The sequence below is a fragment of the Mobula hypostoma genome, chromosome 3 (assembly GCF_963921235.1).
Source record: "Mobula hypostoma chromosome 3, sMobHyp1.1, whole genome shotgun sequence".
In the NCBI taxonomy this organism is placed as follows: Eukaryota; Metazoa; Chordata; class Chondrichthyes; order Myliobatiformes; family Myliobatidae; genus Mobula; species Mobula hypostoma.
This window is the reverse complement of record NC_086099.1, coordinates 104,039,195-104,181,260: the sequence shown is the minus strand read 5'-3', so window position 1 is coordinate 104,181,260 and position 142,066 is coordinate 104,039,195. Positions and strand designations below refer to the sequence as shown.

Genomic DNA, 142,066 nt, shown 5'->3' with positions numbered 1-142,066 from the left:
CCCCATGACTGCTTGGGTTTTCTCCAAGTGCTCCTGTTTCCTTTCACAGTCCAAAGACCTACTGGTTCATAGGTTAATTGATGTAGTAAATTGTCCTGTGATTAGGGCAGGATTAAATCATGGGATTGCTGAATGGCATAGAATGAAGAGCCAGAAGTTCCTATTCTGCACTGTGCCTCAATAAGTAAATCCCTCACCCTAACCCCACTCTAATATATTTGAATAGACAGCTAGAGATGAAAAGGTGATCCAGTGGGCCATTCCCTGAGTCTGCTCCCTCCTGTTATGCTTTCCTGATGATGATACCAACCTCCATTCAGACCAATGAAACCAGCATAGAGCTCGGACGGATGGGTTCTGGGACGGTAACCAGATCTGTTTGTTCAGACGGCCTGGAGAGGGTGTTCAGATTCAGATTCTTCTAACCTGGACAGTAGGTAATGATAAAACCAAAGCAGTGAAAAAAGAGAAAAAATACTGACTATGGTGTGTATTTAACCACTTTACCTCTTGAATATAGGCCATGTTCTTGTGGATGGTCCAGACCACAAGTGGATGCTTGGCTCCCCCAGCCAACGTCTCCCCTACTCCAGGGCTAATTTGACCACCAACTCTCTATTCCTCATGTTGTAATTCCTCTCCTCAGGAGAGAGCCAGCAGGAGAAGAAAGCACAAGGATACTGGTCAGACAGGAGTCATTGTGAGAGAACAGCATCTACCCCAGTCTCAATCTGTGGGTTGTGGAAGGCAAACCAGGGGTGTCCTAAGATCATCTGGAACTCAGGAGAATAAATAAGATGAAACTTGATAGCAAACAACAGGAATTCTGCAGATGCTGGAAATTCAAGCAACATACATCAAAGTTGCTGGTGAACGCAGCAGGCCAAGCAGCATCTATAGGAAGAGGCGCAGTCGACGTTTCAGGCCGAGACCCTTCGTCAGGACTGACGAAGGGTCTCGGCCTGAAACGTCAACTGCGCCTCTTCCTATAGATGCTGCTTGAAACTTGATAGTCTTGGTTTGCTATGTATGTAGACTGATGAGATCAGCAAGGTGGCAAATCCTCCCAGGGCCCAGAGGTCTTCTGATCAGAACCATTCCCGTGACTGTTTGTTTGAGACAAGCCAGAGGGAAATCAGAGATGTCTTGCTAACCCTAGGTGCATGAAATTGCCTGCTGTGCCAAAATCCACAAGGGCTCCAAGGGCATGTTGTTGTTCGCTCCAGGAGATGGAGGTGGACAGCACAACACCAGGTGTAGAAGACGTGGGAGAAATGGAGGAACCTGTTGCAGACCTCCCTTCCTTGTCTGAGTCTGGATGTTCTTCCAACAACTCAGAACAGGCAGAGCAGAAATGGCCCAGCTCACCACAGTAGGAGTAATACTTTCCTTCATTCTCTGGTCCTGTTCAATTAGAAAGAGTCAGATTAATCAGGCTCTGCCCAGCTGCAATGACTCCTGTGGAGGAGGTTCAGGGGAGCTGGGGCTGTGCATGACTGCACCACAGGCAGTGAGGCTGGAGGAGCTTGGAGACTGGCAATCCTAGAGGGCTCACTGCAGTGCTCTCTTCTCCTTTGCTGGAGACGATTGTCAACCCAGATGGAGGTATTAGTCAGAGTCTCAAGATCTTCAGCTATGTCACTAGTTGCCAATTCATCTTTAACTTCACTTGATAGCACATGGTGGAACATAGCTATAAGGGCTTCAGTGTTCCAACCTCTCTCTACCAGCAGTGTGCGGAACTCGATCATGTAGTCAGCCACACTATCAGCACCCTCACGAAGCTAGAGGAGTCGGTTGGCTGCCTCTTGTCCAATGACTGGGCAATTGAACATCTTCTGCATCACCCTGGTGAAAAGCCATACATCTACACACCAAAAAGTTCTTTTTCCACTGTCATAGTTCAGACACTCATAAAATTGCTCAAAAGTGCATCTATTGTTCCTAAGGTGTGGGTCTTAAGTACTCCAGCAGTGTTTAACCAAGATTAGATACATGGATTTCAATTTGTCAGCATTTGAGATATTGCATCCAAACATTGTTAATGAAGTCATAAACTCAAGAGATTCTGCAGATGCTGGAAATTCCAAGTAACGTATCCAAAATCCTTGAGGAACTCAGTAGGTCAGACATCGTCTATGGAAAGTAATAAAGAGTCTACGTTTCAGGCCAAGACCTTTCATTAGGACTCCTCATTGTTAAAGAGGTAAGCCTATGGTCATCCATCCATAATAACATTGTAGATTTTGTTTTTTAGATAATTATTTTGGTTTTGTATTTCTCTTTTCATTCCCCTCACCCCTGGCTGTGCTTGTCCATGCCAATAAATCTTGGAGTTGACAGGGAATTTTAAATCTGAACATGAACCCACAGTTTTCTTTCGAGCATAAATAATCTAGTTCTGGGCCTTACTCCTACCTGCTAAGAAACTACACAGCCAGGAGAGCATGCTGACCGCAGGATAGAACTTCAAGCTGTGATTTCCAGCAAACAGCCTTCTTTTTCACAGTCTACACATTACAGCAAGTCTCTGTGGACTTGAGTGCTGCAGGTCTGTAAAAAGTGCACAAGTCCAATGCTGGATGAAATCCTTACTTTCTGTGAAGAATCAACAGATCAGGAATCATTCTTCATTTGCATCCTTCTCAGTATTTATATCTTAATTGTCTACTCTGGTGGCTCTCTAAAGAGTGTGTTCCTGCAATGTGAACATGCACTGCCTCACCCCTTCTCACTGCAACCCCAGAGGAAGCTCCTCACTACAGAATTGCTGTTACTGTTGTCGCCACCTTCCATAATCCTATTGCCACCAAGTTCTGGCTGAAGCCTCCAAACAATGTTTCCATTTCAAAGTAACTCATGATGATTCACAATGTGATGAAGTTGTGCTGATATCAGTTTCCTTATCTTTCAACAAATGCCAGTCTATAACACCATCCCTGAGCACCTCAATGCTGAGATTAAAGGATTGTGGGTTCCTGAACCACAGCCAGTTCCCAGATGTGCCAAATCCTTTGGCTACATTTGCAGTGGCTCCTCCATTTGGTAAATCAGGGGTTATAGGAATTTGGCAAGAAATTGGATCTGAGGCCAAATATCTGACTGGCATTTCTCTTATTGACAAACAGACCAGGTATGAGAGGCCATATGCTGTACTCCTGCTGTTTTCCCCCATGCCTTCATGAAATAGAGCTCTGAACTTCATCATGCACACTGACTTTCAAACAATGATGCAACAGCTCCAACTCAAAGATGAACACATCTTCAGCAATGTTACACCTTCAGAGATCCCTCCTGGTAAATATGCTGCACTCCACTGCTCTTCTCTCCTATTTCCAAACAGGTTATCTTTCAACACTAGCACAATCGGCAGCTGGCTACATTGGACTTACTATCTTCACTATCAATGTTTTTTATAGTTGTTTCATGGTGTGGCATTGACTTACATTCGTCTGATATTGCTTTGTCCTTCACTGAGTTGAATTGGGACAGCAGGTCATCCAGGGCTCATACTGTTCTATATGAAGCTCTTCCATTCTCATCTAATTTCATATCTTGTTCATGCCCCAATTGAATGGTTCCCTCAGTGAAATAATTATTATCAATTTAAAGAATAAATTACCTTAATGATAGACAAAATGTCTCCAAATAAAAGAAAAAGGATAAAAGCACAGTGACAAGGAATCACCAAATGAAAAAGCATTTGGATCAAAGTTATACATTTATATTTTGCTATTATGTCATTGAAAGAATCAGATACTTTGAAATAAAATAGCATGAAAACTAAAGACACTTTAATAGACAGGAAGATTAAAAGAGTAGAAAATTCCCAGTATGCATTTCTAGCTTTCAAGACCTACCCCTTCCCTATCTTACATCCTATCTTGTTAATCATGTGACAAGAAATTAAAACAGGTACATACGTGTTGTCCTATGCTTTTGTGATAGGGAAGTGGAGTAATCTTATGCTTCAAAACTAATTTATTGATAGCAGAATGCATTGGGACATTCTGAAATCATAAAGGATGCTGTGTAAATAGATGACCTCTTTTCCCCACATATTCCATCAAAAGATTCAATATCAAGAATCAGGTTTAATATCACTGGCATATATCATGAAATCTGCTGTTGTGTGGCAGCAGTACATTACAATACATAATAATAAAAACTGTGAATTACAGTAAATATATATATATTCAATATAGTTAAATTAAATAAGTAGTGCAAAAAAATAATGAGGTAATGTTCATGGGTTCAATATCCATCCAGAAATCCAATGGTAAAGGGGAAGAAGCTGTTCCTGAATCATTAAGTGTGTGCCTTCAGGCTCCTGTATCTCCTCCCTGATGGTAGCAATGAGAAGAGGGCATGTCCTGGATGATGGAGGTCCTTAATGATGGATGCTGCCTTTTTGAGGCATCACTCCTTGAAGATGTCCTGGACGTTACAAAGGCTAGTGCCCATGTTGGAGTTGATTGAGTTCACAACTTTCTGCAGCTTCTTTCGGTCCTGTGAAGTCATCCCCCCCAAAACCAGATGGTGATGCAGCCAGTTAGAATGTTCTGCATGGTACATCTGTAGTAATTTGCCAGTGTCTTTGGTGACATACCAAATCTTCTCAATCCCCTGATAAGGTATAGCCGCCACCATGCCTTCTTTGTAACTGTATTGATATGTTGGGACCAGGATAGATCCAGGAAAGATGTTGCAAATGCACAATAATGGCATACAGACATTGGAAAATTTGGATGTTTTTCACTGTTATAAATACACATTTGAAAGGCAATAATATATCAAAATTTTAAATTCGCTCTAAGGCAATCCTTTCCAAGTTTCTCCAATGCTTGTTGAACAACAGAAGACTCTTTGGAACGTGTATTTCCCATGATACTTTTAATACCAATATCAGTAGGTTTCTGTAGAAATCAATAGGTATCAGTAGATTAAAACACTCTTATACATAATTCCAGAACAGAGGCCCCTCACTTTATTACTGTGAGAGCTGTTAGAGATCTTTACAATAATCAATGTCATGAATAGGGTAAACTCACAGCTCAGAGCATGAGCAAGCAGAGCCCTCTTAGGAAGCCTCCATCTCAGAATGCTTCACCATCTCGGTCATTGAATATGCTCCAGGTTGAGGTCAAAATATTGTTGCACAACCTGCAAAAAGAGGGCATCAGCCGGGAGAGTGTGTAGGTGAGAAAGGATTACTCATTGTGAGAGAAGGCTCAAAGGCTTTTATCACAGGCGGCTTCTCCAGCATCATGAGCAAAATAGACCTTATTCATCCCTGTTTGCACTTTGACCACTTAGTGCTAAAGGCTCTTTATTGAGAATCGCACATTACAAGGTTGGCTAAAATGTATATTGGATCTTATTTCCCCATTTGAACAGTTTTGGATTGCCTACACAATAACCCATTTCCACATTTTGTAGTGGGCCCACAGGTCACGCATATCTTACAGACTCGGAACTGATTCTGAGGATTATAATAAATAGGAACTAAACCTTGGACTCAAACACGTGAGTTACAAGAAATGTGACATTTCATAACTTGACGCAACATTGGGTATCATTCATAAATCCTTTTCCCTTAGAAGATCTAATGTTCTGACTGTAAAAGTGTGCAGCTGTGGAAGTGCACATATAGATGTTTAATGTGAAAGTTGTCTGATGTTCTTATTCAGCAATGGTCAAAATATGTTGAAATACACTAAATTATTGACGATTCCAATTTAACCCCAGGGAGCTCAATGACAATGAGCATGGGGTTCGATCTGCCAACACGGGTTTTCCAGCTCAGAGAATCTACATCAGTGAGCCTTCCCCAGCAGAGCAGATCTCCTACCCAACACTGAGTGAGTACACTCAACCCAGCTCTGGCAGATTCTAGTAAATGTTTCAGCTGGCCTGACCCTTCATAAGCGTCCCTACCAAGGTACCATTGGAGTTACAGATCTACAAGATTCTGCAGATCCTGGAACAAACTGCTGGAGAAACTCTGTAGGTTAGGCAGCATCTATGGAGGGGAAACCATAGTTGATGTTTTGGATTGAGACCCTGCATTAGCAGAAAGAGTGTAGAGGAGAGGTAACAAGTTTATCCCTGAGGTCCAATTTCCTGGTTTTATGGTGATAATCTTTAAAGCTCAATTATATTATGCCGCTATATGCTCATTTTTACCCTATTTCTACATTTTCCTCATTCTTTCCTTCCAATGAGGCACAATCCTACCTGTGCCAATTCCCTCAGAGCCCTGATCCTCCTCAGCCCTGCTTTTCACCTCCCACCTTCATGAGCTAGCCCTGATTAAAGCTTCAGCATCTGTACATCCAAGGTGCCTGTAACCATCTGTTCCTAGAAGGTAACAATCTTGAGCAATCACATTTCAGTTCAGTGTAAAACTTATTCCATTTCACTGCGTTACCCTCACTCACCAAATCATTCCATCTGCTTGATTTACCAACTATCTCCTACCTGATTCATTCCTGAAATCTTCACTCATCGGACACCAGAATTTCCCTCAGTATCATTGAGTACAAACACCAGGGATCACCAAATAAGCCAACACCTCAGCACTCAATGCCAAGTATACTCAACCCAAATAAATTTTTGAAGCAAATATATTGAACTCAATTATTCTCTAGATCTCATTTAACAGATCCCCAATGTCTCCACCAGCCCCACATGAGAGTGATAGGATATACAGTGTATAGATCGTGGGTTTATCTATGAGATAAAAGCATTTGATGCACTGTGTGGAACACAGGTGTGGGACAAATTTAACAACCTTGCAATGACTGGCAAATTCTCACCAGATTAATATGTGCTGTAAAAAAAAATCACTGGCGATGGTTGAAGACCTCTGCTGGAATATTTGCTGCAGCAAAGAATGCTCTTTATGTTGACTGTCAGTGAGTGCTGGAATATCAGCTGCAGGGCTTTCTGGAGCTGCTTCAAATTTCAGTTTCCAGATTTGTAAAGTGCAGAGCCTGGAGTCATGTTTTTCCCTCCCCTTGGGGAAGTACAAACATGAGGGAAGTTCACGACTGTCAGACTGCAGCCTATGTGTGCGATACTACATGATTTCTAAGAAGTCAGCTTCTTTTAGGCTTCATGTGGTTCTGTATCTCAAAGTTACATTTGCCTCTGGCTACAGATCATTGGAAATATACTACAACAAACAAAAAGACTTGTAATCCTCAGGCTTGGCCAGCACGTGTTCTTCTATGGGAAAACAACTCTTACCACCAACTGAGAAATCTCATTTGAGTGGATGCTGCGTGATGTGTTGCCTGGTTACAAATCCGCACTGCAAAATATCAGACAGTACACCATATGAAACTGAATGATTGAACTTTATAAATCCTAATCTGAATAGAGGGTTTGTAAGGAAAATAAAAAGAAAAGGGGCCCATTTTAAGGAAAAAAGTTTATTGCACATCGATGGAGCTCACTGATACGGCAGTTCATCAACCTCCTCCGAGCGTCGCCGACCTCCAAGCGTAGCCGGCCCTCGGACCCTCGCTCCTCTGTCCACTCTGTCTGGTGGTCTTCCGACTCCCTCCATTCGTGTCCTCTCCCTCCATCGCTCCCCGACAAAATACCGCGAGAAACCTGGCCTCCAGACACAAAAGAAAGAACAACATTTCCTCATTGGCTAACCCCTGCATTCCAAAGCCCCGTTATCTCTAGCCATAACCCAAACATTGCTGCTACAGAGAAACCATTTCCTTAGCAGTGGAACATTACATAGAAGCCATTACATTACCCTTAACAGTAAAACATTACAGCATGTTACAGACTATTCCCAGATCAGCCATGTTCCAAGTTACAAGCACGTTGGAGTAAACAGAAGCAATCTGTTCTGAGTGTGTATAATAATTTTTATTGTTCTCTGTCAACAAAGATAATGAGTTCCACGGGAGGTACAAGGCATGGAGCCAACTTCTACTGCAGTGGTAAAATGAACTCTTAATATATGAAATTCACCCATATCAGTAGTTTATGAAAATCAACAAATTAATCAACACATCTGGAATTCATCACAGAGACACATTTTTTTTTTAGAAAACCAGCACCTCACAACCTCGAGATTCCTATACAACACTAGCAGTACATTCAATGTCAGAAACTGCTTCCCTTTCTTTGGCTGTTGCATCCAATAATTTCCAAAGTTATGTTTTGATGCAGCTCTTTCAATACCACATAGCTACTTTGCCCAGGTTGCAGAGGTGGACCCAGTGTAATCAGTCTCCAAGTAGATTTAAATTGAACTATGTGAGGAATACAAAAGTGAATTGTTTTTCTCAGCATTGGTGGACAAAGCAGATTAAATTCTAATCCTGACATTGCTTAATCGCACATAAAAAAGAGACAGTACATATCCATCCTCAGTCCGTCAGATTTCACTGACACACTGAAGTCCATTCCAGCGTCAGATGTGATAGGATTTGCTATGTTAAAGTTTCCAAGTTCTCGACTTTATTCAGAAAATTATTCTTTTAGGTTCCCACTCCGGATACCAGGTACACACTCAGTTTGGGGTTACCGGCTACTGGCAGTCGTTTAGGTAGGTAAGAACCTCACATGTACAGTTGAGCCAGAATGAAGAGCCACTTTTGTATCTAGACCATATCAATACATCAATATTCCAGATGCTTGTGCCCAGAAACAATCCTCTGGGAAAAGGAAAAGATATTCCTGATAAAATATATTCCTCGAACGGAGAATCTGATGTGGTCAGCAAGCAGAGAGGTTATCAGGATTGAATTTAGACATCTGGACGATAGTACCTATGACACGGTTAAATCATCACTGAAGCATCTAGGGATCTCAATTCCTTTAATTAAGTAAATTCTGAATTGAACATGTATTACCAATGTCCATGAAACAGTCTCATCAGATTTCAAACACAGTTCATTTACCAGTGCTCCACAGGGAAGGAAATCTGTCTCTTTATCCAGCCTTGTCTTCACCATTTTGAATCAGGACACGGTCTGTCCTAACTGATGGAGACACAGGTTTTAGTGAGGTCGAGAAAGTCCATGTGTCATGCCTGGTGCAGATCCCTGCATTTTGTTTGGATTTTTATTTGCAGTGACTACCATGTCCATCCAGTCCCAAGGTTGATGGTAGTATCTGTGGGTTCATGGACACATTCAGAAATATAACAGCAGGGGGGAAGAAGCTGTTCTAAAACACTGAGTGTGTATCTTCAGGTTCCTGTGCCACCTCCCTGACTGTAGTAAGAAGAAGAGGTCACGCCCCTGACGTTGGACATCCTGGATGATCGATTCTGTCTCCTGGGCAAAACATATTTAGAAGCTGTTCTCGACGGTGGGTCAGCAGGTGCCCGTGATGAAGCTGGCTGAGTTAGCAACCTCTGCAGACTCTTACAATCCTGTCCACTGGTGTACACAGTCTAATTAACATCAATTAACAGTTGAACCTCAGCTAGCTCATGGGCTTCTCACAGCAAGTTCTGTTCTAGTGCGAAGGGGGACAACTGGAAACTCGGTTCTATGACACTGGAATTAATGTTCACACAAAAGAGGGGAGAAATTCTGACGTCATATAGTACACAGGTTTAATTCCCACTCATGTTATCCACCCTCCTGTTCATGGGCCATTGAGTTTAAGGGATTAGTAAATGATTAACTCACATCCTGTGAATTAGCATTAAGAAATATAACATTTCACAGGTCCATATCGACAGCTGAGCTATTCTTGATCCAAGCTTTAGCCTTCTGTTATGGAACATAAAACATAGTACAACATAGTACACAGGCCATTTGGTTCATGGTGTGCCATCATCTTAATCTAGTCCAAAATTGCTATTAACGCTTTCCGCCCACATAGCCCCCTATTTTTCTTCCATCGATTTGCCTATCTAACATGTCGTTAATATATCTGCCCTTTACACTCCTCCCCCCAACCCAGTATCATGTTACATGCAACCACCACGCTCTGTGTAAAAAACCTATCTATGACCTTCACCCTATAATTTCCTCTCATCATCTTAGAATGATGCCCTCTCATATTAGCCAGTTCCTTCCTGGGAAAAGAGCACTGGTTGTTGTTACATACCTCAAGGAGATCTTGTGAGAATGATGTAATGGTCTTTTGGAGGTCACCTGATGTAGTTTTCCTGCCAATGTGAGGTCACGTGATGACATGTTCACCACAGGTATATAAGGGAAGACCTCAGATGACGCAGTTAGGTTTTTAGTTTTTAGTTTTCCAGCTAGAACGTTAGTGTGTCTCCGTTTCTGTTGCGTATTTGTTTTTATGACGCAGTCTCATTTTTAAAACGGAGTGTTACATTCTGTTGCAAGGTACAATTGTGCTGGACTGGCAATTTTTGCCAGATGTGTTGATGTACCTTTTCCCACCAGTATTGGAGAGTGAAGACTTCATCGAAGTACAGGATATGAAGGATTAAAATAAGGCAGGAATGTTCAGCAGTTTAATAAAGGATTGACCTTATTGAGTCTTCATTGAAGAAGTAGCGACCTGCAACGAAGGTAACTTTTGCCAAAAGAGAAAGGAAGTTCATGCGGGATTTGCTCTCTAGAAACTAAGGTCAGTTGTTTTAAGCCGTTTATTTCCTGCATCGTGAATCCTTTGGACAAAACCAACAGGAAAGTCACGTCTATAAAGAAATCCTGCTCCAGAGAAGTCTCTCCCAATTGAGCGTATAATTCTGTTGGACTTTCGAATTTACCATTTTGCGGACTGTATCTGACTTTACCGCTTTAAGAACTGTTTTCACATTTAACACTTTAGGAATCAGTACCGATTGACAATTTGTTGAACAGCCGCATAGCAGTTAACAGCCGCTTAAGGTTTTCGTTTTTTTTTATTGTTTATCCGTGTTTAATAAATGTTTTAGTTGTTCTTATATAACCTGTCTCAATTGATAATCATTGTTGCTGGTTACGTAACATAATTTGTGGGGGCTCATGGGATATGTTCCGATTTTGAGTTTAAGTGTTGGTAATTGCCATTCTGATTTGGGAAAAGGGAAATACCCGATTTTTTGAGTTTGATTGGTGCGTGAGTGGTATTCGGCAGCAATGAATGTTGACAAGTTTATGGATACGCCAAACCCGGTGTTTTTAGAGAGCGTGAGAAAACCTGTTGTATTGGAGATTGCTAGGAAGTTGGATATTAAGGGAATTACGAAGAATACCACAAAGGCTTTAATACAAAGAAAAATTGCTGAACATTATATCAGTTTGAAAACATTTGATGATGAGGTGTTACACACATCAAAGTTGCTGGTGAACGCAGCAGGCCAGGCAGCTACTCTAGGAAGAGGTACAGTCGACGTTTCAGGCCGAGACCCTTCATCAGGACTAACTGAAGGAAGAGTTAGTAAGAGATTTGAAAGTGGGAGGGGGAGGGGGAGATCCAAAATGATAGGAGAAGACAGGAGGGGGAGGGATGGAGCCAAGAGCTGGACAGATGAGTGGCAAAGGGGATATGAGAGGATCATGGGACAGGAGGTCCGGGGAGAAAGACAAGCGGGGGGGAACCAAAGGATGGGCAAGGGGTATAGTCAGAGGGACAGAGGGAGAAAAAGGAGAGGAAGAGAAAGAATGTGTGTATAAAAATAAATAATGGATGGGGTATGAGGGGGAGGTGGGGCATTAGCGGAAGTTGGAGAAGTCGATGTTCATGCCATCAGATTGGAGGCTATCCAGTCAACATATAAGGTGTTGTTCCTCCAACCTGAGTGTGGCTTCATCTTTACAGTAGAGGGGGCCGTGGATAGACACGTCAGAATGGGAATGGGATGTGGAATTGAAATGTGTGGCCACTGGGAGATCCTGCTTTCTCTGGCGGCCAAAGCGTTGGTGTTCAGCAAAGCGGTCTCCCAGTCTACGTCGGGTCTCACCGATATATAGAAGGCCACATCGGGAGCACCGGACGCAGTATATCACCCCAGCCGACTCACAGGTGAAGTGTCGCCTCACCTGGAAGGACTGTCTGGGGCCCTGAATGGTGGTAAGGGAGGAAGTGTAAGGGCATGTGTAGCACTTGTTCCGCTTACAAGGATAAGTGCCAGGAGGGAGATCAGTGGGGAGGGATGGGGGGGACGAATGGACAAGGGAATCGCATAGGCAGCGATCCTTGCGGAAAGCTGGGGGGGGGGGAGGATGCGCTTAGTGGTGGGATCCCGTTGGAGGTGGCGGAAGTTACGAAGAATAATATGTTGGACCCGGAGGCTGGTGGGGTGGTAGGTGAGGACCAGGGGAACCCTATTCCTAGTGGGGTGGCGGAAGGATGGAGTGAGAGCAGATGTGCGTGAAATGGGGGAGATGCATTTGAGAGCAGAGTTGATAGTGGAGGAAGGGAAGCCCCTTTCTTTAAAAAAGGAGGACATCTCCCTCATCCTGGAATGAAAAGCCTCATCCTGAGAGCAGATGCGATGGAGACAGAGGAATTGCGAGAAGGGGATGGCATTTTTGCAAGAGACAGGGTGAGAAGAGGAATAGTCCAGATGGCTGTGAGAGTCAGTAGGCTTATAGTAGGCATCAGTGGATAAGCTGTCTCCAGAGACAGAGACAGAAAGATCTAGAAAGGGGAGGGCCATGTCGGAAATGGACCAGGTAAACTTGAGGGCAGGGTGAAAGTTGGAGGCAAAGTTAATAAAGTCAACGAGCTCAGCATGCGTGCAGGAAGCAGCGCCAATGCAGTCATCGATGTAGCGAAGGAAAAGTGGGGGACAGATACCAGAATAGGCATGGAACATAGATTGTTCCACAAAGCCAACAAAAAGGCAGGCATAGCTAGGACCCATACGGGTGCCCATAGCTACACCTTTAGTTTGGAGGAAGTGGGAGGAACCAAAGGAGAAATTATTAGGAGTAAGGACTAATTCCGCTAGACGGAGCAGAGTGGTGGTAGAGGGGAACTGATTGGGTCTGGAATCCAAAAAGAAGCAGAGAGCTTTGAGACCTTCCTGATGGGGGATGGAAGTATATAGGGACTGGACATCCATGGTGAAAATAAAGCGGTGGGGGCCAGGGAACTTAAAGTCATCAAAAAGTTTAAGAGCGTGAGAAGTGTCACGAACATAGGTAGGAACGGATTGAACAAGGGGGGATAAAACCGTGTCAAGGTATGCAGAAATGAGTTCAGTGGGGCAGGAGCAAGCTGAGACAATAGGTCTGCCAGGACAGGCAGGTTTGTGGATCTTGGGTAGGAGGTAGAAACGGGAAGTGCAGGGTGTGGGAACTATAAGGTTGGTAGCAGTGGATGGGAGATCCCCAGAGCGGATGAAGTCGGTGATGGTGTGGGAGACAATGGCCTGGTGCTCCTTAGTAGGGTCACGATCGAGGGGTAAATAAGAGGAGGTATCCGCGAGTTGTCGCTGTGCCTCCGGCAAAGTAGAGGTCAGTACGCCAGACTACAACAGCACCCCCCTTATCGGCTGGTTTAATAATAAGGTTAGGATTAGTGTGGAGGGAGTGCAGAGCAGAGCGTTCCGAAGGAGTGAGGTTGGAATGGGAACAAGGTGCGGTGAAGTCGAGACGGTTGATGTCCCGTCGGCAGTTAGCGATAAAGAGATCCAGAGCAGGCAGAAGACCAGAGCGGGGTGTCCATGAAGAAGAGGAGGGTTGAAGACAGGAGAAGGGGTCATCAGTGGGGGTGGAAGAGTCCTTGCCGAAGAAGTAGGCTCGGAGATGGAGACGGCAGAAGAAGAGTTCCGCATCATGGCGAACACGGAACTCGCTGAGGTGTGGGCGAAGGGGGACAAAGGTGAGGGCCTTACTGAGAACAGAGCGTTCTGCCTCCGACAGTTGAAGGTCGGAGGGGATGGTAAAGACTCGGCACGGATGAGAGCTGGGATCAGAGGGGGGAGGGGGGAGGCTGGGGGTGTCAGTGGATAGGGGAGGGTTGGGATGAGAGGAAGATGGAGCCTCTGAGGGCCCAGGAGCTGATGGTGGAATCTGAGGGAGATGGGGTTGTAGAGTATTGGTGGGGGAAGGGGAGACAGGAGTCACAATAGCAGCACATAGAGACCCGGCCTGGAGTTCAAGGCTGGAGTCGCAGTTGGTGGTTGCGCAATCGCTGTGAAGGTGGCCATGGTCATTGCTGGAGTCCGGGTTTTGAATATGCCCTGAGGTGTTGGAGCCGGCGAGATCAATGGCAGGAGCCGCAATCTGAAGTTCATGCCTGCTAGTTTCATGGCCAGCAGGCTCTGGAGTCCGTAGATGTAGGATCTTGCGATCTTTGCCCAACATGACAAAGTCAAAAAAATGACGATTGCAGGCGTGAATCCGTCGGAGGATGAATTTCCAGCATCTGCAGAATTCCTGTTGTTTGATGAGGTGTTGGATAGGTTTCCAATGAGTAATCTGGAAATGCAGTTACATCTTGAACAGATAAAGTTTGAAAGATTTAAAGCGGAAATGGTGCAAAGAGAGGCTAGTAAAAAATGGGAATTTAATGAGAGAGAAGAAAATAAATTAAGGGAATTTAAAGAAAGAAGCTGAAAATCAGAGAAAATTTGAGTTAGAGATGGAGAAATTAAGGATGGGGAATCAGTCTTCTGGTTCTAAGAAACAGTTTATTGCTAGTTGTGAGGTTATTTTGGCTCCTCCATTTAATGAAACTGAAGTGGACAAATATTTCCAGCACTTCGAAATTGTTGCTCTGAGTTTAGGGTGGCCTAAAGAGCAAGGGCCAGTGATGTTACAAAGTGTAATTAAAGGCAAGGCACAACAAGTTTATACAGCTTTAAATGCTGAACAAGCACTGGATTATGATATTGTTAAACAGCACATATTAAAGGCATATGAGTTGGTTCCGGAAGCCTACAGAGAAAGATTCAGAAATTTGAAGAAATCTGTGGAAAAACATTATGTGGAATTTGCCTATGAGAAATCTGTGTGTTTTGAGAGATGGGTTTCCTCTAAAAATGTGAATGGGGAGTATAATAAATTGAAAAGGCTGATTTTGAAAGAGGAATTTAAAAGAAGCATTCCTGTTGAAGTGAAAACATACTTAAATGAAAGGGACACTGCTACATTGCAGGAGACTGCTAAATTAGCTGATGAGTATGCTTTAATTCATAAGAATAAATTTTCTCCAGGTAGAATTTTTAAAGGAAAAATAGCAAAGAGAGTCAAAGTAAACCAGAAATTAAATGTGAAGTTCATGAGAAAAGTAAGGATGAAGGGAGACATGTGAAGGAAAGACATTTTGGTATTATTTGTAATTATTGTAAGAAACCTGGACATGTAGTAGCTAATTGCTTTTGATTGAAAAAGAAAGAGAAAGAAGCCATTCCAGATGCTTGTGTGCAGCATATTGAAACACCTATAAATTTACAGGGTTTAGAAAATACTAATGAAGATGTGTCAGAGTCTGACCAAGTTAAGAAGGGATATGAACATTTTATAACAGAAGGATTTGTATCCTTGAAAGAAGGATCCAATTCAGTACCAATAAGAATACTTAGAGATACTGGAGCTTCTCAATCACTAATATTAGACAGTGTGCTAAAGTTTAGTGATGAGTCTGACATTGATGATGTAAATTATATGAGGAGTTGGGAGTGCCCTTATGCCAGTACATGTACATAGAGTAAATTTAAGGTCAGGATTAGTTACAGGGGTTGTTAAAGTAGGACTACAATCCAGTTTACCTGTGAATGATGTTTCTCTTTTGTTAGGGAATGATTTAGCAGGTGGACAAGTTTTTCCTGAAGTGCATTTAACAATAAATCTTAATTCTGAGGAACCACAGAGGGATTCTAACACAGATTCTTCCTGTGTTGTAACAAGAGCTATGGCTAAAAAGATTGATGTACAGAATGAGATTGTTACCCATGACAGTTCAAATCAAGATTCGAATTTTGAGGATGTATCAGAAACTTTCTTACCTACATTATTTGATCAGGATTTTGATGGTAAGTCTGACCAGGAAGATTTGTCTTTATCTCGGAAGAGGGTGATAGAAGAGTAGGGTAGAGATCCTGAGATATTTAAATTAAAAGAACAAGCTCTTCCAGATAATGAAATTGAAAAAGTGCCAGTAGGATATTATTTTGAAAAGGGAGTATTAATGAGAAAGTGGAGATTGCCTACAATTCCTGCTAGTGAAGAATGGGAAGTTAATCATCAGGTAGTAGTTCCTAAAATTTATCGAAATGAGATTTTAACAATGGCTCATAGTATTCCTTTGGGTGGTCATTTAGGTGTGAAAAAAACTATGAACAAGGTTTCTAAACATTTTTATTTGCCTTGTTTAAGAAAAGATGTGGTGACATTTTGTAGAACGTGTCATACATGTCAAATTGTGGGTAAACCTAATCAAGTTACTCCAGTGGCCCTACTGCAACCAATTCCAGCATTTGGTGAGTCGTTCTCAAAAATCATTGTAGACTCTGTAGGTCCTCTGCCAAAAACTAAAACTGGACATCAATATTTGTTAACTATTATGTGCACAGTGTCTAGGTTTCCAGAGGCAGTACCTCTTAGGAATATAACAGCCAAAACTGTGACAAAGGTTCTTATAAAATTTTTTACTTAATTTGGGTTGCCTAAGGAAATACAATCGGATCAAGGTAGTATTTTATGTCTGGATTGTTTCAGCAGATAGTTTATAAATTGGGAGCAAACAGGTTATTTCATCAGCCTATCATCCAGAACCACAAGGAGCCATGGAGAGATTTCATTCTACATTAAAAACTATGATTAGGACATATTGTGTGGAAAATGAAAAAGACTGGGACGAGGGTATACATTTACTACTTTTTTGCAGTAAGGGAGGCAGTACAGGAATCATTAGGTTTTAGTCTTTTTTTTAGTATAACTTTAATTGAGTTTTCAAAGTGAATACATGAGAAGATCATTTCTACCCTCCCCCCTCCCCTTAACCCTTCCCTCGATATATACTCCTACCTAAAAGAAAAGAAAGAAAGAAAGAAGAAAAAGAAGAAGAACGGCCTGGATATTGGCAGGTTTCCACATGCTCCATGGGATTCAAAATAAATTTAGTGTATTTATTTGTTACTTTCCCCAAGAGAACAAGATCTTTATCATTGGAGCAACTAAATATGCCATCCTATCTTTTGTAAATAAGGGCACCAAATATTCAAAAATGTTTCATATTTATCTCTTAAATTATAAGTAATTTTTTCGAGTGGAATAGAACTAGCCATTTCATTGTTCCAATGATTCATACTTAAATGCGAATCAGATTTACAAGTAACTGCTATAGCCTTCTTAGCTACTGCCAATGCAATTTTTATGAATTCTTTCTGATATTTATTCAATTTAAGTTTTGGTTTTATCCCTTCAATATCACCTAATAGAAATAATACAGGGTTATGTGGAAGTTGAGTTCCAGTAAATTATTCCAATAAGACTATTAAATTTATCCAAAAAGGTTGAATTTTGGAACAAGACCAAATAGAATGTAAGAAAGTACCAATTTCTTGATTACACCGAAAGCATTTATCAGATAAATTTGAATTTAATCTATTTATTTTTTGTGGTGTAATATATAATTGGTGTAAAAAATTATATCGTACTAATCTAAGTCGAACGTTTATTGTATTTGTCATACTGTCAAGACACAGTCTTGACCAATTTGTTTCATCAATATTAATATTCAGATCCATTTTCCATTTTTGTTTTGACTTGTGGATTCCTTGTTTAATTGTCTGTTTTTGAATCAAATTATACATACAAGAAATAAATTTTTTAATTTTTCCTTTTTGAATTAAAATTTCAATTTCATTGGGTTTTGGCAAAAGCATTCTTTGACCCAGTTTGCCTTTTAAGTAAGCCCTTAATTGAAGGTAACAAAAGAAAGTGTTATTTGATATTTTATATTTATTCTTTAGTTGTTCAAATGACATCAATATACCTCATTCATAACAATCTCCTATCGATCTAATCCCTTTTTGGTACCAATTATATAAAAGTTGATTATCCATTGTAAAAGGAATAAGTCTGTTTTGGAACAAAGGTCTCCTTGCTAATAAAGATTTCTTTATTTCATTATCAACATTTATCTTATTCCATAGATCAATCAAATGTTTTAATATAGGAGATTCTTTCTTTTCCCGTATCCATTTAGATTCCTATTTATATATAAAATCTTCGGATGTATTTTCTCCTGTCTTATCTAATTCTATTTTAATCCATGCCAGTTTTCGATCATCAAAGAAAGATTCAATAAATCTAAGTTGATTTGCTTTATAATAATTCTTAAAGTTTGGAAGTTGTAACCCTCCTAACTCAAATTTCCATGTCAATTTTGCAATGATATTCTTGTCATCTTACATTTCCAAAGAAATTTTCTCACACATTTATTTAACTCTTGAAAAAATTTCTGTGGCAATTGTATTGGTAATGTTTGAAACAAATACTGTAATCTAGGAAATATATTCATTTTTACAACATTGACTCTACCCACTAATGTTATTGGTAATATCATCCATTTGTCAAGACCTTCTTGAATTTTTTTCAATAATGGTAAATAATTAAATTTATATAAATTCTTTACATCATTATCAAGTCTTATTCCTAAATACTTTATACCATTTACCAGCCATCTAAATTGGGCTGCTAATCGACACTGGCTATAGTCTCCTTTAGTAAGAGGTAAAATTTCACTTTTATCCCAATTTATTTTATACCCTGATACTTTCCCATTTTCATCCAATCTAGAAGATAATTTATGTAACGAATGCTGTGGGTTTGTTAAGTAAATCAAAACATCATCAGCAAATAGATTAATTTTATATTCCTCCTGATTAACTCTAAAACCCATAATATCTGGATCAATTCTAATTAGTTCTGCTAATGGTTCTATCGCCAATACAAATAAAGCAGGTGATAATGGACAACCTTGTCTAGTTGACCTTTTTAACTGGAATGGTGTTGGAATTTGAGTATTTGTCACTACTTTAGCATTAGGGTTAGTATTTGAAGTTTTAATCCAGTTTATAAAAGGTGTTCCTAAGACATACTTTTCTAATACTTTAAATAAAAAATCCCATTCCAATCTATCAAATGCTTTTTCTGCATCCAAGGCTACTATTATACTCATCTCCGCTCTTTTTTGTGCCAAATGAATTATACTGAGTAGTCGAGTTACATTATCTGCCAATTGTCTATTTTTAATAAATCCTGTTTGATCCATATGTATTAATTTTTAAATATTTGGTAAATATTTAGATAATCTATTCGATAAAATTTTTGCTATTATTTTATAATCCGTGTTCAATAAAGAAATAGGCCTATATGATGTTGGTTTTAAAGGATCTCTGTCTTTTTTTGGCAATACTATTACAATCGCTGTTGAAAAAGATTCTGGGAGTGTATGTATTTTTTCTGCTTGACGTATTAACTCCATAAAGGGTGGAAATAATAAATCTTTAAACTTTTTGTAAAATTCAGGTGGAAAACCATCCTCTCCAGGAGATTTATTACTTTGAAGTGATCCTAAAGCTTCTTCAACCTCTTTTAATGTAAAAGGCATATCTAATCCCTTCTGTTCTTCTGAATTCAATTTTGGAAGAGTTACTTGTGATAAAAACCTTTCTATCTCATTAACATCATTTTGTGATTCTGATTGATATAATTCAGAATAGAAACTTTTGAAGGTTTCATTAATTTCTAGAGGTTTATCAGTAATTTTATTTGCACTTGTTCTAATTACATTTATCGTTTTGGAAGCTTGTTCTGTTTTCAACTGCCAGGCAAGAATTTTATGTGCTCTCTCACCTAACTCATAATACCTTTGCTTAGTTCTTATGATGGCTTTTTCTGAAGTGTATTATATTGTAACTTCTTATTGACAAGTTTCCTTCGTTTTTCTCCTGACATATGTCTTTGAGATTCTTTTTCCAATTGATCTAGTTCTGCCATACATTCTTTCTTAATTTTAGACGTATAACTTATTATCTGACCCCTCAAATATGCTTTCATCGCATCCCATAGTATAAATTTATCATCCACTGAATGAGAGTTTGTATCCAAAAAAAATTGGATCTGCTTTTTCATAAAATCACAAAAATCTTGACATTTTAATAAAGTTGAATTAAATCTCCACCTATAAGCCACTTCTTCCTTATCAGTCATTATTATTGTCATTAATAGAGGAGAATGATCTGACAATATTCTTGCTTTATATTCCGTATTTTTCACTCTGTGTTGAATATGCATTGATAATAGGAAAAGGTCTATCCTTGGTTTTGGTCTTAAAGCTCTATGTGCCCGCTCAATTTCAATTGATTGAACCTCCTCTTCCATTTGCAAAACATCCTGGATCCATCTTTGAAAAAATTCTATTGGTTTATCTCCCTCCATACCTTCTATAAGACCAACAATTTTAATATTATTACGTCTACTAAAATTTTCCAACATGTCCACTTTCTCCAAGAGTCGGTTTCTTTCCGAATTCCAGACAAGCAAATCTGTTTTTTCCACTCTATCATTCATATGCCCCATTGTTCTTTCCATCTTCTGAAGCTTCTTATCCATTTTGTCCTGTCTTGCCATAACTTTATCATAGCACATCTTCGTATCTCTAAGTTCTTCTCTTACATTTCTTAATTCAGCCGTTAATTGCAATATAGCTTCTCTCATGTCTCTATCATCTCCTTTACTTCCGATCGCTTCCAATTCTTCCTCCTCTTCTTCATCTATGTTCTCTGCAGAATCCGATTCTGACTCTGAGTCATTTTCAATTGCAGTGGCTGTCGGTTCTTGTAGTTTGTGTTGTGTCGGTTTGCGCATGCGCTCTTCTTTGCGCATGCGCATTACCGGTGTCTTCTTCAAAGAAGCCATTGCCACCGCCATTGCTCCCTGTTCTACCGAAGGAGATCCAACCTGAGTCCGAGGCTCCATCATTGCAGTAGGCCCTTTTTCCTTCCCGTCTCACGGCTGCTTCGCAACAGCAGACTTCTTTTGTTGCGGTTTAGGAGGCATACCGTAAAGTAGTCTTACAAAGTTTATAAATAGTTTTAGAAAATATTTACTAACTTTGCTTTGTTTAAACGGTACTTTACTGACTTGTTGCGGGAGAGCTGGATTTACATGTCTCAATCCCACGTCATCACGTGACGCCCCCCGGAAAAGGTCTATCCTTGAATAAGTTTTGTGTCTATTAGAATAGAACGAATAGTCTCTTTCTTTAGGATTGATTCTTCTCCATTTATCAATCAAATTTAAATCTTTCATCAATGATAAAGTTAGTTTTACTACCTTTGATTTTGTGACAGCCTTCGTTGATCTATCTAAGACTGGGTCTAGGCAAAAATTAAAATCTCCTCCTATTAATATTTTTTCATGTACATCAGCCAAATTCAGAAAAGCTTCTTGTATGAATTTTGCATCATTTTCATTTGGTGCATAAATATTCATGAAAGTCCATAATTCAGAAAAAAAAATTGATATTGTATAATCACATATCTCCCCGCAGAATCAGTTATTACATTTTGTATTCTAATTGGTAACGTTTTATTGATCAAAATTGCTATTCCCCTCACTTTTGAATTAAATGAAGCTGCAACAACACTACCCACCCAATCTCTCTTTAATTTCTGATGTTCAGTTTCTGTTAAATGCGTTTCCTTTAAGAAGGCTAAATCTACCTTCATTTTCTTAATACGCGTTGAGATTCTTTTTCTTTTCACCGGTCCATTAAGCCCATTAACATTAAAACTCAAAAAATTCAATAAATTAGTCATTATTCTTAACAAAGTTACTCTAATCTAAAACATTACTTAGTTTCTCAACTCTCATAGTTCTTTGAGGAATCTCTTTGAACTTCACCATGTTGCTATGTGTTTCCCTCTCAATCATCCAGGCAAAAAGCAAAAAATAAAAGATAGATATGATACAAAAAAAGAAAAAAGAAAATATCCCCCCACAAATGTTGTGAATGAAAAGATACCCCCCTCCATTTTGCGGGTCGTGGCTATTGCCACGCTTGCACACATGAATAGCATAGCAATTGGTCAGTATTTCTTCCAGCTCCCCCGTAACAAAAAAATTATATATATAAAAAAATGAATATCACTATTCCCAGCTAGTATTCCTCAAATTTTAACCTTACTTGCCCTCCCTCATATAATTAATAATATATTTATATATTCATCCGCCTTTAAAAATCCAACAGGTCTATTCCTGGACGTAGTCTTCATCTTCAATCCATCTCTCTCCCCTGGGTTTGTTCTTGTATCTGGTGAATATTCAAAGAATCTCGCACAAACTCCTCCGCTTTCCGGTAATCGTCAAAAAATCTTTTTTCTCCGCCAGCCAAAAAAATCTTCAAGGTTGCAGGATAACGCAGTAAAAATTGATAACCATGATCCCATATGACTTTTTTCACTGGATCAAATTTCTTCCTTCTCTTCAAAAGCTTATAACTTATGTCAGGGTAGAAAAAAATTTTCTTCCCTTCTATCATCAATGGCCCTTTTCTATTCTTGGCAGCTTGGGCAGCTGCCTGTAGAATCCTTTCTTTGTCTTGAAATCTTAAGAGTTTTATTAAAACTGATAATGGATATTGGTCATCTTGTGGTCTTGGTCTTAGAGCTCTATGTACCCGCTCAATTTCAATTGATCAGTCTTCCTCTTTCATTTGCAAGGTTTTCGGGATTCATCTTTGAAAAGATTTTGTTGGATTATCTCCCTCTGTACCTTTTTTAAGACCAACAATTAATCGTCTACTAAAATTTTCCAACACGTCCACTTTCTCCAAGAGTCAATTTCTTTCCGTGTTCCAGACAAGCACATAATTTTCTGTTTTTTCCACTCTATCATTAATATGCTCCATTGTTCTTTTCGTCTTCTGAAGTTTCTTATCCATTTTATCCTGTCTTTTCATAGCTTTATCATAGCACATCTTCATGTCTCTAAGCTCTGTTCTTAATTTTCTTAGTTCAGCCGTTACTTGTAATAAAGCCTCTCTTATGTCTCCGTCATCTCCTTTACTTCCAGTCTCTTCCAGTTCTTCCTCCTCTTTTTCATCTGTATTCTCTGCGGAATCCAATTCTGACTCTGAGTCACTTTCAGTTGCAGTGGCCGTCGGTTCTTGTAGTTTGAGTTGTGTCGATTTGCGTATGCGTACTTCTTTGCGCATGCGCATTTCCGGCATCTTCTTCCAAGAGACTGCTACCGCCGCCATTGCTCCCGTTCTTCTACGCCAGAGATAAAATGCGTCTCCTCCGAAGGAGATCCAACCTAAATCCGAGGCTCCATCGCTGCAGTAGGCCCTTTTTTCTTCCCATCTCGCGGCGACTTCACAACAACAGACTTCTTCTGTTGCGGTTTACAAGGCATATCGTAAAGTAGTCTTACGAAGTTTATAAGTAGTTTTCGGAAAGTTTTATTAACTTTGCTTTGTTTAAACAGTACTTTGCTGATTTTTTACGGGAGAGCTGGATTTACACGTCTTAATCCCACGTCATCACGTGACGTCCCCGGTTTTAGTCCTTTTGAACTTGTGTTTGGGCATAGAGTTCGAGGACCTTTGGCCTTGTTGAAGGAACAGTGGATTAATAAACAGGTACACACTAATTTGCTAGATTATGTTTTAATATTTAAAGAAAGATTATATAAAGCTTGTAGCTTGGCAAAAGAAAATTTAAAATTGGCTCAAGAGAAGATGAAGACTTGGTATGATAAGGAAGCTAGAATGAGGTTCTTTAAGCCTGGAGGTAAACTGTTTGTTCTTTTCCTGGTGCAAACGAACCCATTACAAGCTAAATTTCATGGTCCTTATGAGATTAAATCTAAAGTTGTCATGGTCCGGTCCGTGAAGTCCACATTCCGGTTCATGGTCCAGTCCGTGGACTCAGGACTCCGAGTTTTCCAGCTGTCCTTTTTTTGAATTAATCATAGGCACCTGATTCCCATCTTTGGACTTGCAATATAAGTAGCCTTGGGATTGAGTGTGGGTTGCTGGTTTGTCTTGTCAGTCCCCTTTGGAGCAACCTGCTGATGGAAGGCTAGTGAAACCATTTGTGATCTCTAGGCTCTGGTTGGAGGACCACTGCTTCATGGAGCCTTGTTGGAGTAGTCTTTGCAGTATGGATTCAGCTGTTTCCTGGGCCAGCTGAGTGGCTGCAGCCACTCCGAGCTTGGTAGGGATCCGGCTGTTTCTGTAGCCAGCTGAGGTTGCTGGCCGAACTGAGACTTGGAGCCACCCCAGTGCTGAGATGGAACTGTCTGTTGTTCTTTGGTGTTTGTCTCTTCTTGTCCTTGCCTCTGTGGGGTAAGTCAGGCTGTCTTGCTGTTGCCCTGCGGGGGAACATGTCTTGTCTTTGCCTCTGTTGGATAAGTCTGGCTGTCCTGCTGTTACCCAACAGGTGGACCTGCCCCATCTTGGTGTGAAGATGAAGTTGAGTCCCGGCTTGTCGTAGGATAAGTCCTGGCTCTATGTCTATGTTCTGTCCTGTCTCATGTTAGTGTTGTGTTAAAGATGAGTCCTGGCTTGTCGAAGGATAAGTCCTGGCTCTGTGTTGATATTCAGTTCCCAGTCTGTCTCTCAGCTCCAGCCTCCGAGTTATCAGCCTCTGTATTTCAAGATGAGGATCCCACAGCCAAGCTCCAAGAACCCAGCCTCGAGGATCCCAAGCCAAGCTCAAGACCCAAGAACCCAAGCCTCGAGGATCCCAAGCCAAGCTCAAGACCCAAGACCCCAGCCTGCAGCCAAGCTCAAGACCCAAGACCTCAGCCTCAAGCCATGTCATGTCCTTGCCTGGTGCTGGGGTCTGAGCCCGAGGCAAGACCCAGGTTCTGGGTCCTTGTCCAGTCTCGGGCTCGGAGTCTGAGCCTTGTCTTGTCTCCAAGCTCAGGCCTCTAGACCCCAGCCCCGTCCTGTCCTGAAGCCATGTCATGTCCTTGCCTGGTTCTGGGGTCCGAGCCTGAGGCAAGACCCAGGTTCTGGGTCCTTGTCCAGTCTCGGGCTCGGAGTCCAAGCCTTGTCTCCTAATCCATGGTTCCTAGTCCTGGTCCCACTTTCCCTAGCCCAACTCTGTGTTCTTGTCCCTGCTCTTTGCCTGAATCCTGTCACGACCTTACTCTAGTCAAGTCCTGCTCCTTGTACTTCAGTGTCTGTGTCTTGCATTTGGGTCCCTTCCCAGCACCCAATGTGACAAAGGTAAATGATGTGGATTATGTGATAAAAACTCCAGATTGAAGAAAGACAACACAGCTGTATCATATAAATATGATAAAACTGCATTATGAGAGAGAAGCTGCTGCTATGACTGTTGTGATCAATAATGAGACTGATCTTGAAAAAACCTTAATGGATGATTCATCTGAAACTCATTTTAAACCCAACATTATTTCAGCCAGGATACCAAATCCAAAAATTCTAGAAAATATTGATGAAAAATTAGTTCATTTACAGCCAGAGCACGGAGAGCAGATGAAACAGTTAATTTTTAAATAGAGATTTATTTCCAGACATTCCTAAAAGAACCACCGTAGCTACACATGATGTAGATGTGGGAGATGCAAAACCGATAAAACAACATCTGTATCAAATGAACAGGGAAAAATGTGAACTTGCTGAGCAAGAAATTAAGTATATGTTAGAGAATGATATTATTAGACATTCTAATTCGAATTGGAGTTCACCGTGTGTTATGCTGCCTAAGCCAGACAATAGTACAGGTGTCCCCTGCTTTTTGAACGTTCGCTTTACGAAACCTCACTGTTATGAAAGACCTACATTAGTACCCTGTTTTTGCTTTCAGAAGGTGTTTTCACTGTTACAAAAAAAAAGCAGCGCGCGAAAAAAATCAGCGCGTGATAAAAGGCAGCATGCGCCCTGAGCGGCCGCTCTCCCCTGATTCGGAACGGCATTCTCGCCGGCATTGCTTAAACACGTGTCTGTGAGCAGCTGTTTTCAAGATGAGTTCTATGGTGTCGGAAAAGCCTAAAAGAGCTCGTAAGGGTGTTACACTTGGCCTAAAACTAGACATAATTAAGCATTTCAATCGTGGTAAACGAAGTAAGGAAGTAAGGACTAAGTGAGTTTGGCTTGTTGAAGCTGATGAAGATGATGATGAAGAGGTTTTGGCATCCCATGACCAAGAACTGATAGATGAAGAGCTGATGCAATTGAAAGAGGAAAGGACAACAATCAAAACTGAATGCAGTAGCGAAAGTGAAACAACTACATGAGATTTTTGCTGCAATGATAAAGTACGACTTTAATTTTGAAAGGGTAGGTAGGCTTAGGGGATATTTGCAAGATGGTTTGAATCCTTGCAAAGAGCTGTATGATAGAAAAATGTGTGAGGCTCAGCAGTCAAGCAAGCCTTCCACATCAGCCACAGCAGACGACGAACCTCGACCTTCGACATCAAGGCAGGCAGTCATAGGAGAAGGTGAGCTGCCTGCTCTAATGGAAACAGATGATGATGATATGACACCCCAGTGTCCCACCACCCCAACCCCCAGGCCACAGACAGATACCGATTTGCGAAGAATGTAGCGGTAGCCGGGAGGCACACAGCACATCTTTAAGAGAAAAGCCGAAATAAACATGCTAATTAATTAGGTGCTGCCCGACACGTAATTGTCGGCCCAGATCAGAGACGATGCAATCGGAAATTGTCACTGATCTGGGCTGACAATTACGTGCCGGACGGCACCTATTTATTTTGTTTTTTTTCTTAAAGATGTGCTGTGTGCCTCCCAGCTACTGCTGGACTCCTGCATGCTTCACGGATCGGTATCAGTCGGTGCCTGGAGGGTGGGGGCCACTGCACCACCCAACCTGTGACGACTCAGTCTAACACACCATCATCAGTGTGCTCGGCGCTGTTTTCCCAATTCCGGTAAGTGATATTACACTGTACATACATTATTTCTACTTTATATAGGCTGTGTATTTTTACGTGTTGTTTGGTATGATTTGGCAGCTTCATAGCTTAAAGGTTACTGGAGAGCGCTTGCACCGTGTTTTTGCCAACAGCGCATGCGTGAGTTTTTCTGCCGACAGCGCTTGCGTGAGATTTTCGCTACGGAGAACAGTGCAGTAATGAATGAGGAAAAGTATTTCTACTTTATATAGGCTGTGTATTTATCATATCATTCCTGCTCTTACTATATGTTACTGTTATTTTAGGTTTTATGTGTTATTTGGCATGATTTGGTAGGTTATTTTTGGGTCTACGAATCCTCAAAATTTTCCCATATAAATAAATGGTAATTGCTTCTTCGCTTTACGACATTTAGGCTTACGAACCATTTCATGGGAACGCTCTACCTTCGGATGGCGGGGGAAACCTATATTAGGTTTTGTACAGATTGCAGGAAGGTGAATGCTGTGACAAAAACTGATGCATATCCAATCCCTAGGGTAGATGATGGTGTGGATAAAGTTGGACAAGCCAACTTCCTTACAAAAATTGATTTGTTAAAAGGTTATTGGGGTGTTCCATTGACAGATAGAGGTCAAGAGATTTCAGCATTTGTAACCCCATCTGGGTTATATGAATATAATGTTCTTCCCTTTGGGATGAAGAATGCACCAGGTACTTTTCAGAGGATGATTAATAGTGTGATTCAGGGACTAAAAGATACAGATGCCTATATTGATGATCTGGTTACAGGAAATAATACATGGAAAGCACATATTACTGCGGTGGAGAAACTATTTGAGAGACTTTCAAAAGCTAACTTAACTATTAACTTAGCTGAAAGTGAATTTGGTCATGCCACTGTGACTTAAGGAAAAGGGTTAAGAAAATCAAACTCCAATTTAGTAACAGAGTTTAATGTTACAGGAGTACAATATTTTGATCACACATATTAAGGGTAAAGATAATGTGATCGCTGACTGTCTATCTAGATGTTAAATGTACAATGAAAAATTTTTTTTATGGAGTGGTATTTTAACATTTGTAGCATTCCTACTGTATATTAGTTTGTAAGGTGCTGAAAGATAAGACTGTATATATTGTGTATGTTGCAAATTTTATACTTTTGTATTTTTTTGTGTAAATTGTTAATTGTTAAAATTTTGTTCTTTAAGCGACCAAAATTTTTTTGGAGGGAGGTGTTACATACCTCAAGGAGATCTTGTGAGAATGATATAATGGTCTTTTGGAGGTCACCTGATGTAGTTTTCCTGCCGATGTGAGGTCACGTGATAGTTTTCCAGCTAGAACGTTAGTGTATCTCCGTTTCTGTTGTGTATTTGTTTTTATGACGCAGTTTCATTTTTAAAACGGAGTGTTACGTTCTGTTGCAAGGTACAATAGTGCTGGACTGGCAATTTTTGCCAGATGTGTTGATGTACCTTTTCCCAGCAGTATTGGAGAATGAAGACTTCATCGAAGTACAGGATATGAAGGATTAAAATAAGGCAGGAATGTTCAGCAGTTTAATAAATGATCGACCTTATTGAGTCTTCATTGAAGAAGTAGCGACCTGCATCGAAGGTAACTTTTGCCAAAAGAGAAAGGAAGTTCATGTGGGATTTGCTCTCTAGAAACTAAGGTCAGTTGTTTTAAGCCGTTTATTTCCTGCATCGTGATTCCTTTGGACAGAACCAACAGGAAAGTCGCGTCTATGAAGAAATCCTTCTCCAGAGAAGTCTCTCCCAATTGAACATATAAATCTGTTGGACTTTCGAATTTACCATTTTGTGGACTGTATCTGACTTTACCGCTTTAAGAACTGTTTTCACATTTAACGCTTTAGGAATCAGTACCGATTGACGATTTGTTGAACAGCCGCATAGCGGTTAACTTCCGGTTAAGGTTTTTGTTTTTTTTATTGTTTATCCGTGTTTAATAAATGTTTGGTTGTTTTTATATAACTTGTCTCGATTGATATTCATTGTTGCCAGTTATGTAACACTGTTCACTATATCAATGGTTCTTATCCTCTTGTACACTGCTATCAAGTCATCTCTCATCCTTCTTCTCCAAAGAGAAAAATCCTAGCTCGCTCCACCCTTCCTCATCAAACATGATCTCTGATCCAGTCATCATCCCCTCTGCAGCCTCTAAAGTTTCCGCACCCTCAGTATAATGAGGAAATCAGAAATGAACACAATACTCTGACTTCATCAATTTGTTTAGTCATTTCCTTGAAGAATTCAGTCAAGCTTGTGAGACATTACCTGTCCTTCACAAACCCATGCTGGCATTTCCTAATGAAGTCTATGCTGATCCCAAATGTAAATCCTGTCTCTAAGACTCCTCTCCAGTTATTTTCCCACCACTGATCTAAGATTCACTGGTCTAAAATTCCAACAGTTATGCTTTAACAAAGGAAAAAACATTTATCGCCCTCCAATCTTCTGGTACTACTCTTGTGACCAGTGAGGATGCAAAGATCATCACTAAAGGTGCAGCAACCTCTTCTCTTGCTCTTTTAGTAACCAGGGGTAAACCTCGTTCTGTCCCAGGGCCTCATCTATCCTAATGTTTCTCAAGAGTTCTAAACATCCTCTTTCTTAATGTCAACATGTCGCAGCATATTGGCCTGTTCTGTGATAACCTCACATCTGTGAAGGTCCCTCCCACTGGTGAATAGTGAAACAAAGTATTCATTGAGGTCTTCCCTTGCCTCCTTCAGGTTCATGTTTCCGCTTTTATCCCTGATCGGTCCTACATCAAGCTAGTCATCCTCCTGTTTTTCATTATAGTAAGCGTAGAATGCCTTGGATTTTTTTTTTTAATTAATCTTACTCAATAAGTCCTCATGTTCTTTTCTAGCTCTCCTAAATCCGTTCTTAATCTCCTCTTGGCTACCCTATAACTCTCAAGGTCCAATATTTCAGTTTCTGCTTTGATGTTAATTCCACAGTACAACCAGTGTGCCTATGTTAAGTTACAATGATAAGTGTGTCAATTGCCTTGACAAATTATTTTTGCTTTTCTCAACCATTCCAGAATTCAGTAACATTCTTACCGTGCAGTAGACTAATTGTCACTTTCTAATTGTGGGAGAGATTTCCAAACATCCACCTCTTGTGGCCCACCCTCCAGACCCAGACTCTGCAAAGAAATCATCCCTTAATCAAGACAATCTCTTAAACCCTGAAAGACCAATATCCTGTTTCCAAGGCAGGAGTCACAACTAGCCCAGTGTGATTTCACCAAAGATGGGCTCAGCAATTTAAACTTGGCAGCATTTAAGGTAAATATACAGAGAGTCATGAGGCAAACTTGAGCACAACCATATGGACACATAGTACATGGTGTTTATGATAATTATCCCTTAAAATTATGCCTGTTATGACATGGATCCAACCACGTCAATCTCTGAGGTGTATATGTTCTAACTCTCCAGAAATTCAGCAGCTGGCATGGTCTCTAAATATTCAGACCCACTCCACTAATTGGCAGCCACATTTTGGTGACAGGATTTTAATATTTAAAGTGCACTTGAACCAAGGTTCAGAGCTCAATCGTCAGCTGTACTTTGGATTCTTGTTGAGCATCCAGTTTAGAATCCCGTCTGCAGCTCAGTCTCGAATCATGTCTCGATTCCAGTCTCGGATATTCCAACATCGGGTCCTAATCATTCTCACTTAGGTCTATGGTCACACCCCATTTTCTTAATTCTACGTATCCCGTAACGGGTTAGAGAACCAGCAGAAATGGAAAAACACCTGGGGTCTGGTATTGCTATTTACTAAAGCTCGTTTATTAGTAACTATACAATACAGTAATAAAAATTCAGGTATATCAGACAGGTTAGCAATGATTATATATAAGTGTGGAAATAGTAGACCCAAGCTGCTTTGAGCTTAGGAGGCAATTGGATACAAACTTAAGATAATAGGTAGAGTTCAGTTCGTATTATTGAGTTGAGTAGTGTTGGAGAAAGAGGTGTTTAGTTCTCCAGGTAAGCTGATGCCATCAATCTTCTGCTGTCCTCCGAAATCCTTTAGATGTCACCAAAAGTGACCACAACAAGGGGACCGTCTTCTGTTATCAACCCAGTTGAGGGTTGGACACACTAATAACTTCCCACCACACTAATAACTTCCCACCAGTCACTCCCTTTTCGACACTGTGAGAGCCACTGATTGATTCTCCTGATCAATCGTCCAAAAACCCCACCTTTCTGTGGGCACAACAAAGCTCATCCAGTGTCCAAAACCATGTGTGTGTCTAACAACCAGCTGACCTTATGTTTATCTCTGCATGCTGAACACCAACTGTCCATCACAGAATGCCGCCCTCGGTTACCATGACGACTCACGAGCTGTTTGTTGCTCTCTCTCTCTCTCTCTCTAAGTCAGTCACACACTCTCTCTCTCTCTTTAAAGGTACAGTGCATACGGGATAATTCAGGATCCCGTCACAAGTCATACAAGACATTGGATTTAAACAGACTCTCTAAAATCCCACTGACATTGTGTAGATTTGGCCCTGAACCCATTGCTCTTTAGTTAGTTCATTTATTAAATGGAGACACTCAGGACTATATACTGAAGATTCAAAAGCACTGACAGCAAATTCTTCATGAAAATATAATTTATTTTAACTTCTCAAATACATCTGTGGAATGCTCAAAAATTCATTCACATATATCATATGTCCAGATTACATGGATGACAAACAGAATCCAATCCAATAAAAGTTCCCTCAAGGGAAAATATTTCTATCACCATATAGACCATAGACCATGAGACCATAAGGTCTATACGGTGATAGAAATATTTCACCCTAAGGACTTATACTGACTCTATAGACTTTATGCTCATTTAAAAGTCTCATTTCTTGCAGTGATTATCAGTCTATTAGCAGCAATACCTTCTAAAATGTAGGTATTTCACATAAAAATTACATCTGCGGAGCATTTACTTCAACACATTTTGGATGGATCCTAAAATCTGACACTGTGACCAGTGTTGCAGTAAAATGGCATCAAGTGATTTTCAAGCATTTGTTCTAGTATTTCAACATAAGAATGTTTTGCTCAAATTAGAACAAACACATTTGATCAAAAGTATTTCCATCTAGTATATCACTGATTCTGAACAGCATTTAAGCAGGAAAGGGGAAGGTGAAACATTGAAATAAGAAAGGGGAAGGTAGGAGTGGGAGTTTTTGTGAACAATCCCATGGGTCCTCCTGCTTTAATTTCAGGTATGAGAGAGAGCACAGTCCACCACCCCATTGCTGGCTTCCCTTGTGGCCTGAGATCATTTTAACACTGTTGTCTTGGAAATTAATCAACAGAGTTATTTTTTCTTCACCATCATCTCCCAACCTCACAGCTAAAATTAAGTCTTAGCAAATGACTTCAGACTCATTTACACTTTTCCACAGGTTTACAGATCACAGAATTTACTTTAATTACCATAAATGGCACAAGAAACATTGGATTTGCACAAAGCTTAACACAAACATCAGATGGAATCATCAAATGTTAACAGATAGCATGGCAGGGTATAAGCATGTCCCGTGACAGGGAGGAACAGCAAGATCAATCTCAGAAGACAATGAAGAGGAGACACTGGATGGTGATATCACAGAGTCAACACCCAGGGCTGAGCTTCCATCATTCCCCATCGGATAATCCAGAGATGGAATTGATTCCCTCATTTTGCAGCTTCAGTTTTTTGATTAGTATCATTTCCCACCTGTAAAATAATTGAATAAATTGTATCATTACCCACAGTAATTCTATCATTACCCACATATAGCGGCTAAAGCAACAAAATTAAAAGAATTTTCAAACTGACTTTCCACAAAAAAGATGCCTTGGAAACTTGTTCACACCTCATTGATATCGCAAAAGGCATTAACCAAAATGCATCATACTCTGTTTAAGTTCATTTCTAAATTCGCCCAGAGGTACACTATGCAAGCATATACCAAGGCGTTAGCTTTTGTACCAAGGTAATGGCACTAATAACTATCTTGGGATTAACATTACTATTGTACCTGGCATCAACAGTTCATTATCTACTATATTGATCTGAGTTGAGTCACCTGTAAACACACATTTTTCATCCTAGCAAGGCAAAAATCTAGAGCAGGGATTTGCAACCTATCTTATACCATGGACCAATATCATTAAGCCAGGGATCCGTGGACCCCATATTGGGAACCCCTGTACTAGAGAGTAAACACTATCTGTAGCTCCAACAGCAAGATGCTGGAGACCACCAGAACAAAGCATTATCTGTAACTGGCACCACAATGGCTTATCCCCTCAACCATTCCTAATCTATGGCTGCAACCTATGGAAGAATCAGTATTTAATATTTTATACCAAACATCTCTGGTTAAAATAAAAATCATTCTTCATTCATTGATTTCACCTGGGATGTAAAAGGTATGATAATTGGTACCAGCCATCACTTCTTCAATTGATAGCTTTATAGTGACGCAATCTCTACTTCCTTGTCCCTACCACAATTGTGAGAGGCTCAGCTCTCTCAGCAAACATGGTGAAAGGGTTTGCTGTCATTCCAGGTTACGGAATGTCCTCCACTATGAAGGGCCAGACTCAAACAGCAAAAATAATTCACTACATCTACGTTCCTCGACAGGTAAAGTCTGAATCTTGGCAAATGCCACACACTGACCTTTCATGGTTATTATAAGAGCCTGCCACCACTTGGCATCAGGATCCACACACACCTTCTTCTCATTTTTCAGGGTGACTCTGTGAAAACAAAGTGTCATTCAAATTTAATTCGCAGAAATAGTATGTCTCCTCCTAAAGTGCACAATTTATTAAATAAACATCATCGAAAGAATAAAGTTAAAGGTGATAGTCTGACTCATTTACTCACATTATCTCTGCACTCGGGCAGTGGGATCCTTTGGGAATGTATTTCAAGCTCCTGATGGACGTCGGATGAATAATATCAAAGCTGGTCTGAATGCAATGGCACCGTCCTTGTGCTCCTGGGATCGGAACACCTGAGGAAAGATTATATTCACTCAGATTTCATTGTTGCTTCAAGGAGAACAAAGCCTGTAAAACTTGCTGATACTCCTCTAGTGTTTTTGTTTCATCAAAGCATCACCAGAGATGAGCTTGCACATTCCACTCGCAAATATTGCAAAAACTTTCATTAGTATGAAATTTTTCTCCTGAAACTTAATTAGAAGCTTAAATAAAAAGACTAAAGAACAGCTTTGGCACAAAAGCAATACAACTACTGGTTGACCATAGTTCACTAATGAATTTCTTTCCAACTCTGCAGTCTAGCTGCGTGAATTATTCTGATATAAATCTAATGCAGATAGGATTTACAGTTTAAATATTCTTCACTTAAATTACTTTCTACATTGTTGACAGAACATGAACCACAAAATATGAGCTTCACTTGTACAACAGTTTAATTAAGAAAATAACATAAATTTAGACATTTCAACGTACCCTGTGCAGCAATGGCACACAGAAGGAGGATGAGGATGGTTACAGTGGCTGTTCTGTCCATCTTCCACTTGGTACTGCAGAAGGATCTTCTGTTCAATACAGCTGTTCTCTGCTGAATCGCCTTACACTCAGACATCCAGTGAGCTCCTATTTATGGGAATTCTCTTCTCTCATTTGCATAATCTCTTGCAGGGAATTCTGCCAAACACTGACGTCCTGAAGTAGGGAATTTCCTTGGTCCAAATTCAGATCTACTTTCACTTCTGTACCTTACATTTCAGCATATGTGTGGTTTAGAACTGCAGTTAGATTATCTATCGATATAGATGTTGATTCTGTTATGCACAATATGAAAAATGTATAATTCACTTTTTGCACAGTAAGTGGTGTAAAATGAACCAACCGTTTCCTTCCATGCTCCAAAAATCCGGCTTTACTTCTCACAGGCTTGGAAATTCTGCAGATCAGGAGAACATACTGACCGCAAAATGGAATTTATACCTGTGATTTCCAGGAAATTGCTCCCCCATTCATAATCTGCACATTACAGCATGTATCTGTGCATCTTAATGCTGCAGATTTGGAAATGCACAGGTATTTCCAATATTGGATACAATCCACACTTTCTGCGAAGAATCAGCATGTTGCTGCATTGGTCCTAGATGTAGAATCATTCTTACTTCTTATCCATCCTCAGTGTTCACATTTTGAATGTTTGCTCTGCCTGCTTCACTCAGTTGCCACAGAGCAAACAGTCATTTCCTCACCCCACCCCCAAGTCTGCAAATCCCAGAGCATGCTCCACACTACAGAACTCATTGTACCTACAGTATGCCCTCTTCTTCCAGAATCTCTTTGCCACCAAGCTCTGCCTGAAGCCTTTTATACAATGTTTTCAGCCAAGTTTCATTTCAGAATCACCCAGGATAATTCAGATTGTGATGCAAGAAAAATGTGCTGAAGGTTATGGCCTGCGACTTCTTATGGCTGGTAAAAATAAAACAAAGGAGACCTCCGTATACCTTATTAATACCACTTTATGAACAACCATCAACGTTGACAATTAATGGTCACTAACTGGCTGGCAAAAGTACATTGAAATCAAATCCTGTAAATCCAAATAAAACCTGCAGATGCTGGAAATCTAAAATAAAACTGTGTGTAATTCTCAGTAGGTTAGCAAAACATTACATTGTTTAAAGGAACAGGTGCAGGTTCTGAGATATCTTTTTTCCTGTCAAGGAGCAGTTAAGGTGAGGCAAGCAGGATATCACCATCACAGATCACGGATCACATCTCTCAGCATGGCCCAAACAAAACCATCCCACAGGAATACTTAGTTAGTTGCATAACCCACAGCTCTGACTGAACCAGGTGTTGAAGAGCTTGAGAATGTGAAACTAACAACATGCAACAGATCATGTAAAATTAAACAGCAGCTAAAATTTATAATAATCAATTATTTTAATTAATTGTTAAAACAAGAACAGCAAAAATAATGAAAACAATTCAATCCATTATAGTTAACGCCATTAAGTCAAAAGAATGGGGAAAGGTTACAGAGGTGAATGCGGATAGCTCTGATGTTTATATCAAACTATTAATCGTCAATATAATCTAAATCCACCTAACCTTATTTAACCATGAGTATAAACGCAGAAAATCATAACAAGAGTATTTCAATATACAAAGTATTTTTCACGGTGAAATGTGCCATTATTATGAAAATACAAAGATTAATTTTTCTGGAAATAGCCTTTACTTTTCACATGTTACTCTCTATGTTGTGACTTTTTGCACTCGAACTGTACAAAGGATTACAATAATCTGCTGCAAATCTAGAAAGAACTTAATGATGGTTTTCTAAGTTGTTTTAATGTCATTATAATTGTTTTCTTTTTGCTCTACTTACCTATTTTGTTTAAATAAATATTAAGTGTGTGTGTGTCTGTGCATGTGTGTCTGTATGTCTGTGTGTGTGTCTGTATGTGTGCGTGCGTGTGTGTGTGTGTGTGTGTGTGTCTGTGTGTCTGTGCATGTGTGTCTGTATGTCTGTGTGTGTGTGTGTGTGTGTCTGTGTCTGTCTGTGCATGTGTGTCTGTATGTCTGTGTGTGTGTGTGTGTGTGTGTGTGTGTATTTGCTTTTTGTAATCCACAATTTTTTATGTATTGCACTATACTGCTGCCATGTACAGTTACAACAAATTTCACAACGTACTAAAGGTCAGTGATATTAAACCTGATTTTGATTCTGATTAATTTCATGGTTATAATACCACAACGTTTAGAAAGAAGAATGAGACTTGATTTCATTGAAACTATCAGATTCTGAGTGGACTTGATAGAGCAGATGCTGGGAAGGGTTTGGCCCCAGTAGCGGATAGTATGTGATATTTGAACAATCATGTATATATATTGAATGATTAAGCATTTAAGCATTCTTCTTTGTTTAAATAACTACTTATGGATCATATGCAAAAATATATTAACAGCATTCATCATAATGCTACCACATGATACATGAGCATCTCACTTAAAGTAAATTCGAAGTAGACCTGTATTTGTGGACTCCTGTGTTTTTATTTGAAGTAATTTAGTGTTTTGAAGTTACAAAACTTAATAAGGGAGTTATCCACCATGCGTATAAATATCAGATCAGCATTGATCTCATTGATGAACGGAGCAGGTATGAAGAACTGCATGCATTTCTCCCATTGCCATCTATTGTGTCTTCATGGATTTTGCCAAGCCAAGGCAGAGCTCGACATGTTAGACAAATGACTACACAGGATATGATAATTCCAGTGCTCATCAATTCTTTCATGGTGTGAGATTGACCTGCATCCATCTGATATTGCTTGTCCTTCATTAACTTGAATCTGGACACTTTTGGTCAAACATGGATGATCCTTAAAAGGTGAATTCATGTTTACTTTGTTGGTCACAAATCTGGAAAATTGACTCTCCTCCAGCACAATCTGGTATTCATCAAAATGTTTCCCAATAAGAGAAAAGGACAACAATAATCTGACGAGAAATGAGCTAATGAAAATATACATTGTATCAGAGTGAGACATTTATATTTTGTTATTTTATCATTGATAGAATTGGCATCAGATGTCAGGAAATAAAAGAACGTGATAACTAAGGTTATTTTTACTACTCTCCATCTTTGAAGTCTTGTTATCCATGTGAGAAGAAATGGAGACAGGCATTTATATGTTGTTCTGTGCTGATGGGAATATATAATAACATAATGTTTCAAAATTCATCAAGGCTCCACACTTCAAGGGGCAGCACTGACTAAAGTTTCAACGTCTATAGATTCAAGATGCATGCAACCTTCTTTTCCTAGAAGGTAACAATAATAACTGTATTGATTGAACAAGTACAGTTCAGTTCCAGTTAAAACTTACTGCCTTTTCACGACGTTGTCTTCACTCACCAGATCATTCCATTTGCCTGACTTACCAATCTAACTCTTACCTGACTGGTGACTGAAATCTTCACTCATTAGACACCAGCACCTCCATCAATACCATTGAGTACAGGCACGAGGATTCACCAGATAAACCAACACCTCAGCATTCAATGCCAAATATTCTCAAACTCAATTAAACTTCGAAACCAAAAGTTTTAGATTAGATTATGAGGACACTCAGTCCTCATTTATTGTCATTTAGAAATGCATGCATTAAAAAATGATACAATGTTCCTCCAGAAAGATATCACAGAAACACAGGACAAACCAAGACTAAAACTGACAAAACCTCATATTTATAACATATAGTTACAACAGTGCAAAGCAATTCCGTAATTTGATAAAGAGCAGACCATGGGCACGGTAAAAAAAAGTCTCAAGTCCCAATAGCCCCATCATCTCACACAGACGGTAGAAGGGAGAAACTCTCTCTGCCATGAACCTCCAAAGCGCTGCAAACTTTCTGATGCATTGGAAGCACCCAACTGCAGCCAACTCTGAGTCCAGCCGAAAACTTCGAGCCTCCGACACCGAGCACCGAGCACCATCCTCTGCCGAGCGCTTTGACCCCGTCCGGGCCGCCGAGCAACAAGCAAAGCCGAGGACTTGGGGCCTTCCCCTCCGGAGATTCTGCATCACACAGTAACAGCGGCAGCGAAACAGGCATTTCAGAAGTTTCTCCAGATGTTCCTCTGTGCTCTCACGTCTGTCTCCATCAAATCAGGATTGTGCACAGCATCCTACTTGACAAATAACAGATATTCATCACTGGAGTGGCCGCTGCGAGCTGTGTCGCGCTGTCATCTTCTCCTCAATTTTATACTCAATTATTGCCTGGAATGTATTTAACACTTCCCCAATATCTCCACCAATCGCACACGCAAGTGATAGGATATATTGTGTATAGATAGTGGGTTTATATGTGAGCAAAAACATTTGTATGGAACTGGCGTGGGACAAATTGGACAATATTGCAAGATCTGACCAGATTATTATGTGCTGTAAAAAGTCACTGGTGATGGTTTAAGGGTTTTGCTGGAATATTTGTTCATTGTGCTCATTGTCCAAGAGTGACAAAACATCACGTTCAGGGCTTTCTGTAGCTGGTTCAGGTTTCAGCTTCCAGATTTGTGATTTGTGGAGCTTGGAGCCGTGTTGACTCCTTCCCCTGGGGAAAGTACAAACATGAGGGAAATTCAGAACTGCAGCACAGATTGCAGCCAGTGTTTGTGAGGCCACATGATTTCCAGGAGGTCAGCTTGTTTTATGCTTCATGATGTTCTATACATTGAAGTCTACACTTGCTCCTGTTTACTTATCATTGGAAATATATCACAACAAACAAAATGACTATTCCCAGATCAGCCATGTTACAAGCACACGGGAGTAAACAGAAGCAATCTGTTATGAGTGTGTATAATAATTTTTATTGCTCTCCGTCAACAAAGATAATGAGTTGTCTAAAGTTTTGATTCAGCAACAGCCCAAATATGCCTAAAAGCGTCAGAAAATTGTTCTATTCTAATTCAGTACCTTGGGGCTCAGAGACAGCAAATGTGGGAGTAAATCTACCATCACCATTTCAGTTAAACTACTGCACTAGTAGAGCGACTCTCCAACCCAACCCTGGGTGAGCACACTAGACCTTCCCTTAACCCAGCATGGAAGATTTTATTAAATATTTCAGCTGGCCTGATATTACATGAGAGCCTACACCAAAATACCATCAGGAATACAGAAATAGAAGACGCTGCAAATCCTGGAATATGGACCAAAGACAAACTGGTGCAGGAACTCAATGGGTCAGGTAGTTGTTGGTCCTTCTCATTTTCACCCTGTTTCTACGTTTTCCTCATTGTTTCCTTCTGGTGGGACACAATGCAGCCCCGTGCCAATTCCCTCCGATCCCTGATCCTCCTCAGCCCAGCTTTACACCTCCCACCTTCGAGGGGAAGTCCTGATTAAAGCTTCAGCATCTGTAGATGCAAGGTGCATGTAACCTTCTATTCCTAGAAGGTAACAATAATAATTGTCCTGTCCTCAATGACCATATTTCAGTTCAATTCAAATCTTATTCCATCTGCCTGATTTACTGACCCATCTCTTGCCTGATTTCTTCCTGATTATCCTCTCTCATCAGACACCAGCATCTTTCTCAGGACCATTGAGTACAGATACCAGGAATACCCAGCAAAGCCAACAAGACAGCACTCAATGAAAAAAACAAACTACTAAACTCCAGTAAATGTTTGCTCCTGATTTTATTGCCAGGAAATTATTTAATACGGCTTCCAACGTGTCCACCTGTCCCATGCACACCTGACAGGATATTTACAGCCATCGGTTAATACGTGAGCAAAATAACATTCGCTGCACGCTGTGGAGCAGTGGTGAGTGTGACAGGCTGGGGAGATCTTGCAAGGAATGCTCATGGTGAACTGACAGGCCTAATATATGTTGTAAAGAGTCAGTGGTAATGGTTTAAGGCTTTTGTTGGATTATTTGCTGCAACAAGTGTTCATTGTTGCTCATTGTCCAAGAGTGATGAAATATCAGCTTCAGCTTTCTGGATCTGGTTCAAGTTTTAGTTCCAGGATTTGTGAAGTGCGGAGTCTGGAGTCATGTTGACTTCCCCCATTGGGGAAAGTACAAACATGAACGAAGTTTGTGCCAGACTGCAGCCAGTGTTTGTGAGACCACGTGGTTTCCAGGAAGTCAGCTTATTTTATGCTTCATGTGGCTCTATATCTCGAAGTCTACAATTGCTTCTGTTTACTAATCATTGGAAATATATCGCAACAAAAGGACTATTCCTAGATTAGCTGGTGTCCGTGATGGAACTGGTTGAGTCAACAACCCTCTGCAGACTCTTTCAATCCTGTCCATTGGAGCATAAGCTCTATTTAATGTGAATTAACAGTTGAACTTCACATAACATGTTCTGATACAGTGTGAAGGGGGACATCTGGAAACTGAGCTCTGCCATACTGGAATTAATGCACGTAAGAGGGAAAAGGTTCAGACACCATATAGTAGGCTTACACAAACACACACACACACACACACACACACACACACACACACACACACACACAGAGACACAAACACACAAACACTCAGGTTTAACTTCTGTTTCTGTTGTCCACCCGCCTGTTCATGGCCCATTGAGTTTAAGGGATAGTTGAGATTAACAATTATTAACTAATTAATGACTGACTGACACTCTCTGAATTACTAATAACAAACATAACTTTTAATGGGTCCATGCTGATCCCTGGGCTATCTTGATCCAATCATCCCTTAACCAAAACAATCTCATAAAACCCTCAAACACAAATATCTTTTTCCCAAAGCATGGGTCACAACAAGCACAGTGTGAGTTTACCAAGGATGGGTTCAGTATTTCAAATTTGCTGGAGTTTAATTTGCTAGAGATGGAGTTTATACCTGTGATTTCCAGAAATTGCTCCCCCATTCACAATCTGCACGTTACAGCATGTCTTTGTGCACATTAATGCTGCAGGTTTGTAAAATGTGTAGATACATTGGATATATCCACACTTTCTGAGAAGAATCTGCATGTTGCTGTGTTGGTCCCAGACCTGGAATCGTTCTTCCTTCTTATCTGTCCTCAGAGTTCAGGTTTTAAATGTTTGCTCTGTCATCTTCACTCAGTTGCAACACAGCAAACATGTATTGCCTCAGCCCCCAGTGTCTGCAAATCCCAGAGCATGCTCCAAACTACAAAACTCATGTTACCTACAGTATGCCCTCCTCCTCCATAATCTTTTTCTCACCAAACACTGGTTGAAGCCTCTTATACAATGTTGTCATCCAGTTTTCAATTCAGAATAATCCAGGATAATTCAGATTGAGATGGAAGAAAAATATGCAGATATTAGTATCCCTTCTCGTTCAACAAATATAATTGTCTGACTCCATCCCTGAGCACTTCAGCACTGAGGTTAAACATCTGGAGGTTCCTGAATCACAGTCAGTTCCCAGATGTTCAAAGTGATGAGCTTGAAGCTGGCATTTGTCTGTACCAGGGCTTTATCAGAGGTTGCGTGTATGTAAACCTTCAGGGCTCTCAGTTTTTCCTGTATAGAATAGCGTCCAGTCACCTGGCCACTCAATATCTGATCTCAACTACAATACTATTTTCTTAAAAACACAAAATACTGGAGGAACTCAGCAGATGAGGCATCCTTGTGAGAAACTTTCTAGACTCATAAGACAGTGTCTAGTCTCCTAACTATACTTTATACTTTGACAGCTACTTAACTGTTTTCCCTCTGCACTTGATCTACTGACTGTGCCATGGTTGTGACTGTGCCTGTGTGTTGTGCACCTCCTTCCTACAGACCCCATCCTCATCTGAAAAGTGAGCAAGAATATTGACCCTTTTCATTAATGGGAAGGGATGAATTTCTGCCTTCTACTTCACTCTTCTGTAATTACAAAATCCTATCCCAGACCACAGATTGACTTTGCAGACATTAATCCCCAAGTTGTGACTGTTGCTTGGACCACCATGTCCTGGTAACTCTCCTGCAGACTCTAGCCCAGCAACCCTGACCCAAAGTTCCTTGAAGAGCCTACACATGCTGAGGAAATAATCACTCTGAAGTACAATGGTGTCTGTTCCATTACTATCAATGAGAACCAATTGTGAACAGGCTTGTGTCACACCAAACTTTAACTTTTGGACTTACCTTTGTTGCCTCTTTTGGACCTCCTGTTATTTGCCCTTCATACTCCTGTCCTCGATCTCACTGTCCTCCACTTATCTTCTAAGGACAGATTTCAGTCATAAAAATATTTCCTTTTAATATTTTCCATCTCTGAGAAACACACAGGAGTAAGCATTGTATCAGACATCTGATACAATTAATAAAAATAAAAGGCATCACAACATAATGTGTGTGTGAAAGTATAATTGTTGTCACTGACACGGAACTGCTTAACTGTGACTTCACTACCAATTAGCCATCCCGTAATGATCGTCTGTTCATCACAGTAACAGTGTATCCCTAACTCTTTGTTGTTTGACGTGTTCCGGAAGAGGATTATATTCATTTATTGAACTCTTCCACTTTCATTTTCACAACTTCGGGAGGTGACTGTTGTTAAACAAAGGAACTGCCGTAACCTTGAGCAGGATAATCTTTATAAGACTTCAGGTGATATAAAATGCACAATAAAACACTGTCATCGTCACTACTATCTGAGTGATTTAATAGAATGTTTTGCCATGGTCGACCCTGGCTCAGCTTTGTGCACCATATAACACTGCTGAGATTCTGTAGCATTCACTGATACCATTTCAATCTTCTAGACTTAATTTGCCTTCATGATGGTTAAGTGTAGCTGACAAAAGCACATTAAAATATCCTGTAAGTCAAAAATGAAACCTGCAGATGTTCAAAATCTAAAATAAAACCATGACTGAGCAGGTCAGCAAAACCCTACATTGTTTAAAGTAACAGGTGCAGATTCTGAGATATACGTTTCCTGTCAAGGAGCACATAAGTAGAGTCCAGCACAGGTCACAGATCACAGACATCACCAATCACAGATCACTGATCACATCTCTCAGCATGGCTCAATCAAAACCATCCCACAGGAATATTTAGTTAGCTGCATAACCCACAGCTCTGACTGAACCAGGTGTTGAAGTGCTTGAGAATGGGAAACAGCCAACAACATGCAGGAGGTCATGTAAAATTAAGCAAATAGTTATAGTTATAACAATTAAAAGTTATAGCAATCGATTATTTTAATTTATTGACTAAAGAAGAAAACTCTTGAAACAATTGAATGCATTATAGTTAATCCTGTTAAACCAAAAGAAAGGGGAGAAGTTATAGAGGTAAATGCTCTGATGTTTATATCAAAGTGTCAATTGTTAATAAATTCAAACTTCATCTATTATCATTTAACCAAAAAATCAACATGGAAAATCAGAGCTAGAATGTTTCAATATACTGATTTATATCATGGTTATATTACAACAGAGTTTAGAAAGAAGAATGAGAGTTGATTTCATTGAAACTGTCATATTCTGAGTGGGTCTGATAGATCAGATGCTGAGAAGTGTTTCCTTCCAATGGGGGAGCTGACCATTATAGGTATTGTGACAAAATACCAAGTTATCAGAAGATTGAGGCCGATAAGAAAGACAATGGGGGAACATTCAGAAATGTTATTGGGAGACGAGAGAGATTAACGAAAAGAGACACAGTTCCGAGTATTGTCAGAGACCAGTTGCTTTGAACCCTGAAACTGTTTGAAGTTTGATGGATAGGCGATACCCCAGCAGGGGGATAAAAGGAACAGGTTCGCTAAGGCAACAGACACCACGACACCACGAGATAACGAGACCCTGGAAAAGCGGTGTGCCCCCACAAGTTGGTAGGAGTTTTGGAGGTCTGATCGCAGGACCAACCATAGACGCACAGGGTGAGAAGGTAAGATCGGCGGGAACCTGGTGTGTGTGTCCACCCTTGCCTGGGTGTCAGGTTCACCGCGGAAGAACGATCATATCCGGAACAGAGGGGTCACAGTCGGTGACCTCAGAAGACATTACAAAGGGCTCGCCCGAAAGCTAACTGCGAGGAACATCAAAGGTCTGTCTGAATCTGAATTTGCATACTCATTCTCTCTCTCCCCAACGGCACAACAGCGATTACTGTGAACTGAACTAAACTGAACTGAACTGAACTCTGTGTCACTTGAGACTGATCATTTTACCCCTATACTGCGATAGATCTTGATTGATCCTATTATCCTAGTTCTGTGTACATGTGTGTTTTATCATTGCTAACCCTGTTGCATTTATATCCTTATGATTAGAGTACTGTGTTGCTTATTTCTTTAATAAAACTTTCTTAGTTCCGGTAATCCAGACTCCAACTAAGTGGTCCATTTCTGCTGGTTTGGCAACCCAGTCACGGGGTACGTAACAGTATAATCCCAGGTAATTCACTTAAGATGAGAAGGAACATTGAAACTTTTTTTTAAAGCATAGCAATACATGAGGGAAAATTTTTGCAGTACAATTTTCCATCTTTGTAACAAGAAATTGAAACAGGCACTTTATAAGTTGTTCTGTGATATAGTGAACAGAATATATAATAACATAATGCATCAAAATTACATTATCAGCAGCAGGATGCGTTGGGACATCTTGAAGTCTTTAACAGCTTTGTGTGTAAATGCATGATGCTTTGTCCAGATATATTTCAGCATAACATGTTGCAAATGCACAATGGAGGCATACACTTGTAACACGCTGTAAGGTTTCACTGCTAATGTAATGGCTTCTCTGTAATGTTCCACTGCTGAGATAATGGTTTCTCTGTACCAGCAATGTTTGGGTTATGACTAGAGATAATGGGACATGCTAACCAATGAGCGGGATGTTGTTCTTTCTTGTGTGTCTGGGAGCCGGGAATTCGCAGTCTTTTGCCAGAGAGAGATGAGGAGAGAAGACGCAAATGGAGAGAGTTGGTAGACCGCCAGACGGAGTGGACTTGGAGTGAGGGTCCGAAGGTCAGCGATGATCGGAGGAGGTCGATGGTGGACGTACGGCCTTATCAGTGAGCTCCAACATTCCGCATTAGACTGTTTCATGAGGATGGTCCCTTTTTCTTTTTTGTTTCTTTACTAACCATATAGTCAAATTAAGAATTATAAAGTAAATCATTTAATTGCATATAGTGTACTGTTCGTTATTACGGGGTACTGATTTGTAACAGGGGACACATCGCGCAGCATCCACCCAAACGAGATTTCCGGGGGGGGCTGTCATCCCCTATACTAGGCCGCTAGCCAAAGCGAGAATTACACACTATTAGAAAATGTGGGTGTTTCTCATTGTTCTAAATATGTGGATGATAATATATCAAAAGATAGAATTCAATTAAATTCCTTCCAATTTTCTCCAATACTTACAACTTAAGAAAGAATTCAATTCAGTTTAACAGTAGAAGCCTCTTTATGAAATACATTTCCAAGGACATTATAAAAACTTCAACCACAGGCTTCTGTGTATTAAAGCTCTCTTTTTCTGATTCATAATTCAGGAACAGAGATAGTACAGTTTGTTACTGAGAGCTCTGAGATTTTTGCAGTAACCAAGGTAACAGATCTGAGTGTCTTCAATGAGCAATGAACAAGCAGAGCCCTCTGAAAAAGTCCTCATCTAACGACCCTTTGATACCTCAGGCACTGATTATGTTCCAACGTGAGGCCAATACATTTTTGCATGCCTAGCAAAGCAATGTATGTGGGAATCAGGCAGGAGATGGGCTTGTGAGGAAGGATTAGTCAGGAATTTAGTCATTGGGACATGACCCACACAGCCAACACACTTTTCGTCCCTCTTCCCTCCAGGAGAAGACTCAGGAACTTGAAGACTCATACGACCAGATTTGGGAACAGCTTCTTTCCAACTGTGATAAGACTGCTGAACCCGGATCCTGACCCGGATTAGGGCCATACCCTCCAACTATCCGGACCTGCCTCTCGGTTTTTTTGCACTACCTTACTTTCCATTTTTCTATTTTCTATTTATGATTTATAATTTAAATTTTTAATATTTACTATCGATCTGTACTCCAGGGAGCTGGAAGCGCAGAATCAAATATCGCTGTGATGATTGTACGTACTAATATCAATTGTTTGGCAACAATAAAGTATAAAGTATAAATAGGTTCAGAAGTCCTCTCACCTATTCCTTTCTCTGCATGAGAGACAAAATAGCTTTGACTCATTCCATTTTATACTTTGGCCACAGGTAGCTTCCTAATTGCTTTTTATTCTATCTGTATACAATGACCCCTGTCAAAGCTTCTTTGTTGAGTCACAAGGCTGAAATAATTGTACATCAGATCTTAGTTCCCCATTTGAACTGTTTTGGATTGTCTACACAATAGCCCAGTTCCACATTTTGCAGACCGTTCAAAGGTCACGGATATCTTACAGACTTGGAACTGATTCTGAGGATTACAATAAATAGAAACTTAACCCTGGACTCAAACACGTGAATTACAAGAAATATAACATTCCATAACTTGATGCAGCATTGTTTATTATTGATATCCTGGGATGGCAGGACTTTCATATGATGAAAGACTGGATGAACTAGGCTTATGCTTGTTGGAATTTAGAAGATTGAGGGGGCATCTGATTGAAACATATAAAATCCTAAAGGGATTGGACAGGCTAGATGTAGGAAGATTGTTCCCGATGTTGGGGAAGTCCAGAACGAGGGGTCACAGTTTGAGGATAAAGGGGAAGCCTTTTAGGACCGAGATTAGGAAAAACTTCTTCACCCAGAGAGTGGTGAATCTGTGGAATTCTCTGCCACAGGAAACAGTTGAGGCCAGTTCATTGGCTATATTTAAGAGGGAGTTGGATATGGCCCTTGTGGCTAAAGGAATCAGGGGGTATGGAGGGAAGGCTGGTGCAGGGTTCTGAGTTGGATGATCAGCAAAGATCATACTGAATGGCGGTGCAGGCTCGAAGGGCCGAATGGCCTACCCCTGCACCTATTTTCTATGTTTCTATGTTTCTATACATCTGACAGCTTAACAGACCTTATGTACGGATTGTAAAAGGATGCATTTGTGCAAGTGTGTATGTAAATGATGTATATGAGAATTATTTATCTATAATTTTGATTCAGCCATGGACCAAATATGCCTAAAAACATCAGAAAATTGTTTCATTCTAATTTAACACCATGAGGCTCAGAGACAGTGAGCGTGGGAGTAAATCTACCATCTCCATCTCAGTTAAATTGCTTCAGTAGCAGAGCAGCTCTCCTACCCAACACTGGTTGAGCACACTAGACCTTCCTTTAACCCAGCTTTGGCAGATTTTATCAAATATGTCAGCTGGCCTGACACTACGTAAGAGCCTACAGAAAAATACCACTAGAAATACAGAAATACATTGGGACAAGACTCTGCAGATCCTGGAATATGGACCAAAGACAAACTGATGCAGGAACTCTGTGGGTCAGGTAGCTTTTGTGGAGGGAAAGGGATAGTTGACATTTTGGATTGAGAACCTACATCAACACTGAGAGTGTAGATCTGTGAGGTCCCTGAGGTCCAAATTCCTAGTTTCTTCATTCTGATCTCTATTGCTCAACCATCTTGGTCCTTCTCATTTGTTTCTACATTTTCCTCATTGTTTCCTTCTAGTGGGACACAATCTAGCCCTGAACCAATTCCCTCAGATGTTTGATCCTTCTCCACCCGGCTTTGCACCCAGTCTGCAAATCCCAGAGCATGCTCCACACTACAGAACTCATGTTACCTACAGTATGCCCTCCTTCTCCATACCTCTTTGCCACCAAACTCTGCCTGAAGCCTCTTATAGAATGTTTTCAGCCAAGTTTCATTTCAGAATCATCCAGGATAATTCAGGTTGTGATGCAAGAAAAATGTGCTGAAGGTGATGGCCTGCAACTACTTACAGGTGGTAAAACTCAAACAAAGCAAACTACAATATACCTTATTAATACCACTTTATTAATAACCATTAACATTGACAGTTCATGGTCATTAACTGTGGCGGCAGAAGTGCATTAAAATATCCTGTAAATTGAAAATAAAACCTGCAGATTCTGGAAATCTAAAATAAAACTGTGTGTAATTCTCAGCAGGTTAGCAAAACATTACATTGTTTAAAGGAACAGGTGCAGATTCTGAGATATCTTTTTTCCTGTCAAGGAGCAGTTAAGGTGAGGCAAGCAGGATATCACCATCACAGATCACTGATCACATCTCTCGGCATGGCCCAAACAAAACCATCCCACAGGAATACTTAGTTAGTTGCATAACCCACAGCTCTGACTGAACCAGGTGTCGAAGAGCTTGCGAGTGGGAAACAGCTAACAACATGCAAGAGGTCATGTAAAATTAAACCAACACTTAAAAGTTATAACAATCAATTATTTTAATTAATTATTAAAACAAGAATAGCAAAAATAATGAAAACAATTAAATCCATTATAGTTAATGCCATTAAGTCAAAAAAATGGGGAAAGGTTACAGAGGTAAATACAGATAGCTCTGATGTTTATATCAAACTATTAATTGTCAATATAATCATCCAACTAACCTAATTTAATCAGAAATTCAACACAGAAAATCATAGCAAGAAGGTTTCAATACATTTTTCACTGTGAAATGTGCCATTATTATGAAAATACGAAGATTAATTTTTCTGGAAATAACCTTTACTTTTCACATGTTACTCTCTATGTTGTGGCTTGTTGTGCAAGAACTTTACAAAGGATTACAATAATCTGTTGTAAATCTAGAAGGAATTCATTGTTGGCTTTCTAAGTTGTTTTAATATCATAATAATTGCTTTCTTTTTGCACCAATTACCGATTTTATTTAAATAAATATTATGTATCTGTCTGTCTGTCTGTGTCTGTGTATGTGTGTGTATGTGCATGTTTGTGTCTGTATGTCTGTCTGTGTGTGTCTACTATCAGATTCTGAGTGGACTTGATAGAGCAGATGCTGAGAAGGGGTTTACCCCCAATAGTCCCAATATATATACCAAAGGTAAATTCGAAGTAGACTTGTATTCATGGACTCCAGTGTCATTATTTAAAATAATGTAGTGTTTTGCGGAGTTATCCACCATGCAAATAAATATCAGATCAGCATTGATCTCGTTGATGAACAGAGCAGGTATGAAGGACCGTATGCATTTCTCCCACTGCCACCTTTTGTGTCTTCATGGAATTTGAAAAACAAAGGCAGAGCTCGACCTGATAGTCAGATGGCTACACAGGGTATGATAATTCCAGTGCTCATCAGTTCTTTGATGGTGTGAGATTGACCTGCATCCATCTGATATTGCTTGTCCTTCACCAACTTGAATCAGGACCCCTTTGGTCAACCATGGATGATCCTTAAAAGGTGAATTCATGTTTACTTTGGTCACAGAAGAAGGGACAGCGCTCTGATCTGGCCACAAGTCTGGATTAGGGTTTGCTCCTGATTTTATTCCCAGGAATTTATTTAATACGGCTTCCAAAGTGTCCACCTGCCCCATGAACACCTGACAGGATATCTACAGCCACCGTGAGCAAAACAACATTTGTTGCATGCTGTGGAGCAGTGGTGAGTGTGACAGGCTGGGGATATCTTGCAAGGAATTCTCATGGTGAACTGACCAGCCTAATATATGTTGTAAAATATTATTGGTGATGGACTAAAGCCTTTGCTGGAATATTTGCTGCAGCAACAAGTGTCCATTGTGCACATTGTCCCAGTGTGATGCAATATCAGCTTCAGGGCTTTCTGGAGCTGGTTCAAGGTTTAGTTCCCAGATGAATGAAATGCGGTCACTGGGTTCGTGGTGGCTCCTCCCCTTGGGGATGTACACGGGTGAAGGAAGTTCACTGTCAGAGTGCAACCAGTGTGTGAGAGAGCACGTGATTTCCAGGAAACCTGCTTGTTTTATATTCCATGTGCTTCTGTATCTTAAAGTGTGTCTTGCTTCCATCTACTAATCATTGGAAATGTATTACAATAAATATTAGCACTATTCCCAGGTAGAACATGTTACAGCATGGAGGAATGAACTGAAATAATCTGTTCTAAGTGTGTCTCACCTTTATAGTCATTTTTTAAATTCTCCGTCAGCAGAGATGATGAGTCCTGTGGGAGGTACTACACAATGCCCGCTTAATAAATGAAATTCCTCTGACAATATTAGTCAATGAAAATCATAAAATTAAGCTGCATATCTAAAATTTGTCACACCAACATATCTTACGCAACCAGCACTTGATAGCCAAGAGATTTCTACCCCCGCAACATCAAAAGTACCTTCAATTGCGGAAACTGTTTTCGTTTCTTTTGGCTGTTGTTCCAGGTTCTGTCACCACAACAGAACTACAAACATACTTTGTCCTGGATGCAGAGGTGAGCCCAGTATAATCACTCTCCAAGGAGAGTTAGGTTAATCTCAGTGGGGTGCCCAGAAGTGAATAGATTTTATCGTTACTGGTGACCACTGCAGATTGGATTCCAATCTCAAATTTGATTAATTATACGTAAAAAAGGAGATATCAAATGTCCATGCACCATCCATTAAATTTCACTGACACACTGATGTCCACTCCAGAATTAAATGCATTGAGGCCTGTTATGTTACAGTTACCCAATCTGGTGTATTTAATATTTCAGAAATAGTTGAGTAATATTGTAAATATATTGTTCGATTAAGCATTCTTCGTTGTTTACATCATATATTGTGTGTAATATGTAAAAGTATGTAAATGGCCTATGTCATTACACCACCACATCATACGTGCTCGCCTCACTTTATGTAAAAGTGAAGTTAGACTGGTATCCCCAGCTCTCTTGTTTTCATTTCAATTAGGTTTTTATGATTTGGAGTTACAAAACGTAACACAATGCTCCGCTTTAATCAGGAAGTTACTCTCTTAGCTTTTCATTCTGGTGACCTGGTACACGCATAGTGTTGGATCAATTGATCCTCACAGTTGTTTCAGTGAGTGGCAACCTTCCAGGGACATTTGAGCCTGATGGAAGAGGAATTTTAGTCTCAGCCCATTTGGTTGTGCATCAATATTCCAGGTTCCTTTGCCCAGAAGGAATTATTTGGGAAAATAAATACATTCTCCTGCAAAAATATATTCCTGGAATGGGAAAATGATGTGGTTGGTGAGCAGAGAAGTTAAATTACCAGGCTAATATTCAGAGGGCGACTCCGTAGGGACCCTGAGATTTAATCAAATCACCACCGAGGCTCCACATAACTAAATAAATTCAGAATTCAGAAGTTTGTATCACTAATGTCTGTGAGACCATCACATAAGCTTAAAGACACAGCTCATTCACTGGTGCTCTAGAGGAAAGGAAATCTGTCTCCTTTATCCATCCAGCCTGGCCTGTGTTCTTGTGATTCTGTTAAATGTCAAAAGGGCAACAATTATACCAGTGCCCAAGAACAGTGGGGTGAGCTGCCTTAATGACTATTGTCCAGTAGTACTCACATCTACAGTGATGACGTGCTATGAGAGGTTGGTCATGGCTAGAATCAATTCCTACCTCAGCAAGGACCTGGACCCACTGCAATTTGCTTGTTGCTACAATAGGTCTACAGCAGACCCAATCTCAATGGCTCTCTGCATAGCCTAGGGTCACCTGGCCAATACAAAACCTATGTCAAGATGCTGTTTATTGACTAGAGCTCAGCATTTAACACCATCATTCTTACACTCCTGATTGAAAAGCTACAGAACCTGGGCCTCTGTACCTCCCTCTGCAAAGGATCCGTGACTTTTTAACCAGAAGACCACAATCAGTGTGGATTGGTAATAACATCTTCATCTTGCTGACAATCAACACTGGAGTAGCTCAGGGATGTGTGCTTAGCCCACTGCCCTACTCTCTCTTCACCCATGACTGTGTGGCTGGGCAAAGATGAAATGCCATCTCTAAATTTGCTGATGATACAACCATTACTGATGGAATCTCAGATGGTGGTGAGAGGGCATACAGGAGTGAGATATACCAACCAGTGGAGTGGTGTCACAGCAACGACCTTGCACTCTATGTCAGTCAGACGAAAGAGCTGATTGTGGACTTCAGAAAGGGTAAGATGAGGGAACACAAACCAATCCTCACCAAGGGATCAGAAGTGGACAGAGTGAGTAACTTCATGTTCCTTGGTGTCAATATCTCTGAGGACCTAACCTGGTTCCAACATATCAATGCAGCTATAAAAAAGGCAATACAGCAGCTATAAGTCATTCGGAGTTGAGGAGATTTGGAATGTCACATAAAACACTTTAAAAATTTCTACGGATATACCATGGAGAGCATTCTGACTGGCTGCATCACTGTCTGGTTTGGGGGTGGGAGTGGTGCTACTGCACAGGATTGAAATCAATTGCAGAGTTGTAAAATTAGTCACCTCCATCCTCGGCACTGGCCTCCACAGTATCCAAGGTATCTTCAAGGAGCAGGGCCTGAAAAAAGGCAGCATCCATCATTAAAGATCCCCACCACCTAAGACATGCCCTCTTCACACACTTTCATGATATATACTGGTGATATTAAACCTGATTATGCAATTCTTGTATGATATCTGATTTGTTAATTTTCAGAAAGAAGTATAAAATTCACCTTCAGCAAAACGAATAGTGCAAAATGAACCAACTGTTTTCTTTAAATAATCCAGTTCTGGGCTTTACTTCTCACAGTCTTTGAAATTCTGTAGTTCAGGAAAACATGTTGACCACAAAATGAAGTTTATGCCTCTGATTTCCAGGAAATCAAAGTTCAAGATTCAAGGCTTTTTAATTTAATTTCCAATATGCAAGTAGAAGGAAGAATGAAATAATTATTACTCTGGATCTAATGCAGCATAAAAAACACAATGAATATAAATACATAAGATAGCTTATAAGCATATATTGATTGTATGTCCATACTGTATATAAATTCTGAGATAGGGGAGTCTGTTGATAATTGGTGAGCACCATATTGCATGGATGAGAGAACAGTGGGCTGATGAGGAGAGTGAAGTGCATTTTCCGAGCATTTGGGACTCACCCATTTTTATATTTTATTAACTGCTGTGTTTTACAGACATGCCTGAAGGTCCAATGTGGCGATTTTTGAATTACAACCAGTAATGCAACAATGGACACAAACAGTCCATCTTTACAATGAAAGCGACTTATCCATGGGTTTTACATGGACTGGTGATCCAGGATGTCCTATTCCATTGTGACTAGTCTGTGACAAACAATTTACAAATGCAGCAGTGACTCCAGCAGAATTGAAAAGACACTTAACTGTAAATCACAGCCATATGATGTAGTGACATTTCAGCCTACTCCAAAATCACACAAGTGCTTTCCTCACACATTTTTCTTTCATCCATGTGCCTATCTAAAATGTCCTTAATATATCTGCCTTTAACATTACCCCGGCATCTCATTTTATGCAGCCACCATAACTACCTCTGATCTCCACCCTACACTTTACTCTAATCACCTTAAAGTTAAGTCCTCTCATATTTGTCATTTCCTTCCTGGGAAAAAGGCACTGGATGTTACTCCATCAGTGCCTCTCATCATCTTAAACAGTCACCTCTCATCCACCTCGCTCCAAAGAGAAAAACCCTAGCTCGCTCCACTTTTGCTTTCTAATCCAGTCATCATCTCCTCTGCAGCCTCTCTAAAGCTTCCCCATCCTCACTATAATGATGCGACCAGAAAGAAGTTCAATACTCTAAGTACAGTCCACCAGATGATTCCAGAGATATAAAATTATCTTGCAACAGTTGAACTCAGTCTCCCTATGACTGAAGGACAACACATCATATGCCTTTGTAAACACCTTTATTGAAAGATATATATACATGGACAACACAATCTCTTTGTTCCTCCACACTACTAAGAATTCTGCCATTAACCCTGTACCTGGCCTGCAAGTTCAACCTTACAAAATGTATCACTTTACACTTTTCCAGATTAAAGTCCATCTCCCATTTCTCAATCCATTTCTACATCCTTCAATGTCCCATGGTAACCTAGACAACATTCTACACTATCCACGGCATCACCAACTCTTGCATCATCAGCAAACTTACTAACCCACTGTATAGGTAAGTGTATGGTGTATGGGTAGGTGTGTGGGTATGAAAATTGGCACAGCAGGGAAATGGAATTTGTAGGCCTGTTATGTTGTTGGGCAGATGGACCCTTGATACTAGATAAGGGGAGAACAACATGTGACTCTGGTCTACCGGATAACATGCCTGAGAGCATGCGAAAAGTGCTGATTTGTGTAAAAGTAATTAGTCACCTTGTCCCTAAAGAATGCTTTTTTTACATTATTTGGTTGTAAGATTAATAGAATGCATTGTCCCTGAGGGAGCAAAGGATAGTTGTTAAAGGTCACCCGACCTTGGTACTTGCAGGTATGGAGGATGTATGTTGGCTTAATACGTGGCCAGGACTTGGATTGGCCCAAGTTAGGGTCACGTAAGCGTCAGATTGGATACCTAGCTCCATCCAGCTGGACTGGGATGTGGCGATAGTGCTATAAAGGTGTGAAAGTTCTTTCTTGGGTAGACCACTCGCCTGGGTGCCAGCTTCGGGCCAAGCCCCTGAACTGGCGCCAAGGACCTCCACCCTAGCCAGTCCACGGTCGATCACCTGCTTCAGGGACCACGCAGATGTTGCTAAGTATACTCGGCGGTGTAGACTACCAGGGGTTGCTTAAGTTAGCCCTGTCTATTAGTGGTGTAGGTAGTGTATGATATAAAGCATTTCTCGCAACTCTCTGTTTTCTTCTCTGTATTAACAATAAAATGAGTCTCGGAGGAAATACCAAGTCTGGGTCCATTTGTTCAAGCGAAACCAAATAGTTACAACATCCACCCATCACAATTATTCTTATTGGGTATCAGTTTTGTGGAACACCCACCCTTCCACTTTCTCATCCAAGCCATTTATAAAAATCGCAAAGTGCAGGAATCTCAGAACACATCCCTGTGGAACACCACTGGTCACTGATCTCCAGACAGAATATGCTCCATCTGCTACTACCCTCTACCTTCCGTAGGCAAGCCAATTCTGTATCCATGCAGGTCTCCCTGCCTCCCAAGCCACCTGACTTTCTGAATTTGCCTACAATGTGTAGCCTTCACAGACTCCTTGCTCAAATCCATGTATACCACCTCCACAGCTCTGTCTTCATCAATTTATTTAGTCATTTCCTTACAGAATTCAATCAGGCTTGTGAGACATGATCTGTCCTTCACAAATCGATGCTGACTATCCGTAATCAAGTTTCTGCTGCTGCAAATGTAAATCCTGTCTCAAAGACTCCTCTCCAATTATTTTCCCACCAAGGCGTAAGATTCACTGGTCTATAATTCCGAGGGTTAACCCTATTACCTTACTTGAACAAAGAAATAACATTTGTCCACCTCCAATCGTCTGGTACTACTCTTGTGACCAGTGAGGATGCAAAGATCTTCACTAAAGGTGCAGAAATACCTTCCCTTGCTCTCTTAGTGCCCAGGGGTAAACCTGGTTCAGTCCCAGGGACTCACTTATCCTAATGTTTCTCAAGAGTTCCACACATCTTCTTTCTTAATGTCGACATGTCGCAGCTTGTTCAATGATAACCTTACATTTGTGAAGCTTCCTCCCGTTGGTGAATGGTGAAACAAAGCATTCATTAAGGATCTCCTGTACCTCCTTGAAATAAAAGAATGTTTCCACTTTTATCCCTCACAGTCCTACCTCAGGCTAGTCATCCTTTGGTTCTTCACATACAGTACATGTAGAATGCGCTGATGTTTTCCTTAATCTTACTCATGTCCTTTTCTGGCTCTCCAAAATCCATTCTTAATCTCCTCCTGGCTGCCTTATAATTCTCAAAGCCCAAAATTTCAGTTTCTGGTCTGATGTTAATTGCATGGTGCATCCAGCTTATCTGTGTCAAGTCATAATGATAAATGGTTTTGATACTTTTCTCAACTATTCCAGAATTCAATAACATTCTTACTAATCTGTGCCCTTCATCTGTGCCGTTGATTAAATGTCACAACTATCTCAGTGTGTTTTAACCATGGATGGATTCAGCAATTTAAATTTACCAGCATTTAAGGCATTCTATGCTAATATTCAGAATCAGGTTTACTATCACCAGCATGTGATGTGAAATTTGTTAACTTAGCAGCAACAGTTCAATGCAATACATAATCTAGCACAGAAAAAAAAATAAGTAAAATAGAAATAATAATAATAAATAAACAAGTAAATCAATTACAGGTTTCCCCCGCCATCCAAAGGTAGAGCGTTCCTATGAAACGGTTTGTAAGCCGGCATGTCGCGAAGTGAAGAAGCAATTACCATTTATTTATATGGGAAAATTTTGTGTGCATTCGCAGACCCAAAAATAACCTACCAAATCATGCCAAATAACACACAAAACCTAAAATAACAGTAACATATAGTAACAGCAGGAATGATATGATAGATACACAACCTATATAAAGTAGAAATACTTTTCCATAATCATTGCCTGAACTGTTCTCCGTAGCGAAAATCTCATGCAAGCGTCGTCGACAAAAACACAGCACAAGCGCTCTCCAGTAACCTTTAAGCTATGAAGCTGCCAAATCAGACCAAATAACACGTAAGAATACACAGCCGATATAAAGTAGGAATAATGTATGTACGGTGTAGTATCACTTACCGGAATTGGGAAAGCGCGGAGCACACTGATGGTGGTGTGTTAGACTGAGTTGTCAGAGTTTGGGTGGTGCAGTGGCCCCCACCTTCCGGGCAGCGAACCGATACCGATCCGCGAAGTATGCAGCGGTAGCCAGGAGGCACACAGCACATCTTTAAGAATAAAGCCGAAATAAACATGCTAATTAATTAGGTGCCGCCCGGCACATAATTGTCGGCCCAGATCAGTGCCGATTGCCGATTGCATCGCCTCTGATCTGAGCCGACATTTACGTGTCAGGTGGCACCTAACTAATTAGCATATTTATTTCGGCTTTTTTCTTGAAGATGTGCTGTGTGCCTCCTGGCCACCGCTGCATTCTCCGCGAATCGGTATCTGTCCGCAGCCTGAGTGTTGGGGTGGTGGGATACTGGGGTGTCATCTCGTCTTCTGTTTCCATTAGAACAGGCAGCTCATCTTCTCCTACGACTGCCCGCCTCAATGTCGAAGGTCGAGGTTCATCGTCTGCTGTGGCTGATGTGGAAGGCTTGCTTGACTGTTGAGCCTCGCGCATTTTTCTATCATACAGTTGTTTGTAAGCACTCAAACCATCCTGCAAATATCCCCTAAACCAACGTACCCTTTCAAAATTAAAGTCGTACTTTATCATTACTCATTCGGTTTCGATTGTTATCCTTTCCTCTTCCAGTTGCATCAGCTCTTCATCTATCAGTTCTTGGTCATGGGAGCCAAAACCTCTTCAACATCATCTTTGCCACCTTCCACAAGCCAAACTCACTTAGTCCTCACTTCATTCACCACGATCGAAATGCTTAATTATGTCTAGTTTTACATTAAGTGTAACACCCTTACAAGCTCTTTCAGGCTTTTCCGATACCTTAGAATTCATCTTGCTAACGGATGCTCACAGGCACGTGTTAAAGCAATGCTGGCGAGAATGCCGTTCTGAATCCAGGAGAGGGAAGCTGCTCGGGGCGTGCAGCGCGCTGCTTTTTTTCGTGCGCTGCTTTTTTCGAGCGCTGCTTTTTTGGTAACAGTGAAAACACCTTCTGTAGCGAAAACAGGGTACTAATGTAGGTCTTTCGTAACAGTGAGGTTTCATAAAGCGAATGTTTGAAAAGCGGGGGGTACCTGTACATATATTGAATAGATTTTTTTAAAAACTTGCGAAAACAGAAATGTTGTACATTAAAAAAAGGTGAAGTAGTGTTCAAAGATTCAATATCCATTTAGGAATTGGATGGAGGAGGGGAAGAAGCTGTTCCTGAATCGTTGAGTGTGTGCCTTCAACACACAAGTGCACTGATTCATCAGCTAAGATGATCTCAAGTGTGGTTAACCTTCTAACGCAGAACAGGAACCTAACACCGAGCTAAATCTGACAAATGTCCGGCTGGGTACTGAATGTATTGCAGACTATAAATTCCACACCTCTGTAACTACTGCTATTTGTCACGCTCCTCCATCCGTTGCATATTCTATACCATCCGATACAAGAGTTTCACTTTTTGTCACTCCTTCCTTCTGCAGTATGCTATTGTATAGATCATCTACACTAGGGGTCGCCAACCCATCAATCACGATCAACCAGTCGATCTTTGAGACTTTCCCAGTAGATCCTGAAAAAATCAAAAATAAATGCACAAATACTGTTGTAATGTGAGCATCATAAAAATAAGTAATACTAATTAGGATAATGGTAATTTAGCAATACATTTGCTATTGAACACTGTTTATAAAGAGCGATTGTTTCCGGGTTGCGGGGTTTTAGTTCCGTTCTTTCTGCCCAGTGCTCATGTGTGTAGCTCAAACACCATGCACTGCATTTTCAGCGTAGCTTGTGCAGCATCAAAGTGACCAACTAAATTAGATAAGAGTACAGACTGTCGCAAACATCAATATACAGCAGTGTCCCCAACCTTCGGGCTGTGGACCAATATATTGCAGCGAAGAATGCAGGGGTGCAGCGGTATCCGGAACCCACCCAGCACATCTTTAAGAAAAAAGCTGAAATAAACCAGCTAATTAATTAGGTGCCGCCCAGCACGTAAATGTCGACCCAGATCAGAGGCGACGCAATTGGCAAACGCTACAGAAACAGGCATAAGCACAGGCCTGATGGGCCATAAGGCTCGGGACAGACTTTAACTTTAACCCCCCAAAGAGCGCAATTCGTGCCAGGAAAGTTGAGGAGCTGATATCGGGGTTGAAGACCCAGCAATCGTTTTCCACAAAACATGCTGCTCAAAATAAGGCTGCTATTGAAGCATCATTTCATGTAAGTCATCTTTTGGCTAAACACAAGAAACCTTTTATAGATGGCAATTTATTCAAGGAACCAATGACCATTACTGCAGAGACTGTTTTAATGACTTCAAAAACAAAACCGACATTACAACTACAATACATAATATACCTGCAACAGTGACAAGGAGGGTAGAGTCACTGTCAGAGGTCGTGGATCGACTTGTCACTCTGTGAATATTTTTCACTACAGTTTGATGAATCCCTGGATGTAATGCAAACAGCTCAGCTTGTTGTATTTGTCAGAATGGCTTTTCAGGATTTTACAACAAAGGAGGACTTCTTCACTCTTTTGCAATTAAAGGAGAGAACGAGAGGTGAGAATATTTACAATGAGTTTTAAAAATATGTCCATGAAAATGACATCCTCATTCATAAACTGGTGGCAATTGCAACTGATGGGGCTCCAGCAATGCACGGTGTGTGCGTTGGTTTTATAGCACTAAAAGTCAGTGCCTACTTTGGGTCAACTTATCTATGTGAAATTGCATTTTCACAGATGAAAATTATTAAATCTAAGTACAGGAGCTGTCTTACTGACAGACACCTCACAGACGGTCTCAGACTGGCTGTCTGTAGTTATGACCCAAACTAAGTATTTAGCCCAAGTCATCACACTGAGTGCAACAGTCAATTTTTATTCATTTATTTTTCATGTTGAAATAAAATTAAATAATGAAACTTAGAATTAAAGGTGTGAAGTATTGTAATATTCTTAAAGAAAGACAGCTATGGCCTGTTTGATATGCTAGTTACAGTGTTTTCTTGTTTGAATTAATTTGAGAGTTTGACAAAAGTATTTCGTGTAATTCAAATACAATTAGCCCAAATAAAAGGCCTCAAATTGGAAGTACAATCTGAGCTGCTTTTTCTCTAAACGATTTAGTAGGTAGATCTTCCCTTTCACTAAGGTCGAGGTAGGGGATCTTGGGCACTGTCCCACATTAGCCTCTCAAAATGTGTGACAGTGCACAAAACATACCTTTGGTGACACTTGGATTTTCCTTTCAGTGTCTGTATGGCATGTGAGTTTAAAGAAAGAATCTGCAGTTAAATGTTATCCTTTGCAATCCTTGAATATCCCAAAACAATTTACACATAAAGACATACTATTGGAACATTAGTTACTGTTTTTAGACAGAAAAAAATTAAAACAGACAAGTCAAAGATTTTTTTAAGTTTCCACTCAGATGGCTCACCCAGCAATAGTTTATTAGCTATCTCATCCTTCTCGTTACCGTGCTTACTTACTCAATATCACAGATGCATCAACATCTCTAATGAGATAACAGTATATCTGGATGAGACCAAATAAGGTCAGTTACTTAGACAATGTGCTTGCAAATACTTCAACCTAGTTTCTTGCATTAAAAAACTACGTTTAGCGTGTCACCTTTCCTAAGTCTGACATCTAAATTCCTGAAATGAAAAACCATAACCAACCTATGCCTGCTTTTTCCCATTCCCAAAAATTCTGCGACCTCAGGAAAGCTTCCAGTCATCAGTTCCAAGCAGAGAATTCTCTCTTAGAAGTGCTGCTGTTGTACAATTCCAGTGACCTGGTTTCAATCCTGACGTTGATTGCTCTGTATGTGGAGTTTACAAGTTCCTCTGTGACCACATGGGATTCCCCTGCATGCTCCACTTTCCACACACATCCAAAGGTGTGCTGGTAGGTTAATTGGTACTGAAAATTACTCCTCAAATCGGAGAGGACAGTAGAATCAGTCACGAGTTGATGGGCATGTGGCAGAGTGGGTTACATAATAATATCTGGGAGAAGTTATAGTACAGATCTGAAAGCAGTCACAAAAACAATAGGCTGAATGGCCTTATTCAGAAAGTATGTATTTCAGGATTTCTCCCATCATAATAAAGCATCCTCAACAAAATTTCAGATTCCAGAGGCTTGTTAAATTCTCTGTGGTGGAAGCTTAAATGTGTATTTGTGTCATGGGCAGCATGTCTGTTGAATGTTGTACATTTTAATCTAATCCATACTAAAAGGTGATATATCGTACATCATAGTGTCAGACAGTGTGCTGGAGATTAAACTGACCTCAGTTCCAAGGCATCGGCAATACAAAACTCAGCTCCTGTAGCAAGTGTTTTAAAACACACAACTTAGGACATAGAACAGTATAGCACTGAACAGACTATTGAGCGCACAATGCTGTTCCGACCTTGAAGCTAATTTATACTAAATATGCTCAAAATCAGAAAAAGAATTAAGTTTATTATCACCGGCATGTGATGTGAAATTTGTTAACTTAGCAACAGCAGTTCAATGCAATACATAATATAGAAGAAAAAAATAATAATAGTAATAATAAATAAATCTTATTCAGTATACTTTATATAGTATACATATATTGAATAGATTAAAAATCATGCAAAAAACATAAATGCTATATATTTTTTTAAAAATTGAGGTCATGTCCAAGGATTAAATGTCCATTTAGGAATCGGATGGCAGAGGGGGAGAAGCTGTTCCTGAATCGCTGAGTGTGCGCCTTCAGGCTTCTGTACGTCCTACCTGATGGTAACAGTGAGAAAAGGGCATGCCCTGGGTGCTGGAGGTCCTTAATAATGGATGCTGCCTTTTTGAGACACTGCTCCTTAAAGATGTCCAGGGTACTTTGCAGGCTAGTACCCAAGATGGAGCTGAATAGATTTACAACCTTCTGCAGCTTCTTTCAGTCCTGTGCAGTAGCCCCTCCATACCAGACAGTGATGCAGCCTGAAAGAATGCTCCCCACAGTACAACTATAGAAGTTTTTGAGTGTATTTGTTGACATGCCAAAACTCTTCAAACTCCTAATAAGGTATAGCCGCTGTCTTGCCTTCTTTATAACTACATCGATGTGTTGGGACCAGGTTAGATCCTCTGAGATCTTGACACTCAGGAAATTGAAACTGCTCACCTTCTCCACTTCTGATCCCTCTATGAGAATTGGTATGTGTTCCTTCATCTTACTCTTCCTGAAGTCCACAATCAGCTCTTTCGTCTTACTGACGTTGAGTGCCAGTTTGTTACTGTGGCACCACTCCACTAGTTGGCATATCTCACTCCTGTACGCCCTTTCGTCACCATCTGAGATTCTACCAACAATGGTTGTATCATCAGCAAATTTATAGATGGTATTTGAGCTACGCCTTGGCACACAGTCACGTGTATACAGAGAGTAGAGCAGTGGGCTAAGCACACACCCCTGAGGTGTGCCAATGTTGATCATCAGCGAGAAGGATATGTTATCACCAATCCACACAGATTGTGGTCTTCCGGTTATGAAGTCGAGGATCCAATTGCAGAGGGAAATACAGAGGCCCAGGTTCTGCAACTTCTCAATCAGGATTTTGGGAATGATGGTATTAAATGCTGAGCTATAGTCGATGAGCAGCATCCTGACGTAGGTGTTTGTGTTGTTCAGGTGCTCTAAAACCATGTGGAGACCCATTGAGATTGACCTATTATGGCGATAGGCAAATTGCAATGGGTCCAGGTCCTTGTTGAGGCAGGAGTTCAGACTAGTCATCACCAACCTCCCAAAGCATTTCATCACTGTAGATGTGAGTGCTACCGGGCAATAGACATTAAGGTAGCTCACATTATTCTTCTTAGGCACTGGTATAATTGTTGCCTTTTTGAAGCAAGTGGGAATTCCGCCTCCAGCAGTGAGAGGATGAAAATGTCCTTGAATACTCCCGCTAATTGGCTGGCACTGGTTTTCAGAGCCTTACCAGGTACTCCATCAGGACCTTCGATCTTGCAAGGGTTCACTCTCTTTAAAGACAGCCTAACATCAGCCTCTGAGATGGAGATCAGAGGGTCATCAAGTGCAACAGGGATCTTCACAGCTGTAGTTATATTCTCCCCTTCAAAGCTTGCATAGGAGGTGTTGAGTTCATCTGGTAGTGAAGCATCACTGCCGTTCATGCTGTTGGGTTTGGTTTTGTAGGAAGCAAGGTCTTGCATTGCTGATTACCTGATTCTTGATTACCTGACTGGCAGACCACAGTACGTGTGCTTGCAACACTGTGTGTCTGACAGAGTGATCAGCAGCACTGGGGCTCCACAGGGGACTGTCTTGTCTCCCTTTCTCTTCACCATTTACACCTCGGAATTCAACTACTGCACAGAGTCTTGTCATCTTCAGAAGTTTTCGGATGACTCTGCCATAGTTGGATGCATCAGCAAGGGAGATGAGGCTGAGCACAGGGCTACGGTAGGAAACTTTGTCACATGGTGTGAGCAGAATTATCTGCAGCTTAATGTGAAAAAGGCTAAGGAGCTGGTGGTAGACCTGAGGAGAGCCAAGGTACTGGTCATCCCTGTTTCCTTCCAGGGGGTCAGTGTGGACATGGTGGAGGATTACAAATACCTGGGGATATGAATTGACAATAAACTGGACTGGTCAAAGAACACTGAGGCTGTCTACAAGAAGGGTCAGAGCGGTCTCTATTTCCTGAGGAGACTGAGGTCCTTTAACATCTGTCGGACGATGCTGAGGATGTTCTAAGAGTCTGTGGTGGCCAGTGCTATCATGTTTGCTGTTGTGTGCTGGGGCAGCAGGCTGAGGGTAGCAGACACCAACAGAATCAACAAACTCATTCTTAAGGCCAGTGATGTTGTGGGGATGGAACTGGACTCTCTCACGGTGGTGTCTGAAAAGAGGATGCTGTCCAAGTTGCATGCCATCTTGGACAATGTCTCCCACCCACTACATAATGTACTGGTTGGGCACAGGAGTACATTCAGCCAGAGACTCATTCCACCGAGATGCAACACAGAGCGTCATAGGAAGGCATTCCTGCCTGTGGCCATCAAGCTTTACAACTCCTCCCTTAGAGGGTCAGACACCCTGAGCCAATAGGCTGGTCCTGGACTTATTTCCTGGCATAATTTACATATTATTATTTAACTATTTATGGTTTTATTATTATTTAATTATTTATGGTGCAACTATAACAAAAACCAATTTCCCCCGGGATCTATAAAGTATGACTATGACTATGACAAATCCTACCAGATTTACCGTGCTTCCGATGTCACCTCCAAACTCATTCGAACTTGTCTCTTTGCCCTTGAAGTAGCCCTCTGCAAATCATACCTGGTTTTCTGGTACGGGCCTGGTTTGCCAGACTTGAATGCCACAGATCTACCCATCAGCAGATGACATACCTCCTGGTTCATCCATGGCTTTTGGTTTGGGAATGTACAGTAAGTCTTTGTGGGCACACCCTCATCAACACAGGTTTTAATGAAGTCAGTAACAACTGCAACATGCTCATTCAGACCCGAAGCTGAATCCCTGAATGCAGTCCAGTCCACCGATTCAAAGCAGTCCTGTAGGCGCTCCTGTGCTTCCCTTCTCCAAACCTTCTTGGTCCTCACGACTGGTGCTGCAGTCTTCATTCTCTGCCTATACTCAAGGAGTAGAAGTACAGCCAGGTGATTAGACTTCCCAAAGTGAGGGTGTGGAATAGCACGGTAGGCATTCTCGATTGTGGTGTAGCAGTGGTCCAGGGTGTTGTTTCCTCTGGTATTGCAAGTGATCTATTGATGGTAGTTGCTTAGTGATTTTTTCAGACTGGTCTGATTAAAATCTCCCAAAACGACAGTGAAGGCATTAGGATGCGCTGTTTCGTGTACGTTGATCCCATTGCAGTACTCAGATTATCTAAAGCCTGCTTGACATCGGCCTGAGGTGGAACGTAAACTGCTACCAAAATGACCCCAGAGAACTCCCCGTGGTAGGTAAAAAGGATGGCACTTTACTGCTAGATATTCCAGGTCTGTTGAGCAGAAGTAGGACAGCAGAGATATATTTGTGCACCAAGAAGAGTTGATCATGTGGCATACTCCTCCACCTCTGCTTTTGAGAGACTCTATAGATCTATCCTGATGGTGTATAGTAAACCCGTCGATCTGAATCGCTGCATCTGGTACAGAAGAGGTTAACCAGGATTCTGTGAAACAAAGGACACATGTGTCAGTGTGTCAGTGAAATCTGACAGATGGAGGATGGATATGTACTGTCTCTTTTTTACAGTATGTGCGGTTAAGCAATGTCAGGATTAGAATTAAATCCGCTTTGTCCACCAATGCTGAGAAAATCAATTCACTTTTATATTCCTCACATAGTTCAATTTAAATCTACTTGGAGACTGATTACACTGGGTCCACCTCTGCAACCTGGGCAAAGTAGCTATGTGGTATTGAAAACGCTGTATCAAAACATAACTTTGGAAATTATTGGATGCAACAGCCAAAGAAAGGGAAGCAGTTTCTGACATTAAATATACTGCTGGTGTTGTTCAGGAATCTCGTGGTTGTCAAGCGCAGGTTTTCTGAAAAAAAAACACGTGCCCCTGTGTTGAATTTTAAATGTACTAATTAACTTGTTGATTTTCATGAACTACTGATATGGGTGAATTTAATATATTAACATTAATATATTCTCATTTGACCAGTGCAGTAGAAGTTGGCTCCAGGCTTTGTACCTCCCGTGGAACTCATTATCTTTGTTGACAGAGAACAATAAAAATTATTATACACATTCAGAACAGATTGCTTCTGTTTACTCCAACGTGCTTGTAACATGGCTGATCACGGAATAGTCATTTTGTTTGTTGTGATATATTTCCAATGATAAGTAAACAGGAGCAAGTGTTGACTTTGATATATAGAACCTCATGAAGTGTCAAACAAGCTGACTTCCTGGAGATCACATGGTCTTACAAACACTGGCTGCAATCTGTGCTGCAGTTCTGAATTTCACTGATGTTTGTACTTTCCCCAGGGGAAGGAGTCAACACGGCTCCAGGCTCCACAATTCACAAATCTGGAAGCTGAAACCTGAACCAGCTCCAGAAAGCCCTGAAGCTGATGTTTTGTCACTCTTGGACAATGAGAACAATGAACAAATATTCCAGCAAAACCCTTAAACCATCACCAGTGACTTTTTACAGCACACCAGTTCCACACAGTGCATCAAATGTTTTTGCTTGCATATAAATCCAATCTATGCACAGTATACAATATCCTATCACTTGTGTATGGGACTGGTGGAGACATTCGGGAAGTGTTAAATAAATTCCAGGGAATAATTGACTATAAAACTTTTGGTTTAGAAGTTTAATTGAGTTTCAGTATATTTGGCATTGAATGCTGAGATGTTGGTTTAGCTGGTGAATCCAGATGAAGACTACAAAGTTGGAGAATTGTAATATAAAATTTTCTCTGCATATTCTGACGACTTTATAAAAATAATCTTAGTTATAAATGTTCTTTTATTCCAGACATCTGATGCCAATTCTATCAACGACAAAATAATAACATATGAATGTCACTCTCTGATACAATATATATTTTCATTGGCTCATTGCTCATCAGATTATTGTTGTCCTTTTCTCTTCTTCGGAAATATTTTGATGAATAAAAGATTGGTCAATTGGTCAATTATCCAGACTAGTGGCCAGATCAGAACACTGTCTATTCTTGTGTGACTAACAAAGTAAACATGAATTCACCTTTTAAAGATCATCCATGGTTGAACAAATGTGACCTGATTCAGGTTGGTGAAGGACAAACAATATCAGATGGATGCAGATCGATCCCAGAGCGTCAAAGAATTGATAAGCACTGGAATTCCTTAGGAGACTAAGGAGCTGGTGGTAGACCTGAGGAGAGCTAAGGTACCGGTGACCCCTGTTTCCATCCAGGGGGTCAGTGTGGACATGGTGGAGGATTACAAATAGCTGGGGATACAAATTGACAATAAATTGGACTGGTCAAAAACACTGAGGATGTCTACAAGAAGGGCCAGAGTCATCTCTATTTCCTGAGGAGACTGAGGTCCTTTAACATCTGCCGAACGATGCTGAGGATGTTCTACGAGTCTGTGGTGGCCAGTGCTATCATGTTTGGAACTGGACTCTCTCACGGTGGCATCTAAAAAGAGGATGCTGTCTAAGTTGCATGCCATCTTGGTCAATGTCTCCCATCCACTACATAATGTACTGGGTGGGCACAGGAGTACATTCAGCCAGAGACTCATTCTACCAAGATGCAGCACAGAGTGTCATAGGAAGTCATTCCCGCCTGTGGCCATCAAACTTTACAACTCCTCCCTTGGAGGGTCAGACACCCTGAGCCAATAGGCTGGTCCTGGACTTATTTCATAATTTGCTGGCATAATTTACATATTACTATTTAACTATTTATGGTTCTATTACTATTTATTATTTATGGAGCAAATGTAACGAAAACCAATTTCCCCCGGGATTAATAAAGTATGACTATGACTATGACTAATTAACATACCCTGTGTAGCCATCTGTCTAACATGTCAAGCTCTGCCTTTGCTTTAAAAATTCCATGAAGACACAAGAGGTGCAAAATTTCAGCAATTTTTATGACATTACAAGAACTTATAAAGTCATCTCTTCCTTCCTTACTTCGAGATTTACAGTAGATTACTAAATTTTTTGTCTAAAGTCAGAGTGCAAAATGTCACAATATAAAGAGCAACATTGGAACAGTAAAGGTTATTTCCAGAAAACCTGATTTTTGTATTTCCTTAATGATGAGATATTTTATGGTGAGAAGCATATTAAAATATTCTAGCTATAATTTTCTATTTTGAATTCCTGGTTAAACACTGAAAGGTGGATTTTGATCTTCCTGAGATTCAGTAGGCTGAATAGACATCAGGGCTTTCAAGTCCAGTCAAGCCAAGTCAAGTTTATTGACCTTTAACTATGTACATGTATACTGCCAAAAGAGACAACGTTTCTCCAGACCAGGGTGTAAAGCACAGTAGTACACATAACACACAATAACGAAGAAAATAAGAATTAAATCTACAAATTAATTGTGCATAAATAAACAAAGTACAGTAAATTAAATATTGTAGGGTACAGTACAGATTATCCAGTGACATAGCAAATGCAATGCTGCAGGGAGCTCAGAAGCCTAATCAACGGTAGTTATCAAAGGATATAGCGTGTTTAAGAGAACATGCACTATTCTATAAGTCCCAAAGGTTCACATCTGCATAAGGCTACCTGAATTGCTGAGTTCCTCCAGTGTTTTCTGTGTGCTTTTGAGAATATAGTAACGTAGTTGTCATCAGGTATAGAATGGCTTGAGGACTAGATATTATTCTATACAGTAAAGACTGCGTATCCTGAATGTTTACATAAGCATGTCCTTAAGACCCCTGGAGCTGAAAAACAGCAGCTTCAGCATCGCAATAAGCATATCTGTGAACTGAGTATGATTTGGGGTCCCCGAAAACGTTTGTCTCAGTGCTGAGGTATGCAGGGATGGAGTCGGAGAAAAATACGAACACTGATATCTGCACAACCATGAGGAAATTTGCAGATGCTGGAATTTCAAGCAACGCACATAAAAGTTGCTGGTGAACACAGCAGGCCAGGCAGCATCTCTAGGAAGAGGGACAGTCGACGACACTTCGCCTGTGAGTCGGCAGGGGTGATATACTGCGTCTGGTGCTCCCGATGTGGCCTTCTATATATTAGCAAGACCCATTTCGCTGAACACTATGCTCTGTCCGCCAGAGAAAGCAGGATCTCCCAGTGGCCAAACATTTTAATTCCACGTCCCATTCCCATTCTGATAGGTCTATCCACGGCCTCCTCTACTGTAAAGATGAAGCCACACTCAGGTTGGAGGAACAACACCTTATATTCCATCTGGGTAGCCTCCAACCTGATGGCATGAACATTGATTTCTCAAACTTCCGTTAATGCCCCACCTCCCCCTCGTACCCCATCCGTTATTTAGTTATTTATATACACACATTCTTTGTCTCTAACTTCTTTTTCTCCCTCTGTCCCTCTGACTATACCCCTTGCCCATCCTCTGGGTTTTCCCCCCTCCCCCTTTTCTTTTTCCCTAAGCCTCCTGTCCCATGATCCTCTCATATCCCATTTGCCTATCACCTGTCCAGCTCTTGGCTCCATCTCTCCCCCTCCTGTATTCTCCTATCATTTTGGATCACCCCTCCCCCTCCTACTTTCAAATCTCTTACCAGCTCTTCCTTCCGTTAGTCCTGACGAAGGGTCTCGGCCCGAAACGTCCACTGTACCTCTTCCTAGAGATGCAGCCTGCCCTGCTGCGTTCACCAGCAACTTCTATGTGTGTTGACTGATATCTGCATTTTTTTTTGGAGCACCATCTGAATTATCCTGGCTGATTCTGAAATGAAACCTGGATGAAAACTTTGTATACGAGGCTTCAGGCAGAGTTTGGTGGCAAAGAGATTCTGGAAGAGGAGGGCATACTGTAGGTAAATGAGTTCTGTAGTGTGGAGCATGCTCTGGGATTTGCAGACTTGGGGAGGGGATGAGGCAATGCACGTTTGCTGTGTGGCAACTGAGTGAGGCCAGCAGAGCAAACAGTTAGAATGTGAACACTGAGGATGGATAAGTTTTAAGAATGATTCCAGGTCTGGGACCAATGCAGCAACATGCTGATTCTTCAGACAAAGTGTGGATTGTATCCAATGTTGGAAATATCTATGTATTTTCCAAACCTGCAACATTAAAGAGCTGGGAGACATGCTGCAACATGAAGATTTTGAATGGGAGAGCAATTTCCAGGAAATCGCAGGTATAAACTCCATCTTGTAGTGAGCATGCTCTCCTGAACTGCAGACTTTCCAATCCTGTGAGAATAAGGCCCAGAACTGGAATTTGAAAGCTAGAAAGCAAACAATTGGTTCATTTGCACCATTAACTTTGCTAAAAATGAATTATTCATTTCTTCCTGAAAATAAACAAATCAATCTTCAAATTAGTCCAACAGAATCAACAGCTATATTGGTAGATAATCCTATTACAGCTCTGAAGCACACACATGCTGAAATGTAAAGCTACAGAAGTGAAAGTAGATCTGAGCTGGGAGCAGGAAATCTCCTGCTTCAGGACGTCAGTGTTTGGCAGAGTTCCCTGCATGAGATTATGCAAAATGGAGAAGAGTGTCCCAATAAATAGAAGCTCACTGAATGGTTTCAGCATGTCTTGATTCAGCAGAGAACAGCTGCATTGAACAGAAGATCCGTCTGCTGTACAAAGTGGAAGATGGACAGAACAGCCACTGTGACCATCCTCATCCTCCTTCTGTGTGCCATTGCTGCACAGGGTATGTTGAGATATCTGAACTGGAGTTTTATTCAAGTGATGTACCTATTTTGTGGTTCTTGTATTGTTTACAATGTAGAAAGGAATGAAAGTGAGAAATATTTAAATATCTGTAACTGTAAATTGCATCAGCATCAGATGTATATAAGATTAATTCATGCAGCTTTCCTGCAACATTTGATAGTGAGATATGCAAGCTCCTGTCTGGTGATGCTTTGATGAAGCAAAAACACTGGTGGAGTATCAGCAAGTTTTACAGGCTTTGTTCTCCTTGAAGCAACAATGAAATCTGAGTGAATATAATCTTTCCTCAGGTGTTCCGATCCCAGGAGCACAAGGACGGTGCCATTGCATTCGAACCAGCTTTGATATTATTCATCCGACGTCCATCAGGAGCTTGAAATACATTCCCAAAGGATCCCACTGTGAGAGAGCAGAGATAATGTGAGTAAAGCAGCCAGATTATCAAATTTAACTTCATTCCTTTACTGATGTTTATTTCATAAACTGTGCACCTCAAGAGAAGACATACTGTTTCTGTGAATTAAATTTTGAATGATACTGTCTTTTCGCAGTGTCACCCTGAAAAATGAGACGAAAGTGTGTGTGGATCCTGATGCCAGGTGGTTGCAGGCTCTCATAACAGCCATGAAAGGTCAGTGTTTGGTGCTTGTCAAAATTTTACTCTTAAGCTGCTAAGTAACGTAGATGTAAAGAATTGTTTTTGCTGTGTGACTCTGGCCCTTCATAGTGGAGGGAGCTGTCTGCTCCTCACTGTCGTTCCTGCCGTAACCTGGAATGACAGCAAACTCATTCGCCATGTTTGCTGTCAGAGCTGAGCCTCTCACATTATTAATGTTCCTTGGAACTGTGGTAGGGACCAGGAAGTAGAGATTGGGTCACCATAAAGCTATTAATTGCTGAACTGATGTCTGATACTGTTTATCACACCTTTTAATTCCAGCTGAGATTAATGAATGAAGAATGATTTATCGTCTAACCAGTGATGTTTAGAATAAAATATTAAGTAATGATTTTCACCATTGTTTGCAGCCATAGGATAGGGGCAGTTGGGTGAATAAATTATTGGGGTGCCAGTTGCACAGAATGCTTTGTCCTGGATGGTCTCCATCATCTTGGTGTTGGAGCTACAGACAGTGTTTACTTTCTGGAAGAGGGGTTCCCTGCATGGGGGTCTATGGATCCCTTGCTTAATGATGGTGTTCACTCTCTAGAACAGGGGTTCACAACACGAAGTCCATAGTACAATAAAAGGTGGGAAGTCCTGCTCTAGATTTTTTCCTTGTAAAGAGATGATAGGATGGTAAATGGGTGTCAGAAAGTGATTCAACTCAGATCAATACAGTAGATAATGAACTGTTGATGCCAGGGAAGTCAGCAATGGTACATCACATGCCTGCATGGTGTAACTTTGTGAGAAGTTAGAAATGAATTTGAACACAGTACGATGCAGTTTGGTTTATACCTTTTACAATATCAATGAGGTATGAGCAAGTTTCCAAGGCATCTTTTTGTGGAAAGTCAGTTTGAAAACTCATTTAATTCTGTTGCTTGAGATACTATATGCTGAAAATCTGTGGGTAATGATACAAATTATTCAATAATTTTACAGGTGGGAAACAACACAAATCAAAAAACTGAAGCTGCAAAATGAGCGAATGAATTCCATCTCTAGATTATCCGATGGGGAAAGATGGAAGTTCAGCCCTGGGTGTTAACTCTGTGATATCACCATCCAGTGGTTCATTCCAGTGTCTCCTCTTCATTGTCTTCTGAGAGTGATCTTGCTGTTTCTCCCTGTCACAGGACATTTTTTTTACCTGGACACACGACCTGTTTGCATTTGAGGACACCATCTGATGTTTGTGTTACATTTTGTGCAAATCATAGGGTTCTTGTGCAATTTATGGTAATTAAACTAGATTCTGGACCTGTGACCTTGTGGAAAAGTGTAAATGAGACCGGAGTCATTTGCTAAAATATAATATTGGTTATCGGGTTGGGAGATGATGGTGGTATTAAACTAAGATGGTGAGTGAATCTCCATGACTACAGAGTTAAAATGATCTCAGTCCGCAAGGGAAGCCAGTGATGGGTGGTGGTCTGTGCTCTCTGCCATCCCTGAAATTAAAGCAGGAGGATCCATGGGATTGTTTACAACAATTCCCACTCCTACCTTCCCCTTTCCTGCTTAAATTCTTTCGGAAATGGTGATATACTGATGGCAGTACATTGGACCAAAAGTGTTCTAATTTGAATGAAACATTCTTCTATAGAAATAACAGTAAAAATGTCTGAAATCACCTTGTGCCTTTTTACTGCAAGTTTTTGACAGTTGATATTTTCATGAAAATATGGTGGTTTTTTTTGTGAAGCGTCAGATTTTAGAATCTATCTAGAATCTGTTGAAGTAAACTCTCCACTGATGTAATTTTTCTGTAAAATATCTACATTTTAAAAGATAGTGCTGCTAATAGTCTGATAATCACTGGATGAAATAAAAGTTTTAAGTAAGAATAAACTTTATATGTGGATGGAAATATTTTGTCTTGAGGGAACTTTTACTGACTGGATTCAGATTATTATCCATCAAAGCTGGACTTCTGTCATATGTGAATGAATTTGTTGAACATTCCTCAAATGTATTTAAGAAATTAAAATAAATTGTATTTCTAAAAAAGAATTCGTTGTCAGTGGTTCTGAATCTTCAGTAGATGGTCCTGTGTTTCTTCATTTAATAAATGAACTAATTAAAGAATGAAGAGCAGTGGGTCCTCAGCCAAATCTGCACAATGGCTGTGGGGAATTTTAGCGGGTTTCGAAAATTTCAGCTTAAATTTAATGTTTTGTATTCGGAGAATTAAGATAATGGGTGATACTTTCAAGGGATAATTATCATAAGCACAATGTACAATGTATATAGTGCTGTATAGCTGAGCTCAAGTTTGCCTCATGACACTTTAAATATTTGCATACAACGCCTGAAATGCCGGTAAATTGAAATCGCTGAACTCATCTTGGTTAAAACACACTGAGATAGTTGTGACATTTAGTCAACTGCACAGATGAAGGGCACAGATTAGTACAATGTCACGGAATTGTTGAATCGTTGAGACAGAAGATTCTTTGTCAGGGCAACTGACATACCTGTCATTGTAACTTAACACAGACAAACTGGATCTGCAGTGCAATTAACATCAGACCAGAAACTGAAATTTTGGGCTTGAAGAATTATAAAGTAGCCAGGAGGAGATTAAGACTAGATTTTGGAGAGCCAGAAAAGGACATGAGAAGACCTTGGTGAGTAAGATTAAGGAAAACATCAGCTCATTCTACATGTACTGTATGTGAAGAACCAGAGGATGATTAGCTGGAGTTATGACCGTCAGAGATAAAAGTGGAAACATACTTTTACTTGAAGGATCAGGGGAGGTCCTCAATGAATACTTTGTTTCACTATTCACCAACGGGAGGCAGCTTCACAAATGTGAGGTTATCATTGAACAGGCTGCGACATGTCAACTTTAAGAAAGAGGATGTGTAGAACTCTTGAGAAACATTGGGATAGATAATTCCCTGTGACTGAACGAGGTTTACCCCGGGTACTGAGAGAGCAAGAGAAGAGATTGCTGCACCTTTAGTGATGATCTTTGCATTCTTACTGTTCACAATAGTAGTACCAGAAGATTGGAGGTGGACAAATATTATTTCTTTGTTCAAGTAAGGTAATTTGGATAAACCTCGGAATGATAGATCTGTGAATCTTATGCCATTGGTGGGAAAATGATTGGAGAGAAGTCTTTGAGACAGGATTTACATTTGGAGAAGCATAGACTTGATCAGGGATAGTCAGTGTGAGTTTGCAAAGGACAGATCATGTCTCATAAGCCTGATTGAATTCTGAAAGGAAATGAGCATACAATTTGATTAAGACAGAGCAGTGGATGTGGTGTATATGGCTTTTAGTAAGGTATTTGAGAAGGCTCCCAATAGCATGCTCACTCGAAAATTCAGGAGGCCTCATGGATACAGAATTGGCTTGCCCACAGAAGGCAGAGGGTGGTAGTAGATGGAGCATATTCTGCCAGTGGGTTGGTATCCAGAGGTGTTTCACAGTGATCTGTTATGAGAGCCTTGTTCTTTGAGATATTTATAAATGACTTGATGAGTAAGTAGTTGGACAGCTTAGTAGTTTTCTAGGTGTTGCAAGAGTTGGTGATGTTGTGGATAGTGTGGAAGGTTGTCGTAGGTTATAATGGGAAACTGAAGGATGTATTAGTGGGAGATGGAGTTTAATCTGGAAAAGTGTGAAGTGATACACTTTGTGAGTTTAAACTTGAAGGCCAGGTACAGGGTTAATGGCAGAATTCGTAGCAGTGTGGAGGAACAAAGAGATTGTGGGGTCCATGTATGTATATCTTCAAAAATGATGTGCAATTTGGTAAAGTGTTTGAGAACGCCATGATGTTTTGCCTTTCAGAAGTTGAATAACAGAGTTGAAGAGTTACAAGATAATTTTGCATTTCTGGACAACTCTGATTAGACCATACTTAAAATATTGTGCTCATTTCTGATTGCCTCATTGTAGTGAGGACGGGGAAGCTTCAGAGAGGTTGCAGAGGAGATGGGCTGGATCAGACATCATGTATTATGAGGAAAGGTTGAGCAAGCTTGGGTTTTCCTCTTTGGAAGTAGGAGGGCGAGAGTTGACTTTACAGCAGTGTAAACAAAGGTGAGAGACATTAACAGAGTGAACATTCAGTGTCCTTTTCCTAGGAAGTAAATGATGTATATGAGAGGACTAAATTTTAAGGTGATTAGAGTAAAGTATAGGTGCAGGTCAGAGCTACGTTTTTTGTACAGAGATAGATGGCTGCATGAAACGAGGTGCCGGGGTGGTGTTGAAGGCAGATATATTAAAGACATTTATGATAGGCACGTGGATGGAAGAAAAATGGAAGACAATGTGTGAGGAAAGCATTGGAGTGATTTTGGAGGAAGTTAAAATGTCGACACAACATCATGAGCAAAATGGCTTGTATTGTGGTGTACTGTTATATGTTCTATGTTCTATGTGAGAAAACTGAAGTTGGCATCAAGAATAGCTCAAGTGTCAGGATGGACCATTAAATGTTACATTTCTTCTTGCTAATTCACAGGTTATCACTAATTGTTAATCCCAACTGTCCCTTAAACTCAATGGCTCATTAACAGGAGGGTGAATAACAGGAAAAGGAATTAAACCCATGTGTGTGTGCTTGTGTGTGTGTGTGTGTGTGTGTGTGTGTGTGTCCACGTGTGGAAACGTACTTGATCATATTGTGTTTGAACATCTTCCCTCTTACGTGTGAGTATTAATTCCAGTGTGGGAGAACTCACTTTGTAGTTGTCCCCCTTCGCACTATATCAAGAACTTGCTGTGTGAAGCCCATGTGCTAGCTGATGTTCAATTGCTCATTCACATGAATTAGACTGTGTACACCAATAGACCGGATTGTAAGAGTCTGCAGAGGTCGTTGTTTCAGCCTGGCCCATCACGGGCATCTGCCCACCCACCATCGAGAACACCTTCTAAATACGTTTTGTCCAGGATACAGAGTCTATCATTCAGGATGTCCAACATTAGTGGCGTGACCTCTGCTTCTGACTATAATCAGGGAGGAGGCATAGGAACCTAAAGATAAACTCTCATTGTTTTAGAGCACCTTCTTCCCCTCCGCCATCAGATTTCTGAATGGTCCGTGAATTGTTCCTGGGCACAAGGGTCTGGAATATTGATGTATTGATGTGGTCTAGATACAAAAGTGTCTCTTTATTCAGGCTCAACCATACATGGGAGGTCCTTACCTACCTAAACTACTGCCAGTAGCCATCAACCCCAAACTGAGTGTGAACATGGTGTGACAAGAATACACATAGATTAAGATGTAGCTGTCCTGGGCTGGCACCAGTGGATTCAGCAGTTGGTCTGTCACCTGTCTTCAGGAGAGAGAGAGATAAGGAAAACAATGGAGCAGCATTTGGAGATGTGTAATGAAGGGACGGGAGAGAGAGTAACAGAAGGAGAGAGCTGTCAAGAGCGGCTCACCCTTTGAACCCCAAACTGTTTGAAGTGATGGACAGGCGATACCCCAACAGGGGGATAAAAAGGGACAGGTTCGCTAAGGCAGGACACACACGACACCCGAGGTTACAAGACCCTGGAAGCGGTGCGTTTCTCACAAGTCGGTGGGAAGTACCGGGCCATAGACGCACTGGGTGGAAAGGCACGATCGGCGGGAACCTGGTGTGTGTCCACCCTTGCCAGGGTGCCAGGTTCAGCGCAGAGAAACAATCGTATCTGGAAACGGAGGGGTCACGGTCGGTGACCTCAGATGACATCACAAAGGACTCGCCCGAAAGCTGACTGCGAAGGTCTGTCTGGAAGCCTTGAATATTCATTCGTTTTGCTCTCTCTCCTTCCCCCAACTGTCCATCGCCACGGCAGCGATTACTGCGAACTGAACTGAACTAAATTGAACTGAACTTTGCGTCATTTTGAAACTGGTCATCTACCCCTAGACAACGATAGCGCTTCATTGATCCTGTTATCTTAATTCTGTGTGCATGTGTGTTTATCATTGCTGAACTGTTGCATTTATTATCCGTTTGATTAGAGTACTGTGTTGCTTGTTTCTTTAATAAAACTTTCTTAGTTCTAGTCATCCAGACTCCAACTGAGTGATCCATTTCTGCTGGTTTGGCAACCCAGTTACGGGGTACGTAACATAAGTGGGGGCTCGTCCGCGATTTTGAACGCTAAATTTGGGACGGAGTAAATTGATTGGGTCAAAATTCCCGAAAGAAAGAAAAGACAAACAGCAGAAATGGAGGCTGAGGAATTTATAAAGGCGCTGAACTTGGAGGCATTAGAGGATGCCAGGAAATCGGAATTGGTAGCTGTGGCCAAATGGTTGAATCTTGCTAAGGGGAAGTCGACAATGAGGAGAGAGGAGATACACAGAGCTATCGTAGAGCACTATGCATCTAAAGGTGTGTTTCCCCAAGGTGAGCTGGGGGTGGTGTCTATTGAAAAACCTGCTGGAGACGCGGTACAGGTGCAGCTTGAAAAACTGAGACTCGAGCACGAGTTCCGGGTACGGCAGTTAGAACACGAAGAGAAGCAGTTAGAAAGGCAGGAGAGAGAGTTAGAAAGGCGGGAGAAAAAGAAGCAGTTAGAAAGTCAGGAGAGAGAGAGAGAGAGAGACAGTTGGAGCAAGAAGAGAGAGAGAGGCGGAGGGAAAGGGAATTTGAGCTGGAGAAGTTAAAGATAAGGGCCGAGCAGGGACCCGTGCCGAACCAAGGTGGAGGGTTCCGGGCGACCCAGGAGGTTAGGCTGGTTCCCCCATTTGACGATACCGACATGGATCGGTACTTTCTCCATTTCGAAGAAGTTGCTACAAGTCAGGACTGGCCGAGGGATAAGTGGGCTGTTTTACTTCAGAGCGTTCTGAAAGGGAAAGCCCAACAAGCTTACTCAGATTTGTCTGCGGAAGATGCCCAGAGGTATGAGGTGGGGAAAGAGGCCATCCTCAGGATTTATGAGTTGTTCCCGGAGGCATACCGGCAGAGGTTCCGGAATGCGAGGAAGCAGCGGGACCGCACGTATTTAGAGTTTGCCCGTGAGATGCAGACATATTGTGAGTGTTGATGCGCCTCGAAGGGGGTAGAGGGGGATTATGACAGACTGCTACAGCTGAGCCTGATTGAGCAGTTTAAAGGTTGTGTCCCTGAGGGTATGAGACCCTACCTAGATGAGAAAGAGGCAGCCACGTTAGCCACAACTGCTAAGTTAGCGGATGAGTATGCGTTGACGCATAAAATGAAGTTTTCCCCGAGTAAAGGCTACCAGAAGGGTAGTCAGGACGGCAGGGAGAGTCCGCCAGAAAAGTTAGAAAGTAAGCCGGGGGCTAGTGAGAAGGATAAGGTAGGCCAGGAGCAGTCTGGTAGGAAGTCTCCTGGGGTCATTTGTTATAATTGCGGGAAAGTAGGACACTTTGCGTCCAGGTGCTTTGCCCCAAAGAAGGAGACGGGAAAAGGAAAAATGGCGATTTTGACTGGCTGTATCGAGCTGGTAAACGAACCGTTAGGGAAGGACAGGTCTGCCAAAGTTCAGGAAGGGCGCGAGAAGTTTATCTCGGCCGGATTGGTGTCAGTGAAGGAGGGGTTAAAACCAGTTCCAGTGCGGATCTGGAGAGACACGGGAGCGTGTCAGTCCCTAATACTGAAGAGTGTATTAGAGTTTAGCTCAGAGACCCAGACTGGGGAGGTCAAGGTCAAAGGTATTGGAGAAGGGACAGAGACCGTCCCTTGCACCAGGTACACTTACAAAGCAACCTGGTCTCTGGACTAGTCACGATCGGGGTGAGGTCCGAATTACCGATGAAAGGCGTGGAAGTCTTGCTCGGTAATGACGTCGCCGGGGGAATCGTGTTCCCAGCCGTGAGATTAACAGGTCAGCCTGCCAGCATTGAGACCCCGCCCATGAACTCACAGGTTCATCACGGGACCGCGGTAGTAAATTTAGCTGAGACGTTTCTGCCAGCCTTGTACAAGAAGGGGGTAGAAAGTGAAAAGAAGGAGTGTAGTGAGACAAGAAGTAGTGAGGGAGCTGGGACAGACGTAGCAGTAGCCAGGAAAGAATTTGTGCAGACGCAGGAGCGAAACGAGGGGCTGATGGTTTTGGCAGAGACAGCTCTCTCTGACACATACTTAACAAGGGAACTTGTAGGCTATTGTGTGGAGGAGGAAGTGCTAAGGAAGCAAGGGAGACCAAGTGCCGTGCCCGCAGATGAGGAATGGGGGGTGGTGCAAAAGAGTTATGGGGATGAGGTTTTTAACTTGGCCCACAAGGTACCCCCCGGTGGACATTTTGCGGTGCTGGAGGGAACAGTTGGTGGAATCATGAAATAGGTTTACCGGCTGCACCGGAGGAAGGATGTTATTGATTATGGTCGACGCGAACTGAGACGGTCACAGGCTTTTGATATGCTAACAAACCTTGTCGGTGTTAGCGCGGAAATCAATGAAGCTAGGATCCCCCCGATAAGAGAAAAAAACCATTTTGAAAAGATGAGTATGGTATCGACAGATGGGAGAAGGCTATTATTTTGGCCAGGTCTGCTGATAAGGTCTCTCCCTTAATCCCCGAACAAAGTGACTCTTTAGGAGAAGTAATTAAACGACTCCCACACGTGTGTTTGATTGTCCCGAAGCGATGCAAAGAACTGGGACGTTGGGTGGTGTCTGCATAGTGAACAACATCCATATAGAATGAGTAATTCAGTGACTAAAGGGCTGACGAACACAGAGGTGTGTATTGGCAATGTAATACGGCTGTCTGAAGCCAGCTTGATAGTGAACCTTGAAAAAAATGAGTTCGGCCACATGAAGGTCACTTACCTGGGAATTGTGGTGACACAGGGGCAGCTGGCAGCGATGCAAGCTACAGTGCAGGCTATCGCTGACCTCCCAACCCCGACAGACAACAGGGCCCTCAGAAGGCTCTTGGAGAAGGTGGGGTACTGTAGGAAGTTTTGCAATAACTCTGCGGTCACTACCCCTCCCCCTCCTACTAAGCCCTTGCGAGAGAAAACTAAGTCGGAATGGGACGACCCTTGTTATTGTGGTCCGGGAAAAACCAAATGAGAGGTTACATTGATCGCAATTCATCAGTGTTTTTGGCCACTATGAAGTTTGCTAAATTGGAACCTGGTCTAAGGGATTATTAATAACACATATAAAAGGAACAGGAAATGTGATGGCTGACTGTCTGTCAGGTGTTGACAACTTCAAACTCGCTGTATTAGCCACATAGCTGATAAAGATGTATATTTGTAAGTGTATCAAATAATGTATTCATGTTTGTAATTTTTACCCCCCGGTAAAAATCCTTAAAGGGGGGAAGTGTGACGAGAATACACATAGATTAAGATGTTAGCTGGCCTGTGCTGGCACCAGTGGGATCAGCAGTTGGTCTGCCACCTGTCTTCAGGAGAGAGAGAGATAAGGAAAACAATGGAGCAGCATTTGGAGATGTGTAATGAAGGGACGGGAGAGAGAGTAGCAGAAGGAGAGAGCTGTCAAGAGCGGCTCACCCTTTGAACCCCGAACTGTTTGAAGTGATGGACAGGCGATACCCCAGCAGGGGGATAAAAAGGGACAGGTTCGCTAAGGCGACACACACACGACTCCTGAGGTAACAAGACCCTGGAAGCGGTGCGTCTCTCACAAGTCGGTGGGAAGTACCGGGCCATAAACGCACAGGGTGGAAAGGCACGATCGGCGGGAACCTGGTGTGTGCCCACCCTTGCCAGGGTGCCAGGTTCAGCGCAGAGAAACGATCGTATCTGGAAACGGAGGGGTCACGGTCGGTGACCTCAGATGACATCACAAAGGACTCGCCCGAAAGCTGACTGCGAAGGTCTGTCTGGAAGCCTTGAATATTCATTCGTTTTGCTCTCTCTCTCCTTCCCCCCACTGTCCATCGCCACGGCAGCGATTACTGCGAACTGAACTGAACTAAATTGAACTGAACTTTGCGTCATTTTGAAACTGGTCATTTACCCCTAGACAACGATAGAGCTTGATTGATCCTGTTATCTTAATTCTGTGTGCATGTGTGTTTATCATTACTGAACTGTTGCATTTATTATCTGTTTGATTAGAGTACTGTGTTGCTTGTTTCTTTAATAAAACTTTCTTAGTTCTAGTCATCCAGAGTCCAACTGAGTGATCCATTTCTGCTGGTTTGGCAACCCAGTTACGGGGTACGTAACAATGGTATCCGGAGTGGGAACCTGAAAGAATAATTTTCTGAATGAAGTCGAACATTTGGAAACTCTAACCATAGAAAACCATAGAAACCATAGAAACTACAGCCCAGAAACCGGCCTTTTCGCCCTTCTTGGCTGTGCCGAACCATCTTATGCCTAGTCCCACTGACCTGCACACGAACCATATCCCTGCATACACCTCCCATCCATGTATCTGTCCAATTTATTCTTAAATGTTAATAAAGAGCCCGCATTTACCACCTCATCTGGCAGCTCATTCCATACTCCCACCACTCTCTGTGTGAAGAAGCCCCCACTAATATTCCCTTTAAACTTTTCCCCCCTCACCCTTAACCCATGTCAACTGGTTTTTTTCTCCCCTTGCCTCAGTGGAAAAAGCCTGCTTGCATTCACTCTATCTATACCCATCATAATTTTATATACCTCTATCAAATCTCCCCTCATTCTTCTACGCTCCAGGGAATAAAGTCCTAACCTATTCAACCTTTCTCTGTAACTGAGTTTCTCAAGTCCTGGCAACATCCTTGTAAACCTTCTCTGCACTTTTTCAACCTTATTTATATCCTTCCTGTAATTTGGTGACCAAAACTGAACACAATACTCCAGATTCGGCCTCACCAATGCCTTATACAACCTCATCATAACATTCCAGCTCTTATACTCAATACTTTGATTAATAAAGGCCAATGTACCAAAAGTTCTCTTTACGACCCTACCTACTTGTGACGCCACTTTTAGGGAATTTTGTATCTGTATTCCCAGATCCTTCTGTTCTACTGCACTCCTCAGTGCCTTACCATTAACCCTGTATGTTCTACCTTGGTTTGAACTTCCAACGTGCAATACCTCACACTTGTCTGTATTAAACTCCATCTGCCATTTTTCAGCCCATTTTCCCAGCTGGTCCAAGTCCCTCTGCAGGCTCTGAAAACCTTCCTCACTGTCTACTACACCTCCAATCTTTGTATCATCAGCAAATTTGCTGATCCAATTTACCATATTATCATCCAGATCATTGATATAGATGGCAAATAACAATGGACCCAGCACTGATCCCTGTGGCACACCACCAGTCACAGGCCTCCACTCAGAGAAGCAATTCTCTACCACCACTCTTTGGCTTCTTCCATTGAGCCAACGTCTAATCCAATTTACCACCTCTCCATGTATACTTAGGGACTGAATTTTCCTAACTAACCTCCCATGTGGGACCTTGTCAAAGGCCTTACTGAAATCCATGTAGACAATATCCACTGCCTTCCCTTCATCCACTTTGCTGGTAACCTCCTCGAAAACCTCCAATACATTGGTCAAACATGACCTACCACGCACAAAGCCATGTTGACTCTCCCTAATAAGTCCCTGTCTATCCAAATGCTTGTAGATTCTGTCTCTTAGTACTCCCTCCAATAACCTACCTACTACCGACGTTAAACTCACCGGCCTATAACTTCCCGGATTACTTTTCGATCCTTTTTCAAACAACGGAACAACATGAGCCACTCTCCAATCCTCCGGCACCTCACCCGTAGACAGCGACATTTTAAATATTTCTGCCAGGGCCCCCGCAATTTCAACACTAGTCTCCTTCAAGGTCCGAGGGAACACTCTGACAGGTCCCGGGGAATTATCCACTTTAATTTTCCTCAAGTCAGCAATCACCTCCTCCTTTTCAATCTGTACAGTTTCCATGATCTCACTACTTGTTTCCCTCAATTCCATAGACTTCATGCCAGTTTCCTTAGTAAGTACAGACGCAAAAAACCTATTTAAGATCTCCCTCATTTCCTTTGGTTCTGCACATAGCCGACCACTCTGATCTTCAAGAGGACCAACTTTATCCCTTACAATCCTTTTGCTCTTAATATACCTGCAAAAGCTCTTTGGATTTTCCTTCACTTTGACTGTCAAGGCAACCTCATGTCTTCTTTTAGCCCTCCTGATTACTTTCCTAATTAAGTATTTTCTTGCACTTCTTATACTCCTCAAGCACCTGATATACCCCCTGTTTCCTATACATTTCATTCAACTCCCTCTTCTTCTTTATCAGAGTTGCAATATCCCTTGAGAACCAAGGTTCCTTATTTCTATTCAATTTGCCTTTAATCCTGACAGGAACATACAAACTCTGCACTCTCAAAATTTCGCCTTTGAAGGATTCCCACCTACCAATCACATCTTTGTCAGAGAACAACCTGTCCCAATCCACGCTTTTTAGATCCTTTCTCATTTCTTCAAATTTGGCCCTCTTCCAGTTCAGAACTTCAACCCTAGGACCAGATCTATCTTTGTCCATGATCAAATTGAAACTTATGGTGTTATGATCACTGGAACCAAAGTGCTCCCCTACACAGACTTCCGTCACTTGTCCTAACTCGTTTCCTAACAGGAGATCCAATATTGCATCCCCTCTAGTTGGTCCCTCAATATATTGATTTAGAAAACTTTCCTGAACACATTTTACAAACTCTAAACTATCTAGACCCCTAACAGTATGGGAGTATGGGAGTTTGCCCCTAACATCGCAAATCCTATCACACCTGACACTGGAATGGACGTCAGTGTGTCAGTGAAATCTGACAGACTGAGGATGGATATGTACTGTCTCTTTTTTACAGTATGTGCGGTTAAGCAAAGTCAGGATCAGAATTTAATCTGCTTTGGCCACCAATGCTGAGAAAATCAATTCACTTTTGTATTCCTCACATAGTTCAGTTTAAATCTACTTGGAGACTGATTACACTGGGTCCACCTCTGCAACCTGGGCAAAGTAGCTAGGTGGTATTGAAAGAGCTGCATCAAAACATAACTTTGGAAATTATTGGATGCAACAGCCAAAGAAAGGGAAGCAGTTTCTGACATTGAATATATTGCTAGTGTTGTACAGGAATCTCGTGGTTGTCAAGTGCAGGTTTTCTGGAAAAAAAACACGTGCCCCTGTGTTGAATTTTAGACGTGCTGATTAATTTGTTGATTTTCATGAACTACTGATATGGGTGAATTTAATATATTAACAATTCATTTTACCAGTGCAGTAGAAGTTGGCTCCTGGCCTTGTACCTCCCGTGGAACTCATTATCTTTGTTAATGGAGAACGGTAAAAATTATTATACACACGTAAGACAGATTGCTTCTGTTTACTCCAACATGCTTATAACATGGCTGATCTGGGAATAGTCTTTTTGTTTGTTGTGATATATTTCAAATGATAAGCAAACAGGAGCAAGTGTAGACTTCAATGTATAGAACATCATGAAGCATAAAACAAGCTGATTTCCTGGAAATCACATGGTCTCACAAACACTGGCTGCAATCTGTGCTGCAGTTCTGAATTTCACTGATGTTTGTACTTTCCCCAGGGGGAGGAGTCAACACGGCTCCAGGCTCCACAATTCACAAATCTGGGAACTAAAACTTGAACCAGCTCCAGAAAGCCCTGAAGCTGATGTTTCGTCCTCTCGGACAACGAGCACAATGAACAGTTGTTGCTGCAGCAAATATTCCAGCAAAAGCCTTATTACAGCACATAATAACCTGGTCAGATCTTGCAATATTGTCCAACTTATCCCACACCATTCTCTACACAAATATTTTTGCTCGCATATAAACCCACTATCTATACATAATGTATCCTATCACTTGTGTGTGGGACTGGTAGAGACATTGGAGAAGTGTTAAATAAACTCCAGAGAATAATTGAGTATAATACTTGAGGTTTAAACGTTTAATTGAGTAAGCTTATTCAATGGTAGGATATATCATGTTTCAGAGATCAGGCTCTATTCTATATTCACATCTGCACAAAACTGCCTGACTTGCTGAGTTCCTCCAGTATTTTGTGTGTGCTTTTGAGAATATTGTAATGTAGTTGTCATCGGGTATAGAATGGCTTGAGGACTAGACATTATTCTATACAGCAAAGACTGCATATCCTGAAGGTATAAGTAAACACATACTCAAGACTCCTGGAGCTATAAAACAGCAGCTTCAGCATCGCAATAAGCCTATCTATGAGCTGAGTATGATTTGGGATCCCCGAAAACTTAATCTCAGTGCTGAGGTGTGCAGGGATTTAGAATGTGAACACTGAGGATGGATAAGTTTTAAGAATGATTCCAGGTCTGGGACCAATGCAGCAACATACTGATTCTTCAGACAAAGTGTGGATTGTATCAAATGTTGGAAATATCTATGTATTTTCCAAACCTGCAACATTAAAGAGCTGGGAGACATGCTGCAACATGAAGATTTTGAATGGGAGAGCAATTTCCCGGAAATCGTAGGTACAAACTCCATCTTGTAGTGAGCATGCTGTCCTGAACTGCAGACCTTCCAAACCTGTGAGAATAAGGCCCAGAACTGGAATTTGAAAGCTAGAAAGCAAACAATTGGTTCATTTGCACCATTAACTTTGCTAAAAGTGAATTATTCATTTCTTCCTGAAAATAAACAAATCAATCTTCAAATTAGTCCAACAGAATCAACAGCTATATTGATAGATAATCCTATTACAGCTCTGAAGCACACACATGCTGAAATGTAAAGCTACAGAAGTGAAAGTAGATCTGAGCTGGGAGCAGGAAATCCCCTGCTTCAGGATGTCAGTGTTTGGCAGAGTTCCCTGCATGAGATTATGCAAATTGGAGAAGAGTGTCCCAATAAATAGAAGCTCACTGAATGGTTTCAGCATGTCTTGATTCAGCAGAGAACAGCTGCATTGAACAGAAGATCCGTCTGCTGTACAAAGTGGAAGATGGACAGAACAGCCACTGTGACCATCGTCATCCTCCTTCTGTGTGCCATTGCTGCACAGGGTACGTTGAGATATCTGAACTGGAGTTTTATTCAAGTGATGTACCTATTTTGTGGTTCTTGTATTGTTTACAATGTAGAAAGGAATGAAAGTGAGAAATATTTAAATATCTGTAACTGTAAATTGCATCAACATCAGATGTATATAAGATTAATTCATGCAGCTTTCCTGCAACATTTGACAGTGAGATGTGCAAGCTCCTGTCTGGTGATGCTTTGATGAAGCAAAAACACTGGTGGAGTATCAGCAAGTTTTACAGGTTTTGTTCTCCTTGAAGCAACAATGAAATCTGAGTGAATATAATCTTTCCTCAGGTGTTCCGATCCCAGGAGGACAAGGACGGTGCCATTGCATTCGGATCAGCTTTGATATTATTCATCCGAAGTCCATCAGGAGCTTGAAATACATTCCCAAAGGATCCCACTGTGAGAGAGCAGAGATAATGTGAGTAAAGCAGCCAGATTATCAACTTTAACTTCATTCCTTTACTGATGTTTATTTCATTATTTCAAGAGAAGACATACTGTTTCTGTGAATTAAATTTTGAATGATACTGTCTTTTCGCAGTGTCACCCTGAAAAATGAGACGAAAGTGTGTGTGGATCCTGATGCCAGGTGGTTGCAGGCTCTCATAACAGCCATGAAAGGTCAGTGTTTGGTGCTTGTCAAAATTTTACTCTTAAGCTGCTAAGTAACGTAGATGTAAAGAATTGTTTTTGCTGTGTGACTCTGGCCCTTCATAGTGGAGGGAGCTGTCTGCTCCTCACTGTCATTCCAACCGTAACCTGGAATGACAGCAAACTCAATCGCCATGCTTGCTGTCAGAGCTGAGCCTCTCACATTATTAATGTTCCTTGGAACTGTGGTAGGGACCAGGAAGTAGAGATTGGGTCACCATAAAGCTATTAATTGCAGAACTGATGTCTGAAACTGTTTATCACACCTTTTAATTCCAGCTGAGATTAATGAATGACGAATGATTTATCGTCTATCCAGTGATGTTTAGAATAAAATATTAAATAATGATTTTTACCATTGTTTGCAGCCATAGAATAGGGGCAGTTGGGTGAATAAATTATTGGCGTGCCAGTTGCACAGAATGTTTTGTCCTGGATGGTCTCCAGCATCTTGGTGTTGGAGCTACAGACAGTGTTTACTTTCTGGAAGAGGGGTTCCCTGCAATGGGGTCTATGGATCCCTTGCTTAATGATGGTGTTCACTCTCTAGAACAGGGGTTCACAACACGAAGTCCATAGCACAATAAAAGGTGGGAAGTCCTGCTCTAGATTTTTTCCTTGTAAAGAGATGATAGGATGGTAAATGGGTGTCAGAAAGTGATTCAACTCAGATCAATGCAGTAGATAATGAACTGTTGATGCCAGGGAAGTCAGCAATGGTACATCACATGCCTGCATGGTGTAACTTTGTGAGAAATTAGAAATGAACTTGAACACAGTACGATGCAGTTTGGTTTATACCTTTTGCAATATCAATGAGGTACGAGCAAGTTTCCAAGGCATCTTTTTGTGGAAAGTCAGTTTGAAAACTCATTTAACGCTGTTGCTTGAGATACTACATACTGAAAATCTGTGGATAATGATACAAATTATTCAATAATTTTACAGGTGGGAAACAACACAAATCAAAAAACTGAAGCAGCGAAATGAGCGAATGAATTCCATCTCTAGATTATCCGATGGGGAAAGATGGAAGCTCAGCCCTGGGTGTTGACTCTGTGATATCACCATCCAGTGTCTCCTCTTCATTGTCTTCGGAGAGTGATCTTGCTCTTCCTCCCTGTCACAGGACATTTTTTTTACCTGGACACACGACCTGTTTGCATTTGAGGACACCATCTGATGTTTGTGTTACATTTTGTGAAAATCGTAGGGTTCTTGTGCAATTTCTGGTAATTAAAGTAGATTCTGGACATGTGACCTTGTGGAAAAGTGTAAATGAGACTGGAGTCATTTGCTAAAATATAATATTAGCTATCGGGTTAGGAGATGATGGTGGTATTAAACTAAGATGGTGGATGAATCTCCATGACTACAGAGTTAAAATGATCTCAGTCCGCAAGAAAAGCCAGTGATGGGTGGTGGACTGTGCTCTCTGCCATCCCTGAAATTAAAGCAGGTGGATCCATGGGATTGTTTCCAACAATTCCCACTCCTACCTTCCCCTTTCCTGCTTAAATTATTTCGGAAATGGTGATATACTGATGGCAGTACATCGGACGAAAAGTGTTCTAATTTGAATGAAACATTCTTCTATAGAAATAACAGTAAAAATGTCTGAAATCACCTTGTGCCTTTTTACTGCAAGTTTTTGACAGTTGATATTTTCATGAAAATATGGTTTTTTTTGTAAAGCGTCAGATTTTAGAATCTATCTAGAATCTGTTGAAGTAAACTCTCCACTGATGTAATTTTTCTGTAAAATATCTACATTTTAGAAGATAGTGCTGCTAATAGTCTGATAATCACTGGATGAAATAAAAGTTTTAAGTAAGAATAAACTTTAAATGTGGATGGAAATATTTTGTCTTGAGGGAACTTTTACTGACTGGATTCAGTTTATTATCCATCAAAGCTGGACTTTTCTTATATGTGAATAAATTTGTTGAATATTGCTCAAATGTATTTAAGAAATTACAATAAATTGTATTTCTAAAAAAGAATTCGTTGTCAGTGGTTCTGAATCTTCAGTATATGGTCCTGTGTTTCTTCATTTAATAAATGAACTAATTAAAGAATGAAGAGCAGTGGGTCCTCAGCCAAATCTGCACAATGGCTGTGGGGAATTTTAGCGGGTTTCAAAAATTTCAGCTTAAATTTAATGTTTTGTATTCGGAGAATTAAGATAATGGGTGATATTTTCAAGGGATAATTATCATAAGCACAATGTACAATGTATATAGTGCTGTATAGCTGAGCTCAAGTTTGCCTCATGACACTTTAAATATTTGCATACAACGCCTGAAATGCCGGTAAATTGAAATCGCTGAACTCATCTTGGTTAAAACACACTGAGATAGTTGAGACATTTAGTCAACTGCACAGATGAAGGGCACAGATTAGTACAATGTCACTGAATTGTTGAATCGTTGAGACAGAAGATTCTTTGTCAGGGCAATTGACATACCTGTCATTGTAACTTAACACAGACAAACTGGATCTGCAGTGCAATTAACATCAGACCAGAAACTGAAATTTTGGGCTTGAAGAATTATAAGGTAGCCAGGAGGAGATTAAGACTGGATTTTGGAGAGCCAGAAAAGGACATGAGAAGACCTTGGTGAGTAAGATTAAGGAAAACATCAGCTCATTCTACATGTACTGTATGTGAAGAACCAGAGGATGATTAGCTTGAGTTATGAGCGTCAGAGATAAAAGTGGAAACATACTTTTATTTGAAGGATCAGGGGAGGTCCTCAATGAGTACTTTGTTTCACCATTCACCAACGGGAGGGAGCTTCACAAATGTGTGGTTATCATTGAACAGGCTGTGACATGTCAACATTAAGAAAGAGGATGTGTAGAACTCTTGAGAAACATTCGGATAGGTAATTCCCTGTGACTGAACGAGGTTTACCCCTGGTACTGAGAGAGCAACAGAAGAGATTGCTGCACCTTTAGTGATGATCTTTGCATTCTTACTGTTCACAATAGTAGTACCAGAAGATTGGAGGTGTACAAATATTATTTCTTTGTTCAAGTAAGGTAATTTGGATAAATCTCGGAATGATAGATCTGTGAATCTTATGCCATTGGTGGGTAAATGATTGGAGAGAAGTCTTTGAGACAGGATTTACATTTGGAGAAGCATAGACTTGATCAGGGATAGTCAGTGTGAGTTTGGAAAGGACAGATTGAATTTTGCAAGGAAATGAGCATACAATTTGATTAAGACAGAGCTGTGGATGTGGTGTATATGGCTTTTAGTAAGGTATTTGAGAAGGCTCCCAATAGCATGCTCACTCGAAAATTCAGGAGGCCTCATGGATACAGAATTGGCTTGCCCACAGAAGGCAGAGGGTGGTAGATGGAGCATATTCTGCCTGCAGGTTGGTATCCAGAGGTGTTTCACAGTGATCTGTTATGAGAGCCTTGTTCTCTGTGATATTTAGAAATGACTTGGATGAGTAAGTAGTTGGACAGCTTAGTAAGTTTCTAGGTGTTGCAAGGGTTGGCGATGTTGTGGATAGTGTAGAAGGTTGCCGTAGGTTATAATGGGAAATTGAAGGATGCATAAGTGGGAGATGGAGTTTAATCTGGAAAAGCGTGAAGTGATACATTTTGTGAGTTTGGACTTGAAGGCCAGGTACAGGGTTAATGGCAGAATTCGTAGCAGTATGGAGGAACAAAGAGATTGTGGGGTCCATGTATGTATATCTTTCAAAAATGATGTGCAGATTGGTAAAGTGTTTGAGAACGCCATGATGTTTTGCCTTTCAGAAGTTGAGTAACAGAGTTGAAGAGTTACAAGATAATTTTGCATTTCTGGACAACTCTGATTAGACCACACTTAAAATATTGTGAAAATAAAAGCTAACAACAGGAATTCTGCAGATGCTGGAAATTCAAGCAACATACATCAAAGTTGCTGGTGAACGCAGCAGGCCAAGCAGCATCTATAGGAAGAGGTGCAGTCGACGTTTCAGGCCGAGACCCCTCGTCAGGACTAACTGAAGGAAGAGTGAGTAAGGGATTTGAAAGCTGGAGGGGGAGGGGGAGATGCAAAATGATAGGAGAAGACAGGAGGGGGAGGGATAGAGCCGAGAGCTGGACAGGTGATAGGCAAAAGGGGATACGAGAGGATCATGGGACAGGAGGTCCGGGAAGAAAGACAAGGAGCGGGGGGTGACCAAGAGGATGGGCAAGAGGTATATTCAGAGGGACAGAGGGAGAAAAAGGAGAGTGAGAGAAAGAATGTGTGCATAAAAATGAGTAACAGATGGGATACGATGGGGAGGTGGGGCCTTAGTGGAAGTTAGAGAAGTCGATGTTCATGCCATCAGGTTGGAAGCTACCCAGACGGAATATAAGGTGTTGTTCCTCCAACCTGAGTGTGGATCCATCTTTACAGTAGAGGAGGCCGTGGATAGACATGTCAGAATGGGAATGGGACATGGAATTAAAATGTGTAGCCACTGGGAGATCCTGCTTTCTCTGGCGGACAGAGCGTAGATTTTCAGCAAAGCGGTCTCCCAGTCTGCGTCGGGTCTCACCAATATATAAAAGGCCACATCGGGAGCACCGGACGCAGTATATCACCCCAGTCGACTCACAGGTGAAGTGATGCCTCACCTGGAAGGACTTAAAATATTGTGCTCATTTCTGATTGCCTCATTGTAGTGAGGACGGGGAAGCTTCAGAGAGGTTGCAGAGGAGATGGGCTGGATCAGACATCATGTATTATGAGGAAAGGTTGAGCAAGCTTGGGTTTTCCTCTTTGGAAGTAGGAGGGCGAGAGTTGACTTTACAGCAGTGTAAACAATGGTGAGAGACATTAACAGAGTGAACATTCAGTGTCCTTTTCCCAGGAAGTAAATGATGTATATGAGAGGACTAAATTTTAAGGTGATTAGAGTAAAGTATAGGTGCAGGTCAGAGCTACGTTTTTTGTACAGAGATAGATGGCTGCATGAAACGAGGTGCCGGGGTGGTGTTGAAGGCAGATATATTAAAGACATTTATGATAGGCACGTGGATGGAAGAAAAATGGAAGACAATGTGTGAGGAAAGCATTGGAGTGATTTTGGAGGAAGTTAAAATGTCGACACAACATCATGAGCAAAATGGCTTGTATTGTGGTGTACTGTTATATGTTCTATGTTCTATGTGAGAAAACTGAAGTTGGCATCAAGAATAGCTCAAGTGTCAGGATGGACCATTAAATGTTACATTTCTTCTTGCTAATTCACAGGTTATCACTAATTGTTAATCCCAACTGTCCCTTAAACTCAATGGCTCATTAACAGGAGGGTGAATAACAGGAAAAGGAATTAAACCCATGTGTGTGTGCTTGTGTGTGTGTGTGTGTGTGTGTGTGTGTGTGTGTGTGTGTGTGTGTCTGTGTGTGTGTGTGTGTGTGTGTGTGTGTGTGCCCACGTGTGGAAACATACTTGATCATATTGTGTTTGAACATCTTCCCTCTTACGTGTGAGCATTAATTCCAGTGTGGAAGAACTCACTTTGTAGTTGACTCCCTTCGCACTATATCAAGAACTTGCTGTGTGAAGCCCATGTGCTAGCTGATGTTCAATTGCTCATTCACTTGATTTAGACTGTGTACACCAATAGACCGGATTGTAAGAGTCTGCAGAGGCCGTTGTTTCAGCCTGGCCCATCACGGGCATCTGCCCACCCACCATCAAGAACACCTTCTAAATACGTTTTGTCCAGGATACAGAGTCTATCATTCAGGATGTCCAACATTAGTGGCGTGACCTCTTCTTCTGACTATAATCAGGGAGGAGGCATAGGAACCTAAAGATAAACTCTCAGTGTTTTAGAGCACCTTCTTCCCCTCCGCCATCAGATTTCTGAATGGTCCGTGAATTGTTCCTGGGCACAAGGGTCTGGAATATTGATGTATTGATGTGGTCTAGATACAAAAGTGTCTCTTTATTCAGGCTCAACCGTATATGGGATGTCCTTACCTACCTAAACTACTGCCAGTAGCCATCAACCCCAAACTGAGTGTGTACCTGGTATCCGGAGTGGGAACCTGAAAGAATAATTTTCTGAATGAAGTCGAACATTTGGAAACTCTAACCATAGAAAACCATAGAAACCATAGAAACTACGGCCCAGAAACAGGCCTTTTGGCCCTTCTTCGCTGTGCCAAACTATTTTCTACCAAGTCCCACCGACCTGCACATGGACCATATCCCTCCATACACCTCCCATCCATGTATCTGTCCAATTTATTCTTAAATGTTAATAAAGAGCCCGCATTTACCACCTCATCTGGCAGCTCATTCCATGCTCCCACCACTCTCTGTGTGAAGAAGCCCCCACTAATATTCCCTTTAAACTTTTCCCCCCTCACCCTTAACCCATGTTACCTGGTTTTTTTCTCCCCTTGCCTCAGTGGAAAAAGCCTGCTTGCATTCGCTCTATCTATACCCATCATAATTTTATATACCTCTATCAAATCTCCCCTCATTCTTCTACGCTCCAGGGAATAAAGTCCTAACCTATTCAACCTTTCTCTGTAACTGAGTTTCTCAAGTCCTGGCAACATCCTTGTAAAGCTTCTCTGCACTCTTTCAACCTTATTTATATCCTTCCTGTAATTTGGTGACCAAATCTGAACACAATACTCCAGATTCAGCCTCACCAATGCCTTATACAACCTCATCATAACATTCCAGCTCTTATAGTCAATACTTTGATTAATAAAGACCAATGTGCCAAAAGCTCTCTTTACGACCCTATCTACTTGTGACGCCACTTTTAGGGAATTTTGTATCTGTATTCCCAGATCCTTCTGTTCTACTGCACTCCTCAGTGCCTTACCATTAACCCTGTATGTTCTACCTTGGTTTGAACTTCCAACGTGCAATATCTCACACTTGTCTGTATTAAACTCCATCTGCCATTTTTCAGCCCATTTTTCCAGCTGGTCCAAGTCCCTCTGCAGGCTCTGAAAACCATTCTCACTGTCTACTACACCTCCAATCTTTGTATCATCAGCAAATTTGCTGATCCAATTTACCATATTATCATCCAGATCATTGATATAGATGGCAAATAACAATGGACCCAGCACTGATCCCTGTGGCACACCACTAGTCACAGGCCTCCACTCAGAGAAGCAATTCTCTACCACCACTCTTTGGCTTCTTCCATTGAGCCAACGTCTAATCCAATTTACCACCTCTCCATGTATACCGAGCGACTGAATTTTCCTAACTAACCTCCCATGTGGGACCTTGTCAAAGGCCTTACTGAAATCCATGTAGACAATATCCACTGCCTTCCCTTCATCCACTTTGCTGGTAACCTCCTCGAAAACCTCCAATACATTGGTCAAACATGACCTACCACGCACAAAGCCATGTTGACTCTCCCTAATAAGTCCCTGTCTATCCAAATGCTTGTAGATTCTGTCTCTTAGTACTCCCTCCAATAACCTACCTACTACCGACGTTAAACTCACCGGCCTATAACTTCCCGGATTACTTTTCGATCCTTTTTCAAACAACGGAACAACATGAGCCACTCTCCAATCCTCTGGCACCTCACCCGTAGACAGCGACATTTTAAATATTTCTCCCAGGGCCCCCACAATTTCAACACTAGTCTCCTTCAAGGTCCGAGGGAACACTCTGACAGGTCCCGGGGATTTATCCACTTTAATTTTCCTCAAGGCAGCAAGCACCTCCTCCTTTTCAATCTGTACAGTTTCCATGATCTCACTACTTGTTTCCCTTAATTCCATAGTCTTCATTCAGTTTCCTTAGTAAGTACAGACGCAAAAAATCTCCCCCATTTCCTTTGGTTCTGCACATAACCGACCACTCTGATCTTCAAGAGGACCAACTTTATCCCTTACAAACCTTTTGCTCTTAATATACCTGCAAAAGCTCTTTGGATTTTCCTTCACTTTGACTGCCAAGGCAACCTCATGTCTTCTTTTAGCCCTCCTGATTACTTTCTTAATTAAGTATTTTCTTGCACTTCTTATACTCCTCAAGCACCTGATTTACTCCCTGTTTCCGATACATTTCATACAACTCCCTCTTCTTCTTTATCAAAGTTGCAATATCCCTTGAGAACCAAGGTTCCTTATTTCTATTCAATTTGCCTTTAATCCTGACAGGAACATACAAACTCTGCACTCTCAAAATTTCCCCTTTGAAGGCTTTCCACCTACCAATCACATCTTTGCCAGAGAACAACCTGTCCCAATCCACGCTTTTTAGATCCTTTCTCATTTCTTCAAATTTGGCCTTCTTCCAGTTCAGAACTTCAACCCTAGGACCAGATCTATCCTTGTCCATGATCAAATTGAAACTTATGGTGTTATGATCACTAGAACCAAAATGCTCCCCTACACAGACTTCCGTCACTTGTCCTAACTCGTTTCCTGACAGGAGATCCAATATTGCATCCCCTCTAGTTGGTCCCTCAATATATTGATTTAGAAAACTTTCCGGAACACATTTTACAAACTCTAAATCATCTAGACCCCTAACAGTATGGGAGTATGGGAGTTTGCCCCTAACATCGCAAATCCTATCACACTTGACACTGGAATGGACGTCAGTGTGTCAGTGAAATCTGACGGACTGAGGATGGATATGTACTGTCTCTTTTTTACAGTATGTGCGGTTAAGCAAAGTCAGGATCAGAATTTAATCTGCTTTGGCCACCAATGCTGAGAAAATCAATTCACTTTTGTATTCCTCACATAGTTCAGTTTAAATCTACTTGGAGACTGATTACACTGGGTCCACCTCTGCAACCTGGGCAAAGTAGCTAGGTGGTATTGAAAGAGCTGCATCAAAACATAACTTTGGAAATTATTGGATGCAACAGCCAAAGAAAGGGAAGCAGTTTCTGACATTGAATATATTGCTAGTGTTGTACAGGAATCTCGTGGTTGTCAAGTGCAGGTTTTCTGGAAAAAAAACACGTGCCCCTGTGTTGAATTTTAGACGTGCTGATTAATTTGTTGATTTTCATGAACTACTGATATGGGTGAATTTAATATATTAACAATTCATTTTACCAGTGCAGTAGAAGTTGGCTCCTGGCCTTGTACCTCCCGTGGAACTCATTATCTTTGTTAATGGAGAACGGTAAAAAATATTATACACACGTAAGACAGATTGCTTCTGTTTACTCCAACATGCTTATAACATGGCTGATCTGAGAATAGTCTTTTTGTTTGTTGTGATATATTTCAAATGATTTAAGCAAACAGGTGCAAGTGTAGACTTCAATGTATAGAACATCATGAAGCATAAAACAAGCTGATTTCCTGGAAATCACGTGGTCTCACAAACACTGGCTGCAATCTGTGCTGCAGTTCTGAATTTCACTGATGTTTGTACTTTCCCCAGGGGAAGGAGTCAACACGGCTCCAGGCTCCACAATTCACAAATCTGGGAACTAAAACTTGAACCAGCTCCAGAAAGCCCTGAAGCTGATGTTTCGTCACTCTCGGACAACGAGCACAATGAACAGTTGTTGCTGCAGCAAATATTCCAGCAAAAGCCTTATTACAGCACATAATAACCTGGTCAGATCTTGCAATATTGTCCAACTTATCCCACACCATTCTCTGCACAAATATTTCTGCTCGCATATAAACCCACTATCTATACATAATGTATCCTATCACTTGTGTGTGGGACTGGTAGAGACATTGGAGAAGTGTTAAATAAATTCCAGAGAATAATTGAGTATAATACTTGAGGTTTAAATGTTTAATTGAGTAAGCTTATTCAATGGTAGGATATATCATGTTTTAGAGATCAGGCTCTATTCTATATTCACATCTGCACAAAACTGCCTGACTTGCTGAGTTCCTCCAGTATTTTGTGTGTGCTTTTGAGAATATTGTAATGTAGTTGTCATCAGGTATAGAATGGCTTGAGGACTAGACATTATTCTATACAGCAAAGACTGCATATCCTGAAGGTATAAGTAAACACATACTCAAGACTCCTGGAGCTGAAAAACAGCAGCTTCAGCATCGCAATAAGCCTATCTATGAGCTGAGTATGATTTGGGATCCCCGACAACTTTAATCTCAGTGCTGAGGTGTGCAGGGATTTAAAATGTGAACACTGAGGATGGATAAGTTTTAAGAATGATTCCAGGTCTGGGACCAATGCAGCAACATGCTGATTCTTCAGACAAAGTGTGGATTGTATCCAATGTTGGAAATATCTATGTATTTTCCAAACCTGCAACATTAAAGAGCTGGGAGACATGCTGCAACATGAAGATTTTGAATGGGAGAGCAATTTCCTGGAAATCGCAGGTATAAACTCCATCTTGTAGTGAGCATGCTGTCCTGAACTGCAGACTTTCAAAACCTGTGAGAATAAGGCCCAGAAATGGAATTTGATAGCTAGAAAGCAAACAATTGGTTCATTTGCACCATTAACTTTGCTAAAAGTGAATTATTCATTTCTTCCTGAAAATAAACAAATCAATCTTCAAATTAGTCCAACAGAATCAACAGCTATATTGATAGATAATCCTATTACAGCTCTGAAGCACACACATGCTGAAATGTAAAGCTACAGAAGTGAAAGTAGATCTGAGCTGGGAGCAGGAAATCCCCTGCTTCAGGACGTCAGTGTTTGGCAGAGTTCCCTGCATGAGATTATGCAAATTGGAGAAGAGTGTCCCAATAAATAGAAGCTCACTGAATGGTTTCAGCATGTCTTGATTCAGCAGAGAACAGCTGCATTGAACAGAAGATCCGTCTGCTGTACAAAGTGGAAGATGGACAGAACAGCCACTGTGACCATCGTCATCCTCCTTCTGTGTGCCATTGCTGCACAGGGTATGTTGAGATATCTGAACTGGAGTTTTATTCAAGTGATGTATATATTTTGTGGTTCTTGTATTGTTTACAATGTAGAAAGGAATGAAAGTGAGAAATATTTAAATATCTGTAACTGTAAATTGCATCAGCATCAGATTTATATAAGATTAATTCATGCAGCTTTCCTGCAACATTTGATAGTGAGATGTGCAAGCTCCTGTCTGGTGATGCTTTGATGAAGCAAAAGCACTGGTGGAGTATCAGCAAGTTTTACAGGCTTTGTTCTCCTTGAAACAACAATGAAATCTGAGTGAATATAATCTTTCCTCAGGTGTTCCGATCCCAGGAGCACAAGGACGGTGCCATTGCATTCGAACCAGCTTTGATATTATTCATCCGACGTCCATCAGGAGCTTGAAATACATTCCCAAAGGATCCCACTGTGACAGAGCAGAGATAATGTGAGTAAAGCAGCCAGATTATCAACTTTAACTTCATTCCTTTTCTGATGTTTATTTCATAAACTGTGCACCTCAAGAGAAGACATACTGTTTCTGTGAATTAAATTTTGAATGATACTGTCTTTTCGCAGTGTCACCCTGAAAAATGAGACGAAAGTGTGTGTGGATCCTGATGCCAGGTGGTTGCAGGCTCTCATAACAGCCATGAAAGGTCAGTGTTTGGTGCTTGTCAAAATTTTACTCTTAAGCTGCTAAGTAACGTAGATGTAAAGATTGTTTTTGCTGTGTGACTCTGGCCCTTCATAGTGGAGGGAGCTGTCTGCTCCTCACTGTCGTTCCTGCCGTAACCTGGAATGACAGCAAACTCATTCGCCATGTTTGCTGTCAGAGCTGAGCCTCTCACATTATTAATGTTCCTTGGAACTGTGGTAGGGACCAGGAAGTAGAGATTGGGTCACCATAAAGCTATTAATTGCTGAACTGATGTCTGATACTGTTTATCACACCTTTTAATTCCAGCTGAGATTAATGAATGAAGAATGATTTATCGTCTAAACAGTGATGTTTAGACTAAAATATTAAATAATGATTTTCACCATTGGTTGCAGCCATAGAATAGGGGAATTTGGGTGAATAAATTATTGGGGTGCCAGTTGCACAGAATGCTTTGTCCTGGATGGTCTCCAGCATCTTGGAGTTGGAGCTATAGACAGTGTTTACTGTCTAGAACAGGGGTTCACAACATGAAGTCCATAGCACAATAAAAGGTGGGAAGGCCTGCTCTAGAATTTTTCCTTGTAAAGAGATGATAGGATGGTAAATGGATGCCAGAAAGTGATTCAACTCAGATCAATACAGTGGATAATGAACTGTTGATGCCAGGGAAGTCAGCAATGGTACATCACATGCCTGCATGGTGTAACTTTGTGAGAAGTTTGAAATGAACTTGAACACAGTACGATGCAGTTTGGTTTATACCTTTTGCAATATCAATGAGGTATGAGCAAGTTTCCAAGGCATCTTTTTGTGGAAAGTCGGTTTGAAAACTCATTTAATTCTGTTGCTTGAGATACTATATGCTGAAAATCTGTGGGTAATGATACAAATTATTCAATAATTTTACAGGTGGGAAACAACACAAATCAAAAAACTGAAGCTGCAAACTGAGCGAATGAATTCCATCTCTAGATTATCCGATGGGGAAAGATGGAAGCTCAGCCCTGGGTGTTGACTCTGTGATATCACCATCCAGTATTAGCTATCGGGTTGGGAGATGATGTTGGTATTAAACTAAGATGGTGGATGAATCTCCATGACTACAGAGTTAAAATGATCTCAGTCCGCAAGAAAAGCCAGTGATGGGTGGTGGACTGTGCTCTCTGCCATTCCTGAAATTAAAGCAGGTGGACACATCGGATTGTTTACAACAATTCCCGCTCCTACCTTCCCCTTTCCTGCTTAAATCGTTCGGAAATGGTGATATACTGATGGCAGTACATTGGACCAAAAGTGTTCTAATTTGAATGAAACATTCTTCTATAGAAATAACAGTAAAAATGTCTGAAATCACCTTGTGCCTTTTTACTGCAAGTTTTTGACAGTTGATATTATCATGAAAATATGGTGTTTTTTTGTAAAGCGTCAGATTTTAGAATCTATCTAGAATCTGTTGAAGTAAACTCTCCACTGATGCAATTTTTCTGTAAAATATCTGCATTTTAGAAGATAGTGCTGCTAATAGTCTAATAATCACTGGATGAAATAAAAGTTTTAAGTAAGAATAAACTTTATATGTGGATGGAAATATTTTGTCTTGAGGGAACTTTTACTGACTGGATTCAGTTTATTATCCATCAAAGCTGGACTTTTGTTATATGTGAATGAATTTGTTGAACATTCCTCAAATGTATTTAAGAAATTAGAATAAATTGTATTTCTAAAAAAGAATTCGTTGTCAGTTGTTCTGAATCTTCAGTATATGGTCCTGTCTTTCTTCGTTTAATAAATGAACTAATTAAAGAATGAAGAGCAGTGGGTCCTCAGCCAAATCTGCACAATGGCTGTGGGGAATTTTAGCGGGTTTTAAAAATTTCAGCTTAAATTTAATGTTTTGTATTCGGAGAATTAAGATAATGGGTAATATTTTCAAGGGATAATTATCATAAGCACAATGTACAATGTATATAGTGCTATATAGTTGAGCTCAAGTTTGCCTCATGACTCTTTAAATATTTGCATACAACGCCTGAAATGCCGGTAAATTGAAATCGCTGAACTCATCTTGGTTAAAACACACTGAGATAGTTGTGACATTTAGTCAACTGCACAGATGAAGGGCACAGATTAGTACAATGTCACGGAATTGTTGAATCGTTGAGACAGAAGATTCTTTGTCAGGGCAATTGACATACCTGTCATTGTAACTTAACACAGACAAACTGGATCTGCAGTGCAATTAACATCAGACCAGAAACTGAAATTTTGAGCTTAAAGAATTATAAAGTAGCCAGGAGGAGATTAAGACTAGATTTTGGAGAGCCAGAAAAGGACATGAGATGACCTTGGTGAGTAAGATTAAGGAAAACATCAGCTCATTCTACATGTACTGTATGTGAAGAACCAGAGGATGATTAGCTGGAGTTATGAGCGTCAGAGATAAAAGTGGAAACATACTTTTATTTGAAGGATCAGGGGAGGTCCTCAATGAATACTTTGTTTCACCATTCACCAACGGGAGGGAGCTTCACAAATGTGTGGTTATCATTGAACAGGCTGCGACATGTCAACATTAAGAAAGAGGATGTGTAGAACTCTTGAGAAACATTGGGATAGATAATTCCCTGTGACTGAACGAGGTTTACCCCGGGTACTGAGAGAGCAAGAGAAGAGATTGCTGCACCTTTAGTGATGATCTTTGCATTCTTACTGTTCACAATAGTAGTACCAGAGGATTGGAGGTGGACTAATATTATTTCTTTGTTCAAGTAAGGTAATTTGGATAAACCTCGGAATGATAGATCTGTGAATCTTATGCCATTGGTGGGAAAATGATTGGAGAGAAGTCTTTGAGACAGGACTTACATTTGGAGAAGCATAGACTTGATCAGGGATAGTCAGTGTGAGTTTGCAAAGGACAGATCATGTCTCATAAGCCTGACTGAATTCTGCAAGGAAATGAGCATACAATTTGATTAAGACAGAGCAGTGGATGTGGTGTATATGGCTTTTAGTAAGGTATTTGAGAAGGCTCGCAATAGCATGCTCACTTGGAAAGTCAGGAGGCATGGGATGCACGGAGAACTGCCCTCATGGATACAGAATTGGCTTGCCCACAGAAGGCAGAGGGTGGTAGTAGATGGAGCATATTCTGCCTGCAGGTTGGTATCCAGAGGTGTTTCACAGTGATCTGTTATGAGAGCCTTGTTCTTTGTGATATTTATAAATGACTTGGATGAGTAAGTAGTTGGACTGCTTAGTAAGTTTCTAGGTGTTGCAAGTGTTGGCGATGTTGTGGATAGTGTGGAAGGTTGTCGTCGGTTATAATGGGAAACTGAAGGATGCATAAGTGGGAGATGGAGTTTAATCTGGAAAAGTGTGAAGTGATACACTTTGTGAGTTTGAACTTGAAGGCCAGGTACAGGGTTAATGGCAGAATTCGTAGCAGTGTGGAGGAACAAAGAGATTGTGGGGTCCATGTATGTATATCTTCAAAAATGATGTGCAGATTGGTGAAGTGTTTGAGAACGCCATGATGTTTTGCCTTTCAGAAGTTGAATAACAGAGTTGAAGAGTTACAAGATAATTTTGCATTTCTGGACAACTCTGATTAGACCATACTTAAAATATTGTGCTCATTTCTGATTGCCTCATTGTAGTGAGGACGGGGAAGCTTCAGAGAGGTTGCAGAGGAGATGGGCTGGATTAGACATCATGTATTATGAGGAAAGGTTGAGCAAGCTTGGGTTTTCCTCTTTGGAAGTAGGAGGGCGAGAGTTGACTTTACAGCAGTGTAAACAATGGTGAGAGACATTAACAGCGTGAACATTTAGTGCCCTTTTCCCAGGAAGTAAATGATGTATATGAGAGGACTAAATTTTAAGGTGATTAGAGTAAAGTATAGGTGCAGGTCAGAGCTACGTTTTTTGTACAGAGATTGATGGCTGCATGAAACGAGGTGCTGGGGTGGTGTTGAAGGCAGATATATTAAAGATGTTAATGATAGGCACGTGGATGGAAGAAAAATGGAAGACAATGTGTGAGGAAAGCACTGGAGTGATTTTGGAGGAAGTTAAAATGTCGACACAACATCATGAGCCAAATGGCTTGTATTGTGTTGTATTGTTTTATGTTCTATGTTCTACGTCAGAAAACTGAAGTTGGCATCAAGAATAGCTCAAGTGTCAGCATTGTCCATTAAATGTCATGATTCTTATTGCTAATTCACAGGTTATCACTAATTGTTAATCCCAACTGTCCCTTAAACTCAATGGCTCATTAACAGGAGGGTGGATAACAGGAAAAGGAATTAATCCCATGTGTGTGTGTGTGTGTGTGTGTGTGTGTGTGTGTGTGTGTATGCGTGTGTGTGTGTGTGTGTGTGTGTGTGTGTGTGTGTGTGTGTGTGTGTGTGCCCACGTGTGGAAACATACTTGATCATATTGTGTTTGAACATCTTCCCTCTTACGTGTGAGCATTAATTCCAGTTTTGAAGAACTCACTTTGTAGTTGTCCCCCTTCGCACTATATCAAGAACTTGCTGTGTGAAGCCCATGTGCTAGCTGATGTTCAATTGCTCATTCACATGAATTAGACTGTGTACACCAATAGACCGGATTGTAAGAGTCTGCAGAGGTCGTTGTTTGAGCCTGGGCCATCACGGATATCTGCCGACCCACCATCGAGAACACCTTCTAAATACGTTTTGTCCAGGATACAGAGTCTATCATTCAGGATGTCCAACATTAGTGGCGTGACCTCTTCTTCTGACTATAATCAGGGAGGAGGCATAGGAACCTAAAGATAAACTCTCATTGTTTTAGAGCACCTTCTTCCCCTCCGCCATCAGATTTCTGAATGGTCCGTGAATTGTTCCTGGGCACAAGGATCTGGAATATTGATGTATTGATGTGGTCTAGATACAAAAGTGTCTCTTTATTCAGGCTCAACCGTACATGGGAGGTCCTTACCTACCTAAACTACTGCCAGTAGCCATCAACCCCAAACTGAGTGTGAACATGGTGTGACAAGAATACACATAGATTAAGATGTAGCTGTCCTGGGCTGGCACCAGTGGATTCAGCAGTTGGTCTGCCACCTGTCTTCAGGAGAGAGAGAGATAAGGAAAACAATGAGGCAGCATTTGGAGATGTGTAATGAAGGGACGGGAGAGAGAGTAACAGAAGGAGAGAGCTGTCAAGAGCGGCTCACCCTTTGAACCCCGAACTGTTTGAAGTGATGGACAGGCGATACCCCAGCACGGGGATAAAAAGGGACAGGTTCGCTAAGGCGACACACACACAACTCTCGAGGTAACAAGACCCTGAAAGCGGTGTGTTTCTCACAAGTCGGTGGGAAGTACCGGGCCATAAACGCACTGGGTTGAAAGGCACGATCGGTGGGAACCTGGTGTGTGCCCACCCTTGCCTGGGTGCCAGGTTCAGCACAGGGAAACGATCGTATCTGGAAACGGAGGGGTCACAGAGGGTGACCTCAGATGACATCACAAAGGACTCGCCCGAAACCTGACTGCGAAGGTCTGTGTGTGGAAGCCTTGAATATTCATTCGTTTTGCTCTCTCTCTCCTTCCCCCCCACTGTCCATCGCCACGGCAGCGATTACTGCGAACTGAACTGAACTAAATTGAACTGAACTTTGCGTCATTTTGAAACTGGTCATCTACCCCTAGACAACGATAGCGCTTCATTGATCCTGTTATCTTAATTCTGTGTGCATGTGTGTTTATCATTGCTGAACTGTTGCATTTATTATCCGTTTGATTAGAGTACTGTGTTGCTTGTTTCTTTAATAAAACTTTCTTAGTTCTAGTAATCCAGACTCCAACTGAGTGATCCATTTCTGCCGGTTTGGCAACCCAGTTACGGGGTACGTAACATAAGTGGGGGCTCGTCCGCGATTTTGAACGCTAAATTTGGGACGGAGTAAATTGATTGGGTCAAAATTCCCGAAAGAAAGAAAAGACAAACAACAGAAATGGAGGCTGAGGAATTTATAAAGGCGCTGAACTTGGAGGCATTAGAGGATGCCAGGAAATCGGAATTGGTAGCTGTGGCCAAACGGTTGAATCTTGCTAAGGGGAAGTCGACAATGAGGAGAGAGGAGATACACAGAGCTATCGTAGAGCACTATGTATCTAAAGGTGTGTTTCCCCAAGGTGAGCTGGGGGTGGTGTCTATTGAAAAACCTGCTGGAGACGCGTTACAGGTGCAGCTTGAAAAACTGAGACTCGAGCACGAGTTCCGGGTACGGCAGTTAGAACACGAAGAGAAGCAGTTAGAAAGGCAGGAGAGAGAGTTAGAAAGGCGGGAGAAAGAGAAAGAGTTAGAAAGGCAGGAGAGAGAGAGAGAGACAGACAGTTGGAGCGAGAAGAGAGAGAGAGGCAGAGGGAAAGGGAATTTGAGCTGGAGAAGTTAAAGATAAGGTCCGAGCAGGGGCCCGTGCCGAACCAAGGTGGAGGGTTCCGGGCGACCCAGGAGGTTAGGCTGGTTCCGTCATTTGACGATACCAACATGGATCGGTACTTTCTCCATTTCGAAAAAGTTGCTACAAGTCAGGACTGGTTGAGGGATAAGTGGGTTGTTTTACTTCAGAGTGTACTGAAAGGGAAAGCCCAACAAGCTTACTCGGCTTTGTCCGCGGAAGATGCCCAGAGGTATGAGGTGGTGAAAGAGGCCATCCTCAGGATTTATGAGTTGTTCCTGGAGGCATACCGGCAGAGGTTCCGGAATGCGAGGAAGAAGTGGGACCGCACGTATTTAGAGTTTGCCCGTGAGATGCAGACATATTGTGAGCGTTGGTGCACCTCGAAGGGGGTAGAGGGGGATTATGACAGACTGCTACAGCTGATCCTGATTGAGCAGTTTAAGGGTTGTGTCCCTGAGGGTATGAGACCCTACCTAGATGAGAAAGAGGCAACCACGTTAGCCGCAACTGCTAAGTTAGCGGATGAGTATGCGTTGACGCATAAAATGAAGTTTTCCCCGAGTAAAGCCTACCAGAAGGGTAGTCAGGACGGCGGGGAGAGTCGGCCAGAAAAGTCAGAAAGTAAGCCGGGGGCTAGTGAGAAGGATAAGGTAGACCGGGAGCAGTCTGGTAGGAAGTCTTCTGGGGTCGTCTGTTATAATTGCGGGAAAGTCGGACACTTTGCGTCCAGGTGCTTTGCCCCAAAGAAGGAGACGGGAAAAGGAAAAACGGCGATTTTGACTGGCTGTATCGAGCTGGTAAACGAACCGATAGGGAAGGACAGGTCTGCCAAAGTTCAGGAAGGGTGCGAGAAGTTTATCTCGGCCGGATTGGTGTCAGTGAAGGAGGGGTTAAAGCCAGTTCCAGTGCGGATCTGGAGAGACACGGGAGCGTGTCAGTCACTAATACTGAAGAGTGCATTCGAGTTTAGCTCAGAGACCCAGACTTGGGAGGTCAAGGTCAAAGGTATTGGAGAAGGGACAGAGACAGTCCCTTTGCACCAGGTACACTTACAAAGCAACCTGGTCTCTGGACTAGTCACGATCGGGGTAAGATCCGAATTACCGATGAAAGGCGTAGAAGTCTTGCTCGGTAATGACGTCGCTGGGGGAATCGTGTTCCCAGTCGTGAGATTGACAGGTCAGCCTGCCAGCATTGAGACCCCGCCCATGAACTCACAGGTTCATCACGGGACCCCGGTAGTAAATTTAGCTGAGACGTTTCTGCCAGCCTTGTACAAGAAGGGGGTAGAAAGTGAAAAGAAGGAGTGTAGTGAGACAAGAAGTAGTGAGGGAGCTGGGACAGACGTAGCAGTAGCCAGGAAAGAATTTGTGCAGACGCAGGAGCAAGACGAGGGGCTGATGGTTTTGGCAGAGACAGCTCTCTCTGACACATACTTAACAAGGGAACTAGTAGGCTATTGTGTGGAGGAGGAAGTGCTAAGGAAGCAAGGGAGACCAAGTACCGTACCCGCAGATGAGGAATGGGGGGTGGTGCAAAAGAGTTATGGGGATGAGATTTTTAACCTAGCCCACAAGGTACCCCCCGGTGGACATTTTGCGGTACTGGAGGGAACAGTTGGTGGAATCATGAAAGAGGTTTACTGGCTGCACCGGAGGAAGGATGTTATTGATTATGGCCGACGCGAACTGAGACGGTCACAGGCTTTTGATATGCTAACAAACCTCGTCGGAGTTAGCGCGGAAATCAATGAAGCCAGGATCCCCCCGATAAGACAAAAAAACCATTTTGAAAAGATGAGTATGGTATCGACCAGATGGGAGAAGGCTATTGTTTTGGCCAGGTCTGCTGATAAGGTCTCTCCCTTAATCCCCGAACAAAGCGACTCTTTAGGAGAAGTAATTAAATGACTCGCACACGTGTGTTTGATTGTCCCGAAGCGATGCAAAGAACTGGGACGTTGGGTGGTGTCTGCATAGTGAACAACATCCATATAGAATGAGTAATTCAGTGACTAAAGGGCTGACGAACACAGAGGTGTGTATTGGCAATGTAATACGGCGGTCTGAAGCCAGCTTGATAGTGAACCTTGAAAAAAATGAATTCGGCCACACGAGGGTCACTTATCTAGGAATTGTGGTGACACAGGGGCAGCTGGCGGCGATGCAAGCCACAGTGCAGGCTATCGCTGACCTCCCAACCCCGACAGACAAGAGGGCCCTCAGAAGGCTCTTGGAGATGATGGGGTTGCGGCTACTACCCCTCCCTCTCCTACTAAGCCCTTGCGAGAGAAAACTAAGTCGGAATGGGACGACCCTTGCTATTGTGGTCCGGGAAAAACCAAATGAGAGGTTACATTGATCGCAATTTATCAGTGTTTTTGGCCACTATGAAGTTTGCTAAGTTGGAGCCTGGTCTAAGGGATTATTAATAACACATATAAAAGGAACAGAAAATGTGATGGCTGACTGTCTGTCAGGTGTTGACAACTTCAAACTCGCTGTATTAGCCAAATAGTTGATAAAGATGTATATTTGTGTGTGTATCAAATAATGTATTCATCTTTGTCATTTTTACCCTCTGGTAAAAATCCTTAAAGGGGGGAAAGTTTGACAAGAGTACACATAGATTAAGATGTTAGCTGTCCTGTGCTGGCACCAGTGGGATTCAGCAGTTGGTCTGCCACCTGTCTTCAGGAGAGAGAGAGATAAGGAAAACAATGGAGCAGCATTTGGAGATGTGTAATGAAGGGACGGGAGAGAGAGTAGCAGAAGGAGAGAGCTGTCAAGAGCGGCTCACCCTTTGAACCCCGAACTGTTTGAAGTGATGGACAGGCGATACCCCAGCAGGGGGATAAAAAGGGAAAGGTTCGCTAAGGCGACACACACACGACTCCCGAGGTAACAAGACCCTGGAAGCGGTGCGTCTCTCACAAGTTGGTGGGAAGTACCAGGACATAAACGCACAGGGTGGAAAGGCACGATCAGCGGGAACCTGGTGTGTGTCCACCCTGGCCAGGGTGCCAGGTTCAGCGCAGGGAAACGATCGTATCTGGAAACGGAGGGGTCACGGTCGGTGACCTCAGATGACATCATGAAGGACTCTCCCGAAAGCTGACTGCGAAGGTCTGTCTGGAAGCTGTGTTGAATATTCATTCGTTTTGCTCTCTCTCTCCTTCCCCCCACTGTCCATCGCCACGGCAGCGATTACTGCGAACTGAACTGAACTAAATTGAACTGAACTTTGCGTCATTTTGAAACTGGTCATTTACCGCTAGACAACGATAGAGCTTGATTTATCCTGTTATCTTAATTCTGTGTGCATGTGTGTTTATCATTGCTGAACTGTTGCATTTATTATCTGTTTGATTAGAGTACTGTGTTGCTTGTTTCTTCAATAAAACTTTCTTAGTTCTAGTAATCCAGACTCCAACTGAGTGATCCATTTCTGCTGGTTTGGCAACCCAGTTACGGGGTACGTAGCAATGGTATCCGGAGTGGGAACCTGAAAGAATAATTTTCTGAATGAAGTCGAACATTTAGAAACTCTAACCATAGGAAACCATAGAAACCATAGAAACTACAGCACAGAAACAGGCCTTTTGGCCCTTCTTCGCTGTGCCAAACCATTTTCTGCCTAGTCCCACTAACCTGCACACGGAACATATCCCTGCATACACCTCCCATCCATGTATCTGTCCAATTTATTCTTAAATGTTAATAAAGAGCCCGCATTTACCACCTCGTCTGGCAGCTCATTCCATACTCCCACCACTCTCTGCATGAAGAAGCACCCACTAATGTTCCCTTTAAACTTTTCCCCCCTCACCCTTAACCCATGTCACCTGGTTTTTTTCTCCCCTTGCCTCAGTGGAAAAAGCCTGCTTGCATTCACTCTATCTATACCCATCATAATTTTATATACCTCTGTCAAATCTCCCCTCATTCTTCTACGCTCCAGGGAATAAAATCCTAACCTATTTAACCTTTCTCTGTAACTGAGTTTCTCAAGTCCTGGCAACATCCTTGCAAACCTTCTCTGCACTCTTTCAACCTTATTTATATCCTTCCTGTAATATGGTGACCAAAACAGAACACAATACTCCAGATTCAGCCTCACCAATGCCTTATACAACCTCATCATAACATTCCAGCTCTTATACTCAATACTTTGATTAATAAAGGCCAATGTACCAAAAGCTCTCTTTACGACCCTATCTACTTGTGACGCCACTTTTAGGGAATTTTGTATCTGTATTCCCAGATCCTTCTGTTCTACTGCACTCCTCAGTGCCTTACCATTAACCCTGTATGTTCTACCTCGGTTTGAACTTCCAACGTGCAATACCTCACACTTGTCTGTATTAAACCCCATCTGCCATTTTTCAGCCCATTTTTCCAGCTGGTCCAAGTCCCTCTGCAGGCTCTGAAAACCTTCCTCACTGTCTACTACACCTCCAATCTTTGTATCATCAGCAAATTTGCTGATCCAATTTACCACATTATCATCCAGATCATTGATATAGATGGCAAATAACAATGGACCCAGCACTGATCCCTGTGGCACACCACTAGTCACAGGCCTCCACTCAGAGAAGCAATTCTCTACCACCACTCTTTGGCTTCTTCCATTGAGCCAACGTCTAATCCAATTTACCACCTCTCCATGTATACTTAGTGACTGAATTTTCCTAACTAACCTCCCATGTGGGACCTTGTCAAAGGCCTCACTGAAATCTATGTAGACAATATCCACTGCCTTCCCTTCCTCCACTTTGCTGGTAACCTCCTCGAAAACCTCCAATACATTGGTCAAACATGATCTACCACGCACAAAGCCATGTTGACTCTCCCTAATAAGTCCCTGTCTATCCAAATGCTTGTAGATTCTGTCTCTTAGTATTCCCTCCAATAACCTACCTACTACCGACGTTAAACTCACCGGCCTATAACTTCCCGGATTACTTTTCAATCCTTTTTCAAACAACGGAACAACATGAGCCACTCTCCAATCCTCCGGCACCTCACCCGTAGACAGCAACATTTTAAATATTTCTGCCAGGGCCCCCGCAATTTCAACACTAGTCTCCTTCAAGGTCCGAGGGAACACTCTGTCAGGTCCCGGGGATTTATCCACTTTAATTTTCCTCAAGACAGCAAGCACCTCCTCCTTTTCAATCTGTACAGTTTCCATGATCTCACTACTTGTTTCCCTCAATTCCATAGACTTCATGCCAGTTTCCTTAGTAAGTACAGACGCAAAAAACCTATTTAAGATCTCCCCCATTTCCTTTGGTTCTGCACATAGCCGACCACTCTGATCTTCAAGAGGACCAACTTTATCCCTTACAATCCTTTTGCTCTTAATATACCTGCAAAAGCTCTTTGGATATTCCTTCACTTTGACTGCCAAGGCAACCTAGCGACTGAATTTTCCTAACTAACCTCTCATGTGGGACCTTGTCAAAGGCCTTACTGAAATCCATGTAGACAATATCCACTGCCTTCCCTTCATCCACTTTCCTGATAACCTCCTCGAAAACCTCCAATACATTGGTCAAACATGACCTACCACGCACAAAGCCATGTTGACTCTCCCTAATAACTCCCTGTCTCTTAATATACTTGTAAAAGCTCTTTGGATTATCCTTCACTTTGACTGCCAAGGCAACCACATGTCTTCTTTTAGCCCTCCTGATTTCTTTCTTAAGTATTTTCTTGCACTTCTTATACTCCTCAAGAACCTGATTTACTCCCTGTTTCCTATACATTTCATACAACTCCCTCTTCTTCTTTATCAGAGTTGCAATATCCCTTGAGAACCAAGGTTCCTTATTCCTATTCAATTTGCCTTTAATCCTGACAGGAACATACAAACTCTGCACTCTCAAAATTTCCCCTTTGAAGGCTTCCCACCTACCAATCACATCTTTGCCAGAGAACAACCTGTCCCAATCCACGCTTTTTAGATCCTTTCTCATTTCTTCAAATTTGGCCTTCTTCCAGTTCAGAACTTCAACCCTAGGACCAGATCTATCCTTGTCCATGATCAAATTGAATCTTATGGTGTTATGATCACTAGAACCAAAGTGCTCCCCTACACAGACTTCCGTCACTTGTCCTAACTCGTTTCCTAACAGGAGATCCAATATTGCATCCCCTCTAGTTGGTCCCTCAATATATTGATTTAGAAAACTTTCCTGAACACATTTTACAAACTCTAAACCATCTAGACCCCGAACAGTATGGGAGTATGGGAGTTTGCACTTAACATCGCAAATCCTATCACACCTGACACAGACCGGGACCTGTCAGTGTGTCAGTGAAATCTGACGGACTGAGGATGGATATGTACTGTCTCTTTTTTACAGTATGTGCGGTTAAGCAAAGTCAGGATCAGAATTTAATCTGCTTTGGCCACCAATGCTGAGAAAATCAATTCACTTTTATATTCCTCACATAGTTCAGTTTAAATCTACTTGGAGACTGATTACACTGGGTCCACCTCTGCAACCTGGGCAAAGTAGCTAGGTGGTATTGAAAGAGCTGCATCAAAACATAACTTTGGAAATTATTGGATGCAACAGCCAAAGAAAGGGAAGCAGTTTCTGACATTGAATATATTGCTAGTGTTGTACAGGAATCTCGTGGTTATCAAGTGCAGGTTTTCTGGAAAAAAAAACACGTGCCCCTGTGTTGAATTTTAGACGTGCTGATTAATTTGTTGATTTTCATGAACTACTGTTATGGGTGAATTTAATATATTAACAATTCATTTTACCAGTGCAGTAGAAGTTGGCTCCTGGCCTTGTACCTCCCGTGGAACTCATTATCTTTGTTAATGGAGAACGGTAAAAAATATTATACACACTTAAAACAGATTGCTTCTGTTTACTCCAACGTGCTTGTAACATGGCTGATCTGAGAATAGTCTTTTTGTTTGTTGTGATATATTTCAAATGATAAGCAAACAGGAGCAAGTGTAGACTTCAATGTATAGAACATCATGAAGCATAAAACAAGCTGATTTCCTGGAAATCACGTGGCCTCACAAACACTGGCTGCAATCTGTGCTGCAGTTCTGAATTTCACTGATGTTTGTACTTTCCCCAGGGGAAGGAGTCAACACGGCTCCAGGCTCCACAATTCACAAATCTGGGAACTAAAACTTGAACCAGCTCCAGAAAGCCCTGAAGCTGATGTTTCGTCACTCTCGGACAACGAGCACAATGAACAGTTGTTGCTGCAGCAAATATTCCAGCAAAAGCCTTATTACAGCACATAATAACCTGGTCAGATCTTGCAATATTGTCCAACTTATCCCACACCATTCTCTACACAAATATTTTTGCTCGCATATAAACCCACTATCTATACATAATATATCCTATCACTTGTATGTGGGACTGGTAGTGACATTGGAGAAGTGTTAAATAAATTCCAGAGAATAATTGAGTATAATTCTTGAGGTTTAAACGTTTAATTGAGTAAGCTTATTCAATGGTAGGATATATCATGTTTCAGAGATCAGGCTCTATTCTATATTCACATCTGCACAAAACTGCCTGACTTGCTGAGTTCCTCCAGTATTTTGTGTCTGCTTTTGAGAATATTGTAATGTAGTTGTCATCAGGTATAGAATGACTTAAGGACTAGACATTATTCTATACAGCAAAGACTGCATATCCTGAAGGTATAAGTAAACACATCCTCAATTCTTCAGACAAAGTGTGGATTGTATCAAATGTTGGAAATATCTATGTATTTTCCAAACCTGCAACATTAAAGAGCTGGGAGACATGCTGCAACATGAAGATTTTGAATGGGAGAGCAATTTCCCGGAAATCGCAGGTATAAACTCCATCTTGTAGTGAGCATGCTGTCCTGAACTGCAGACCTTCCAAACCTGTGCGAATAAGGCCCAGAACTGGAATTTGAAAGCTCGAAAGCAAACAATTGGTTCATTTGCACCATTAACTTTGCTAAAAGTGAATTATTCATTTCTTCCTGAAAATAAACAAATCAATCTTCAAATTAGTCCAACAGAATCAACAGCTATATTGATAGATAATCCTATTACAGCTCTGAAGCACACACATGCTGAAATGTAAAGCTACAGAAGTGAAAGTAGATCTGAGCTGGGAGCAGGAAATCCCCTGCTTCAGGACGTCAGTGTTTGGCAGAGTTCCCTGCATGAGATTATGCAAATTGGAGAAGAGTGTCCCAATAAATAGAAGCTCACTGAATGGTTTCAGCGTGTCTTGATTCAGCAGAGAACAGCTGCATTGAACAGAAGATCCGTCTGCTGTACAAAGTGGAAGATGGACAGAACAGCCACTGTGACCATCGTCATCCTCCTTCTGTGTGCCATTGCTGCACAGGGTATGTTGAGATATCTGAACTGGAGTTTTAATCAAGTGATGTATATATTTTGTGGTTCTTGTATTGTTTACAATGTAGAAAGGAATGAAAGTGAGAAATATTTAAATATCTGTAACTGTAAATTGCATCAGCATCAGATGTATATAAGATTAATTCATGCAGCTTTCCTGCAACATTTGATAGTGAGATGTGCAAGCTCCTGTCTGGTGATGCTTTGATGAAGCAAAAACACTGGTGGAGTATCAGCAAGTTTTACAGGTTTTGTTCTCCTTGAAGCAACAATGAAATCTGAGTGAATATAATCTTTCCTCAGGTGTTCCGATCCCAGGAGCACAAGGACGGTGCCATTGCATTCAGACCAGCTTTGATATTATTCATCCGACGTCCATCAGGAGCTTGAAATACATTCCCAGTGGATCCCACTGCAAGAGAGCAGAGATAATGTGAGTAAAGCAGCCAGATTATCAACTTTAACTTCATTCCTTTACTGATGTTTATTTCATAAACTGTGCACCTCAAGAGAAGACATACTGTTTCTGTGAATTAAATTTTGAATGATACTGTCTTTTCGCAGTGTCACCCTGAAAAATGAGACGAAAGTGTGTGTGAATCCTGATGCCAGGTGGTTGCAGGCTCTCATAACAGCCATGAAAGGTCAGTGTTTGGTGCTTGTCAAAATTTTACTCTTAAGCTGCTAAGTAACGTAGATGTAAAGAATTGTTTTTGCTGTGTGACTCTGGCCCTTCATAGTGGAGGGAGCTGTCTGCTCCTCACTGTCATTCCTGCCGTAACCTGGAATGACAGCAAACTCATTCGCCATGCTTGCTGTCAGAGCTGAGCCTCTCACATTATTAATGTTCCTTGGAACTGTGGTAGGGACCAGGAAGTAGAGATTGGGTCACCATAAAGCTATTAATTGCAGAACTGATGTCTGAAACTGTTTATCACACCTTTTAATTCCAGCTGAGATTAATGAATGAAGAATGATTTATCGTCTATCCAGTGATGTTTAGAATAAAATATTAAATAATGATTTTTACCATTGTTTGCAGCCATAGAATAGGGGCAGTTGGGTGAATAAATTATTGGGGTGCCAGTTGCACAGAATGTTTTGTCCTGGATGGTCTCCAGCATCTTGGTGTTGGAGCTACAGACGGTGTTTACTCTCTAGAAGAGGGGTTCCCTGCATGGGGGTCTATGGATCCCTTGCTTAATGATGGTGTTCACTCTCTAGAACAGGGGTTCACAACACGAAGTCCATAGCACAATAAAAGGTGGGAAGTCCTGCTCTAGATTTTTTCCTTGTAAAGAGATGATAGGATGATAAATGGGTGCCAGGAAGTGATTCAACACAGATCAATGCAGTAGATAATGAACTGTTGATGCCAGGGAAGTCAGCAATGGTACATCACATGCCTGCATGGTGTAACTTTGTGAGAAATTAGAAATGAACTTGAACACAGTACGATGCAGTTTGGTTTATACCTTTTGCAATATCAATGAGGTACGAGCAAGTTTCCAAGGCATCTTTTTGTGGAAAGTCAGTTTGAAAACTCATTTAACGCTGTTGCTTGAGATACTACATACTGAAAATCTGTGGATAATGATACAAATTATTCAATAATTTTACAGGTGGGAAACAACACAAATCAAAAAACTGAAGCAGCGAAATGAGCGAATGAATTCCATCTCCAGATTATCCGATGGGGAAAGATGGAAGCTCAGCCCTGGGTGTTGACTCTGTGATATCACCATCCAGTGTCTCCTCTTCATTGTCTTCAGAGAGTGATCTTGCTCTTCCTCCCTGTCACAGGACATTTTTTTTACCTGGACACACGACCTGTTTGCATTTGAGGACACCATCTGATGTTTGTGTTACATTTTGTGAAAATCATAGGGTTCTTGTGCAATTTCTGGTAATTAAAGTAGATTCTGGACATGTGACCTTGTGAAAAAGTGTAAATGAGACTGGAGTCATGTGCTAAAATATAATATTAGCTATCGGGTTAGGAGATGATGGTGGTATTAAACTAAGATGGTGGATGAATCTCCATGACTACAGAGTTTAAATGATCTCAGTCCGCAAGAAAAGCCAGTGATGGGTGGTGGACTGTGCTCTCTGCCATCCCTGAAATTAAAGCAGGTGGATCCATGGGATTGTTTACAACAATTCCCACTCCTACCTTCCCCTTTCCTGCTTAAATTCTTTCGGAAATGGTGATATACTGATGGCAGTACATCGGACCAAAAGTGTTCTAATTTGAATAAAACATTCTTCTATAGAAATAACAGTAAAAATGTCTGAAATCACCTTGTGCCTTTTTACTGCAAGTTTTTGACAGTTGATATTTTCATGGAAATACGGTGTTTTTTTGTGAAGCATCAGATTTTAGAATCTATCTAGAATCTGTTGAAGTAAACTCTCCACTGATGTAATTTTTCTCTAAAATATCTACATTTTAGAAGATAGTGCTGCTAATACTCTGATAATCACTGGATGAAATAGAAGTTTTAAGTAAGAATAAACTTTAAATGTGGATGGAAATATTTTGTCGTGAGGGAACTTTTACTGACTGGATTCAGTTTATTATCCATCAAAGCTGGATTTTTGTTATATGTGAATGAATTTGTTGAGCATTCCTTAAATGTATTTAAGAAATTAAAATAAATTGTATTTCTAAAAAAGAATTCGTTGTCAGTTGTTCTGAATCTTCAGTATATGGTCCTGTGTTTCTTCATTTAATAAATGAACTAATTAAAGAATGAAGAGCAGTGGGTCCTCAGCCAAATCTGCACAATGGCTGTGGGGAATTTTAGCGGGTTTCAAAAATTTCAGCTTAAATTTAATGTTTTGTATTCGGAGAATTAAGATAATGGGTGATACTTTCAAGGGATAATTATCATAAGCACAATGTACAATGTATATAGTGCTATATAGCTGAGCTCAAGTTTGCCTCATGACTCTTTAAATATTTGCATACAACGCCTGAAATGCCGGTAAATTGAAATCGCTGAACTCATCTTGGTTAAAACACACTGAGATAGTTGTGACATTTAGTCAACTGCACAGATGAAGGGCACAGATTAGTACAATGTCACGGAATTGTTGAATCGTTGAGACAGAAGATTCTTTGTCAGGGCAACTGACATACCTGTCATTGTAACTTAACACAGACAAACTGGATCTGCAGTGCAATTAACATCAGACCAGAAACTGAAATTTTGGGCTTGAAGAATTATAAAGCAGCCAGGAGGAGATTAAGACTAGATTTTGGAGAGCCAGAAAAGGACATGAGAAGACCTTGGTGAGTAAGATTAAGGAAAACATCCGTTCATTCTACATGTACTGTATGTGAAGAACCAGAGGATGATTAGCTTGAGTTATGAGCGTCAGAGATAAAAGTGGAAACATACTTTTATTTGAAGGATCAGGGGAGGTCCTCAATGAGTACTTTGTTTCACTATTCACCAACGGGAGGGAGCTTCACAAATGTGAGGTTATCATTGAACAGGCTGCGACATGTCAACATTAAGAAAGAGGATGTGTAGAACTCTTGAGAAACATTCGGATAGGTAATTCCCTGTGACTGAACGAGGTTTACCCCGGGTACTGAGAGAGCAAGAGAAGAGATTGCTGCACCTTTAGTGATGATCTTTGCATTCTTACTGTTCACAATAGTAGTACCAGAAGATTGGAGGTGGACAAATATTATTTCTTTGTTCAAGTAAGGTAATTTGGATAAACCTTGGAATGATAGATCTGTGAATCTTATGCCATTGGTGGGAAAATGATTGGAGAGAAGTCATTGAGACAGGATTTACATTTGGAGAAGCATAGACTTGATCAGGGATAGTCAGTGTGAGTTTTCAAAGGACTGATCATGTCCCACAAGGCTGATTGAATTCTGGAAGGAAATGACCAAACAATTTGATTAAGACAGAGCAATGGATGTGGTGTATATGGCTTTTAGTAAGGTATTTGAGAAGGCTCGCAATAGCATGCTCACTTGGAAAGTCAGGAGGCATGGGATGCACGGAGAACTGCCCTCATGGATACAGAATTGGCTTGCCCACAGAAGGCAGAGGGTGGTAGTAGATGGAGCATATTCTGCCTGCAGGTTGGTATCCAGAGGTGTTTCACAGTGATCTGTTATGAGAGCCTTGTTTTTTGTGATATTTATAAATGACTTGATGAGTAAGTAGTTGGACAGCTTAGTAGTTTTCTAGGTGTTGCAAGAGTTGGTGATGTTGTGGATAGTGTGGTAGATTGTCGTAGGTTATAATGGGAAACTGAAGGATGTATTAGTGGGAGATGGAGTTTAATCTGGAAAAGTGTGAAGTGATACACTTTGTGAGTTTAAACTTGAAGGCCAGGTACAGGGTTAATGGCAGAATTCGTAGCAGTGTGGAGGAACAAAGAGATTGTGGGGTCCATGTATGTATATCTTCAAAAATGATGTGCAGATTGGTGAAGTGTTTGAGAACGCCATGATGTTTTGCCTTTCAGAAGTTGAATAACAGAGTTGAAGAGTTACAAGATAATTTTGCATTTCTGGACAACTCTGATTAGACCATACTTAAAATATTGTGCTCATTTCTGATTGCCTCATTGTAGTGAGGACGGGGAAGCTTCAGAGAGGTTGCAGAGGAGATGGGCTGGATCAGACATCATGTATTATGAGGAAAGGTTGAGCAAGCTTGGATTTTCCTCTTTGGAAGTAGGAGGGCGAGAGTTGACTTTACAGCAGTGTAAACAAAGGTGAGAGACATTAACAGAGTGAACATTCAGTGTCCTTTTCCTAGGAAGTAAATGATGTATATGAGAGGACTAAATTTTAAGGTGATTAGAGTAAAGTATAGGTGCAGGTCAGAGCTACGTTTTTTGTACAGAGATAGATGGCTGCATGAAACGAGGTGCCGGGGTGGTGTTGAAGGCAGATATATTAAAGATGTTAATGATAGGCACGTGGATGGAAGAAAAATGGAAGACAATGTGTGAGGAAAGCATTGGAGAGATTTTGGAGGAAGTTAAAATGTCGACACAACATCATGAGCAAAATGGCTTGTATTGTGGTGTACTGTTATATGTTCATGGTTCTATGTGAGAAAACTGAAGTTGGCATCAAGAATAGCTCAAGTGTCAGGATGGACCATTAAATGTTACATTTCTTCTTGCTAATTCACAGGTTATCACTAATTGTTAATCCCAACTGTCCCTTAAACTCAATGCCTCATTAACAGGAGGGTGGATAACGGGAAAGCGAATTAAACCCATGTGTGTGTGTGCGTGCGTGTGTGTGTGTGTGTGTGTGTGTGTATGCGTGTGTGTGTGTGTGTGTGTGTGTGTGTGTCTGTGTGTGTGTGTGTGTGTGTGTGTGTGTGTGTGTGTGTGTGTGTGTGTGTGTGTGTGTGTGTGTGTGTGTGTGTGTGCCCACGTGTGGAAACATACTTGATCATATTGTGTTTGAACATCTTCCCTCTTACGTGTGAGCATTAATTCCAGTTTTGAAGAACTCACTTTGTAGTTGTCCCCCTTCGCACTATATCAAGAACTTGCTGTGTGAAGCCCATGTGCTAGCTGATGTTCAATTGCTAATTCACATGAATTAGACTGTGTACACCAATAGACCGGATTGTAAGAGTCTGCAGAGGTCGTTGTTTCAGCCTGGGCCATCACGGATATCTGCCGACCCACCATCGAGAACACCTTCTAAATACGTTTTGTCCAGGATACAGAGTCTATCATTCAGGATGTCCAACATTAGTGGCGTGACCTCTTCTTCTGACTATAATCAGGGAGGAGGCATAGGAACCTAAAGATAAACTCTCATTGTTTTAGAGCACCTTCTTCCCCTCCGCCATCAGATTTCTGAATGGTCCGTGAATTGTTCCTGGGCACAAGGGTCTGGAATATTGATGTATTGATGTGGTCTAGATACAAAAGTGTCTCTTTATTCAGGCTCAACCGTACATGGGAGGTCCTTACCTACCTAAACTACTGCCAGTAGCCATCAACCCCAAACTGAGTGTGAACATGGTGTGACAAGAATACACATAGATTAAGATGCAGCTGTCCTGGGCTGGCACCAGTGGATTCAGCAGTTGGTCTGCCACCTGTCTTCAGGAGAGAGAGAGATAAGGAAAACAATGAAGCAGCATTTGGAGATGTGTAATGAAGGGACGGGAGAGAGAGTAACAGAAGGAGAGAGCTGTCAAGAGCGGCTCACCCTTTGAACCCCGAACTGTTTGAAGTGATGGACAGGCGATACCCCAGCACGGGGATAAAAAGGGACAGGTTCGCTAAGGCGACACACACACAACTCTCGAGGTAACAAGACCCTGGAAGCGGTGCGTTTCTCACAAGTCGGTGGGAAGTACCGGGCCATAAACGCACTGGGTGGAAAGGCACGATCGGCGGGAACCTGGTGTGTGCCCACCCTTGCCTGGGTGCCAGGTTCAGCACAGGGAAACGATCGTATCTGGAAACGGAGGGGTCACAGTGGGTGACCTCAGATGACATCACAAAGGACTCGCCCGAAAGCTGACTGCGAAGGTCTGTGTGTGGAAGCCTTGAATATTCATTCGTTTTGCTCTCTCTCTCCTTCCCCCCCACTGTCCATCGCCACGGCAGCGATTACTGCGAACTGAACTGAACTAAATCGAACTGAACTTTGCGTCATTTTGAAACTGGTCATCTACCCCTAGACAACGATAGCGCTTCATTGATCCTGTTATCTTAATTCTGTGTGCATGTGTGTTTATCATTGCTGAACTGTTGCATTTATTATCCGTTTGATTAGAGTACTGTGTTGCTTGTTTCTTTAATAAAACTTTCTTAGTTCTAGTAATCCAGACTCCAACTGAGTGATCCATTTCTGCTGGTTTGGCAACCCAGTTACGGGGTACGTAACATAAGTGGGGGCTCGTCCGCGATTTTGAACGCTAAATTTGGGACGGAGTAAATTGATTGGGTCAAAATTCCCGAAAGAAAGAAAAGACAAACAGCAGAAATGGAGGCTGAGGAATTTATAAAGGCGCTGAACTTGGAGGCATTAGAGGATGCCAGGAAATCGGAATTGGTAGCTGTGGCCAAACGGTTGAATCTTGCTAAGGGGAAGTCGACAATGAGGAGAGAGGAGATACACAGAGCTATCGTAGAGCACTATGTATCTAAAGGTGTGTTTCCCCAAGGTGAGCTGGGGGTGGTGTCTATTGAAAAACCTGCTGGAGACGCGTTACAGGTGCAGCTTGAAAAACTGAGACTCGAGCACGAGTTCCGGGTACGGCAGTTAGAACACGAAGAGAAGCAGTTAGAAAGGCAGGAGAGAGAGTTAGAAAGGCGGGAGAAAGAGAAAGAGTTAGAAAGGCAGGAGAGAGAGAGAGAGACAGACAGTTGGAGCGAGAAGAGAGAGAGAGGCAGAGGGAAAGGGAATTTGAGCTGGAGAAGTTAAAGATAAGGTCCGAGCAGGGGCCCGTGCCGAACCAAGGTGGAGGGTTCCGGGCGACCCAGGAGGTTAGGCTGGTTCCGTCATTTGACGATACCAACATGGATCGGTACTTTCTCCATTTCGAAAAAGTTGCTACAAGTCAGGACTGGTTGAGGGATAAGTGGGTTGTTTTACTTCAGAGTGTACTGAAAGGGAAAGCCCAACAAGCTTACTCGGCTTTGTCCGCGGAAGATGCCCAGAGGTATGAGGTGGTGAAAGAGGCCATCCTCAGGATTTATGAGTTGTTCCCGGAGGCATACCGGCAGAGGTTCTGGAATGCGAGGAAGAAGTGGGACCGCACGTATTTAGAGTTTGCCCGTGAGATGCAGACATATTGTGAGCGTTGGTGCACCTTGAAGGGGGTAGAGGGGGATTATGACAGACTGCTACAGCTGATCCTGATTGAGCAGTTTAAGGGTTGTGTCCCTGAGGGTATGAGACCCTACCTAGATGAGAAAGAGGCAACCACGTTAGCCGCAACTGCTAAGTTAGCGGATGAGTATGCGTTGACGCATAAAATGAAGTTTTCCCCGAGTAAAGCCTACCAGAAGGGTAGTCAGGACGGCGGGGAGAGTCGGCCAGAAAAGTCAGAAAGTAAGCCGGGGGCTAGTGAGAAGGATAAGGTAGACCGGGAGCAGTCTGGTAGGAAGTCTTCTGGGGTCGTCTGTTATAATTGCGGGAAAGTCGGACACTTTGCGTCCAGGTGCTTTGCCCCAAAGAAGGAGACGGGAAAAGGAAAAACGGCGATTTTGACTGGCTGTATCGAGCTGGTAAACGAACCGTTAGGGAAGGACAGGTCTGCCAAAGTTCAGGAAGGGTGCGAGAAGTTTATCTCGGCCGGATTGGTGTCAGTGAAGGAGGGGTTAAAGCAAGTTCCAGTGCGGATCTGGAGAGACACAGGAGCGTGTCAGTCACTAATACTGAAGAGTGCATTCGAGTTTAGCTCAGAGACCCAGACTTGGGAGGTCAAGGTCAAAGGTATTGGAGAAGGGACAGAGACAGTCCCTTTGCACCAGGTACACTTACAAAGCAACCTGGTCTCTGGACTAGTCACGATCGGGGTGAGGTCCGAATTACCGATGAAAGGCGTGGAAGTCTTGCTCGGTAATGACGTCGCTGGGGGAATCGTGTTCCCAGTCGTGAGATTGACAGGTCAGCCTGCCAGCATTGAGACCCCGCCCATGAACTCACAGGTTCATCACGGGACCCCGGTAGTAAATTTAGCTGAGACGTTTCTGCCAGCCTTGTACAAGAAGGGGGTAGAAAGTGAAAAGAAGGAGTGTAGTGAGACAAGAAGTAGTGAGGGAGCTGGGACAGACGTAGCAGTAGCCAGGAAAGAATTTGTGCAGACGCAGGAGCAAGACGAGGGGCTGATGGTTTTGGCAGAGACAGCTCTCTCTGACACATACTTAACAAGGGAACTAGTAGGCTATTGTGTGGAGGAGGAAGTGCTAAGGAAGCAAGGGAGACCAAGTACCGTACCCGCAGATGAGGAATGGGGGGTGGTGCAAAAGAGTTATGGGGATGAGATTTTTAACCTAGCCCACAAGGTACCCCCCGGTGGACATTTTGCGGTACTGGAGGGAACAGTTGGTGGAATCATGAAAGAGGTTTACTGGCTGCACCGGAGGAAGGATGTTATTGATTATGGCCGACGCGAACTGAGACGGTCACAGGCTTTTGATATGCTAACAAACCTCGTCGGAGTTAGCGCGGAAATCAATGAAGCCAGGATCCCCCCGATAAGACAAAAAAACCATTTTGAAAAGATGAGTATGGTATCGACCAGATGGGAGAAGGCTATTGTTTTGGCCAGGTCTGCTGATAAGGTCTCTCCCTTAATCCCCGAACAAAGCGACTCTTTAGGAGAAGTAATTAAATGACTCGCACACGTGTGTTTGATTGTCCCGAAGCGATGCAAAGAACTGGGACGTTGGGTGGTGTCTGCATAGTGAACAACATCCATATAGAATGAGTAATTCAGTGACTAAAGGGCTGACGAACACAGAGGTGTGTATTGGCAATGTAATACGGCGGTCTGAAGCCAGCTTGATAGTGAACCTTGAAAAAAATGAGTTCGGCCACACGAAGGTCACTTACCTAGGAATTGTGGTGACACAGCGACAGCTGGCGGCGATGCAAGCCACAGTGCAGGCTATCGCTGACCTCCCAACCCCGACAGACAACAGGGCCCTCAGAAGGCTCTTGGAGATGATGGGGTTGCGGCTACTACCCCTCCCCCTCCTACTAAGCCCTCCTACTGCCAGTAGCCATCAACCCCAAACTGAGTGTGTACCTGGTATCCGGAGTGGGAACCTGAAAGAATAATTTTCTGAATGAAGTCGAACATTTGGAAACTCTAACCATAGAAAACCATAGAAACCATAGAAACTACGGCCCAGAAACAGGCCTTTTGGCCCTTCTTCGCTGTGCCACACTATTTTCTACCAAGTCCCACCGACCTGCACATGGATCATATCCCTCCATACACCTCCCATCCATGTTTCTGTCCAATATATTCTTAAATGTTAAAAAAGAACCCGCATTTACCACCTCCTCTGGCAACTCATTCCACACTCTCACCACTCTCTGTGTGAAGAAGCCCCCACTAATGTTCCCTTTAAACTTTTCCCCCCATGTCCTCTGGTTTTTTTCTCCCCTTGTCTCAGTGGAAAAAGCCTGCTTGCATTGACTCTATCCATACCCATCATAATTTTATATACCTCTTTCAAATCTCCCCTCATTCTTCTACGCTCCAGGGAATAAAGTCCTAACCTATTCAACCTTTCTCTGTAACTGAGTTTCTCAAGTCCTGGCAACATCCTTGTAAAGCTTCTCTGCACTCTTTCAACCTTATTTATATCCTTCCTGTAATTTGGTGACCAAAACTGAACACAATACTCCAGATTCGGCCTCACCAATGCCTTATACAACCTCATCATAACATTCCAGCTCTTATACTCAATACTTTGATTAATAAAGGCCAATGTACCAAAAGTTCTCTTTACGACCCTATCTACTTGTGACGCCACTTTTAGGGAATTTTGTATCTGTATTCCCAGATCCTTCTGTTCTACTGCACTCCTCAGTGCCTTACCATTAACCCTGTATGTTCTACCTTGGTTTGAACTTCCAACATGCAATACCTCACACTTGTCTGTATTAAACTCCATCTGCCATTTTTCAGCCCATTTTTCCGGCTGGTCCAAGTCCCTCTGCAGGCTCTGAAAACCTTCCTCACTGTCTACTACACCTCCAATCTTTGTATCATCAGCAAATTTGCTGATCCAATTTACCACATTATCATCCAGATCATTGATATAGATGGCAAATAACAATGGACCCAGCACTGATCCCTGTGGCACACCACTAGTCACAGGCCTCCACTCAGAGAAGCAATTCTCTACCACCACTCTTTGTTTCTTCCATTGAGCCAATGTCTAATCCAATTTACCACCTCTCCACGTATACCTAGCGACTGAATTTTCCTAACTAACCTCCCATGCGGGACCTTGTCAAAGGCCTTACTGAAATCCATGTAGACAATATCCACTGCCTTCCCTTCATCCACTTTGCTGGTAACCTCCTCGAAAAACTCCAATAGATTGGTCAAACATGACCTACCACGCACAAAGCCATGTTGACTCTCCCTAATAAGTCCCTGTCTATCCAAATGCTTGTAGATTCTGTCTCTTAGTACTCCCTCCAATAACCTACCGACTACTGACGTTAAACTCACCGGCCTATAACTTCCCGGATTACTTTTCAATCCTTTTTCAAACAATGGAACAACATGAGCCGCTCGCCAAACCTCCGGTACCTCACCCGTAGACAGCGACATTTTAAATATTTCTGCCAGGGCCCCCACAATTTCAACACTAGTCTCCTTCAAGGTCCGAGGGAACACTCTGTCAGGTCCCGGGGATTTATCCACTTTAATTTTCCTCAAGACAGCAAGCACCTCCTCCTTTTCAATCTGTACAGTTTCCATGATCTCACTACTTGATTCCTTCAATTCCATAGACTTCATGCCAGTTTCCTTAGTAAATACAGACTTAGTAAATACAAAAAAACCTATTTAAGAACTCCCCCATTTCCTTTGGTTCTGCACATAGCCGACCACTCTGATCTTCAAGAAGACCAGTTTTATCCCTTACAATCCTTTTGCTCTTAATATACTTGCAAAAGCTCTTTGGATTTTCCTTCACTTTGACTGCCAAGGCAACCTCATGTCTTCTTTTAGCCCTTCTGATTACTTTCTTAATTAAGTATTTTCTTGCACTTCTTATACTCCTCAAGCACCTGATTTACTCCCTGTTTCCTATACATTTCATACAACTCCCTCTTCTTCTTTATCAGAGTTGCAATATCCCTTGAGAACCAAGGTTCCTTATTCCTATTCAATTTTCCTTTAATCCTGACAGGAACATACAAACTCTGCACTCTCAAAATTTCCCCTTTGAAGGCTTCCCACCTACCAATCACATCTTTGCCAGAGAACAACCTGTCCCAATCCACGCTTTTTAGATCCTTTCTCATTTCTTCAAATTTGGCCTTCTTCCAGTTCAGAACTTCAACCCTAGAACCAGATCTATCCTTGTCCATGATCAAATTGAAACTTATGGTATTATGATCACTAGAACCAAAGTGCTCCCCTACACAGACTTCCGCCACTTGTCCTAACTCGTTTCCTAACAGGAGATCCAATATTGCATCCCTCTCGTTGGTCCCTCTATATATTGATTTAGAAAACTTTCCTGAACACATTTTACAAACGCTAAACCATCTAGACCCCTAACAGTATGGGAGTATGGGAGTTTGCACTTAACATCGCAAATCCTATCACACCTGACACTGGAATGGACGTCAGTGTGTCAGTGAAATCTGACGGACTGAGGATGGATATGTACTGTCTCTTTTTTACAGTATGTGCGGTTAAGCAAAGTCAGGATCAGAATTTAATCTGCTTTGGCCACCAATGCTGAGAAAATCAATTCACTTTTGTATTCCTCACATAGTTCAGTTTAAATCTACTTGGAGACTGATTACATTGGGTCCACCTCTGCAAACTGGGCAAAGTAGCTATGTGGTATTGAAAGAGCTGCATCAAAACATAACTTTGGAAATTATTGGATGCAACAGCCAAAGAAAGGGATGCAGTTTCTGACATTGAATATATTGCTAGTGTTGTACAGGAATCTCGTGGTTGTCAAGTGCAGGTTTTCTGAAAAAAAACACGTGCCCCTGTGTTGAATTTTAGACGTGCTGATTAATTTGTTGATTTTCATGAACTACTGTTATGGGTGAATTTAATATATTAACAATTCATTTTACCAGTGCAGTAGAAGTTGGCTCCTGGCCTTGTACCTCCCGTGGAACTCATTATCTTTGTTAATGGAGAACGGTAAAAAATATTATACACACTTAAAACAGATTGCTTCTGTTTACTCCAACGTGCTTGTAACATGGCTGATCTGGGAATAGTCTTTTTGTTTGTTGTGATATATTTCAAATGATAAGCAAACAGGAGCAAGTGTAGACTTCAATGTATAGAACATCATGAAGCATAAAACAAGCTGATTTCCTGGAAATCACGTGGTCTCACAAACACTGGCTGCAATCTGTGCTGCAGTTCTGAATTTCACTGATGTTTGTACTTTCCCCAGGGGGAGGAGTCAACACGGCTCCAGGCTCCACAATTCACAAATCTGGGAACTAAAACTTGAACCAGCTCCAGAAAGCCCTGAAGCAGATGTTTCGTCACTCTTGGACGACGAGCACAATGAACAGTTGTTGCTGCAGCAAATATTCCAGCAAAAGCCTTATTACAGCACGTAATAACCTGGTCAGATCTTGCAATATTGTCCAACTTATCCCACACCATTCTCTACACAAATATTTTTGCTCGCATATAAACCCACTGTCTATACATAATATATCCTATCACTCGTGTATGGGACTGATTGAGACATTGGGGAAGTGTTAAATAAATTCCAGAGAATAATTGTGTATAATACTTGAGTTTTAAACTTTTAATTGAGTAAGCTTATTCAATGGTAGTTATCAAAGAATATAGCATGTTTCAGAGACCAGGCTCTATTCTATAAATCCTAAAAGTTCACATCTGCACAAAACTGCCTGACTTGCTGAGTTCCTCCAGTATTTTGTGTCTGCTTTTGAGAATATTGTAATGTAGTTGTCATCAGGTATAGAATGGCTTGAGGACTAGACATTATTCTATACAGCAAAGACTGCATAACCTGAAGGTATAAGTAAACACATACTCAAGACTCCTGGAGCTGAAAAACAGCAGCTTCAGCATCACAATAAGCCTATCTGTGAGCTGAGTATGATTTGGGATCCCCGAAAACTTCAATCTCAGTGCTGAGGTGTGCAGGGATTTAGAATGTGAACACTGAGGATGGATAAGTTTTAAGAATGATTCCAGGTCTGGGACCAATGCAGCAACATGCTGATTCTTCAGACAAAGTGTGGATTGTATCCAATGTTGGAAATATCTATGTATTTTCCAAACCTGCAACATTAAAGAGCTGAGAGACATGCTGCAACATGAAGATTTTGAATGGGAGAGCAATTTCCCGGAAATCGCAGGTATAAACTCCATCTTTTAGTGAGCATGCTCTCCTGAACTGCAGACTTTCCAAACCTGTGAGAATAAGGCCCAGAACTGGAATTTGAAAGCTAGAAAGCAAACAATTGGTTCATTTGCACCATTAACTTTGCTAAAAGTGAATTATTCATTTCTTCCTGAAAATAAACAAATCAATCTTCAAATTAGTCCAACAGAATCAACAGCTATATTGATAGATAATCCTATTACAGCTCTGAAGCACACACATGCTGAAATGTAAAGCTACAGAAGTGAAAGTAGATCTGAGCTGGGAGCAGGAAATCCCCTGCTTCAGGACGTCAGTGTTTGGCAGAGTTCCCTGCATGAGATTATGCAAATTGGAGAAGAGTGTCCCAATAAATAGAAGCTCACTGAATGGTTTCAGCATGTCTTGATTCAGCAGAGAGCAGCTGCATTGAACAGAAGATCCGTCTGCTGTACAAAGTGGAAGATGGACAGAACAGCCACTGTGACCATCGTCATCCTCCTTCTGTGTGCCATTGCTGCACAGGGTATGTTGAGATATCTGAACTGGAGTTTTATTCAAGTGATGTACCTATTTTGTGGTTCTTGTATTGTTTACCATGTAGAAAGGAATGAAAGTGAGAAATATTTAAATATCTGTAACTGTAAATTGCATCAGCATCAGATTTATATAAGATTAATTCATGCAGCTTTCCTGCAACATTTGATAGTGAGATATGCAAGCTCCTGTCTGGTGATGCTTTGATGAAGCAAAAACACTGGTGGAGTATCAGCAAGTTTTACAGGCTTTGTTCTCCTTGAAGCAACAATGAAATCTGAGTGAATATAATCTTTCCTCAGGTGTTCCGATCCCAGGAGCACAAGGACGGTGCCATTGCATTCGGATCAGCTTTGATATTATTCATCCGAAGTCCATCAGGAGCTTGAAATACATTCCCAAAGGATCCCACTGTGAGAGAGCAGAGATAATGTGAGTAAAGCAGCCAGATTATCAACTTTAACTTCATTCCTTTACTGATGTTTATTTCATTATTTCAAGAGAAGACATACTGTTTCTGTGAATTAAATTTTGAATGATACTGTTTTTTCGCAGTATCACCCTGAAAAATGAGACGAAAGTGTGTGTGGATCCTGATGCCAGGTGGTTGCAGGCTCTCATAACAGCCATGAAAGGTCAGTGTTTGGTGCTTGTCAAAATTTTACTCTTAAGCTGCTAAGTAACGTAGATGTAAAGAATTGTTTTTGCTGTGTGACTCTGGCCCTTCATAGTGGAGGGAGCTGTCTGCTCCTCACTGTCATTCCAACCGTAACCTGGAATGACAGCAAACTCATTCGCCATGTTTGCTGTCAGAGCTGAGCCTCTCACATTATTAATGTTCCTTGGAACTGTGGTAGGGACCAGGAAGTAGAGATTGGGTCACCATAAAGCTATTAATTGCAGAACTGATGTCTGGTGCAGTTTATCAAACCCTTTAACTCTCGCTGAGATTAATGAATGAAGAATGATTTTTAGTCTTACCAGAGATGTTGGGAATAAAATATTAAGTAATGATTTTCACCATTGGTTGCAGCCATAGAATAGGGGCAGTTGAGTGAATAAATTATTGGGGTGCCAGTTGCAGATAACGCTTTGTCCTGGATGGTCTCCAGCATTCTGGTGTTTGAGCTACAGATAGTGTTTACTCTCTAGAACAGGGGTTCCCAACATGGGGTCCATGGATCCCTTGCTTAATTACGGTGTTCACTCTCTAGAACAGGGGTTCATAACACGGAGTCCACAGTACAAAGAAGGTGGGAAGGCCTGCTCTCGAGACTTTCCTTGTAAAGAGATGATAGGATGATAAATGGGTGCCAGGAAGTGATCCAACTCAGATCAATACAGTAGATAATGAACTGTTGTTGCCAGGGAAGACAGCAATGGTACATTATATGCTTGCATGGTATAACTTTGTGAGATGTTAGAAATGAACTTGAACACAGTACAATGCATTTTGGTTTATACCTTTTGCAATATCAATGAGGTACGAGCAAGTTTCCAAGGCATTTTTTTGTGGAAAGTCAGTTTGAAAACTCATTTAATTCTGTTGCTTGAGATACTATATGCTGAAAACCTGTGAGTAATGATACAAATTATTCAATAATTTTACAGGTGGGAAACAACACAATTCAAAAAACTGAAGCTGCAAAATGAGCGAATGAATTCCATCTCTGGATTATCCGATGGGGAATGATGGAAGTTCAGCCCTGGGTGTTAACTCTGTGATATCACCATCCAGTGGTTCATTCCAGTGTCTCCTCTTCATTGTCTTCGGAGAGTGATCTTGCTGTTCCTCCCTGTCACAGGACATTTTTTTTACCTGGACACACGACCTGTTTGCATTTGAGGACACCATCTGATGTTTGTGTTACATTTTGTGCACATCATAGGGTTCTTGTGCAATTTCTGGTAATTAAAGTAGATTCTGAACCTGTGACCTTGTGGAAAAATGTAAATGAGACCGGAGTCATTTGCTAAAATTTAATATTATCTATCGGATTGGAAGATGTTGGTGGTAATAAACTAAGATAGTGAAGGAATCTCCATGACTACAGAGTTAAAGTGATCTCAGGCCACAAGGGAAGCCAGTGATGGGGTTGTGGACTGTGCTCTCTCCCATACCTGAAATTAAAGCAGGAGGATCCATGGGATTGTTCACAGCAATCCCACTCCTATCTTGCCCTTTCCTGTTTAAATTCTGTTCGGATTTGATGATATACTGATGGATATACATTGGACCAAATATGTTCTAATTTGAATGAAACAATCTTATGTAGAAATACCAGTACAAATGTTTGAAAATCACTATGTGCCTTTTTACTGCAATGTTTTTGACAGTTGATACTTTCATGACAATACAGTGTTTTCTTTGTAAGGTGCCAGATTTTAGAATCTATCTAAAATCTGTTGAAGTAATTCTGAACTGATGTAACTCTTATGTAAAATATCTACATTTTAGAAGATAGTGCTGCTAATAGTCTGATAATCACTGGATGAAATAAAAGTTTTAAGTAAGAATAAACTTTATAGGTGGATGGAAATATTTTTTCTCGAGGGAACTTTTACTGACTGGATTCAGTTTATTATCCATCAAAGCTGGACTTTTGATATATGTGAATGAATTTGTTAAGCATTCGTCAAATGTATTAAGAAATTAAAATAAATTGTATTTCTGATGAAGAATCTGTTGTCAGTGCTTCTGAATCTTCAGTATACAGTCCTGTATTTCTTCATTTAATAAATTAACTAATTAAAGAATGAAGAGCAATGGGTCCTCGGCCAAATCTGCACAATGCCAGTGCGAATTTTCGCAGGTTTTAATAATTTCACCTTAAATCTTTCTTTCTTTTTCCAATATTTTTATTAAATTTAAATTTCATATACACAAATTGTCATGGTCCGGTTCGTGAAGTCCGCGTTCCGGTTCACAGCCCGGTCTGTGGACTCCGGACTTCAGATCTTCTGGCTGTCCCTTGTTTCAGTTGAACTTAATCATAGGCCCCCGATGCTCGCCTTGGGGCTGGGAACATAAATGGCCTTGGGTTCGTGTGTGGATCTGGGTCTGTCTTGTCAGTATCCTGTCCTTGCCTCTGTGGGTAAGTCAGGCTGGCTTTGCTGTTACCCCGCGGTTGGATCTGTCCCTTCCTGTCCTTGCCTCTGTTGGGTAAGACAGGCCATTTTTGCTGTTACCCTGAGGCTGGACTTTTCCATTTCCCTTCCCCTTCCTTTGGAAGCCTCTGTCTGAAGCCTCTACCTGAAGCCTTGCCCTGCAACCAGTGTCTGAAGCCTTGCCTCGCTTGTTACCTTCACCTGCAATCTTCGCCTGCACCGCTGTCAAGATCAATCGCCAGAGCAAGATAAGGAACTGTCTATCGTTGTTTGAAACTGTCTGTGTCCACACCTTTGCTAGGTAGGTCCGGCCATTTGCTGCTACCTTGTGTTGGGAACTGTCTCTATGTCCACACCTTCGCTAGGTAGGTCTGGCCATTTGCCACTACCTTGTACTGGGAACTGTCTTTATGTCACTTCTTTGCTAGGTGGGTCTGGCTGTTTGCCATTAACTTGTGTTGTGAACCGTCTCTATGTCCACACCTTTGCTAGGTAGGTCTGGCCTTTTGCCACTACCTTGTATTGGGAACTGTCTTTATGTCACCTCTTTGCTAGGTAGGTCTGGCTGTTTGCCATTACCTTGTGTTGTGAACCATCTCTATGTCCACACCTTTGCTAGGTAGGTCTGGCCTTTTGCCGCTACCTTGTGTTGAGAACTGTCTCTCTCTGTTCTATGCATGAGTCCCGCCCCTACGTCGTGTTCCCAAGGAGGGTTCCCAGCTCTGTGTTCCATGTTCCTGTCTCCCTTGACCAAGGCTCTGCGCACTTGTCTCTCTCGACTAAGGTTCTGTTTTCCTGTACTCCCCAAGACCAAGGCTCTGTGTTCTGCATTCCTGTCGTCCCAAGTCCAACGCTCAGCTGCTCCTGAGTACCAAGTCAAGGCTTTATGTTCTCATCCTGTGCTGGAGTTCCCTCGTCCTGTGCTGGAGTTCCCTCATCTTGCCCAGGAGTCTTTTGTTCTGTCCTGTAGCCTCATCTAGTCCTGTCTCCCAAGATCCCGTCGTGTCTTCACCTGGTTCCGGAGTCTGAGCCCAAGTCAAGACCCAGGTTCTGTGTCTTTGTCCAGTCTCTGGCTCGGAGTCCAAACCCAAGCCTCCTCATGTCCTCGCCTCGAAGTTTCCAAGCCATGAAGTGCCCACGCCTACAGGTACCAAAGCCATGAAGAACCCAAGCCATGTCCAGTCCTGTAGCTACCTCATGTCCTCGCCTAGTTCCGGGGTCCGAGCCCAAGTCATGTCCCAGGTTCTGGATCCTTGTCCAGCCTCCGGCTCGGAGTCCAAGCCCAGGCTCCTAATTCCCAGTTCCTTGTCCTGGTCCTGCTTGCCTAGCCAATGTCCTAGCCCATGTCTGTGTTCTTGTCCCAGTTCCTAGTCTGCATCCAGTCACGTCCCTAACTCTAGTCTCTAGTTCTGTCCTGTTCTTAATACTTCAGTGTCTGTGTCTTGCATTTGGGTCCGCTACCAGCACAACCCCTTATGACACAAATAAAGAATTCATAAGGGTACTTATCATAAATCAAAATAAGGTAGCAGAAAATGCACTATATACAATCACACTAATACAATCACGGTATCCCATATTCATGATCAATCAAATAAAATAAATTGAATTATGAAATACAATAATATAGTTAATTATATTATAAAAAAATCTACACCCACTACCAAGACAAAGCTGGGTGGTAAAAAAACAAAAGGAAAAGAAAGAGTACTTTACCATATATTATTTTATACTTCTATATCTTAATAACAATAACAATTCAAAGATTTTCAATATAGTTCAGAAAGGGTCCCCATAGCTTTTGAAAATCTTGATTAGAATCAGAAATCAAACAACGAATCTTCTCTAAATTTAAACATGACATAACATCTCATAACCATTGAGTATGTGTGGGGGGGGGCGGGCAATCTCCTTCCACTTAAGCAAGATCACCCTCCTAACCATAAGAGAAATAAAAGCCAGTACCCGCAAATGAGAAGGCTCCAAGATAATAGCTCTTTCCTGAACAATACCAAATCAAGCAGTCAAAGGATTGTTCTCGATGGTGGGTTGGCAGATGCCCGTGATGGGCCAGGCTGAAACAACGACCTCTGCAGACTCTTACAATCCGGTCTATTGGTGTACACAGTCTAATTCAAGTGAATGAGCAATTGAACATCAGCTAGCACATGGGCTTCACACAGCAAGTTCTTGATATAGTGCGAAGGGGGACAACTACAAAGTGAGTTCTTCCACACTGGAATTAATGCTCACCCGTACGAGGGAAGACGTTCAAACTCAATATGATCAAGTATGTATGTTTCCACACGTGGGCACACACACACACACACACACACACACACACACGCATGCACACACACACACATGCACACACACGCACGGATTTAATTCCTTTTCCTGTTATTCACCCTCCTGTTAATGAGTTTAAGGGACAGTTGGGTATAACAATTAGTGATAACCTGTGAATTAGCAATAAGAAATGTGACATTTAATGGTCCATGCTGACACTTCAGCTATTCTTGTGTCATGGTCCGGATCGGGGTCCCTTTAAATTTAGCTTGTTTATGTTACGATCCGGACCGTTGATTCCCTGTTTTCCCATATCCCTTGACTTTGGTGATTAGAGGCAATTAACACTCGGCTGAACCAGTAGTTTATAGTCTCTGGCTTTCAGCCGTTCGGTGTGGGAGCGTCTGCAAAGTCAACCAAGGTACGGTGTGCCGATGTCATCTGGCCGGAGCAAGCCTAGTCTCTGCCGAAGTGAGTGCCGGTAATTCGCCTCTCCTCACTGGAACAACTCTGTCCAGTTACCTTGCCAAAGCGAGCTTGAAAAGTTTCCTCACCGAGGTGGGTCCATCAGTTAACCCGCCGGAGGGAACCAAGAACTGCTGTCTACTGTTCCTGGGCTGAGTCGCGAGCTCGCCACTACCCGAAGGCTCCAAGTCAAGTCCTGGGTCCGGCAGCATTCAAGCACCAAGTCAAGTCCTGTCCCTGGCGGCATTCAAGCACCAAGTCAAGTCCTGTTCCTGGCGGCATTCAAGCACTAAGTCAAGTCCTGGCCCTGGCCACATTCAAGCACCAAGTCAAGTCCTGGCCCTGGCGGCATTCAAGCACTAAGTCAAGTCCTGACTCTGGTGGCTTCCTAGTTCTGAGTCAAGTCCTGGCCCTGGCGATCTGTGATTCCTGTCCTACCCCCTTGTCTGAATCCCTTCTCTGCCCCTCTCACCTCTAGCCCTCGTCTGCAGCCCCTGCCTGCACTTTGGTCTAGTTCCATCACCGGAGCTAGATAGGTGCTGTCTGGTGTTCATTCGTGCTGGTCTTGTCTTGTCTTGTCCCCGCCTCCATGGGGTAAGTCAGGCCGTCTTGCCATTGCTCCGCAGGGGCTCATGTCTTGTCTTGTCTGGTCCTCGCTTCAGTGGGGGTAAGTCTGGCTGTCTTGTTGTTGCCCCACGGGGAGTCATGTCTTGTCGTGTCTTGTTCTCACCTCCATGGGGTAGGTCAGACCGTCTTGCCGTTGCCCCGCGGGGGGTCATGAGTCCCAGTCCTATGTCCTGTACCCAAGGAGGGGTCCTGGCTCTCTGTTCTGTGTGTGGGTCCCAGCCCTATGTCCTGCACCCAAGGAGGGGTCCCGACTCTGTGTTCTGTGTGTGTATCCATGGTTCCATGTAGCTGCTCCCCGAGACCGAGGGTCTGTGTTCCCAGGTTCCTCCTCTCCTTAGCCCATGTCATGTCCTTGCCTGGTTCTGGGGTCCGAGCCCGAGGCAAGACCCAGGTACTGGGTCCTTGCCCAGTCTCGGGTTCAGAGTCCATACCCTAGCATCTTCATGTCTCCTCTATTTCTGGGAACCGATTCCGAGTCCTAAACCAGACCCTTGGTCCCAGTCCAGTCATAGTCCTCAGTCCGCTATTCCTACTCCTGCCTTGCTCTCCTGGTTTCGAACAATAAACTAAATTTAATTAACCTCACAAGATGTGTCTTGCATTTGGGTCCACCCTTGCTCCCAATGTCCCGCCATTGTGACATCTTGATGCCAACTTCAGTTTTCTGACATAGAACATAGAACATATAACAGTACAACACAATACAAGCCATTTGGCTCATGATGTTGTGTCGACATTTTAACTTCCTCCAGAATCACTCCAATGTTTCCTCACACATTGCCTTCCATTTTTCTTCCATCCACGTGCCTATCATTAATACCTTTAATGTATCTGCCTTCAACACCACCCTGACATCTCGTTTCATGCAGCCATCTATCTCTGTACAAAAAACGTAGCTCTGACCTGCACCTATACTTTACTCTAATCACCTTAAAATTTAGTCCTCTCATATACATCATTTACCTCCTGGGAAAAGGACACTGAATGTTCACTCTGTTAATGTCTCTCACCATTGTTTACACAGCTGTAAAGTCAACTCTCGCCCTCCTACTTCCAAAGAGGAAAATCCAAGCTTGCTCAACCTTTCCTCATAATACATGATGTCTGATCCAGCCCATCTCCTCTGCAACCTCTCTGAAGCTTCCCCGTCCTCACTACAATGAGGCAATCAGAAATGAGCACAATATTTTAAGTATGGTCTAATCAGAGTTGTCCAGAAATGCAAAATTATCTTGTAACTCTTCAACTCTGTTATTCAACTTCTGAAAGGCAAAACATCATGGCGTTCTCAAACACTTTATCAATCTGCACATCATCTTTGAAAGATATACATACAAGGACCCCACAATCTCTTTGTTCCTCCACACTGCTAAGAATTCTGCCATTAACCCTGTACCTGGCCTTCAAGTTCAAACTTACAAAGTGTATCACTTCACACTTTTCCAGATTAAACTCCATATCCCACTTATGCATCCTTCAGTTTCCCATTATAGCCTACAACAACCTTCCACACTATCCACAACATTGCCAACCCTTGCAAAATATAGAAACTTACCAACCCAGCCATCTGCTTATTCATCCAAGTCATTTCTAAAAATCACAAAGAGCAAGGCTCTCATAACAGATCATTGTGAAACACCACTGGATACCAACCTGCAGGCAGAATATGCTCCATCTACTACCACCCTCTGCCTTCTGTAGGCAAGCTAATTCTGTATCCATGAGGGCAGTTCTCCTTGCATCCCATGCCTCCTGACTTTCCGAATGAGCTTGCTATTGGGAGCCTTCTCAAATACCTTATAAAAGCCATATACACCACATCCACTGCTCTGTCTTAATCAAATTGTTTGGTCATTTCCTTCCAGAATTCAACCAGGCTTGTGAGACATGAGCTGTCCTTTGCAAACTCACACTGACTATCCCTGATCAAGTCTAGGCTTCTCCAAATGTAAATCTTGTCTCAAAGACTTCTCTCCAATCATTTTCCCACCAATGGCATAAGATTCACTGGTCTATCAATCTGAGGTTTATCCAAATTACCTTACTTGAACAAAGAAATAATATTTGTCCATCTCCAATCTTCTGGTACTACTCTTGTTACTAGTGAGGATGCAAAGATCATCACTAAAGGTGCAGAAATCCCTTCCCTTGCTCTCTTAGTACCCAGGGGTAAACCTCGTTCAGTCACAGGGAATTACCTATCCTAATGTTTCTCAAGAGTTCTACACATCCTTTTTCTTGTCGCAGCCTGTTCAATGATAGCCTCACATTTGTGAAGTTCCCTCTCACTGGTGAATGGTGAAACAAAGTATTCATTGAGGACCTCCCCTAATCCTTCCAATAAAAGAATGTTTCCATTTTTATCTCTGACACTCCTAACTCAAGCTCATCATCCTCTGGTTTTTCACATACAGCACATGTAGAATGTGCTGATGTTTTCCTTAATCTTACTCACCAAGGCCTTCTCACGTCCTTTTCTAGCTCTCCAAAATCCAGTCTTAATCTCCTCCTGGCTACCTTATAATTCTCAAAGCCTAAAATTTCAGTTTCTGGTCTGATGTTAATTGCACTGCAGATCCAGCTCGTCTGTGTTAAGTTACAATGATAGGTATGTAAATTGTCCTGACAAAGAATCTCCTGGCTTTCTCAACGATTCCACAATTCAGTAACTTTGTACTAACCTGTGCCCTTCATCTGTGCAGTTGACTAAATGTCACAACTATCTCAGTGTGTTTTAACCAAGATGAGTTCAGCGATTTCAATTTACCGGCATTTCAGGCGTTGTATGCAAATATTTAAAGTGTCATGAGGCAAACTTGAGCTCAAATATATTGAACTATGAACATTTTACAAATGTACATTGTGCTTATGATAAATTTCCCTTGAAATTATTACCCATTATCTTAATTCTATTCATACAAGACGTTAGATTTAAACTGAAATTTTTAAAACCCGCTGAAATTCCCCACAGCCATTGTGCAGATTTGGCTGAGGACCCACTGCTCTTCATTCTTTAATTAGTTCATTTATTAAATGAAGAAACACAGGACCATATACTGAAGATTCAGAACCACTGACAACAAATTCTTTTTAGAAATACAATTTATTTTAACTTCCTAAATACATTTGAGGAATGCTCAACAAATTCATTCACATATATCAAAAGTCCAGCTTTGATGGATGATAAACTGAATCCAGTCAGTAAAAGTTCCCTCAAGACAAAATATTTCCATCCACATATAAAGTTTATTCTTACTTAAAACTTTTATTTCATCCAGTGATTATCAGACTATTAGCAGCACTATCTTCTAAAATGTAGATATTTTACATAAAAATTGCATCAACGGAGAATTAATTCAACAAATTTTAGATAGGTTCTAAAATCTGGCAACTTGCAAAGAAAACACCATATTTTAATGAAAATATCAACTGTCAAAAACATTGCAGTAAAAAGGCACAGAGTGATTTTCAAACATTTGCACTGGTATTTCTATAGAAGAATGTTTCATTCAAATTAGAACACATTTGGTCCAATGTACTTCCATCAGTATATCACCATTTCCGAACAGAATTTAAACAGGAAAGAGGAAGATAGGAGTGGGGATCGTTGTACACAATCTCATGGGTTCACCTGCTTTAATTTCAGGGATGGCAAAGAGCACAGTCCACCACCTCATCACTGGCTTCCCTTGTGGCCTGAGATCATTTTAACTCTGTAGTCATGGAGATTCATCCACCATCTTAGTTTAATACCACCATCATCTCCCAACCCGATAGCTAATATTAAGTTTTAGCAAAAGACTCCAGTCTCATTTACACTTTTCCACAAGGTCACAGGTCCAGAATCTACTTTAATTACCATAAATGGCACAAGAAACCTAAGATTTGTGCAAAGTTCAACGCAAACATCAGATGGTGGCCTCAAATACAAACAGGTCATGTGTCCAGGTCAAAAAATGTCCTGTGACAGGAAGGAACTCCAAGATCACTCTCAGAAGACAATGAAGAGGACACTGGAATGAACCACTGGATGGTGATATCACAGGGTCAACACCCAGGGCTGAGCTTCCATCATTCCCCATCGGATAATCTGGAGATGGAATTCATTCGCTCAGTTTGCAGCTTCAGTTTTTTGATTAGTGTTGTTTCCACCTGTAAAATAATTGAATAATTTGTATCATTACCCACAGATTTTCAGCATATAGTGTCTCAAGCAACAGCATTAAAAGAATTTTCAAACTGACTTTCCACAAAAAGATGCCTTGGAAACTTGCTCATACCTCATTGATATTGCAAACAGTATAAACCAAACTGCATTGTACTGTGTTCAAGTTCATTTCTAACTTCTCACAAAGTTACACCATGTAGGCATGTGAGGTACCATTGCTGACTTCCCTGGCATCAACAGTTCATTATCCACTGTATTAATCTGAGTTGAATCACTTCCTGGCACCAATTTATCATCCTATCATCTCTTTACAAGGAAAAATTCTAGAGCAGGCCTTCCTGCCATTTTATACAGTGGACTCCGTGTTGTGAACCCCTGTTCTAGAGAGTGAACACCATCATTAATCAAGGGATCCATAGACCCCCCATGCAGGGAACCCCTGTTCTAGAGAGTAAACACTGCCTGTAGCTCCAACACCAAGATGCTGGAGACCATCCAGGACAAAGCATTCTCTGCAATTGGCACCCCAATAATTTATTCACCCAACTGCCCCTATTCTATGGCTGCAACCAATGGTGAAAATCATTATTTAATATTTTATTCCAAACATCACTGGTTAGACTAAAGATCATTCTTCATTCATTAATCTCAGCTGGAATTAAACATAGAAACATAGAAGATAGGTGCAGGAGTAGGCCATTCAGCCCTTCGAGCCTGCATCGCCATTTATTATGATCATGGCTGATCATCCAACTCAGAACCCCGCCCCAGCCTTCCCTCCATACCCCCTGACCCCCATAGCCACAAGGGCCATAGCTAACTCCCTCTTAAATATAGCCAATGAACTGGCCTCAACTGTTTCCTGTGGCAGAGAATTCCACAGATTCACCACTCCTGTGTGAAGAAGTTTTTACTAATCTCGGTCCTAAAAGGCTTCCCCTTTATCCTCAAACTGTGGCCCCTCGTTCTGGACTTCCCCAACATCGGGAATAATCTTCCTGCATCTAGCCTGTCCAATCCCTTTAGGATTTTATACGTTTCAATCAGATCCCCCCTCAATCTTCTAAATTCCAACGAGTACAAGCCCAGTTCATCCAGTCTTTCTTCATATGAAAGTCCTGCCATCCCAGGAATCAATCTGGTGAACCTTCTTTGTACTCCCTCTAGGGCAAGGATGACTTTCCTCAGATTAGGGGACCAAAACTGCACACAATACTCCAGGTGCGGTCTCACCAAGAACTTGTACAACTGCAGTAGTACCTCCCTGCTCCTGTACTCGAATCCTCTCGCTATAAATGCCAGCATACCATTCGCCTTTTTCACCACCTGCTGTACCTGCATGCCCACTTTCAATTACTGGTGTATAATGACAGCCAGGTCTCGTTGCACCTCTCCTTTTCCTAATCGGCCACCATTCAGATAATAATCTGTTTTCCTATTTTTGCCACCAAAGTGGATAACTTCACATTTATCCACATTAAATTGCATCTGCCATGAATTTGCCCACTCACCCAACCTATCCAAGTCACCCTGCATCCTCTTAGCATCCTCCTCACAGCTAACACTGCCACCCAGCTTCGTGTCATCCGCAAACTTGGAGATGCTGCATTTAATTCCCTCATCCAAGTCATTAATATATATTGTAAACAACTGGGGTCCCAGCACTGAGCCTTGCGGTACCCCACTAGTCACCGCCTGTCATTCTGAAAACGTCCCGTTTATTAAAAGGTGTGATAAACAGTATTAGACATCAGTTCTGCAATTAATAGCTTTATGGTGACCCAATCTCTACTTCCTGGTCCCTACCACAGTTCCAAGGAACATTAATAATGTGAGAGGCTCAGCTCTGACAGCAAACATGGCGAATGAGTTTGCTGTCATTCCAGGTTACGGCAGGAACGACAGTGAGGAGCAGACAGCTCCCTCCACTATGAAGGGCCAGAGTCACACAGCAAAAACAATTCTTTACATCTACGTTACTTAGCAGCTTAAGAGTAAAATTTTGACAAGCACCAAACACTGACCTTTCATGGCTGTTATGAGAGCCTGCAACCACCTGGCATCAGGATCCACACACACTTTCTTCTCATTTTTCAGGGTGACACTGCGAAAAGACAGTATCATTCAAAATTTAATTCACAGAAACAGTATGTCTTCTCTTGAGGTGCACAGTTTATGAAATAAACATCAGTAAAGGAATGAAGTTAAAGTTGATAATCTGGCTGCTTTACTCACATTAGCTCTGCTCTGTCACAGTGGGATCCACTGGGAATGTATTTCAAGCTCCTGATGGACGTCGGATGAATAATATCAAAGCTGGTTCGAATGCAATGGCACCGTCCTTGTGCTCCTGGGATCGGAACACCTGAGGAAAGATTATCTTCACTCAGATTTCATTGTTGCTTCAAGGAGAACAAAACCTGTAAAACTTGCTGATACTCCCTCAGTGTTTTTGCTTCATCAAAGCATCACCAGACAGGAGCTTGCACATCTCACTATCAAATGTTGCAGGAAAGCTGCATGAATTAATCTTATATAAATCTGATGCTGATGCAATTTACAGTTACAGATATTTAAATATTCCTCACTTTAATTGCTTTCTACATTGTAAACAATACAAGAACCACAAAATATATACATCACTTGAATAAAACTCCAGTTCAGATATCTCAACATACCCTGTGCAGCAATGGCACACAGAAGGAGGATGACGATGGTCACAGTGGCTGTTCTGTCCATCTTCCACTTTGTACAGCAGACGGATCTTCTGTTCAATGCAGCTGTTCTCTGCTGAATCAAGACACGCTGAAACCATTCAGTGAGCTTCTATTTATTGGGACACTCTTCTCCAATTTGCATAATCTCATGCAGGGAACTCTGCCAAACACTGACGTTCTGAAGCAGGGGATTTCCTGCTCCCAGCTCAGATCTACTTTCACTTCTGTAGCTTTACATTTCAGCATGTGTGTGCTTCAGAGCTGTAATAGGATTATCTATCAATATAGCTGTTGATTCTGTTGGACTAATTTGAAGATTGATTTGTTTATTTTCAGGAAGAAATGAATAATTCACTTTTAGCAAAGTTAATGGTGCAAATGAACCAATTGTTTGCTTTCTAGCTTTCAAATTCCAGTTCTGGGCCTTATTCTCACAGGTTTGGAAAGTCTGCAGTTCAGGAGAGCATGCTCACTACAAGTTGGAGTTTATACCTGCGATTTCCAGGAAATTGCTCTCCCATTCAAAATCTTCATGTTGCAGCATGTCTCCCAGCTCTTTAATGTTGCAGGTTTGGAAAACACATAGATATTTCCAACATTGGATACAATCCACACTTTGTCTGAAGAATCAGTATGTTGCTGCATTGGTTGCAGACCTGGAATCATTCTTAAAACTTATCCATCCTCAGGGTTCACATTTTAAATCCCTGCACGCCTCAGCACTGAGATTAAAGTTTTCGGGGATCCCAAATCATACTC

The 142,066-nt window shown here is 41.6% G+C and overlaps 7 protein-coding genes across 7 annotated transcripts; 5 read left to right on the top strand and 2 right to left on the bottom strand.

Annotated features, from left to right (window-relative positions):
• Nucleotides 1-31,528: 31,528 nt before the first annotated feature.
• On the bottom strand, nt 31,529-34,471 carry LOC134343500 (interleukin-8-like). The gene is made up of 4 exons (XM_063042220.1): nt 34,365-34,471; nt 33,772-33,901; nt 33,562-33,641; nt 31,529-32,610 (listed from the first exon to the last, which is right to left on the bottom strand). Exons 1-4 carry the CDS (start codon nt 34,423-34,425, stop codon nt 32,600-32,602), a joined length of 282 nt encoding a protein of 93 aa, XP_062898290.1. The 5' UTR covers nt 34,426-34,471; the 3' UTR covers nt 31,529-32,599.
• A 36,029-nt stretch (nt 34,472-70,500) lies between these two features.
• LOC134343499 (interleukin-8-like) lies at nt 70,501-72,710 on the top strand. Its single transcript, XM_063042219.1, has 4 exons — nt 70,501-70,605; nt 70,919-71,048; nt 71,180-71,259; nt 72,238-72,710. The coding sequence occupies exons 1-4, from the start codon at nt 70,545-70,547 to the stop codon at nt 72,264-72,266; spliced, it is 300 nt and encodes a 99-aa protein (XP_062898289.1). The 5' UTR covers nt 70,501-70,544; the 3' UTR covers nt 72,267-72,710.
• Nucleotides 72,711-86,177: 13,467 nt separating this feature from the next.
• LOC134343498 (interleukin-8-like) lies at nt 86,178-88,862 on the top strand. The gene is made up of 4 exons (XM_063042218.1): nt 86,178-86,274; nt 86,588-86,717; nt 86,841-86,920; nt 87,899-88,862. Exons 1-4 carry the CDS (start codon nt 86,214-86,216, stop codon nt 87,925-87,927), a joined length of 300 nt encoding a protein of 99 aa, XP_062898288.1. The 5' UTR covers nt 86,178-86,213; the 3' UTR covers nt 87,928-88,862.
• An 8,842-nt stretch (nt 88,863-97,704) lies between these two features.
• LOC134343497 (interleukin-8-like) lies at nt 97,705-100,104 on the top strand. Its single transcript, XM_063042217.1, has 4 exons — nt 97,705-97,808; nt 98,122-98,251; nt 98,383-98,462; nt 99,377-100,104. The coding sequence occupies exons 1-4, from the start codon at nt 97,748-97,750 to the stop codon at nt 99,403-99,405; spliced, it is 300 nt and encodes a 99-aa protein (XP_062898287.1). The 5' UTR covers nt 97,705-97,747; the 3' UTR covers nt 99,406-100,104.
• A 13,080-nt stretch (nt 100,105-113,184) lies between these two features.
• On the top strand, nt 113,185-115,910 carry LOC134343496 (interleukin-8-like). Its single transcript, XM_063042216.1, has 4 exons — nt 113,185-113,292; nt 113,606-113,735; nt 113,867-113,946; nt 114,925-115,910. The coding sequence occupies exons 1-4, from the start codon at nt 113,232-113,234 to the stop codon at nt 114,951-114,953; spliced, it is 300 nt and encodes a 99-aa protein (XP_062898286.1). The 5' UTR covers nt 113,185-113,231; the 3' UTR covers nt 114,954-115,910.
• An 11,906-nt stretch (nt 115,911-127,816) lies between these two features.
• LOC134343495 (interleukin-8-like) lies at nt 127,817-130,525 on the top strand. Its single transcript, XM_063042215.1, has 4 exons — nt 127,817-127,922; nt 128,236-128,365; nt 128,489-128,568; nt 129,545-130,525. The coding sequence occupies exons 1-4, from the start codon at nt 127,862-127,864 to the stop codon at nt 129,571-129,573; spliced, it is 300 nt and encodes a 99-aa protein (XP_062898285.1). The 5' UTR covers nt 127,817-127,861; the 3' UTR covers nt 129,574-130,525.
• Nucleotides 130,526-137,544: 7,019 nt separating this feature from the next.
• Nucleotides 137,545-141,374, bottom strand: LOC134343494 (interleukin-8-like). Its single transcript, XM_063042213.1, has 4 exons — nt 141,269-141,374; nt 140,826-140,955; nt 140,615-140,694; nt 137,545-138,574 (listed from the first exon to the last, which is right to left on the bottom strand). The coding sequence occupies exons 1-4, from the start codon at nt 141,327-141,329 to the stop codon at nt 138,534-138,536; spliced, it is 312 nt and encodes a 103-aa protein (XP_062898283.1). The 5' UTR covers nt 141,330-141,374; the 3' UTR covers nt 137,545-138,533.
• Nucleotides 141,375-142,066: the final 692 nt, after the last annotated feature.

Excerpts from the sequence above, each read along its gene's own strand:
- LOC134343500 (XM_063042220.1), bottom strand. The coding sequence starts at position 34,425 with ATGGACAGAACAGCCACTGTAACCATCCTCATCCTCCTTCTGTGTGCC. Across the intron at positions 33,902-34,364 it reads GTGTGCCATTGCTGCACAGG|GTGTTCCGATCCCAGGAGCA; the intron begins GTACGTTGAAAT and ends ATCTTTCCTCAG. Across the intron at positions 33,642-33,771 it reads TGCCCGAGTGCAGAGATAAT|AGTCACCCTGAAAAATGAGA; the intron begins GTGAGTAAATGA and ends TTGTTTTCACAG.
- LOC134343499 (XM_063042219.1), top strand. The coding sequence starts at position 70,545 with ATGGACAGAACAGCCACTGTGACCATCCTCATCCTCCTTCTGTGTGCC. Across the intron at positions 71,049-71,179 it reads TGTGAGAGAGCAGAGATAAT|TGTCACCCTGAAAAATGAGA; the intron begins GTGAGTAAAGCA and ends GTCTTTTCGCAG. Across the intron at positions 71,260-72,237 it reads TCTCATAACAGCCATGAAAG|GTGGGAAACAACACAAATCA; the intron begins GTCAGTGTTTGG and ends ATAATTTTACAG.
- LOC134343498 (XM_063042218.1), top strand. The coding sequence starts at position 86,214 with ATGGACAGAACAGCCACTGTGACCATCGTCATCCTCCTTCTGTGTGCC. Across the intron at positions 86,275-86,587 it reads GTGTGCCATTGCTGCACAGG|GTGTTCCGATCCCAGGAGGA; the intron begins GTACGTTGAGAT and ends ATCTTTCCTCAG. Across the intron at positions 86,921-87,898 it reads TCTCATAACAGCCATGAAAG|GTGGGAAACAACACAAATCA; the intron begins GTCAGTGTTTGG and ends ATAATTTTACAG.
- LOC134343497 (XM_063042217.1), top strand. The coding sequence starts at position 97,748 with ATGGACAGAACAGCCACTGTGACCATCGTCATCCTCCTTCTGTGTGCC. Across the intron at positions 97,809-98,121 it reads GTGTGCCATTGCTGCACAGG|GTGTTCCGATCCCAGGAGCA; the intron begins GTATGTTGAGAT and ends ATCTTTCCTCAG. Across the intron at positions 98,463-99,376 it reads TCTCATAACAGCCATGAAAG|GTGGGAAACAACACAAATCA; the intron begins GTCAGTGTTTGG and ends ATAATTTTACAG.
- LOC134343496 (XM_063042216.1), top strand. The coding sequence starts at position 113,232 with ATGGACAGAACAGCCACTGTGACCATCGTCATCCTCCTTCTGTGTGCC. Across the intron at positions 113,293-113,605 it reads GTGTGCCATTGCTGCACAGG|GTGTTCCGATCCCAGGAGCA; the intron begins GTATGTTGAGAT and ends ATCTTTCCTCAG. Across the intron at positions 113,947-114,924 it reads TCTCATAACAGCCATGAAAG|GTGGGAAACAACACAAATCA; the intron begins GTCAGTGTTTGG and ends ATAATTTTACAG.
- LOC134343495 (XM_063042215.1), top strand. The coding sequence starts at position 127,862 with ATGGACAGAACAGCCACTGTGACCATCGTCATCCTCCTTCTGTGTGCC. Across the intron at positions 128,366-128,488 it reads TGTGAGAGAGCAGAGATAAT|TATCACCCTGAAAAATGAGA; the intron begins GTGAGTAAAGCA and ends GTTTTTTCGCAG. Across the intron at positions 128,569-129,544 it reads TCTCATAACAGCCATGAAAG|GTGGGAAACAACACAATTCA; the intron begins GTCAGTGTTTGG and ends ATAATTTTACAG.
- LOC134343494 (XM_063042213.1), bottom strand. The coding sequence starts at position 141,329 with ATGGACAGAACAGCCACTGTGACCATCGTCATCCTCCTTCTGTGTGCC. Across the intron at positions 140,956-141,268 it reads GTGTGCCATTGCTGCACAGG|GTGTTCCGATCCCAGGAGCA; the intron begins GTATGTTGAGAT and ends ATCTTTCCTCAG. Across the intron at positions 140,695-140,825 it reads TGTGACAGAGCAGAGCTAAT|TGTCACCCTGAAAAATGAGA; the intron begins GTGAGTAAAGCA and ends GTCTTTTCGCAG.